Source organism: Plectrocnemia conspersa, unplaced genomic scaffold, assembly GCF_051122295.1.
Source record: "Plectrocnemia conspersa isolate PC_06_02 unplaced genomic scaffold, ASM5112229v1 ptg000014l, whole genome shotgun sequence".
Classification (NCBI taxonomy): domain Eukaryota; kingdom Metazoa; phylum Arthropoda; class Insecta; order Trichoptera; family Polycentropodidae; genus Plectrocnemia; species Plectrocnemia conspersa.
The window spans coordinates 11,127,296-11,271,474 of record NW_028277178.1 but is presented as its reverse complement, the minus strand read 5'-3'; the positions used below and the strand labels follow the sequence as shown (position 1 = coordinate 11,271,474).

Sequence of the window (144,179 nt, the reverse complement as noted above, 5' to 3'; positions counted from 1 at the left end):
AATGAAACGTCATATGAAAGTGTTAAATATTAATGTATTTTAAATGTTCTTCATCGGAAAAATCAGAAGTTATGATAATCATTTTATTAATTTCGGTTGTCGTACAAACAAACTATTACGTAGTAGGCGTTGGCGTTTGCAGTTTGATATAAATGAGTATGTAACATAATATTTGAATATTTTACTGTTATTTTAAGTTCTTTGGTTTGTTATAAAACTTGAGTTTGTTAAAAAATGTTATACATAAAATCGAAAAGGGAAAAAAAATATTTTTTACAAATTAAGTTGTTGCTTTTATACGCTTTGAAAACGCCGCTTATTGCTTATTATTTTTTTAGCTACTGAATATAATTCGTTTACATGACGTTACTAGCAGATACGTTTATATCTAACAACACATTACACATTTTTATTTATACGACAATATATTAATCAAAAGCGTTAGGCCATATTTTTACTTACTTTTTATCATATATAATACCTCCAATGCTCAACTTTGCTCAACGGTCGGGAGCGGGGGCTCACGACTAGTGATGCACGAACCATATCTTGAACTCCGGGACGAATGCAGATTTTTTCAGTTTTGGTTAAAAGGGAGAGTCCATTTTTAAGAACAGTTTTTTTAATTTGATAAATAGCATAGAATTCACACCACAGCTGCTCAAAAATGTGTACACTCTGATTCTTAGAAAGAAAGAAAGTATTGTAAAATCTGGTTGGAATGCTTAAAAGGTACAAGTGCAGGAAAATATCACACATCCGCTGTTATTTAATTCCAATATTTTAATTAAAACAAATATTTTCCTTGATGTGAATCAAATAAATCTCAGAAGGGTTTCACTTATACAATATATAAGGAAAGAAACTAATATATGATTAAAAGATACATGTCAATGTCAAATTTATCAGCTGCTACTAAAGTATTTGTTATCATAATTAAGTATGAATTAGATCGGTGGTATTTAACCTTTTTGATCTTCTGGACCATTATGCCCGACAAAAAATTGTCATACAGAACTTATTATTTATTTTTGGTCAAATACAACTTTTTATACAAAAGATAATAACGTATTATTTTTAATGTGAAGCTTGTTTTTTCGAAATAAATGCAGCAATATCTGGTTTAAAGATGCTCTTCTAAAGAACTTTACTTTAATTTTATTTTTTGTATGGTTCATACGGGAAAAATAAACTTAATCTGCAAAAGTGACAGGGCATATTCTTAGACTGCAGGGTATTTTTCATTATGCAGTTATAAACGTATATAAGTCAAATAAAGACATTTGAATAAATAAGTCATAAACTTACATATCTGATTTAAAATCTATACAGTATAATATTATATGTGCAAGCTCGCCGGCAATGTGTCGACGTTAACTGAGAATAGAGTAACAAATATACTAAAATTCAGATGCTGTTTCCTAAAATTTAAAAATCTATTCTCAAAGTTATGTATTAAAGCCGCCTATTTGTTGCTGTTTAAGTGGCTTTGATCAGACAGTGTTTCAAAGTAAATTAATTTTTTGTTCTTAATCTCACAAAGGCACAGTATTGGTTTTATATTAAATTCCAACGCTGTTTGAAACATTCAATCCATTAACTAATCTTCATATTGGAATTGTATGTTTAGTTTATTTAAATGTGCAGTGATATGTACTGGAAATGTCCTTTTGAGTTCATGACTTTACTGCAGTAAAGTACACAGTGTATCTATAGCTAATTTTCAGAGATTTTTAATAAATGAACTTTGGTATTGATGACTTTTATATTATTGTTTATTTTTAACGTGACTTTCCTAATGTAAAATGCAGTTATACTTCATGAAATGGAAAGTATCGATATTTCTTTATAGTCAACTAGTTTCACTAGTTTTTACAAACATATTTAAATATTTTTGTTAAGCTTTTAAGACAGGTTTTATTAAATTCATCGTCAAAAAACGGATTTTCTTTATGTGTAAATTAAATTTGTTACCAAATTACTCGCCTTTACTAATGAATGGAAAATAATTTTTGAGAAGATTTAAGATGATTTAAGACGTAACATTTTTTCCAGATCTTTTTTTATTTTTGTATGCGATTCCTTGCAATTTATTAAAATTGTCAAACTATCAAACATAATGCTATTCAAACGTGAATATTATTTTACTATTGTGTATTGTATTATTTTTTGCGCCAATGCACCCTTGGCGTAAATAGCAGTTACTAACTTTTTGAAACCACTGCTGTTTAATCCCTTTTTTTATCTCTATGGATTTTGGTATGGGCACTAGGCACTACAATATTTTACCCACAGATTCCTATTAGTTACAATTTACGCACCGTCACTGCAAAATATATTACATTCTAGGTGATAAATGCCACCACTGTCCTTCACTCATTTAACGAATGATTTTCAACTGCTTGTTCTTTGAAATATTATTGCATATTTTTCTTTCAAATCACATTGCTTTTGTTTACGTTTTTCTCCAAATGTCAAAATCATTAAATCGTACGCACAGCCTGAGGCGTACGATTCAATGTATTGATTTCTCCAAGATCGACCCCATTAACCAGTCGTTCTCAACCGTAAACCATATTTTTTTTATTCTTGAAAGGCGCGCCAAAAAGTGCGTTTTTATTCCGATAAGAAAATTAAACACGTCCACGCGCAATTTCACTCCGGCAAGAGACACAGACATACATACAGAGAGATAGAGATAATCTCGGGTGTAATTTGGGGCCCAATCTTCGCATAAATGATGAGTCACCGCAGGTTGGGACCGAATCGAATTACGAACGGAATTCGAGGCATATTTTCGAAGCAAATTGGCCCAATTTACAACAAATGATACCCTTCCACAACACAATTCCGGCCCATAGAGTCACGCCGGGGGATGGGACCTCAGATTCCGAACGAATTTCACAATTATCGTACGCCGACATCGTGCGTGACGTATCTAGTTTAGGTTTCCGTGCACAAAGTGTGACGTATCTGCATACGCCAAATCTGCTTGTTTTTATTTAGTCAAAGTCCCCAATTTGAGTATTATTCTTGATAATGTCGTTGCATGAAGTTCATAATTTATTGAAAATATATTTATTATTATTTATTTTTTCAGTGTTTATTTAATTAATAAAATTTACTGCAGCATAAAAATAGTACCTTATCACGAATGTAAAAACCTTGGAAGTCAGAGTCTTCGCTGGTATGTCAAATTTTATTTGTTGGCTGAGTGCTGGTGGAGTAACTGGGGTTATCGTAATCTCATGATGCTCTCTAGACGATCCGCTGATGTCTCTCATGTCGATTAGCCTGTTTCTGCCTGTGTCGCTGTGGTCTGCCTTAATGTGACTAAGTATCACATATTTTATAATGATCGTTTAAGGCAACTCTGGCAAATAGCAGATAATGTTTACAAACCAATTGCATCGCTTCTTAAACACGCCTCCAAAATGTATTTACGCCTTAAGAGAAAACATGGTTCAGATGGCTACTTCGGCGATCGTTAACCATGGAGCTCCAAGAACAATTGTTATATATTATACAAAGGTCTGAATGTATTGTCTAGCGCACGTACTTTCATTCAAAGTATTATTTTTATCAGTAATAATGACAAGATTATGCTATTAGGCGGTTCGTGCAATATTTCCATTGACGGAAGATTCTTTTGTCATTAAATATTTCCAAATGCTGCCGCTTTTCTTTTGTGATAACGAGATATCTCTATTTATTTATAATATGCGGCCCAAACTTTTTAACTGTGTTGATGTAGTTTAAGATCTTTTTTCGTTGTTCAAGTGGTCGTTATGGTGACTTCTAAATCGTGACTAATCACGCAGGACAAATGAACAAAACATTACACAAAAAACAGCAATTATTAGTCTTGTGGATAAAATTATTGTAGAGGAACCTATTGGAAATGCGTGTTAATTGATCCAAATTTTTACAACAAGGTGGCACTCAATTCTATGTAATAAAAAAATTCCGTAATAACAGTTATCCAGATCCATCAATATATAGAAAGGGGTATGAATAATAATAAAAAACGTAATCTAAACTATTATTATTATTATATACGAATTTACTTTACGCTTTTATATCATTTATTTATCCTACTGCCATAGTGTGATTAATTCAGTTTGTTAGTTTTCGTTCACTTGTATCCTCATCTTTTCCTCTCCAGGTCAATTAACACTAGTAGCAATTTCTGCATCATTCATAAACTGAATCCCCATATCATTTGAATCACACTTTAACTCTTCCTTAGTGTTTTCAAAGCTCATTTTAGTTTTAAATAATTCGCATATTTAAAATATTTACCTTGCCTCAAGTTTGACATATTTCATTTAATTACTTTCTACACAAGGAATAATTTTCTTCCTATATCGAATTAGACACTGAATTAACTTCGACCTGAGATTCAGATTTTCCATTTATAGTATTTTTTTCTAGAATTGAGGAATTGTCGTGTAATTAACAGAATTATTCCCTGGTAATGCATTAAAAATTTGACATTTAGTAACTCTTTTTAAGGTTAACTGTGTTGAAGGAAAAGTACATCTTGAAAAAATTTGAATAAGAAACATTAAAATTAAGCTAATAAAATCTGTTCCTTAGTTATTTACTTAAGATTAGCGATGCTAAATTTAAATTAATCTTTTATTGACTTCACACAGGCCATAAAACATATTAAAATTTACATTTACAGATTTTGTGTATATGTGATACAGTAGAAATGATATTGGAGAAATGAATAATCTCCATATCGATAAAACGTGCTTTAATGGTCCGAATGCAACGTGATAACTTGGATCTTTATCGCCGTATCATTATCGACCAGTTTTATGTGTTATTTGAGTGTGTTTATAATCAGGTAAGATGTGTTGTTACTTTTTTTATTATCATTAATGCTACATGAAACTATAAGAGGTGAGCTTACATGATATAACTTTTACCAAAAAAATAAGAACTCACAAATATATATTATGTAATATTAGGATACTCACAACAACGGTAAAATAGTTTGACATTTAATAGATATGCAAAAATATTTTAAAAATAAATAATACGTACTTTTCTTGTGAAAGTGTTGCTCAAATTATAATAAAATAAAATTTCATTATTCTGCGATTTAATTTTTATTTATCAATTATAATACACTGTAATTTAATAATATTGTTTCATCTTACATTACTTCGATACGACACCTTGCAAACAGACGTAGTAATACTAGCTTTAATTAAATGGAAATAATTGTACTTTTACTGCATTCTTTTACTTGCTGCTCAGTTTTAATACATCGTATTTATATTTATTTTTATTTATTTAATAAAATTAAATTAAAACCATCACGATCTTATATGTTACCCCAATGCGTCATTTTGGTCAAAAAATAATACACAGTATTTTTACAATATTCAAAAAAATATAATGAAAATAAGATTAAAAATAATATTCGGATAAAATAATACAATATAAGAAACACAAATTAAATGATACAAACTGGACGAGCTCCTCGTAGGTGACGTTAAATATAATAGATCAATGTGGATTAAGGAGCCGGATGGCGACTGCCATAGAAGATCCGGCTAGTGCAGACGTCCTGGTTCTAACGTGTATTGGAAGGGACGCGATCGTGATTATCAAAGATGCTCCGAAACCAAAACTGGAATTCCTCTAAAATAGTTTGATTGTCAACAGTACCCTTTAGTGACATACAACTTTCTGTAAGAACTCAGTGAATCGTATCCCAATGCTCATAAGAGAAAGACGTTGAGATACAAGAACGGATAATAACCAAATATCCTCTTATAAAGGTATATCAAGAATGTTTACTGAACTTTTTCGATTAGATGGGAGGTTATTTGGGAGTTCCAAATTGTAGATCCCGATTCAAGAATGCCTGAAGGATCTTTAAAGTTAAATGCGTTCCCCATAACAAAGCCGAACATCTTGAAAGATTTATCGCGAATGTCCTTTACGTATGAAAGAACATCCACTTGCTCTCAAAATTGATTCCAAGATCTTTAGTGGAAGTTACTCTACCCCCAAATGTTCCCACCAAGATCGTAGGAATTGACTGATGGCAAAGAGGATCGAAAAAATGACACAGTATTGCACTTTCTGACACTAAAGATCAGACAGTTAATGGAAGCCCATCTCCATAGAGTCTAAATCACTCTGTAGAGAGAAGACGTCCGCAACAGATCGAATGCATTTAAACAAATATAAATCATTTGCATACAGAGGAAAACTTGAATTTATAACTACCGTATTTACGTCATAAATAAATAACGCGAAGAGCAGAAAGCCCAAGATTGACCCTTGAGAAACCTGAAATACTCTTTCGACAATACAAACTTACGATCGCTCAAATAACTCGAGAATTACCGAGTTAAATCATCTGAGCAATCGAGGCTGGACCATTTTTTTTAATAATAACCCACGACAAACCTTGTTAAAATTAGTATATACGACATCTACTTGAATTCCCGTTTCGATAGATTTTGTCACCATTTTGATGAAAGACAGAAGGTTAGTAACAGTGAAATGGGCGGAACAAAGTTGATGCTGAAAATTATTTCGAAAAATTTAGCAGAAGCTGACAACCATGATTTAATCAAACAAGTACTAATAAGCCAATATAATCTATATACGTATATATATTTGATTAACCATAATAGAATATTCAATAAAAATTGCAATAAAAACTATAAAAGTTATATTTGTACATATATACAATTGTTTTATTGTGTATTCCCGATATTACGAATCGATTTTTAAATTTAAAACCATATAATAAAAACCGTTAAATATTGTTTTATCTAAGTCAGTCGTACGTATTAAATTATATTCGATTAATGTATACATAAATCGAACAAAAAAGCTTCATAAAATGTAATTTTTACAACTTTATATTGTACACAATATTTCCCGTATGTACGTTTTTTTGCTCGCGTGTGTGTGTTGTATATATAGAACGTATCGAAGGTCGGATTTTTCCACAAATTTATTTCACAACACAAAGCAATCCAGTTAGTGGAACTGTCATCCTCAGTTTGGGTGTCACATCAACACTAATTTAATTCCAGTGTCTCCCGCTCGCAAGCCTACACTAGTTATGGCATGCTATTGTTATACATACCAAACACACATAGCTATTTGTTGAAAACGCAAATTGGATATTTTTACATCAAAAAGTATATAATGTCAATCTAAAATATAAGTGTTATTTTTATTATTATTGATGATACCTACATATATGTATCATTAAAGCCAATTATATTAATATAATTCCACGAAAGAGAGATGTTTGTAGAGCGGTTTTATTCTAAAAATTGAAAGACTCATAAAGTGTTATAAATTAAGAATAAGTAAATCTTAAATTAAAATGCTATATAAATATTTTCTGAACTTTACTGTATCTTCACTAATAAATTAAAACAAGCTTGACAGAAAAAAAATCAAGGCGCTCAACCAGTAATTTATCTTTGTATCATTTTCTTAAATAAAAATAATTTCAATTTGATCATTTGTGAAATAAGATTATGTAGATACATTTATAAGAAAATTAATTTGCGTAGCAAGTTAAATATCACGAATCAATTAAGGCAAGGGTAAGATGTCACGATACCTTAAAATATCCTAAATGTCACAATATATACGGAGTGGATATTTCACATTTTCAATATCATTAGGTCTATTTCCATCAATTTACTTTTAAATTAGCCCATTGACCTGGTGGAATCATTAATTTTGCGTTCATCGACGAGCGATTCATTAAAAAGTCACTTATTTAAAAGGTCATTAATATAAAGCGATCCCTTTATTTAGGAAATTAATTAATTTAAGGGAAATCATTTTTTTAAATACATTGTTATTTTCCAACAACATTTTCACTAATTATGCAATATAAATATAAAAATAATATTTATATTAAATAGAAACATTGAACTATTGTTTAATTTATATGTATATATACTTTAATGTAAAACTCTAAATTACATTATTCATATTACCTGCTCATATTATTTAATAGTGAACACTCAAAATCCATCTGTTTCTCTTGATTTCATGTATTATAAAAATTATATTTTTATTTTATTAAATATAAATTAATTAATGTGCGTTGCCATTACATCCATTTAAAAAATCATCATCAAGTAGAAAAATCAATAAAAAAAGAAAAAAAAAGCTATTATAAGCACGTACAACTTTTAGACAACCTTTGCCCAAAAAAAGATTCAAGATATTTATCTAAAAATTGTAAATTTAATTATTTAAAAATTTATGTAACTCAGTTCTTAGGAGCTTACTGCAATTGCGAACCCATAACCGATATATAAAAAAAATATTGTTATAAAATTAAGAGTTTAATAAATATCTATATTTAGTCTATCGCGTTATTTGTCCCAAGAAATTGAATCTTATATATAATTGTTTTATTATAATTTTTTTAATTAAATATTGCGTATAATTTTAATCCGGAAAATAATAAAAAATACATAATAATAGTATATAAATATTTTTTGAAGCATTCATTTAAGAATCGAACTCTTTTTTATATTGGTGAAATATCATAAAAATCTATATAAATAATCTTTCCCTCTACAAAATTTGGTTATTTTTAATGCAATGTCGAAGGAGTGGTTGCAATCGTTAATCGATAGTATTAAATTTCACGGTATACGATTACTGTTTTATGGTTCATATGAGTTGTTGAATAAGTGTGTACGTGTGTGACATGTCACGGTCGACTTTCGTTTCGTAACGTGTCACAATTAATCATCAGATTTTATTGGGTCGTCTTCGCGCACGATACCATTCTGATAATCACGTACGTAGATAGGTTGCATTGAAAAGTGTGGGTCGTGACCCACATTTGGACCTTCCTCTTCTTCTTCTTGTTCGACAATCAAATTTTATGACTTCACATGGGCGACTGTCAATCCGAGAGGCCATATATGGACGTAAGTAAGCACATCGAATGCAATTACGCATAGTTCCGCGGCCTTAAATTGATTTGTTTGACTGCAACTTGACACTTGGCTTTGTTATGAATTTATTTAGTCGACTACGCAAAGAGATCCAGTTACGCTTAGGGTCATGACAAATGGTATATGGATAATTTAGTGCTCTTGATATTTTTATTACCGGTACAGTATTAGTATTATTTATCAGATTTTTAAGAAAATTATAAGGTTTTCAAAAAACGGTTCCTAAAACGCACCTTGGATCTTGTAGTATAAATAATTTGTTGTGAAGATAAATAATGTATATTTTATAATGTAGATAATTTATGTATTTTATAAAGATTTTTTAAAAATAAATTCAACAATAAAAAACGTTTTTTTTACAGTAAAAATGTTCTATACAGTAATCATTACTTATTATTTTATTATATATTGTATTCCTTTTTATTTCTTTTTTCTATTACAATACTGATTTTCTATAAGAAGGATAAAAATTATCTTAAATTAAAAGGTCAACTTTCAAACGGGATCATTTTATTCATATCGCTTTCGAAATAATCGTAAAATCACAATGTTTTATTTATGTAAATCGGGTTTTCTTTTTATTGTGCGTTCGCATTGGAAACGTTCGAATTCGTTTAGGAAAAATTAGATTCAGATTCTTATCTTTTACGTTATTTATATGTGCCACGCTTAAATTAAGCAAGTCCCTATTGACTACATCCGCATATCAAAGATAAAATAAATAAATATACATAAATACTTAGGTACTGATTATAAATAATAATCTTGACAGTAGAGAAACCTTAATTATCTTTTATTTGCTATGGAGAAATATGATGAGTCAGTATTTTTTTAAATTTATTATTTATTATATTGTATGTACATATATTTTTATATTACAAACCACATTTTTTTAATAAATACTTCATGCATTAATTGATCCAACTCTTGAAAAATAATAATAGTTATTCATGGAATAAGATTTAATTCGCAATGTATGTAAATTTTTGTATATCTTTTTTCTTTTCGCAACTCGTATAACACGTAGCTCAAAGTTTACAGATATTTTACTAAAAGACTGCAAGCTTTATAGACACTAAGTTTCTAAAAATTTGTTGATAAACTATATAATTGAATTTAGTAATTTGGTGCAAATTAAAAAAAAATTAATGTAAAATTTTATCTAATTGTCAAGCACTAAAAATTGAATTTTAAAAATTAAAATATTTTATTACTAATGTTTGTTTTTTATTGAACGATTTGTTCAATTATTTTTTTACTTAAAGCCACATATATTAATATTAATGTATGTGTCATCCTGAGTTTGAAATATCGACATTCTATATAGTGTAAAAATAATACGAATATCATAAAAACTCTTATATAAATCTAACCCTATCTGTTGTAAATTATTGAGCGAGTAAAACTAGACGTCTTCGTTAGCATAAAACTCGGATATTTCACCAGCGCGCCGCATTTTGAAAAACGCTGAACCGGAATCAATTTGCGAAGCGTTCAATTGAATGCCAATAGGTCGGTTACTGAGTGACATTATCAATTAATTACGAGGCACGCATCTCTAAGGCCCAATATAAAGTTCTATGCATATTTAGCAGCCTAGTCATAAATCTTACCACACTTCCTATCTCCTTCGTATATCAAATGTATCAGATGCTTAATGGAAATTATCCTGCTACGGTGTAAATCTTGCGTATCACTGTCGTGTCCAAAAAATAAAAGTAAAAAATCTTTAGGCCAATTCCTAACCATCGTCTGGTTTAAATTAGATTAAGATTAATAGGCTACTTTGTGTGTATTATTATACATATAGCACACCTGAAGATCAAACCAAAGGATAGACTAAAGTGTACGATGTTGCTGGTGAAGGGTGACATAACAACATTGATAAAGTGATCACATTGAAAGTATGTAGTGTGAGAGTTGAAGAGTAATTTTAAATAAATACACCAACGAGTGATTGTGAATCACGATTCCTATTAACGAGAAAATATTGTGACATGATTTTTATTGTAATGTTTAATATTTATGTAAGTTTATTCATGATAATAAAATAAATCAATTTATTTGTAAAATTGCATTAAAAACATATAAACAAATCGATTATAAAAATTACAAATAAAATTACTTAATTTTTGACTCATCCTTATAGTCACTGTATAAACAAGCTTTGCCAATTTTTTATAATTTATATGTATGATATATGTATGTACATGTATATGTTAACCAATATTTAACGGTTATACTTTAAAAAAATACTTTATAATATATTTTTATGATTGGTTAAAAACTATAACCACATTATACATTTGATTCCTTTAAAACTGAAATTTATGTTTTGTATAAAATTTGGTACGAAAATCGGGATAAAATCATATTGTATGTCAATTTTGAAACTAACCCATAATTGTACATATAAATCAGGCTAATAATTTTTTGTGGCAAAAAATGCCGCTTTTAACACTGAAAAAATATTCAAAAATAGAATCAATGATATCTTATAATGATACATTTTAAGAAATATCTAATGAATCATTTTATAAACATATATACATACATCGAGTTAACTCTTGTTGTACATTAACCAGTTTCATGCCTTTTAAAATATATTTTTTTAAATTATATAATCGCAACATAACACCACTTGGAATCACACTTCAGACAGCAGCGAGAACCCTCTCAGTCCCAAACTGTCTCCACCCAAAACGAGATCGCTCTCGCGATCCAGCGGCGGGTTATGGGTCCAAATTTATAACTCAACACTTACGATCATATCTGCGCTGAATAATTACGGTCTTGCAAGTAGGAGAGTATAAAATATATAAAAAACACACCGAGCCCGTTTCGATCTAATCTCTGACATAGGTACATTACGATACGAAAGCCCCGATCGTGCCTCCCCCTCGTGAGGATTTTACGTTTCAAAGTCTCGAGACCGTAATTAACGCTTAATCTTCGAATTTTATTATTTCATCAGCGATTCGGTAGTTCGTTGAACTTATCTCGTTTATATCTCGGAAGTTTTTATTCGACGATTTACGAGCGAGAGATGCTGGTTTGTATATTTATTTATATGACTGTAAAACCAGCTACCGTTGTGTGTTATTGTCGCGGTATAAATTTCTTTAAACGGCTCCTCATATCTTACGATCGATACCCGGATCATCAGTGCTACTAATACAGAAGCGTGTACACATGTTAATCTTATTTATATTCTTAGTTGCTATACGATAGTTCCTCTTCCACATGTAATCTATGACGTTACAAGGAAGAATACTCCTATATTTATCTTTTAACAATTACATGAATCATAGTGCAATTGATAAACTGTCTGGTTTATTTTCAGACACCTCACTCGAAAACAAATTTTTGTACATTTTTTACATAAATGGATTTTATTAATTTAATCGATTTTTCCTTCAGTTTTATGAACGAGTTAATCATTGAAAACAGATGGTCTTTGTTGATAATAAATTTAATTTCTTCTGTATTTGAATTATTGTTATTGCTCTACCACAAATTGACAGTTCACACAGAAACAAGTTATCAGAAAAAAATCAGGAGCATTTTCTCATTTCGCACAGAATAAACATCACTTATTATTTAACGTTCAATCCCTTTTGTTCATATCATTAACAGCTAAATATCTGTTCTGCTACAACAAAGACATTCGTTCTTCTTCCACTTGAAACTAAGTATCCGATCATTTAAAATGCGTTTCTTCAATAAGTTTCAGGACTCATATGAGTATGTTCCAGGACCATATCAATAACACTAAAGATTCAATCATCATCATTGTGTAAAGGTTTCAACAACCTGCAAAATTTGTTATAATTTAGAGGTTAATATAGCGATCATTTTAGCAAAAAAAAGCAGAATTCTCAAAAGTTGAAAAACTACTTGCGCGATTGACAATACGTTCTACCCTGCGCATAATACTATTGTTGTTCTACCCTTCGTGGCCGATCGCCGGAGTGGCTATCTGGCAGTTTTATTTTTAACACTACGTTAGTGGCGCCTCTATAGTAACACCAATGGTGGCACGAACCTGTAAGATCCACGACCGAAAATCGATCATTTAGTGACAAATACGTATACTTTCGTTTGAGAAAAGGTTAAAGAATAAATCAGATGTATTCATATATAAACCCACTTGATATCACGAATTTATTTATGACTATTTTTGTCAGTGTTCCTCCTGGTTTTATTTAACTTGCAAATCAATCATTAGAGCAAATAAAGGAACAATCTAGCAGGCACAAATACTGACCACATAATTTACAATTTTATTTAGTCAGTCTTCTCGTATTCAATTAAAACAAGAGCGGCAGCGCATTCTTATGTTGGATATCTTGCATGAGGTTTCGCGCTACTACCAATCTCAGATTGATCTCCTTCATTTCTAACCAGATCTGTGTGATCCAATCCAACATACGGTACCAAAATAATGTACAATATCAAAATAACTTCACTAAATAAATACACATACGTAATACAAAAATATACGCTAAAATTAAAAAAATCGAAATAATTGAGAAAATTTACTTATGTGGTGGCAAAGATCCACCGGCCTAAAACGAACGTTTCACGCACCAAGCAGAGGTAATTAATGCAGTGGCATGTACCACTCTTCCAAGTAAGAAGATAGAAGAGGGGAGGACTCCACCAAACATAAACTCGTGGAGTGATCATAACAAAATGGGAGCGTAAATCTCTCAGATCCAGCACCACGAATGGAATGTTAAGACGTAAACACATTTCGTGGGTGTGTCCAAGAAGTGATGCAATTGACCCACAAAAATCCTTATCTGCAATTTATCTATCTTAAAGGAGTATTAAAAATGGCGTCGTATAGGGAAGTGGCGAAAGACGCACCGAGACGAGCCAGAACACTGCAAGGACACGAAAACATCACGAGAACACAACGTTCAGCATCATCACAGATCCCAGCTGTTTCACGAAATTACAGCCGACAATAATACTCCGACTTCACAGCCTGATAGCAGCATCTGTATTTCTCTAAATATATGTTTATAAAATAAACTGTTACCAGATCTACCGGCGCTTATTTTAATTGAAAAGTCACACCCCTAAAACCTCAAAACCCGGTAATTTTAATATTCTAGGTTTGTAATATAATAAAATATATTTAATATGATTTTTATCTCTCGTACTTATATCTCTTTTGTTTTAAATTTTAACCGCATGATATGATATCAAATCTAGTTAATTTGATTGAAGCAAGACAGGAATTAAGTCATTTCTAATGTCGAAACGTGATCAATGTCTGGTTCGGTCTCTCGAGAACACGATGGTGTTTTGTAACATTGGAATAATCTGATGTGACCGATACATGACCTCCCGCCGCGTCAGTTATTTATGCTCGGATCATATTACGATTTTGGTCTATGAGGAGAAATTTACATATGTAGTGTTTGAGTGTGAGCTTTTTTATTTCAGGTGAGACAAAAATAACTGTTTACGGCACAATTAAAAATTATTTGATGTATGTATTTATATTAAAAAAAACAACATATAAATTTATAGAAAATTATAAAAATACATATTTTATGAGTTTTGTATTTAGAGAATTGAAATTAAAATATTTAGCAAATTTGTTGTTTAGTAGCTAATCTCAAACATAATGTTTTTAAGCGATTAAACATGTCTATATTTTGATATTACTTTATTTCTGTGTCTGTTTATGACACAACAACAACAGATAAATGTTGAGACAATTAATTAGAAGTAGGCTAGGTAGTGCATATATTTCTGATATGAAAAACTACTTTAAATAAAATAAATTTGACTCATAGAAAACATCGTACACAAAAATTGTGGTTGCGTAAAAACTACATTACAATGAATTTTATAAAAAAAAAATTGGATAGCAAAATATAGTCTAAATTCTAGAAATCCATTTGCTAACCAAAAATACATAAAATACCATCTTGCACACAACTTCTACATATAAAAAAGCAATATTTGTATGAACACGATAGCGGTTAAAAGATGATTCTCAAAAAAGAAAGCAATTACGCACTAAAAATCAAACTTATTATCGAAGAGAAATGAGTTTTTAACGGTACAGTGGTACCATGGATTGCAAGTAACTTGGTTTATGAGTGTTTCGCTATATGATAATTTTCTTAATTAATTTTGAATTGATAAACAAGTGATGTCTTACAATACGTGCAGTACTTAACTAAGCCAATATTTTTCTCATTAGTCGAAATTACGTCGAACTGTATGAAGAATAAATAATTTTATAGATATAAAAATATGTAGCCCGTTTCCTGTGTAGAAATGATAATAATTATACAATACAATTCTTTTATTAGATCGTGTGGAATAAAGTCAACATGACATGATCACTATGAAGTCATCACAGAATAAAATCTAAAATAAACGATCTTACTGTGTATAATATATTACATGCAAGAGTACTAATAGCTTTTTTTCGTAACACCCATATATTTTATACGGGCACCGCGCGTTTCGATGTCTTATTTATTACACGTACATTTTCAATAATATAATCAACGGTCTGATATATAATTTATTGGATGTAGATTGCGGCACGCCGATAGAGTCATATGCTCCGAGCAACAAATCATCCCGGTTGCATTCGAGGCTATTAAAAGCAGCAGCAACAAGAGGGTCTCTTGTTCTCAAAGATCTACAGAGAGTGAAGACCTCTCTTGTGTGCGACTGCCGCTGCGGATTAAACGAGAGCAATTTGCTAACTGCCTCAGACGCCAAGGATGCTGTGGCTAGGACCGAGACCGTGAACGGTGCTGATTTTAATTTCAATAATCCTGTATGCAAATGCTCACCCAGGTGTGCTGGGCGATCTATGATGCAATTACATCTAAGACACTCGCTGCTAATTTCATACGCAAGAGAACGTCGTGCATACACGCCCTACGTTAGAGAGATTCTCGAATTGCTTGCATTATAATCAGTAGTTCTATTATACTACTGGGAATGTTAGAAACTGAGGATCGAATCTTAATATTTCGTTTTCTTTCTTAAACTTTATATTATTTAACAAGTCGCACTATATTTTCATTTAATTCGATAATCTGAATCTAATTGTAAAATCAAGTCGTCACATTGGCAGAGTAAAATAGTTCCAACCTAGTCATTGATAACGAAGAACATAAACAATCTACGGCTTAAAATATCAATAATATTAATTTTTTAAGTCATGAAAATTTTTATTTTAATTCAACCCTTGTAACATTGAGCGACTGTCTTTGAGACTTATTTATATCTTCTCTTTAATTGATAAAATAATTCCTTGACTTTTACATTGATTGGCGCAAGTATTAAATGTATTTAAATAATGTAATTTTCTTTAAACAATTTCTTAATTTCAAAATAAATTAATATCTGTACATACATATTTTCTTTTTAAATTGAGACATCAAAGAGGGAAAAAAGAGTAGCCTAACTAAGCCAAGTGTCTATAGAAAAATAAATATGTTCATAACAAAACATTTAAGCTAATATAAAATAAATTTGTTCCTAAGTAAAAAATCTTCGTAAAGTTTACAAGTGAAAAGATACGCTGCGCAAATAAATTTATATGTTGGTTTTGTGGGGGTTTCAACAAGGGCCCTCTAAATATCTACATCAACAGGTTTGTCTAAACAAAACATGAGTGAAATATGAATTTATGAACACCCAAAAATTTTGCACAATAGTCACGCAGATTTACGAAAGCCATAAATTATCATATATTACCAAAACATAAAAACTGTTTAACCCTTTTTCCATAAACTTTAAGATATACGCCAAGAAACAATGCGTTGTTATTGCTGCTCGTATATTTTGTAATAATTGGATAGTCGCTCACAAATACCCACGTTTTAAATTATGCTTTCACAAGGAATGTACAGAGGCAGAGTTAAAGAGCCACGCGAAAATGGTCCTAAAATGGCATTCTTTTTCATTCGTTTATTATGCATGTAAAAAATCTATTAATTTTTACGGCTCACTAATTAATATCAAACACTAAGGACATGCCGATCTTAATCTTAAATTTTGAGCTCCGCAAGCCACATAAGGATAGACCTAGCATAACGCAAGAGTCTTTTCTCCTAAACGTCATTCTACAAACAGTCCCGAGTTTCTTTTTACCACGTGTCTAAAAACTAAAGGATTCACTGCACACAAACTTACATTTATTTGTGTTGTGTTATCTTGAGTTAACATTGGGTTTATATTATAGTGGAACCTTGTTTCGAAATACAAGCATTTTTTGATTTGATAAACGAACGATGTCTTGAAATACGAGCAGTACGTATCAGATTCTCCCTAACTGAACCAGTGATTCTTTTTGACAGTAGATAATTATTCATGCATTGAAGATATACATTTTGGTAAATAATTTTCCACAAGTCTCGTTGGTTATACAAAATGCTCCTGTTCATCTTCCAATACATTAAGACGAATTATTAAAAGAATTCAAATTAATTAGGAGCAAGTTTTTTTCCTACCAACACCACTTCATTTCTCCAGCCCATGGATCATTTCAAACTTCAAAAAGCTTTACACCAAATCACTATTTCAGCTATGCTTTGAAGTGATCGATGGAACAATTCTTACTCTCAGAGACGTTTGTAAAAATCATTTTCACATCGTGAGCTGCCAAGATCATCCATAAAGCATGGGTTACCACAAGAACCCTCAATTTTGCTTGGATAAATTGTAGTCTAATGCTTTGATGGATTTGATCATAAATGGAAGCCGGAAATTATTGATGAAAATGTGTTCTTGATAAAAAAAAGCTGCAGTAAAATCTATTGGTTATTAATTATATTACATATAATAATTTATAATTTATAATATATGTAGATGAAACCGATTCCCAGGCTTTCAGTCTGATGGGGAATATTTACTTGTAGGTATTTATTATATCGAGTTGACTTACTCAGTTTGTATAGATTTATCCCGCTGTCAGGTTACAACGGAAGATTTAATTAAAAATATGATTTTTTGGGTTTTGGAACAAATTACTTTTTATAGAAAAAATTGCTTTACTAAATACATGTTTTGAAATACAAGTACGTTTCCAGAACAAATTATAGTCGTAAACCTAAAAGCTAAAATGACTTAAAAATGAAACCGGCTTAAAATTTAGTTCCAAGAAACGTGGCTATTTTCTTTAAAGCAAGCAAACGGTCGCCATATTATTTACCATTCAGAGAATTCAAAACATTTTCCTAATGGCAACTGGACAAAATCTTTTCATTTTATTTCACTTAATATTTTTATCTTAAATTATTATTTTGATCCATACTGAAAAGCTTCAGCCAAAGATGTTGGCAATAAAAATTATGTTTTAACTTTGAACTCACTACTTTCCACGTGTCAAAAAAATTAATAAATACGTCTAAAGCCCGTCATTAATATTTAGTTAAAATATAAATATTATATTAGTCCATTTTCCTGATGCTACTTGTGTGAATGGAGCTGCACGTGTAAACATGTCCCATCACATTAAACCCAACTCATTTATTCAGTTTTAGTTTAAGCATGCAATTTGCAGATTAGGCAACACAAACCGAAAGCTATTGTCTGCGTTTCAACAACAAAACGGCTCCGGTAGTATTCCGTAGTATTTCTAGTACCACCACCACCGAAACAGTAGTGAGCCGGTATTTATTGGGCGCATAAACCGGTTGGCGTTTCGGTAGGCGTTCACCTACCGTTGTTCAAACACGAAGAGGCTTGTCTCCGTTCACGTGGTTAATTATTCAACGAAAAACAGGGAGTAATTAATTAAACTCTTGGAGCCACTGCACTGGGCGGTCAGTCATTCGCGTGATGGGACCTGTCACGGATACTGGTGCAATTTTTATAGGGGTCGGCTTCGTTTAACATTTCATAGTACGATCGTCTGATAATTTCCTGTAAATGTACAAATAACCAACTTCAAGAAATGTCTATTCAGATTAATAACTAAACATTTAACCCATGAGCAGAATCAAAAACATATGAGCAATTTCTATATGTATTGTAAGGGGCAAATCAGATTTTTATTTAAATATATGTGCAATACTAAATGCCAATTCAAAAAGGGATGATTACAATATTTTAAAATTAATTTAAGAAACACTCATAATTATGTTAAATGGTTTTTAGGTTCACTAAATAAATCATCTATGTAAGATATTAAAATAAGTATTGTGAACTTAGACAAAGAATTAACAATTCATAATTAATTAATTATTATATAATTAGTTCATAGAAAAACTCTTTATGGGTTAACATAACAATTATAATTCAATGTTTCACTTGAAAAAAAGTTTTCTCGGTAAAAAATTTGCGTTGCTTTCCTTACATTTTTAAAAATGTAAACTTTTATAAATTAACTATAATTTCACTATTATACTCTTATTAATTATAGTATTTAGTAGCGGGATATTTTTTTTCGATATTTTCTACCCTAAATCATCAATGACAGTAAAGATAAAATAATATCAGTTTAGTTATATTATGCTTTATGAGTTTCAATGCGACAATAATGCGATAATAGCAGTTAAAAACACCTGCAATGTAATGGCAGGTATGCCATTAAATTTATAGTGTCAAATGTGGTTCTAAATATTTCATTCCGGGAATTTTGATATTGAATATCTGGGCAAGGGCGGGTAGTCCTTAGGGGTTGTTAGTGAGAATATTAGAGCTGCCATCAAAGCAAGTCCGAGAATAACGATATAGAAGCTAGCAGAAGTTCACATACATTTAAATGTGTTAATTTGCAGAAGATGGATATTTTATAATTTGTCTGAGGAAAACCAATATGCAAATAAATATTTTTTATAGAACAGAAAGATTTATTTTTTAGTCAAATTATTACTGGAGATGAGAAGTGGATCCTTTACATTAACACGTGACGTAAAAGGCAATAATTAGATGTCAATCAACCCCCAAATCTATCCCAGTGAACAGTATTACGCCCCAATAAGATTTTATGTATTAGATAGGAAATAAACAATATAAATTACTGTATTGTATACAGACAAATAGCGACTCAGATTATTAAAAAAATATACTTTCCTTTATAAATTAAAGAAGGGTAATATTACACAAATACAGTGCTCGCATGTATCGAAGAAGACAATAGAAAAAATCAATAAATTTTCTTTGAAAATATTTTCTTACCCACCGAATTCTGCAGTCATTGCTCCGAACGACTATGAGTAGGGATTCTGAAGTCTCGGGTTTTTTCGATTCCCGGGACTCGAGACCCAAATTTTTAAAGTCCCGGGAGTTCCCGGGACTCGAGACTTTGATTATTTTTTGTATAATCATGAAAAAAAATTATGTTAAAAAATGAACTTATTAACTTTATTTAACTTATTATTATTAACTTTTTTTTATTTATTATTATTAACTTATATTATTTGTGTTATAGGTACGATAGGTGAAAATTTATTGAAACAATTTAAAAACACTTTATTTGATATTTATTTAAATTAATTTTATTACAATTTTTTTAATCGAAATATTTATATCAATATTAAGTTAAAACCTTTACTTTTGTAAGGAAAAATATGTTTATAAAAACACCAAGGCGTTTAATGATGAATCACATAGCCTGTTCCTGGTTTTTGTGGCATATATTCCAGATGTAGAAAAAACTCTCTCGCTTTCTGTAGATGTTGGCTTAATTGTAAGCAATGATTTGAGTAAAAGCTCTAGATTCGGAGGTTGCTTGATAGTTGAATCTAATATCTGAAACTTCTTTTTAAAGTTGAATTTCTGATTTTTAGTCTTTGAAATATTTTGGTGGTTCGTGCGACAGAGTTGTGTTGATTTCAAATATTTTTTTTAAAAGGAAATTAACAATAATTTCGGAAGTTAATAAAGTGGCATCTCAACGATTAGAGCTTCAACTGCCAGTTTTATAGGAGTGAGTACTTCACAAATATTTTCCAATACGTGAATGTTCGATTCATTCCAAATTTGGCCGATGCCAAGATCAATTAATGATTTTCTAATGCAATTTCGTAACTTTCAAAATCTCGAGATCATGGGTAATAAGGAATTCCACCTAGTCTTCATATCGAGACATAAATTAAGCTTGACATCAAATTCGCTCTTTACATATTTTTGTAAAATTGCACTTCGGAAAGTCTCGAGTCCCGGGTTATTAATTTTTAAATTCCCGGGACTCGAGACAGCAAAAATCTTTGAATTCTAAGGAATAAATTCCCGGGTTTTCTCGACACAGAATCCCTAACTATGAGCTATTTAGATCCCTGAAACAAAAACGGATATAAAAAACTTAATTAAATAATTTATTGCTTCCAAAAATTGATACTTTTTCAAATCTGATACAAAAAAAAAATAAAATGAGAATATATAATTTGGTAAAAGTATTACATGTTTCTATATTTAACTCATTTAATTCTTACCTTAAAAAACACAAGAACTTATAAAATAATCTGATCTATGTTACAGATTTTTTAGTAAAATTGTATTTTCACTAAAAAAATACAGGGTAGAGAAAATATATCAAACAATTGCTTTAAATTTTTAACTGGTCATTATCAGTAAAAATGTATTGTTATTGTTCGGAACATTTTGGCCCTAACAATATTGATGATAAGGAAGTAAATAATCACTATTTATTTATATACGAATTTAAACTAATTCAGCCGGTATTGACATAAAAGAAAATAGTTCAATATTGAATTTCTCTAATGAAAGTCGCTTTTGTATATTTTAAAATATTTCAAAATACAGACATTTTCTAGAAAGAAATTATCTGGAATTGTTGATTTTAATTTGACAAATGTATACATTAAATGTTAGACGCTTTTAAGAAAGATTCATAGTGCTATAAATAAATGGTAAAGCAAATTTTATTTATGAGCTATTTGCATATTAATTGAACTTCGTACATATATTGATAAAAAAGTATCTACGTGCATGGTCATTCGTGTCCATAGTTCGTGATTAATAAACACAGTGTGTATATATAATATTTATATTTAATTTAATAAGCACGTAGGCTCTATGTGTTTGTATGTGAACGTGCGACAATAATTGTTGGGTGTGATGATAATGCAAAGCGAGCAGAAAACACCTGGTGTAACAATGAGCGCGATATCGGTGATGTAAACAAAAAATTATATAATAATAGTTTTCAGATTGCATTCAAGTTGAAGAACGAAGCGAGCACGACGATTCGTGCTCAACTAATAATTATGTGCAAGATTTATAATGTGTATTATCATATTAAATATATAAAAACGTCCATTATTTTTCTCCTTTCCCTTATCACAGAAACGTCTGATTCCGTTGCCGCATCTATTTCATTCGGGCTACAGCCAGTGGCGTAACTATGAGAGATATAATAAATATATAAATGAAAGATTTTTTTTCATTTGTTAAACTTGTTCTTTTACGTTAGTGTCTGCTTAACGTGACATAGTTTAGTCTGTTTATTTTTTTCTGTTTTGCTACTACTATAATTCATATTGGTGCTTAAAATATTCTAAATAATATTTTTTAAATTAGAATGCGCATCTGTTACAAAACATGAAATAGCAATCTTGGTCAAAAAGTAAAGCCAGTTACACTAAATCTTAAGTTTAAAATAAAATTATAATATACAAATAAAAGTCAATAAAATTAAAATGCGAAAGGTATATGTAACAAATACTACAGGATATTTAAAAAAAAAATAATAAGCTTAAATTTATTTAAAAATATTATCCTAGTCCTTATTTTAGGTATCGCATTTTTTTTTATTTTGGATGAAAAATAGCAGCTTATCACAATATTTATGTGTGTCCTGAACTTGAATTTAATTAGTAATACATTCATATAAAACTATAAACTTCACAATATAGATAATGAATATATAGACAACTTCTAATTAAATCCCCTTGAGATTTATTTTTAAAAATACAATTTTAATATAGGTTTAGCTTTGTAGATTGATTGGGGGAAAAGGCCAAAAGTTCCATCACTGCTGCTGCGATATATCCAATCAGATTTGCATCAGCGACGTTTTAACGATTTTTTAGTCAAATTACATCGTAGCTGCGTGCCAAGTTTTCTCACATAGCTTTAAAGCACAATTTATACACTCGGCCGCGTATTCACTTACATGCAGCAAAAGCGGACATCTGTACATAAATTATTCAAATAGTATGGTAATCGAATTCAGCGCGAAACTGCCGTATTGGCCGGCCTATGGAGTCATTTAAGGAGAGAAACACTTACTAGGATCTAGCTCCGCTTGTTAACACCAAAATTGTTTCGGTCTTAATGCTTCGGGCCGTTATCTTTTACGAAACGAAGTGACAATGCGTGTTCGCGCATAATGTCTCATAATCTTGCCCGTTGGCCGAGTAGGAAAAATCAAGTTTCCTTTGAAACGAAAGCTAATTGTGGTGAACACGTATTGACAATTTGCTGCCGACACGAGTGGTACAAGATGGGCGTGGAACAGTAGTTGTGAAAAGCCATTTCAATATTCTAACACTACTGTTATCGTTCACTCTTGAAACGTCCACTTAGACGATGTGGAAAATCGTACAGTATGTTTATACATGCTCACAAGTTATATTATGATATTTGTCTATAGCGGGGGTAGCCAAGAAGATTTAGAAATAAATGTGACGTCAAATTTATTACATAAAAATACATCGATCATAGCTATAAATAATTTTAAAATATTTACTTTTTGGCGAATCTTGGAACAGTAGAGATGACGTTCAAGACAAATTCAAGAAATATGTAAAGTAATAGAGAATTGCTTTAATAATATACAAGCAAAATGTGATCAATCATCATTTCCATTAAAGGATTTATGTCGTTTTACTATCAATTATTAGAAGGATTAAGGAACATGCCCTAATAATTGAATATTATGTGTTAATATTTAATTATTAAATAAACACAAGTAAAAGCAATTAGAGATGTACTAATTTTTCACTCGCAAAAGAGAATATAAATTACACAATTATTAAAGGAACTGTCTATATAAGTGATTCGAAAAAGTCACCCCCAAGAGCCTCAAGAGCAGTTTCAACCAGATTGATGTGGCCTTAAACATCCTCTGATTCGAATTTCTAAATAAAATCTTCATCACCAGCCTGATGTGAAAATTCATCTGCAAGAAAAGCGTACACTAGTAGTAGTTTAACAATTGTCTATACCTAGTTTATGCTATAGGCTTATAACATTTAGATTATATTTCTGCAATAAATAAGAAAACGAGTATATAAATAGTAGAATTAAAATTTTTTAAGTAGTAGAATTAAAATTTTTTAAGTAGTAACAGTTAACATTTTTAAGTAGTAGAATTTAAATTTTTTTCAATAATCTGCATATTTCAGACACTTGCCTCAGTCTCTAACCAGCATGGTTAATCCGTTTCATTTCTAACATAACACCTTGGTATATGGGTTAAATTAAACTTTGACATCAAAAAAATTATAAGCATAATACAATATTGTTTTCTGTGGCAACTCTTTACTTTTTAAGAAATCTCCCACTTCAGGAACCCTTTTAGTTTAACGACAATCTTTGAAGATATCTTTACATCAATGCTCTAATTTGGAAATAATAATCAACAGGAATACTTTTAATTTCGGTCCCCTTGAATAAAAAACCTTTTTTCTGTTCCAATCACCAAAAGATGCATATTATGAAACTTTTAGTTATTGGAACTATTTAAATGAACAATTAAAAAAAATTGAAATTATTTTAAAATAATTGAATCAATCACGGATAATCCACACTCGAATAATCGAGAGTATACTGTTAATAAATATTATACTTTAATTTATTTAAAAGTTGCCCAGTTGATTTTGATACGAGTGATTATTCTTTATTTATTATCTTATTACTCATTAATGCTTTTGTGAAATTTAATAAACAAGAAACGTTTAGCGATTGTTATTATCATTGTAATGAGCACAGCGGTCGTTTTTTTCAAAATATATTTGTATCTGCAACTATCTGTGCCCAAAATGAACTATCATTTTTTTGTAACATTTACATTTTATAAAATGCTTTATTTTAAATTTAGTTTGTGATTTTACAGTAGTTACCATCTAAAATAATTAATTATTAGAATTTTTGGAATGCAGATTCTTATTCATTAATTCCAGATTTAAATAACTGTATATGTATTTTCAGTTCAAAATGGAATTTATAAATAAACAAATGTGAATGCCAGCATAATATTTATAAGATTAAACTAGAGCTGCATTTTAGAAATGCATTTTGTGTATGTACATAGCCAGTAATTATTATTGACTGTATATAAGAAAGTCTTCCTTTGATGTTAAAATTTGTAGCACAAGCCCAATGATAATTATTAACTCTTGAAACATAAAATGAAAATAAGGATAAAATATGTAAATTGTGAAGAAATTTACAAAGACTTTTATGTTCTGCAATTTGTATCTTAGTATATTTTTAAATATTTTACTAATAATGCAAAAATTATTAAACTTAACTTTGTCAGTAGTTTTTTTAACTTAACAATCGTAGCACATCTTCGAATTAATACTTCAATAGCAATAAATTTCTAAAATATTTCTAAAAAATGTAAATATTTCTTGCAGAATTATTTCCATTTTATTTATTTGATTTCTGAAAAATCCTTTTTTTTAACAATATTTGCTTAAAGATTTTAATATATTTTATTTTATGTTACATTATTAGTTATTGCCTTTAAAATATTTATATAAACTCAAAAATCTCTACTTTAGTTAAATGCGTTCGCTTTATTGTGAACTCTTTCTCTCACGAAGTAATTTCGACTCTTTGTGGAAATGGGTCTCAGTCAACCGTTTGCCTTTTAGTGTCGGAAAATGCCATATTATTTCAATTTGATTCATCATCTAAATGTTTGAAATTCTTTAGATGCATTCCATTCGATCATGAAGATAATCTTAAATTGTTTAGATGCATTCGATTTGTTGCGGACTCTTTCTCGCTACTGAGGATTTAGATTTTCCATAGAGACCGTCTTTATGTCGGAAAGTGCCATATTGTGTCATTTTGGTTAAAGAACCTTCCAATAAAGATCTTAAAATCCCTTGAAAGCAATTGGAGTTTCTTTCTATATGTAAACGACGTCTGCAAAAAACCTTGCAAAATGCTTGAGCTTGTTATGAGCAATGCGTTTTACTTCAGTTAATCGTGTCCTCTAAGACACTTAGAGCTCCTAGCTCTTATATCAGGACCTATAATTTGAAATACCCAAGTAAATGAAATACCTTTTAATTGAAAAAAATCGGAAAACTTAATAATACGCCGGCTCCATAATACGCTGGCATTGCACATTACTCCATTTAATGTTACGAGAAGCTGGTTCGGTTCGAATTATTTATTTTTATTATGATGTGATTTGTATCATTCTTATGTATTATCGTAACGCATTGGGGTAACCTGTTAGGTGATATATTTAATATTTTTTTTGACGATTATAAACGTAAATTGGATTTACCAGCATGTTATTCTAAGTTGCAATTCTAAATCACAAGTTGGCGGTGCGTTTACACAACAATGTCTTCAGTTTCTGAATTTATCCTACAAATAAATTTTAAATTCGCTTTAGTTGTAGTGAAGATGTATTAAATCCTTTGCTTGAAACAGACTTACATATATTTTAATCAAAACTATTTCATCTATGTTTATCAATCTTACTTTTAGTAAATTGTGATTTCAATATTTCTGCAATCATATATTCCTGCATTAAGTTCACATATATCATTTGTGTATATATTGGGTAGAAATACCAAGCTATACAAAGTCGAGCTTGAAAATCTGAATACATTATTTAAAAATATACTTCCGTTTAATTTCCATATTAAGTGCGGTATTCATTTTACTAGTTAACGATTACAGTTCCGCCTTTTCACATTGAAAACGATATGCACCCCAGCGGTGTTCAATCATAGCGTCCGAGCGTGCGATAACAGTACAAGTGGCCGCCGCTAAACAGTGGAAAAGGTAACATTAGTGGCAATGAAAAAAATGTGGCATTTGTTTGATGGAATGAGAGTGCATTTCTCCATTAATGCGAGCGGAAGTGTTAGCGGTTCACACATGCCAGAAACAAAGGGCGACTCATTTGAATATTAACGCAAGGCCCTACGTGTGTCTCCCTAACGCCTGCCCCGCCTGCTACCTGTCTCGCGAAGATGCCACAGATAAGCAATTTTAACGCATTGTTAACGCGACGTGTCGCTTTCGTCATATTCAGATTAATGACATACATATATGGGATGTTTGGAAATTGGCGTAAATCTAAATGCAAATTCAATGACGCGTTTCTAGATTTAGCTTTCTGCTTATTGAAATTTGAAATGAATAAAAGATGTTGACTTTTTTATGGTTTTTCACCAATTTACAATGCCTAACAGTACGTTAACCCTTTGAACACGGAAATCGACTAAAGTCGCCCAATTGATTTTTTTTATCTCTTTGCGCAAAAATCAGCATAAAAAATGCTTTTCAAGAAAAAAAATTTTTTGTGAATAAATATAAAATATCATTTTAAATAAATAAAAATTAAAAAATCAGAACATTAAAACAAAGTATCAAGGTAAAATATTATTTTTAATAACGCGTCCAAAGGGTTAAACAAAAACTTAAGAACAAAACAAAAAATATCTAACCTATATTTATTTACATTTGCTATAGTTTATTTTATTTACCTGTGATATATTAATATATAAATACAAATAATACGCATTTACAATATATTTTGGTCTAAAAAAATTAGGTAAAATATAAAGTTTTGCTTATCAATAAAACGGCCATGTTTGTATGATGTTTTAATTTAGAAAAAATATTAAAATATGTTTATCACAATGTATGATTTAAATACATGAATGTTACATGCGTATTTACAACACACAAATAGTTTGACCTTTTAGCCTCATCTTTGTGAGTCATTCTGTCATTACAGACGAATTACAGTTAGACTGTAATAATACAGTTCACGTACTCGGTTCACTTATTCCCTATGCTTTAAAACGCAGCGTTATTAATTAAATAAGCGACACCAATGTTTTTGTGTATTGTTATTGCGAAAAGCATACCGGCAAATATTCAACAAAAATTACCGGTCATTACTTAACAATTGGATTGAACAATGTATTTTATTCAATAGCTAAATTGACATTAATTGGCAAATATGTGCTTATGAATTATATTTATAATATATACCTTTTGGGTTACTAGCCTCAAGGGGGGGTCTCGGACGTTGTAAACGGGTAACAATTTATTTAGTACAACATATTGAAACAAACTGTTATGAAAGAGTATTGCTTTTCTCCGAGCGCTGGTGGAGAATCTGGCGGAGAAATGATGCCCTCAGGATGGTCCTCTGAGTTCTATGGTAGCAGAACGTGGTCGTGATTGATCGTCTAGATGTCTCTCGTAAACAGGTGTGCAAATGTCTCGAAGTCCACCTAGTAGTATGTTTGCCTCTGTGTCTGATCGTTCCTTAGAGACTGGCCTTATGTATCGTAGATTAGATAGCTCTCAGACAAATCATAACGGGCGGATTGTTTGCGTAACCATTATGCACCATAAGAAATATATTTTCTCTGCATTTCGAGGGTAATTACTATGCATTGTTTACTTGTTTCTTCATGTCCAAAGGATCATATTTTTCCTCTGGATATTTTATATAATTTTATAAGTCTTTGTTTATATTACGTAATTGTTACGTTCATTCTAGTAATAATTCTGGTTATGGTGATTTACTGCGCGAATTTACGAATAAGAAGCACCACATATCATTGACAACTACATTACCTCTTTGCTTAAGGCTCAATCTAAGATTAAGCTGTATTCTCATTTTTATATTTTTATTAAAAATAAGCAAGTAAATGGCACATGGTGCTTTTTTATTATAAGTGTTTAAATATATATATAAATGTTACGTTAAAAAATTCTCAATATAACAGTGTGTCACATTATCTTTCGAATATCATATCATTACCGCACTCGATTTGTGTGTGTATAAAGTTAAAGGTTACTTGCGAAATAACGATAATTACACATAATGATACGGAGAAGAACCGCACACAAAGTCTTCCTTTGATTCGATGTCTTATATTATAAATCTCACACACTTGTACGTATGTTAGTATGTATGCAAGGAAGAAGACTTGAGAAGATAAACACATATAGATCAAAGGACAACGCACCGTTTTTGGGTTAATAGTCGCTCCTAACTCAACAGTTGTTTTTGTACAAAAATAGTAGTAAGTAATGCGAGACGCGGCTAGTTAGGCAGTTACTTAATTTAATTGATGGCTTCCATCAATCTTAGTTAAATCAACACTAAATCCATGTTTACTGTTGCGCAACTGTAGCGACGAAAATTTCACGAACCTCTTCGATAGATAAGTGCTACATCGTTATATACTCGAATGCATGATTGCGATACATAAATCATTATCTGATTTTATCATAGTGTTATATTGTACAACAACAAAAACAATACCATGACAAATTAATAAAATCAGTATATGCAAAGATAAACTGTTACTGTTTTAGGCAATGAATCGATTGAAAATGAGTGTTCTTAAGTGTTAACATTTTGCTTATATTATATATAATTTTATTATTAATTATTTTAGAATATTATTTAAGGAAATTAAAACTTGTATATCATCACAAAATGTATCAAGTTCAATCTCTTAAGTAAGATGTTCTAAATAGAAAAAATAGTAAATCATTACCGTTAGTTTGTAAGGAACTACAGTTACTTTTTTAGAACGAATAATTTGACATATTCACATAAAATTAGATAAGGATATAAGTTATTTTTAAAACACTATGTATGTGATTTTTTTTTTATTGGAATATAAAAAGTACAGTCTAAAAGTAAACTTAGTTTTATACAGTTACCGGTAAAGAGCTATACCGAGATCGTTGTGAACGACGACGACGATACGCGTCACGTATTTGCATATATAATATAATAGTATCCCGCTTCCTTCGTTTATGCAAAAAAGCACAATTTGTGAACAGTGAGCACTATTTTTTAGTATTATATATCAAGGTATTTTCTTCAGATATTAAAGTATATGTGAGATTTAGTCTCAATTTAACCCATATTTCCGTCGCTTACTGTCAGAAAGAAACACATTATTTACATTGCCGTATTTTTTTAATTTTAGATTGAAACTGCTATTAAAAAAATCTATCTGAGCAAATAAAACGAATTGCTCACAACCGGTTAGTAGCAACAATAATATGTTCATTCTCTAATGATAATTCTTCACCCTCTTGGTTTTCTTATCATGTTTAAAATTTTTAAATGTATTTTAATTAAACAGTTATAAAACTTTTAAAAAAATACTGAATATTTATTCAATTATTTTTTATATATAAACATATTTTCTACTTTATTAAGTCATAATTATAATTGAGTGCCTAAAATCTATAATAAAATTTTGTTACGTACAAAAAGAGATTGGAATGAAATCAAACATAAAATTCAATTGATTTTTTTCTCAAAGAAAAATTATTAAATAATAACAAGATACGTTTTAAATACAGCTGCAATTATTGTTAAATTTTACATATCAATTTATTGTAGTTATCGAACCTATTAATCTTGAGTTTAAATTCGGAATGATATGTTATACGACTTATGCTACACAAAAATAATTTTAAAATGACAGTAGTATTCTTCCCGATTATTAAAATTTCCTTTCATTATATTTAAAGTAATACAAATTGCATATCAAATAAATTATTATACCAAATAATAGAACAGAGGTTTGCCTTATAAAATCATACTTTTCCATTGTAAAGTTTCATTCTTTAGTTATCTCGGTCAGGAATCGGGTCATGGTGCCGGGTTAAACGTATAAAACTGATGAAAATTGTAATGGCGCATTTAAAGGGCCATTGTTAGTGGGAATGAATCAACAGTTTTCCGTCCAATTTCACGATTTACATAATCTTGATAAGTGCACACGGTGAAATATGAAATTTGGATCTGAATTATCGCGTGCGATGAATAAATACGTTACGTTTGTCATATTTTTCCTAAAGCGGTGATAAAAAAATATGAATACGATATCCATATAATACATCTATGGTATATAATATAATACATAGTATGTTATGCCAAATTAAATAATTGGTTGTTGAAAAAAAACTAGTCAGGGGTTCGCTCTCGGGCAAGAGTAATTTTCAATGGCCGAAGCACCTGCTCGTGTGAACTTGATATCCTTGGAAATGAAATTAATTGTATTGTTTGTGTGAAACGCTTCATTCTTATTTGCCCCAAAGGAAACCGTTAAAAAGGGTCTCTGAAATTTATTTGCTTCCATCATCCCTTGATTTGGTATATTGTCGAAATGAGATCTCTATCACAATAGATTTGTTTGACATCCGTAACCACAATATACAACCCAAACTCTGAATGTGATGTTAATTTCGAGCTTAATAAGTGAATGTTCAATTAACGACAATAGAGTTCAATTGTACGCCCTCCAATTTAAAAGCCCGGGTTAATGGTATTGACCCATCTAACATTGACTCTTCATGAAACGATCCAACTTATCATATAACTGCTTCTACTTAGTGCCATTTATTACAGGTGCGATAAAAACTTTAGTTAAAAATATTGTAAGCATTTGAAGCTGACTATTTTTTTTTAATCATTCCGCCATTATGATCGGCATAGCTGCTGTCTGAAAATGTATCGATCTTAGAGATCGATACATTCTCTGACATCTAAGTGGAATCTATTTTTAACTACTTTTTAATAATTAATAACATAGTAAGCATAAGCTCGTTTTAAAATCGTTTCACACAAAAAATTAAAAAACTGAAAATAAATTTGAGCGCCAAAATCTCGTAAATAATGATTGCCATTAAAAATAAAAATTCCTTGCTCTCCTAAAGCATTCGAGACAGCCAGCCCTCGTTTGTTTGTTTGGAAGTTTGTCCCATCAGCAAGTACGGCTCTTAATAGTCGGGCTTCGCTTCAGTACGGACTAAAACCCAACCTCCTACCTAGGCTGTCGCGAGTGACAGCCATAGCTGGGTAAACCGGCGCAAAACTGTAGATGGTCCTCAGCATCACACAGCACATGTTACAGCATACAGCACATATATGCACCACTTACATATAGCACTTCGTGCGTTCTCTCTGGCGTGGCATATGTTCACGTGAAGATAAAAATTTGTACTAAATTACTTCGGGTTTACCAATTAAACCACTCTACTATTCACAATTTGGTGAATTAATTTATGCTATTATATAAAAAAACATTTAGGCTTGTGATAAAGCGTTTTCATTGTCTAAGGAAAAATGATTTCTTCGTTAAAATAGGACTCCACCGTGAGAAACTTTTTAATGGATTAGGTCACGAAGTACGTTTTATAAATTAAATAATATCCGTCGCCTTAGAAAAATATAACGGACGCTTTCGGAATTTCCCGCAAAACGGACACTCTATATCTGCTTGGCCAACGGTAATTTATTTTTTAAAAACTCGCCACTCTTTTGTGCCACCATAATATGGGATTAAAAACAAAATTTTCTAATAATACGATTTCCTTTCATAAAGAAGTGAATATGTGTTATTTTTTAAATATTGATGAAGCAAGACAGTCTATATTCTCAGCGGCTGCAGACTTTGGGTTGACGAGTAAGTTGTATCAGACGCCTGACGTCGTGAAGTATATTAAAATATAACGTCTCATCTGTCTTGAAATCTGCAAAGCGACTAACTTTCTATAAGCCTGGCGGTAAGAAGAGCACATGTAAGCCGTGACTACGTTGGCTATATGGAACAGTAAAGCTTCTCCGAACGTTCGGTGACAGCGACTGGCATTATGTGGCAAATAGAGTAGGGTGGAAGATAATATTGATTGAGACCATGGCACATCCCGGACTGTAGCGCTATGATGTTAATGAGACGATATAAAATTATGATTTTTAAAACAAATGTAAGACTTTTTGATATCGGTTTTATTATCAAAAGTTTTACTTTTTTCACCATAAAATATATAATTAAAGTAATAAATCTATAATTGAAAATAGGAACCAAAATTTGTTAGTCAATTAATTGCTGTCCAATTAATTACCATTTTTTGATTATCTCTCTAGAAGTTCTAAAATATAACTTCTATATCCATTATTCGTTTGCTTATGCAAACAGTAAGTAGCACCAGCAGCGTCACGTGCTCTCAAGGAACTCCCAGGAAATGCAATTAAAGATGTAATTAAATAAGTGCAGAGTGTAACGTGTGATAAAATTTTTAGCGTGATCTCGCAAACACCACCTACTTGTATGCTATAGGATGAACCAACAATATTTGCACAAGAAATGCTCGAGATACTTCTGCGGTATGCTCATCGCGATGGTACGCGCGGAACGCTTTTTCTTATCTTAAATTTAATGTGATTATGTGTCAAACAAAACATACAAGTATCGTTTCAACGAACCTATTTGCCCACAATTGATCGTCTGGAAAATTCTTAACCGTATATCTTGAACACAGTATATATTTTTGCTAGAATTATTACTTAACTAGCTAGTAGATAGTTAAGTAATAATTGTAGTAAAAATATATGTATCAACTAATAAATAAATTTAAAATAAATATTCTATATATTTGCTATAAACTAATTGAGTAGCATAATAAAAAAATATAGCAAGATTGAAACAATATATGAAATAAATTACGAATATTTGAATATTTTAACTAGGATTAAATTTAGTTGTCATTAAATAAATTTTATTATAGATATAGATATACAAAAATAATATTATTTTAATCACAACTTTTTTAAGCAATATTTATTATAAAATAAATTATTTCTTAATAATAAACCAATTTCCGCAATCAAATTTCCGCACGTCATTAAAAATCTTTCTATTCTAAACCAAACTTTTACCAGTAGTTCCTCAATTAAATAAAATACCTAAGCATGAGATCATGATAGCATGTGTTTAAATCACGCCAAATGTTTGTTCGCTGTCATGGCAATGCTAATTTATCTCTGTCACGTATCTAAATATGCAGCGGCTACCGGCTAGGTGTGTATGGATCAGTAAGATCCTATGAGTTCACCGACGGAGCAAATATTTATATTATTACAAGCTCGCAGCCATTGCATGCTTGAAACCATAGTAACTGAGGGTCACCCCGGGGTCAAAAGACCCACGGAAGAAATGCACCAAGAGCGAGATTCGATCTCGTCTATCAATGATCGGCTCAGGTAACTGCGTTTCATTCCCCCTTTCTTGCAATATCGCTAAGGCGTTTTGTACCGGCTCTCGTTTCTATAGATCGGTCGTGAATTGTGAAGCTGAGAGAATTACTCTCTTGATGGCAAACAGGCACAATGGTGGATAGACGTGGATTCAATGGAAAAATGTATCTGGAAGTTACAAGTCTTCGTGAGATTACAATATCGAGTAATTCATTTTTATTGTTGTATCATGAATTACATTAATATTACAAAAAATTATAGATCAAATCACTGGTAAGATTTCAAATTTTGCCCCTATAAAGGCAATCTGCAACAGGTTTAGTATTGGCAATAACTACTAGCAAGTCACTAGGACAATGTAAATATAATTGTAATTTTTTATATATGAAATTATACAGACAAATATTATTGACAATAAAGGATAAGATTGTGCTAAGCTAGCATAAATTATTGTTGTTATCAATTCACACAACAGTTCATATTCATGGAAAAGTTGAATATGCTATTTTACTATCTTATCAAATGATATCTATTTTTGTGATGATTAAGTCAATGAGTTACTATGCAAATTTATTTGAATACATGCTCTTAATATATAGTATTCTTGTTAATTTTGTAAGTGGTGCTTCATTTTCTGTCTTTTTTTCTGAGTCGTAAGGTGTCATAAGATTAACTACGACCCCATTTTAAATTAGTCTTCTACCTAAATTGCACAGCTTTCAACTCGAGATCATAGCAATTTTTTTAATGAATTTGCAAATCCGTTAGTCTAAAACGGATGTTTTTAATTATTACAATTTTAACTTCTTTATATATTGCAAATACATTTATAGAGTAGCTTCGTTTTATTTCGTGTCATTCTCGTTTAGTTATATATGACACAAAAAAATGTCTGATTGGTCGCGTTGCTTTTTGTGATTTCCTTATTTTGACCAGCGAATTTTTACTTTTATGACACGCGAGGATTTAAAGCCATGGGCTATTTTATTTGCAAAAACAATTCAAAGTAAAATGCTATAAACTAAAAAATATTATAATATTGTTAAATAGTAATTTAATAATTACACATAATAAGTAAATGTTCTGGTTGAACATAAATTACGAGAGATAAACCCAAATCTTGATATAGCTCTAATAATACATACGTATATTCCTGATATTATTTTTGGCAATAAATTAATAACAGATTTAAAAAATCAGTCACAGTATTTTATAACAATACATACATATACAAAAAAAAACGAGGTGACCGTTTGTTATACAACATACCAACCTTTCTTGTGACTATATTTTGTACTGCTTACATACGCGTCTCGAAATCGCAAACCGATTTTATTGTTAAGATATTATGATTAAAGCCTTTTTATATATCTCAACAGAAGCATATTCTCGTTAAAATAAGTTTAAATAAATTAAAAAAACTGAATTGTTTTCTATCCGTAAACCGGATGTTACGTACCCGGATAATCGAGAGTATACCGTATATCTAATAATTAAAATAATAATACAATATGTAGTTATAATACATTAACAGACTAAATCACCTGGCAGACATTCGACCTGAGACTAGCAACAGAAATGAAGCAACCTCCGTACTACCGTCGCTGCAACACCAACAAGAAGGATCTTCCACGGGCAACATCCTTGCGCCAGGTTCTCCGCCACTGTTCGGAGAAAACATTTTGCCCATCAGAGTCTGTCGCAATATGTAATATAATCTAATAAAATTCTCACTACCTGCATAGTCACACCTCTCAGGGTTGTGACTATGCAGCCAAAAATACACAAAGATGTGTATTTTTCGGTGAAGTTATAGTTTCACTAGGGAAGTCCAAATACATTTTTACCAGTAGAACTACTATATTTTTACTAGCGAAAATATAATTTAACTAATAGGCACTAGTGAAGTTATATAGACGTCACATCTCGCATATTCCTCCATACTTTGTCTGTACTTGGATATTATAGTATGTTTTAAAAATATGATAACTATACTTACCGATATTAGTGTTGGTCAAAATATATTCAACGCTCGATACCGAGCGTTCCCACTGCGACAGCACCGACTGCTTTTATAGCTTTTGGCGTGAATTTTTGACTTCTGAGAAGTGATAATTGTTTTTGCGCACTCCTATTGCCCAAAGTTTTATATGTACTTCATTCGATTCTCACTTTTGCCCCCTCCCCCCCCCTGGAAAAACATGAAATTACGTCCCTGATCACAAGACAAGCTTTCAATTGATGAATTATTGCAGAAATATATTTGTTTTATGAATATTTTTTGATGATTATTTATATTATTATTAATATTTTATTTTTTCATATTCAGATGTACACTTCTATACTTCTGTAATTCAATAATTTAATTAAATTTAAAAATTTACATTATTTTTTAATTTAACCATAAATTTCGCTTATCGAGCTAGCCGCGTATTTGGGACCAAATGTTTGGGACTCAATGTGTCCTAATTAAGCGAAATTTACTATATATATGTATATAATAAATATGTTTGTAAAATTATTTATATCATTGAAATAAACGTATTGAGAAAATAGCAAGCAAATATCAAGTAAGGCACATGCCGATTATAATTTTTATAAAATACTTTGATACAAGTTTAGTACATGTATGCATACATACATACATACATATGTATAATATTTATGCTTTTTTCGTTGAGAATCTTTGAGATGCGGCAATTTATGTATCCATTGGAATCGATTGTTAATTATTATTAGCAAATATTTACTATATTATTATTAATAAAATTGTATGTAATAACCATATATACCTAATGTGATTCACGATGAAAAAACAATGCCAGGGGAGCCTGCTAAAGATAAAACAACAAACTTTGATGAAATAAAAATGCGATGTTTTTCAATAAATATTTTAATAATCAAACAATTGAATGACAGATTTGAATCCGTAAAAAACGTTAGACATAAAAATGCAATGTTTGTCAATAAATATTTTAATAACAAAACAATTGAATGGCAGATTTGAATAAAAAAAACGTTAGACATTTTCTTATATCTATCCTTATATCAATCCTTATTATAAGACATTTACTGTAATACTGAGTTTCTGGTGGTGTCACAAAATAAACGCCTCTGATTGGTCAGATTGCTGCTGTGCGGCCACGAGCGCGGGGAGGGAGAAATCTACAAGTCAGTCGGGCGAAAACGCTCGCCCTGTTCGGTCGTTGTGAGTGAATCGCGATAGACTTTGTGCCGCAAACTTCAAAAGTTTCCGCGCGTGTCGTACAATACCGTGATATTTAATAAATTCAAATAAAATCGGATTTTTCTAACATATAAACAACAAAAGTAAGTTGACATGTCGAAAATTGTGTTGTGAATTATTTTTGTGAAAATATGCAGTGCACAATTTTAAATGAATTCAATTAAAATTCAGAATATTAATCCCAGCTTCGATTTTTATAATTTTATTTGTCTGATCTGATTTCAATGAAATAATTATGTAAAATTATTTATTAAATTCAAAAGAATATCGAATTATACAAGATTTTTTTTCTGATTTTTTATTAAACGGTTTAAAATGATACTTAGAAGATGTTATCGAATTAACACTGTTGTGACACGTTGGTTTTAAAATTAGTCTCCCGTGAAAATTTTGCACAAGCAATGATTACCTGAATTTATCGGCTATTATAACCCGAAAAAAATTCTAATAATTCAAAAGCCGGCTACGGTTCACCGAAAGTTGGCCTGAAAGTTAGTGCGACTTCATAAATTATAACCTCGTGAATATTTAGGCGCTTCATTTGAAGTTTTCTAAATGAAAATTAATTTTTCAAGCTTTGACGCCCGAATGCTCAAGTATGTGTTTAATTAAATTATCCAAAAGCTTGCTTTATGCCTAACATTATTTTATTATTTTTTTTGTAATCTTATATCCGATTTCTGCGATATCTGTAAAACAATCTCAAAAATCGATTGCACCATATCGAAAACGAGTTGCAATCTGTCGAATGTTGTCACAATGGTACACACGTCCGACCATTATTCCACTATTTGCCAAAATCGAATTATCGATATTGCGCTTCTGCCAAAAATGAGTTGTCTGTTTTTATCACATTTGAAACTATTCGTAAACACGTGATAAATGCGTAGTTCAATAGTTTGCGTTTTATTGGGGATTTCTATTGGGTTCTTATCAGTTATTGATTAGCTCTTAGACATAGTCACGCAGTCTAAGAGCTTCGAAATCGGCGATAAGATTGATTGTCCACATAATCAAGCATTTAAAAATTAGTGTTAAATTGTTTCAAATATAGTGATAAAATCATATCCTCTAGACGTGAAAATTACTTTATAGATTTGCTCAAATTTTAATACCTTCATTCTCTCATTTCATAATATATAGTTATTTTATGATGATAAATTAGTAATTTTAATTTGAATTCTTCCAAATAGGAACAATCGATATATAAAATATTTAAAGGTATTTTTAGAAAATTGAAGGAAAAACAGTATTTTTTGAAATGTGATTGAAAATTATAAACAACTATAAAATCGATTATTTTAATGTAAAATAATTAAAAATCAGATCGTAGATTTTATTTTTTTAAATATTGGAAAACGTGTGAAATTCGAAATGTGATTTATTATAAATCACATCATATTATTTGATGTGTTTTGAGAAAAATTATTAAAATCAGTTTTTATTAAATTGTAGAAAAATAGAGTAAATTTCAAGTTGTGATTAATATATAGTGGCGGAATCGAATAACTCAATCTATATAAATTGTTCTAAATCAAATTACCGATATTAATTTGTAAAATGTTGGTAATAGTGTAAAATTACAAATATGATTTAAAATAAAACGCATCAAATTAATCACTGTAATTTTTTTAAATATATGCTCTTATCAAAATGTAAGAAAAAATTTAGAATTCCGAAATGTAATTGAGATTATACACAACTATAAATTCGATAATCTTGATGTATATTATTATTAATTGTTGAATATCAGATTTTATTTTGTAAAATATTGAAAAACGTCTGAAATTCGAATTGTAATTGAATATTTCAAAATGACATCAAATTAATCAATGTGTTTTGTGACAAAAAATTTAAGAACTGTTTTTATCAAATTTTTAAAATAGTGATTGAAAAACATACACATTTGCGGAATCGAATACCGATATTTTTTCGATACGTATTAAGAAAAGTGTACAATTCGAAATGTGATTTAAAATAGCATTAAAATAATTTATCTGTTTTGAGATATTATAATAGAATATTCAGTAGAACGAAATCGAATCGCTGTTTGTATTTCATCATCTCTTGTAATGTATGCACAATTTCTAAATTTTATATAAGGTAAAACATTATACTTTATATTAAATTTAGCATATCAATTAGTAGAAGTTAGATTTTGATAAAAAATGGTAAATTGCTTTTTTTATCAAATTGTTAAAAAAAAATTATTCTATTAATATAATTTTAAATATATCAAACTTTGTAATTTTACATGTCATAATAATTACGTGGAATCTGATTCTATTTATTCCATAATTAATTAATGTGATAATTCAAAATATTTTTTAAAAATAGTTTAAACCCAAAACCGAATTATTATTTTAAATACAATTAATTATTCGACATTAAATCGTCGTTTTACACTAAATATTGAAATAGTGCAAAATTTTGAAATGGGCTTTAAATATATACATTATGATATAATTAAAAATAAAATTTAAGTATGATTTAAAATAAATGTTAATTTCAAAAATTTCTCAAAAAACATATCGATTTATCTAAATCAAATGTTTTTAAAAATTAGTGATTTTTTTAAAATTCGTGTTTTTTATTGTTTCAGGCGAAAAAAATCGGTCTCAGGCGCACGTGCCGTGGATGATGAGTTTTGTCGGATTGAGTTATTAATCGTACGTTATAATCGGGACCGGTAACACTACGGCCGGCAAGTGCTGCCACCGGTGGTTATTTGCGCAAATACTCTTCGCTCGGATAGCGACCGTCAGTTCATCGTCAGTCGTACGGTGTTCTCGCTGTTGGCCGCACGTGTATCGTTCGCGGATTGAGCGCACGATCGTAACGCATCGGAAACATCGGACTAGTGAAAAGTGAAAATTTGGTCATAAAAATAATTTTAAATTCTAACAGTGATTTAAAAAACATATTAAATAATAATAATTAAGACGAATAATAATAATTTAAACGATTGACTAGTGATATCTGATCCGAATTTTTCAAGTCGGATTTGCGATTAGGTCGATTGGATTATCGCATTTTTTGTGATTTGTGATTTTTCATTTTCCTATTATTCGATGTTTACATGGTGGAGTGTTGTTTGGCACTGAACGACCAGCCAGATTGTCGTCGGTGCGGGGAGGGTACTGCGCAGGCGCGGCGCTCTAAGAGGTCTGCGATTGGACGGCGCGCGGTGGTGGGGGGCTCAGCTGGCTATATTGACAGCAGTGAACACGTTGCTGTCAGTCGGCTTGCGACTGTCGAGTCGTTTGGTTCGTGTTCGATGATCTCTCGGATCGGACTTATCGCAACTACGATGCGTTCTCGCGCGAGATGGTGATGGACGGCGACGAGATGATACTGCGCGACAACTGAGCCTGTTATGGATTTCTTTCTGTTTTCTTTTTGCTATGAACGAGCCGCCGCAGTAATTGTGATTGAGAGTTGAATTTTGTTTTTTGCGAAAACACATCGGATATCGAAGCGGCACTCTCGAACAGCGCTGCCGTTGCCGATCGACACAAACTTATAAAAACTAAGTGAAACTATATTTTAAAAATCAGTTCATATAATTTAAATCGAATAATAAAATTAGAGTGAAAAATGGTTCCACAACAGTATGCCAATCTACCGGTAGGCAGTGCGTCAATGAGCGCCATGCCTACGTTCGGATCGCAGTTAGTTGACAAAAACTCGTCCACGCCCTACACGGACGCTACTAAGGTAAGTGTCAATCATAAAAATTGCAGTGCGAAAAATGTGATTACAACAAAAAAGTGCAAAAGTGAAATAGTGCTCGAAATCGTACCGTTCCGTTGCCTAAAAGTATACTTGTGCAACAGTTTGCGCAATTCAAACAATTTGTTCGATAATCGTTGCAAACGAAGGTTGAGTAAACATCGGTAGGATTTCCTATTCTCAATTAAAAAGTGTACGAATCGCATAATACGAAAACGACCTCGCTCTCCAAATCGCCTAAGTCCGAAAAATACAAAAATCTAATAAATTCCGAATTTTGAAGCAATAGCTTTATTTATATCCGCCTAAAACATTCCATTTATTTAAAACTGATTTATAACAAAAAAGCACTTAGATATATTTTTCACGTGTAATATTTCAGAGTTGCATGTGCAATATAACTATTTCTAATTCAACTCGCGAGTGTAAATTATTCAATTTCACGATTCTTGTGAGCGCAATAGATGCAGTTATATGATTATTATTATGTGCTCAATATTCTGCATGTTTTGATCAGTTAAAAGTAGTCAAAATATTTTATTGGCGCATGTGATTCTTTCACACATATGCAATAAAACATCATATACAATTTTATTTTATATTTTCGGATCAATTTCTTGAAATTATCATAATGGCGCATTTAAACTAATTTTATTAAAAATGATTAAATATATTTATATTTAAATGAGCTTAAATTCTCGTGAGTAATGTTGTGATTCTCGAACCTTTCTGTTCTTTCAGAATAGTGGAAAATTTAAAGGTAACTGATTAGTATAGTGATCGCGAGTGCAAAGCGAAATTTAAAAAAAAATCACGACTGATAGTCCACTGTATATTAAATAGTTTTCACTAGCTATATATGAAATATAAATATTTTAAATTAAATTATTAAATTTCGCGATTGATATAAGCAAGAAAAAAATGTTTGTTTCAAATTTATATCAATACTTGTTTTTTCACTCGTTATAAATAATGACTGACATATTTGAATAATTGTTTGCAGAATATAATATACATATTTTATAATTTTTGAGCTGCATATGCCATTGGATATATAAATAATTTAAAGTACAAATTAAAAAAAAAAGATATAAGTAGTATCATAAATAAGAGTTATTTATTGCAGATTCAATTTAATTTTTGAGCTGCATATGCCATAAGCAGCTCATGTTTTATTCAAATACTTTTTATTCTAAACATTAATAAATAAAATATTTTTTATATTATTCTTAGATTATATCTAGATTATTTTCTCGCTTTTTCTAATTGCCACAAATTATAAATCAGTCTTTTGAAAATGTATCATCATTGCAACGCTGTATATGCAACAGTCAGTGTCGTTCAAATAGCGGGTATTCCTAATTTCGGATTGCTGAGAAAATCAACTCGGCGAAATTATCGTGACTAAAATCTCTAGAACGCGAATCATGCTTGGAATAATTCAGGGTCGCTCGAGTTTCCGCGGAGTGGTTGTGCAAAAATGATTCGCCGCTTTACATTGACATTAGTATATAAATTTATATTATAAAATATTAAAATTAAATTAAATCAGATTTTATATTAATCATTACTGCCGTACAGAAATAACAAATATATTGACAATCGCGTAGCATTTAAAATATGTAAATGAATGCAGTGGATTTAATTCGGACTATATGTTCAAGTGATATTGCGAGAAATAGATATCAGGTGTAATAATAATAACCCAAGTTCGCGAACTCGCATTTTAAACATAGTGAACTCTTTTGCACTATTATTATTGCTTTTGCATATTGTGCAACATTTACCATTTTAAAATTCGAGCTCAATTATTTTAATTATTTTTTTTTATGCGCGATTTGAAGTCAATTTTTTATTTAAGCTACAGATAAATAAGCAAAGCATTAAACGTGAATGTTTTATAAATAAACTTATTATATTTTTAAAAAAATATTCGCGATTTTATAGAATATTTTTTTTGCAATTTTTCGACATTGTATTCCTTTTTGTGCCTATATTTTTGCAAATGATAAATTGAATTACGATTTAAAGCTACATATGTAATTTAATTTAAAAAAAATGGTTTAATTCTACAGGCCTAAATAATAATAATTGAGCGCTCCAACTCACATTTTAAAATTATAAATGTTGCACAATGTGCTTAAATACAGCAATAATAATAATAATAAAATGGTAAATTTTAAGCAATATTTTTAATTGGAATGCAATGCAGTGGATTTAATTCGGACTATATGTTCAAGTGATATTGCGAGAAATAGATATCAGGTGTAATAATAATAACCCAAGTTCGCGAACTCGCATTTTAAACATAGTGAACTCTTTTGCACTATTATTATTGCTTTTGCATATTGTGCAACATTTACCATTTTAAAATTCGAGCTCAATTATTTTAATTATTTTTTTTTATGCGCGATTTGAAGTCAATTTTTTATTTAAGCTACAGATAAATAAGCAAAGCATTAAACGTGAATGTTTTATAAATAAACTTATTATATTTAAAAAAAAATATTCGCGATTTTATAGAATATTTTTTTTGCAATTTTTCGACATTGTATTCCTTTTTGTGCCTATATTTTTGCAAATGATAAATTGAATTACGATTTAAAGCTACATATGTAATTTAATTTAAAAAAAATGGTTTAATTCTACAGGCCTAAATAATAATAATTGAGCGCTCCAACTCACATTTTAAAATGATAAATGTTGCACAATGTGCTTAAATACAGCAATAATAATAATAATAAAATGGTAAATTTTAAGCAATATTTTTAATTGGAATGCAATAATGTAGTTTAAAGAGATGGTTCGAATCGTTAAATTTCATTGAAATTATAATAATAATAGTTCTCATTTTAAAATGGCAATTAATTGTTGTGCAATGCATTTTAAGATCTATAGCTAAATTTTAATTTCGCAAGATAGATATTGCTGATGTTTATCCAATACCGTTTTGCACTTCGACTGCTCAATAACGGAACGCGTGCCGGTGACGAGCCGCGTGCCAAAAACATTTGTTCAAATATTTTGGCATCATCCGCGGAATCTCCGCGAGTGGGACGAGACCGCGGACACACCTCAACTTTTGATGCGATGACGTAGGTCAGTGCGAATATTTTGTGCGAAAAAAACAAACCCAAAACGTGGTACGTTACGTAATCACGGCAACGCTGCAGTGCGTACGCCGAGCACGCGTGATAGATAGTAAAATGCATTTCATTATCGTTTCGTTTGTGTAAATAAACACTTGGAAACTCAAATATACATATATACATATAAGCCCATGCTCAATTTACACCTGATAAGTGGAGAGATAACGTAACGCGTAACGAACGCTTCATCGATCGTAAATAAAATACATGCATACATACACGTGCTCTGAGAGAATTATCAATAGTATAATATAGCTGTATCATTATTTAGAATAGATGCATTGAATCAAACGTTCACAAAAGGCAGCCTCACGAAAAGCTGAGCACAATATATATAATAACTTTAATCAACCTTGAAACTCTGAAAATCTCGTATACAAAAAAATGGGTATATAAACGCACATTTCAGTAATGTGTTCAAGTGTAATAATAGGTTAAAATGTATTATTCGTATAACAATAATATACTAGTAGGGGCTCTCAACATTTGAAAAAAAAATTAGTTTGAACTGCAGGACATTTTGTACTCGAAACATAAGTTTATAACTCAGCGAAAATTAGTCTATTTTGCTCATGCTTCTCAATCATGATTTTGTCTAAACATTGAACTTTCCTGTTGTTTGTGATTTAAAAAAAGTCCAGTCCAAAGTATTTATGTTTGTTCGCAAATCGTATATGTGTTTCGGCAAAGTATGGAAGTATGGATTCAATTTCTTTTCTTATGAATTTTCAAGTCTCCAGCGGCAAAATGTTCATCAAACGATTCTAATAAAATTTTGCAATGTTGTACATTACAATGATTTGATTTGTACTGTCTTCACAGACGATTTGAGCTTTATTATCTTACATATTCTTCCATTTTTAGATTTCGAATCGCATAAATGTTCTACGAATCTCGAGTGATTGAACTGAAATACGCTTCATACATACATACATATTATTTTGAAGTTTCGTTACCAATGTCAAATTTCATTACTGCGAATGTCGTTGGCCGTCTGTGAGAAGTTAATGACATTTTGTCATAAGTGTATGCAATATACATACATACGCAACACTCGCGTGTTGGAGCGTTCGACAATATTACACCGTGTTTACAAACTCGTTGAGCAATTGTTAATTAATATTAAAACATCAATTTTCACTCTTACCCGTTTCGCCTCGTAAATTTTACGCGTCAATGATCCGCGAATGAAATTTTCACACTCGGTTCTAGCATTCATTAGCGCCATTTTTTGTTGAGAGTTTTTTATATACATAGCTCTTGCATATGTAGAGAGAATCATCTACTGTTATAGGGTGTCGTATTAATATTTTTTATATATATTGTAAATTTCTCCCTTTTACGTTTAAACAGCTTTCGCCGATATGTGCCAAGTTGGCAAATGGCTAAACGCGAATTTATCTCCGAAGCGGGGGTTGAAACACTTGTTACGACGGCGGCCAACAGATGTCGCTCGCTTAACGACGTTTCAGCGGATTTATCTGGTGCAATTATCAGGACAAGCGCTGCTTTATTATGGCCCAATAAAACGGCACACATATCATAAACGCCGCGTTCGAGCACAATGTTGTGTTCCTCTTTCTGGAACTGTGTGTTTCAAAACTTTGTAGGTGATAGGTATAATACATACAAGTCACAGAAAACAAGTATTTTTTAAAACCTGGTCTTACTAAAGAATAAGGTTAGTCAAGATGCAGATTTTGATTGATTGCATATTTTTTTAATATTTACTAATATCTTTATTAATGTTTTTAAATATAAAAATACTTATTCGTATCTTATCTATCTAATATTCTTATCTTACTACTCGAAATCGCTAAGTCATTCGATAACCTAAATAATGATATAATAACTACTAATTAAATACACACTATAGGATATCATGCTTAATTGACGAACTGAAGAAAAATTTTGTTTTCTGATTAACTGTATCAGTTTCCGAACAGTTGTCCCCGATTTGATAATATATTATCAAATTAAATAATATTTATTTTAATGCATTGATAGTTATAAAAATATGTTTTTTATTTATATATCTGATTTTAATATATTAAACTTTAAATGTATTATATTTTTGACATTTTTTATGAACCACGTAATAGCCTGTTATTTGAAAAAATCCAATTACATTATACTATTTTTTCACCACCAAACTCAAACTTATTTCTATTTTTACATTAGCGATTTGCAATTAGTATTATTTTTATTATTGTTATTACGTAACAATATTACTAATTCAGATATAAAATCGCTCACTGTGTCAAGACAAGCGAGCGTGTAATTTATTTATTAAATACGCTATCGACTAATTATTTACATGAAATTATCGTTTGAGCGTAAATACTTACAACGCGTTTTTCTTTTGGGACGCTAAATGGCAATTAATCAGTCTATTTGATAATTTATTCCGTTAATAATTGTGGACATTGCTTTGCGAACGCACTGTAGTTTTTGCATAATAGTGGGTGTGTGTAGGATGAGGGCATCGTTAACTTAATGAAGTCCGAGGGCAAAACTGAACGGCAATTAAGCAGATTTCTAATCAACTTAGATTCACTGTAGCAATAAGTGTACTAGGGAATGGATTACGTTTAGTTTAAAATACTAGTTTTCCGTATTGTCTTTGACGCTGCGCATTCTAGTTTCTCGATCTTTTCCATAAATTTTAATAGACACTGTTTTTTACAATAATTAGGCATGTAAATTATATTATTCGTAGTAATTATTAAAACATGTAAAAAAAATTTAAATTAGTAAAACGTTTATCATTTAATTAAATATATTAGTGGGTATATATTATCACAGATTATTCTTAAATAACCACAAATTGTAGAGAAAATTTGCAATCGGAATGATATTTTGAAAAAGATATAAATAAAAACCTCTTTAGATTATTGAAAAAGCGTGATTTAATTGCCGATGGACAAATTTTGTGGAAAGCTACTATACATTTTTACAATCTGCCGATTCCCACCCAGAGCGGTATTGATGTTTTTCTTAAATCAGCAAAGCAAAGATAAGACCGAATAAAGTTTGAGAAAATCGTAAACAATCTGTCAATCAAATATTTTCAACCTCTATTTTTCTTATTTATTTATTTATTTTTAAATAAAAATTGTAACCTGACAGGCGTAAGCCCAATGAGTTACAACGGTGGAATAACAATTTTCAAGCGAGTATGCATATTTTCAAACATCTGGCACGGACACGCCCTTTCTTATGCAGTGGTTGTAAAAATTCTAAAAATATTTTAAACAAAAAATGTTAAATAAAAACAAGCAATTTTTTTCGAAAAAAAAAAAAACATTAGTTATAACGAATAGGTTCTGTAATGGAAAAAATCATAGGTAATTTCATATTTTCAATGAAACAAACTCTTGCGTATTTGGATTATTTAAGAATGACGCACTTGAAAGTATTCCAATAAAACTTAAGGCTTATTTTTTATTAGTTTTTATCGTGTCATCAAGGCTTATTTTTTATTAGTTTTTATCGTGTCATCACACGTTATAAATTATAGACGACTTTTCCTGTACCAGGAAGTATATAACATACATTCAAGTTTATCATACTATTTTTCTTTCTATTTTTTATGTAAAGAGATATATAGATAAGTTTAAGGAAGTGATCTTCCGGTGATGTATTAGATTTATATTATTGTATTGTATTTAGAAAAAATGCATATTATTACTGTTTTACACGAATGGTAAATTGAATTATAATATGTACTTTAATCTCTCAGATATGATATCAACTATTTAATTTATTTTGTATACGAATTAATAATCTCATATACGCAATAGAATTGAATAGAATATATTAAATTTGAACCACCTTTCGATTTTTATTATGTGATTTGTATTTTTGTTTATATTTCAAAACGCGCTTTGAATTCCGGTTCAAAGACTGCCAAATCCCCGGTTCGGGGTTCAACACTCCTGTAGTACGAGGGGAGCTTACCGCATTGTTTGTTACCGGGCAATTTAATTGTCATTAGCGGTTGAATTAATTCACTTTTGAAGATTAAATTGCTCCCCGCATCTAATGAAAGAATTGGTTGTATTGTACTTTTTTCGTGGAACGACTTTTCGGTGCAGCATAATATGTTCATTTGTCGCTGTCGAGACGCGCTCGACACTTGCTGGGTAATTTTCGTGCTGATAGTGCCTTAATTGCTTCCACCGCAAGAAAAGACCGTGAAAAAGAATAGTGCGTGTGTGGGACACGCGTGGTAGGCGACTTAACGTAAATAAATAAAAATAAAAATTAGTTAATCGTAAATGTTATTGCATATAGCTAGCAGATGAACAGTTAAAAGGTGCAGCAGAAGTACTAAACGTCCGCTTCACGTTAGTAAAAATGTGATAATTTATTGTATTACATAATATTTAGATAGGGTAGATAGAGATAGTGGGAAGGGATTTTATAGCATTATGATAATAATAAAAAATCAACTTATTAAGATAATGAACTCAATGGAAACTTTCACGGTCGAGCATATCGGTCGTTATCGGAAAAGCCTTGGTATAGTGCGCGAGACCTCATCGTTAACGATTACGAGCAAACCGGAAAATGTGAGGTCGCCATTTTCCACATTTTTCCTCTGGATAATTAATTGCGTGAACGCACTGCGCGAAGGACCTCAATGGCTAAACGTGTGTTTTCCTGGATAAATATATTAGCTGTGTGTAGTGTTTTGGTGGTGGTAGGCAGTCAAAGTTTTTGTAGCTTCTTTAGCAGCCGAGAAGTTTGGTAAAGAATAAAGGAGCGGCGGAACAAAATCGATTAAAAACAATTTTATTCGTTTTAAGTTTCAACGTGGGAAAAGAGATGTGATGGGGGGTAGCTGGGCGGCGGCATCCCTTGAGCGGGGGGTGGTTTTGGAGCTCGACAGAGGCGGCGCGCGAGAGTGGTGTGAGAATTATTTACTGAGAATGGTGTAAGCCGGGCGCGGGGGCCAATGTAGAGAGGAAAAAAATAAAAGAGGATATATTATTGGAAAAGCTAAGACTTTCTCCGCGAAGGATTTGTAAAGGGAAAGCCATAGTAATAATGGCAATTGGAAATACGCGAAACGTATTGGCATCTGTGTGTTGTCTTCTTCTTTATACGTACCTTCTAACACTTGATAACTTTTTTTAAGTTTCCTGGAATTTAGTATTGCTTTGAAAAAGTATTTTTTTATAATATCGTTCGCAGCACTTCACATTGAAAGGTCACCTATATATCTTAATAGCATACACTGCGACCCAGTTTGACGTTCGCTAAACAAACAAGATTTAGTATATATCTAGATGCATATGTATGTATATAAATAATAACAAATAATACCCATTTTACAGACACAATAGTAATTTTTGAATATATGCTAAATGATGCCTCTTTGCATTTGCATTAAAAAACAAATTGTATAGTAAACAATCAGATTGATATATAAATATGTAATTTCCTGTAAAATTGATAATTAGGAAGTAGCCATTTTACATGTAATGCCATCTTAATTATAACGATATTTGTAAAGTTAGGGAAAACTAGGAAAATCTATGCCAAAATAATCTTTCGGATATATAATATTCTTTTTATGTCCACGATTAAACTCTATCATTAAATAGCCTCTTTAATACGATCAAAATTTTATCTTTAAACAGCAACGACCCACTCGCGTGTATGTAACCTCTGCAAATTCCATTAAAAGATCTAACGGAAGGGGAAAAAAGTAGCAACCCGTGCATAGAAAAGCGGATTTGTACAACTGAGTGCCGTTTATGTGCTCCAAAGCGGCGAAATGGACAGTTTAGGGTCCGACTCCGTTAAAAGTCTGAGCTCTCATCTTCCGCGGAATTCCACGACTTCTCAAAAAGTGTATTTGATTCAATTTGGCTTCTACTTCCTTTTTCCATCTAACATTTGAATATCTCGCTCCGCAAACGAGCTCCGGCTGCTCCGCCCTCTCGGAGCCGAATAAAAGTTAGTACGTTAAAGTTTCTCAAGCTTTCGCAGCGCGGAGACTATTAAATCGCCTGCAGAAACTTGGGGGCTATCAACCCCGTAAAAGTCAGAGCCGGACTCGGAATATATATAGTCTTGATTCTTAGGGACGTCTGCGGCGTTTTAATTTATTAACGCGATTTGGCCCGTCTGGGGTGCCGATCATACGGCCTTCGATACTATCAGACCGTGAAACGGGTCTGTGCCAAGGTGAACTTTGTGAAGCTTTAAATTGAAAAACAAGTATAATAGATAATGCCCGTAATGAGAAGGGTTGTTCGGGCCGAAATATAATCACGATAACTTTCCGTGCACGTAAAATGGTAGAGTGTCGTTCCGTTTTGATTGTTTTCACCTTCGACGTGGTCAACAGGCGTGACCGGCTGGAGAAAAACGTTTCTAAAAAACATGTAACCACCGCGACGGTAATAATGTTTGAGATTGTGAGCCTGTAGGTCACGGAGATTATTAACATTGTAATTTAAATTAATCGGAAGTAAAGAAGTTGAGCGTCGAGCTTAGGGTGGTAAGGAAACATCTAAAAAACTGTCATTTCAACGATTCTTATAAAATATTCTAGGCATGAGCTTAATCATCCCATTAGCTCAGTTCCGCAAGAGCAGTTTCTAAAGCGTGTATCACCCAGATAGTATAAAACTTAGTCTTCACTTCGATGGTGTTTTATTAAATTGCTTGTCTCTATTTTATTATTATAATTCTGCTAAATATACATAGTCAAAATTACTTGCATGTAAATATTAATATACAAACCAAGGGATATAATTTAAACATTTATCCAAAACTACGTATGTGTCGCAAATGTCAATTTGACAGTGTATGTTTGACTAATGATGTAATTGTGTGATCACATCTCGCGTCTTAGCAAAGATTTTAAGCAATAATTAATTCTCTAATCAACAACGATGGTATTTTTGCATCGTCAGGGTTGTATAAACGTAATTAGGTAGATAGGTACATGTATGTAAGTCTCTTATTATACACATGTATCATTTTACTTCTGTCTTCACATATAAGACTGTATATCTATCTAGCAGATAATAAGACGTTTCAGCTGTACGAGTATGTTATGTCTCACACACAAAAAAAGAAAAAAGTTTTCCAATATCCGCTTTGTCATTCGACCTATAAACTGTGTTTTTATTCCGAAAGACGTAGGAGCTTTTGACTTTAACTTTTTTTATACACTCAAAGGATTGATTGTGCTTCAAATAACATTTCCGGCTCTGTTTATTAATTAGTATTAATATTGATTGGGAGACATAAAAGTGGTTTATGCCAATTGCTTTTTTACGAGTTGTGTGTGTATTTTAACGAGTTTATCGAATGAATAATGCGGAATGGTATGCCTATTGTATAGCAATCGATCGCCAAAAAAATGTATATGTCTTCAATAGTTTTATATTAAAAAAGCATTTATGTACATTTTGTTTATAAATATACATAGATAGTTAATCATAATGACAAGTATTACCTGAATAAAATAATTAATTTATATAACTGCTTACAATTTTTGCGGTCGTCACGCAATAATATTCTCAGTCAATTATTTTTTAAATTGAATTAAATATTTGGATACGTGGGGGTGTACTTAAGGCTAACACATTCGACAGCCGATCGGTTCAATACGACTATCCTATTGCCTGGCAGCGGTCAGTTTTTCTAGGGGTCTGGCCAGAAAACGCCACCCCTTCACGAGCAATAAAAAAAAGTATTTTATGATTCGAGACGCCCGCCCGTGTTTGTTGCCCTTATTTTTCTTTCTCCCCGCTTGAGCTTTATTGGTTTCGTATTATTTTCGGATGCGTTCGTTATTATAAGAAGGCTGGCGACCGAAACCTCTCCGCCTGCCTGCGCAGGCTTACGGCCTCGTACACCAAAGTATTAGGTATCAGGATTTCGACCAAATCCGCCTAATCCCATAAAAGCGCCGTTGCCCGGGGCGGAATCAATCAAAACATTATGTTCGTCGCCGGGCGCGGCTCGTCGGAAGAACTGCTGGATTGCAGCGCCCAATAAAATCTTATCTGAATATCTATATTGCTACTGCATTTAATATACAGCTTAATCAATTCTACATAGGATGTATTTGATGGCATCTTTCATAAAATTTGCTTAAATATATAACAAAAGTGCCTTTAGATATATTTTTAAAGTATTTAATGTTGGTTTTGGAAGTGTATCTTCATAACGCGAAAGATACACATACACCCATCCGGTTGTATACAGTTTTCCTTTCGGTTCGCTCGGGACGATTGTTGAGTTTGATTTAGCTTGTCCAAATATTGAAAAATTGTTAGGGCTGTGTCACACAGAGCACGTTGTTTGTAGTTTGGTGGATAGCTCACCAGAGTCGGGACGTGACTCGGAAATTTCTACAGCAAATATGAAACCGTCGAGAGGCAGAAACCGTGGAGAGAGAGAGAGAGAGAGAGAGAGAGAAAGAGATGGGGGTAGGTTGGTTCGGTAGGTAGATTAGCGAGCTGGTGGGCTATATCCAATCTATATGGTCGTGGTGCGGTACCGGCAGACGGTTTCGTCGTGCATGCCAAAGACCACTTGCACAACTTATGCGAAAATCAATACAAAACCATATCCTCCGGGGAAATTTCGTGCATGCATCCCCGTCGATATCCATCTGTCTGTTCCGTGAGCTTTCCGCTTGAAATTCTGGCCCCGGATTCGCCCGCTATACATTTTTTGCGCGCGGCATGCACATGCAAAAAGCGCGGCTCACGTGCTCCGGCAACTTGTGGTCGCCCCACACCACCACACTCCACGATGTGTGGTGTGACGCACGCCTTCTCTCAGTTATTCAACTAATGTACAAACTTGAGATCGTAATTTATCCGAGGATATGCGTGGTGTTGCTAGGTACGCCGTCTCCCGTCACTTTTTAATTGTGTTGGTGTGAACGCAGCATTAGAATTTGCGGCTCCTAACTCATATTTGAGATTCTTAGTGTCTGAAAACAAATGAATTACTCCGCGTCGCGTCGGTGTGAACACAACTTTAGAACTTCGAACGGCTTATCAAAAATTCATCGCCGGCGATTGGCCTCGTGCTGCGGCGTACCAAACCGGACCAAACTTGGCACGGGGTCTTATGATCTTTGATATGTAAAATTTAAAATATTAAATTTTTCATCAGCTAAAACGTTGCCGAGTTGTTATTTTTTATAGGTGTAACATCTGTGACCGATCTTTGATTGGAGCACTACTAAAAAAATAGTTTAAATAATACATAATTGTAACATCTTCAACATATAATCAAATTAATTTAATCATGATCATTGCGACCAATGAACCATACCGATGCTGCAGTACTGAAAGTTATGTAACATTGGAATGTCATAAACTAGACACAGCTGTCTATATATTCTTCTTTTGCGTCATTGCTTTTTACAATATGATTCAATACGAGTTGCCTATGTTATCAGCACTGTAAATCAGACAGCTGTCAATAATCACGCGTGTTAAAAATGTCAAATGTTAGTTTGCAACAATACATTTATAAAATAGATCGCTTAACCACAGCTCAATAAGTTAAATTGTACAATTGTTCTATAGAAATAGCAATTCTGTACGAGCTGTGTATCGAAATTTACGGGAAAATTATGGTCAAATTCATTTTCCCTACTGAGCGAACAATTCGCAATGTAGTGAAAAAAATCGAAGATACTTGAAGCCTGTGGCGCCCGTTCTGCTAAGAATATTAATGCCGTTCGCAGCTTTTCGTATGCCTCCTTTTGGCGCATTTTGCATCTGGACTTACACTCTTATAAAATTCAGATAAAACAAGAACCAAAGCTCAGAGATCATGGACAGCAAAGAATTTACGCAGATGTTGATTTTTCAAAGAAAATTTTCTATTCTTACAAGGCACATTTCCATCTCTCTGGTTATGTTAATAAGCAAAATTTCCGCATATAGGGCGAGAAAAATCTTCATGTGATTCACATGCTAAAAACTGACTGCTTGGTGCGCATTGTGGTCGGACAGCGTCATTGAGCTTTACTTTTTTTGAAATTATTATAATTATTTTACGTTTTGCTGGCGTCAATATCATGCGATTTAATGCCGTTGAATTTTTGTGGGTTACGCTAAAGTCGTGTCTACGCCGAGAAATCCGAAATATTGGAGCATCTAAAAACCAACAACGAGATACTGCCCGAAATGTACAAAAAAGTAATATTAAAGATCGGTGTCTGCAAAAGGTCCAGAGGCGGCCATTTAATAATTATTATTTAAATAATTTATGTTCGATTATTAAAAAATCCTAAGATATAAACTCAAGTAGGATCACCCCTTATTAACCGGAAAATGATGTTAAATTATTTAAATAATTATATAAAAAAATTTTACTTATTATTCAGCGTCAAGAATATCGAAAACCGTTCATGGACTTAAGTATACATATATACGTGAGCCATATGCTCCAATCTGGCGTTCTGCTACGAAAATATTTTTACAAAGCAAATGTTGAGCTTCACTGTATCAATAACAGACTGCTTTGATGGTATTTCGAGGGATGACATCGGCCAGGGAGTCGTTTGATCGACCGGCTGGCCCGAGGTTCCAACTTTGCCGATCAAAAGTTCGTTCCGCGTTTGTCGATTAGATAGATAGTTTCGCTTTGAGACTTTGATATTATGTTTTACCGAGCACAAATTTAGACCTTTTCTGGAATAAGTAGAGGAAGAAAACATATTGTTCACTCTGGCGGTTCCGTTTTGATTAATTAAGCATTTACTGTTTCGAATTTCGTATCTCTATTTATATGATTGGTGGTAGGACAGATAAATTGTGTCATAGTGTGAGATTAATTTTATATGATTTTTAACTATCACTTATAGCAGTATATTCCAAATAATCCAAAATATCTGTCGGTAGACACAACTCCATTGAAGTCTTTCGCATGCCCTGACTTTTGTGACGTCACGACAAAGCACGCTTTTTGGCCACCAAAAATATTTCACCTTTTCGTACCAGGTATCTGAAAAAAATGAAAAATTCGTCTCAATAATTTTAAAGCCCATTCGAAAACATAAAAAAGTATTTGCACAAGTGTGCGAGTATAGTGTAGTTGTGTCCCTTAGGGTAGGCTTTCTATACGTAGAAGAATATGTTAATTTATTTGTGTGTAACGCGTCGGCGACATTCACGGTACTCTTGGCTCCCGCTTAAAAAGTTAAACGCATGCATATTCTTGATACTCTCGACGGTTCATTTGCATATTTATGCGCTCTTTTTTATTTATGTTTGTATTATTTCGTTTTAAACGGTCCGTTCCGGGGGGGTGGTGGCTGGCGACGGACCCTCGGATTCTTTTTTCATTTCGGTAAAAAGAAAGCGCCGCAGATACGCGCGATTTGAATGGCAAATTGCGTTTAATGATCGCTCGAGGGGTCCGCGAATCTTCTGTGTGCAAATTTCTACTTTTTCCGGTCGTTTGATCGTTGTAATCTCGCGAGAGACGCAAATTTTTGAGAGTGCTGCACCCATGATCGCACACACCCCCTAGAAAAAAATACAAAAATTCAATGCATACACGTGCAGAAATAACCATTTTGATAATATTATTTAGCACTAGCAAACCTGATTGTCACCATTAAAGAACCGGTTACTTACTTGATGTGTTTCGACTCGTTATAGAAACTGAAAGTTAAGTCAGTTTCAAATATAACTCACGATATTATGAGATGAAACATGTGTGTGGGTATCTAAATAGGAGCAGGTCTGTTATGTTAGTACTAGCGACCCTTCTTTAATACAGTTAATCGTTTCCAAGAAGAGAGCGTGCTCTGGGAAGCTAGTTGTGTATATAACTAATTATATAATACGAGTGTCGCTTCCATATCGGTGACCTTAACAGTACTTATTATTCGTGTCTTATTCTGAGAGGCATAATCGACAGTGGCCCTACTTCAATAGTCAGTTGCATACTTGAATTATATCAAATCTAATTTATTTTAAGTATGTTAGTTAATACTTAGTCTTGACTCCTTAAAATGACGATGTACAGCAATTCTCCAAAATAACTAGATATAGTCGATTTTTTTAGTAATATATATATATATAATTTAAACAATAACATTTAAAGAAGTATAGGTGTATTTGTTTAATCCTTGTGTCAAAATCTTCTTGTTGTCCAAGGTATTCGGACCATTACTCGGGCCATGCCTCTTCCTCTTATTCTGCTTCATACATGATCATAAGCCTATTTACCAATTATGCTATGTTCAAAGAACTAGAAAATTATCTGAATATATTGTTGAATGTTTTTCTAATGTATCCATTATGTAATGCATGTAAAACGAAAATAGCACCACTCCAGAGAATCCACGTAACTCAGCATAATTTGAGGGATTAACGCGTAACGTCGTGTCTGGAAATAAATGCGCTTATTGTAATGCGATCCCTGATAATCCGGGCCCGTCTCTCCCGGAACACATTTGTATATAATGCACTCTGATGAATATGGAAAAAGGACTCCTCCGCGCCCGGTGATGAGCTCCTCTTTTTCTCATCCTCCACCGTCGTTCCTTTATTTCATTTTTTTTTCTTCAGACAGAGGAGCGCCGGGCGGATTGTTGAATATTTAAAATTATGCATCAGGCAATCTCGCCGGCTCTCTCTTTGTTGTTGCTGTTTCTTGGAAGTTTTTCCTCGTACTTGATTCCCTTTTCGTAAATTGGATCGGTCATTTTAAAAGGTTTTCCGCGAGGGGACATTTCCCCAGAAATTTCTCCCGCTGGCGACGACTCTCTCTAGCTGGCCAAAACCGCCCCGTTATTATTGCCGTTACATAATTTCTGGCAGAGAAATATTAATTTAATGTAATTCATCTGTAATGGTTCCAAGCGATTAAATTAATACTTGATCCTCAAAAAACAGTGAACCGATCACAAAACAAAAACCCGGAAGGCCGAAGAGCAAAAAATATTACCTCATCGTCGGGCATTTTATACTTGACCTCCGGTTTGGTAAGCCGCAACCGTAACCAACGATCTATGACGGTCAGCTAACCCGCGAATGATGACAAACTGCCGAAAAGCCGGCAATCAAAACCGCATTGTGTTAAATTGACGAGACAGGCGTATTTTTTATGCATCTCTTGGTTAGAATCATTGAAATATATCATTTAGTGCGATTGTGAAAATTTTAATAAATATTTTTTAATCAAAGTCATAAAATATATGAAAATAAATGTGCTATTTCTTCCTAATTGATAATATACATTTATTGCTATATTTTTGATAACTAACAATACAATTTTTTTGGCATAGTAATTTGGTTAATAAAATCTTAGCGCCTACTTGAGTAAAACGAGATATTTTTATTTTATATATATATATATATATATATATATATATATATATATATATAAAGAATTTACAGCAAAAAATAATATAAGAGTGAACCTTTTTTGAAATACGAGCATTTTTAAAAATTGCCATTGATTTGATAAACGAGCGATAATCGATGATTTTTTTGCAATGAAGACATCTTTTGAAAAATAATTTGCCATTAAAAGTTTTGTTGGTTATGGATGATGCTCCTGCTTATCCTCCAGATGTTGAGGACTTACTGCAGTAATTTGAGATCGTAAAGATCAATTTCGTTCCTCCCAAACACCATTTAATTACTCCAGCCCTTTGACTTTTTACACCAAATCACTATTTCAGCGATGCTTCGAAATGACCGAAGAAACAAATCTTACCCTCAGGGAGTTGAAAAATCATTTTCAAATCATATACTGCCTCACAGAGTGTGGTTACAAATAAAACCCATATTCGGAAAATCCTCCAAAAGGGGCAAAATCAAGTGCAATTGAATAGGTTCCTAATTAAAGTTTCATGAAAATAAAATATTATATTAGGCTATCGGCGATCGACAGCTGTGATACAGATATTAATAATAGTAAATAAATTTAATTATTTTATAATAAATAATAAACAGATCACTTCACTTCACAGATAATATGGATTGTCAAACATATAACAAGAGTGTTTCGAATCAAATAAAAATTCGTTTACATGTTTCCTTGTTTGATATATTTTTTTCCTAAGAAACCCTCGTGTTTATAAAAAGAAATCCTTGATTTAAATTCTGCTTTTTCCATTCGATACAAGATAAACAACTTTATTTTTTGAAACTAACAAGAAAAACGTCCTGTTTGTCTTTGGTGTGTTTTGCGTCAAACAAATCGGCGTGTCGGCGCGTGCTCGAACATAACTAAATATGAATTTTAAACTATGTACGCGTGTTAGGCGCTCCGCTCGCACGTGCCGCCTACTTGGATTTCTAAGACCGTTTCAGACCTAAGACGTAATGGAAAAGGTCGAGGTCTCAGAAACGAGCCCACGGGGTGCTATGATGAAAACGAACGTCCCAAACTTGTGATTCGATCCGCTGATTTCCAGTCGGTTGGGCAGGCTTCCCCTCCTCTCTCCTGGAAACAAAAACTCGATTTGCGAACGCCCAACGTCAATCAAACTAAATTGCTAAACTCGGAAAGGTGGTAGGTTACTGCATTTGGAGAGTAGAAACGCTTTACCGATTCGTTTCGCTGGACTGGTTTAACGAAAGGCTAGAGAGGAATACATGGAGCTCAATCTGCATATTAGATAAAGCTAAAAATATAATACAATGTGGTCGATAAGAGTTTATCTATGGTTCTGATAAGTATCATTAAATGAATTTCACAATTCTCGAATTCATATTGATATTATTTAAATATAATAGTCATACACGATTTTAGATAAATTTAATCTGAGGTGAATGATAATCTGCATAAAGGTATTTATCACTTGAATTCGAATACATGACTTTTGGACAGGTACACATTTGGTACTACCGATCTTTCGTGCTGGTCTTACGTTTGTTTGCCTTCCGTTACATAATATAATCATAATCAAAAAATAATAATACCATTTTCGCATTAATTCAATTCCCAAACGTTCAACCATTTATTTCCCGGCCTTTTCGCTTCGGCTCGTGGCGTTCGCCGCAGAGTTGTTCGTTTCATTTCCACATTCATGACAGACGCTCATTCATCTAAACTTGCGTATTTCATTAGTCATAAACTTTTCTAATTTTCCTACGTGTATCTCGCGAGTTTATAGTTTACGACCTATCAACCGTGCAGTAAAACGTCAACTAATATACTTTTTGCGTTACAGCGCCGCCATTACATAATGATATTTATTTTTAATAAATTCATATTATTAGTAGGTAGACCATAATTATTTATTGCTTCAGTACAATCTAATACAATAATTTTCCAACACTAATGATTTGATTTAGTTCTTTTTGTATGAATTATACTTATTAATACCTCAAAACTCAGTTTTAAATGAACTAAATTATAGATTTCTTTGATTGATAACTGGTTGATTGCTCATGAGATCATACAGTCTAAATGTAAATAATGTATTTTTACAAATATTATTTCGTAATACATAAGTAAACAAACATAAATATTGATCGCTACTATCGCATTACTCGTACTGATGTATTTTTATATATGACAGATGTATTGATAAAACAGGGCGTTAAATTATAGTTGAATTATATATAAAAAAAAACATTTTTATAAAGCACGTACACAGTCAACGCTCACCTTTGAAAACAATGAGCGAAAAAAAAAATCGTGCGCATGGCAACAGGCGTAGATAAAATTATAACGTGTTATCAGCGTAAACAGATAAGTCATAGATTGCTCATGTTTGTTGCAGATTGACAAATATATAATATTTAAATTTATATAAATATGCTAAAAATCGGTACGATGAGGTCATCGCGTCTCGTGGAAGTATTTTTCAATACCTCACGTGGATAATATGACTTATTTATAATTATTATCATTTAGATTAATTCTAAATTTATTTGATCAACAAACTGGTATTTAATGATATTATTTAATTAGCCCGCATTAGTATTACTATTGATTAAATATTTTGCCGCATTAAAACATTTATTACTATCGTATTATAATTTTCTTAAATAATATTTTATATTTAATATTTATTTAAATATATTACTTATTTATTAACGGATTACAACATATTAGGAATCAGTTAAAAAATCAATAAAACATATTGATTAACTACACTAATATAATATTGTTTATGCCATACTTTTATAATACACGACAATAATCAATAGTTTTATCTATATTTTTTATTATAAATGAGTTGCTATAAAAAATATTATAATACCTCATTAAAGATCGTAAAATATTTTGCCACAGGTAATATTGACCTACTTGTATACCTTGTTGATAGGTTTAGTGAAGATGCTATTTTTAAAATATTACATTCCCAATTTAGGTTTCCCCCAAACGTTGTTAAAAAATCCCACTCAAAAAAAGAAAATCCGCCCGCGCGTCCCAGAGAGGCTTTATGTATTTTTATATTTTTTTTAATGCAAACAATGGGGTTGACGTTTCGGAAAAAATTGCTGTCCAGCACAATGGGTTTCGCATAAAATGCGCGCGTGCCACCATTGCTAAATTCGCAAAAACCTACGCAGATATACATAGGTACAACAGTGTGGTACAGTTACCAACTTTTGATGGCATGTCTAATCGCGAAACAACAGTTTGACAGTTTTTTTCCAGACAGTCGGCAATTACGAGTCGTTATATACCAGTGGCATTTTTTTTAACCACTCGGTAACCGGTCATTAATGGGCGTGAAAACTTTTTCAGAGCTGCATTACAATTTTTTTGCGCACGCACATTTGTAATACTTTTTTTGCTATTGATATATAAGAAAGAGGTTATCTTTGAAATCAGGAAAGGTCAAAAACGATTTGATGATGGATGATGAACAACTTATTGATTGGCTGTGACATTACGATCTTGTATAAATATGACCTTCTATATATATTTTTTGGAATAAACTGAGATATTTTACTTCCGGTTTTGATGGAAAATAACAGTACATATTGAATCTGTATCTGCTTTATTCTTATCTAGCGTTGAATGGTAATAAAATTATATTACTGATAAGTGGTCATAATCTTTACAAATACTGCAAATTTTTAACGAACATGCCAGACAGATTGGCACTCAGTAACACGCACGCCTTTATCTATATTCGTTTAGTGAACCACTCCAAAAAAATCTATTTTCTATAAACATTAATAGATAATGATCAGATATGATCTATTATTCAAACTCAACACACCTGGACAGTTAAAATTATTAAATTTGAAATTTGAGCAAATATTGTATGTTTACACATTCCGCCAAAATATTCGGTTGCACATGCATAAATATTTGCATAACGATCATGATATCAATAAAACAAGAGTGGGCTCGCAGCACTCCCGTAGCCACGATTTTCAATCATTTTTTTATTCCTAATAGTCGACCTTCTTAAATGTCACGATCGCGTTATTATCGAATGGTTAATTAAACCATAATTGACCCTCGTGCCAGTGGCCGTTGATTGAAAAGTAAATATTTAACCGCTCTTTAATAACTGTCATTTTAACCCGCACGCGGTTAAAAATAAACGCGTCGTAATATTTCTGTAGCTCTTTGAAGGATTCTATCTACATAGTTAAATAAACAGATTTTCTCTCCCGGAGAGCTTCCACTGCTTCATTTTTAAATACCCACTAAATAAAATAAATTATGCGACCTCACGCAGCACGACGCCACTGTCTTCATATGTGTGTAAAGCAACAACTAGTTTAACTGTTTATAATGTAAAATATGCAAATTCGGGTTTTAATTAAACGTTCCAGAGGCGCATCAAATGTTTTTAATATCACTCATTAGTAGTTATTTACGAGATTGAGTATAATCTTGATAACGATTCAAATTTTTATCGTATGGTGTATTTTTAATGCGCTACCACTGCCGTATTATTGAAATATTTATGAGATAATAAGTTGGTGTTTGAGATCGATTTTCTACAGAAGCGATAATATGTTATATATTTTATTTTAATTTCATATCTAGAGTTTCTGCTTATCACGAAAGAGATCTCTAATTCGAATCTAGTATCTAAAGAGAATTTATTTTTTGATAAATAAAGCGCGACAAAATTTTAATCTTAATACCTTTTTTCGATGTAAAGGGCCTCTGATAGAATCGGCACAAATCAGCAATCGTCCGTAATCGCACGATAAATCTGTTGGAAAGCATAAAAGTACAATATCCCCAGAGGGGGAAATTGGTGGGTGGGCGACGGGTGAAAAAAAGGAAGAAGGCCTTCGACAAAAAGAAGAAGAATTAATCTTTTTATTCGCACTTAAGAAGTGTGCCAGGATCATTGCCGATTATTAGATTTCTCGCGAGTGTTTATTCGAGCTTTTTCTTAATCTGCAAAGCTCCAGTGTTAGGATTCCGGGCTCAAGTTGTTTTTATTGCGCCAAGCTGGCGTTCTTGGGCTTTAATTAATTACTTTAACGTCTAATTGATGGATTGGACCAAAGCTCCCTAACAGTAGTATTTTATTTGTGTGTGTATATATATAAGCATACATTACTTCAAAATGTATGTATATATTTTAAAACCGATTTAAGTATACATCTGAATCTTATCTTTAACCCTTGTCTTCGAATTTGAATTAAAGCTACAAAATATAATTAATAATATATCGATTATTAAAAAACAATCGTTCTTTGAGTAAATATTGTTAACATCGCCGGGAAATGAAAAGGGCATGACCGAGACCGTTTCGGAGTTTTATGAATGACAAGTGTTTACCCTATGGGCTTTTATACACAGCGCGAAGGAGAGAGCAAACACTGTTTCGTGCCACACGAGTGTATCAGAGTATTAAAAAACATTGAAGATTTAAGCTTTCGGGGGCGTAAATATTTATTGTAATACACGGCCGCGCCGAGTTTGCCGTGATAAATGAAAAAACAATAAATAAAGCCGTATTGTTTGGTGTGTGCGTGAATCGTGAGAACGCGGGAGCGAACGGGTTAAAAGGACCTACAATATGGATTAACTATGTAAACAAACACTATATGGAAAACGTTATAATTGTTAATAAAAAAGCGTTTGTTGGTAATTTATCGTCTAGTATTTAGTAAAATAATACAACTCTACTTTTAATTAAAATTTATCTTTAAAATGTTGTATATATTAAATATTGAATGACATGAACGATGCTCAAAAATCGATAAAAATGGTTGACCTAATCTAACCAAAAATGTAGTTTTAAATTTAATATGTAACATACACATTACAAAAGCTTAACGGATATACAGAAAACTGCCGATAATCCGGGTTAATGATGTAGAGAAAGAGCAGAGATAATCCGAACTATCACTTTTTATTGGGTTTTAAAATATATGTAATATATTTACAGCACAGATTATCATTTATTTATTTATTAAAAAGATCTGTTATATCATTAAATTCGGATTCCCTTCGGTTGATGTAGTCCAGTAATTTTAATAGAAGTCATTGCCGTCTTGTCACACCTCCCTCCCTTTGAGTGACAATATAAATGATATCTGCATCATTTAAGCCTTAAAATTTGAATCGCAATGAAACCACTTCTCGATCTTTTCCCGATCGGCATTTTAAAACCATACATATTTTGGATATATGTACATATATTATAATTTACCTCAGTCGCTATATTACGAAGATTTTTTCTCCACGGTCGAACAAGTGTTAGTAGTTTTATTTTTGCCCAAGATTGTGTTATTTCACGTCTTTATCTTCCTCAGCAACGCTTTGAGAAAACTAGCATGGTAAAGCCGTTTCATTGATAGTATGATATCAAACCTTACTTTCCACACTGTTTCATGACGCAATAGACGCGCATTCTCAAATTGAAATTAATTAAAAAAATATCAAATAATGCGATGACTCAGCGTGGGTGTACTAGCGTGTGCAAATAATACCCACTTTCATAACCATTTAGATTTTAATATATATTATACAAATATTTTTTAATTTAAATAAAAAAATAATATATTTTGGATTAACTGAATTACTACTATTATATAAAACTATAATAATAGTGTTACATCGTTCTAATCGTTATTAATTAATTAAAGCGCAATAGCACATCCACTTCAATATTTATCCGTCTGATTAGGGAAATCTAGGAAATCTATAGCGGATTTCTATATTATAATAATCGCGTTCAAGGAGTTTAAATCAATAGTCAATTTGCATCGCTCAAAGGCCGACTAAAAAGAGTCGTGACTAAGTGAGATATAAACTTAGTTTATTGACACAGGATGTCGGCGCTGTGAACAATGTTTGCCGTCTTCGTTGCCAGAAAATCGGCCTTAAATTGTGTACTTTAAAATTATTTACTCTCGGTCTGCGCTTGCGGTCGTGGCTTAAGTGAAGAAGAAGTGGAATAAGAAGAAAATCGCCACCATTTTCCACGTCGGCCTGCTTATTTGACGGAACGGAGGAGACAATCGAAAAACGGTTCGAGTGTTTCGGTTCATTAGAACCGATCGTGCGTGGGCACCGGAATGGAAATCGGACTGGACGATTAATAACGCGTCTGATTGCATTTGCATTGGTGGTCGTGCGCAATGCGCATGCGCAGTTCTTTAATTCAAAAAATCATTGGGCTTATCTGATTGCGCTAATTAACGCCTATGTATTAATTGTGTAAAGCCACGTATAATCCGCGATCCACACGATTGTTTAGACGTTGGATTGATGTGTGACGCATGAAACATAAGTAATATAATCAAATAAGTATTTTAAAGACTGGCATAACATGTGTGCCATGGCATAGACAATCGTTCACGGCCGGTGACACAACCCCTGTACCACGTTTTCGTCAAACAGTCTATGGCACTCATTTTTTTTTATATATTTGTAACAAGTTGAATCCCTGGAAAATTTGGTTATTAATATGCAGATCTGCCATATGAACCTCAATTATTTTAGTGTTTTGTAGATGAAGCACGCCTATGAGGCAATCGAACATTGCTAAGAATGACTGAAATATACACTCAAATCATCAATATTCAACAAAGCAAATTCGTTATCGCTCAGTTTAAATAAATTGCAAAACCCGCACTTCCAATCAATCACAGGGAGAAAAATATCAGAGCTTGTTTAATATGCAACAGATAACTCCAGTGTCGGATTGTGGATATGCTAAGGCAGTTCTTTGTCCCCCTTTGTAGCTATCGGTTAACACTTCCTTTCAAAACGCTAGTTGGCTTTCAGCAGAATTGGGTCTTTCACCCACGCGCGTTTAGCATTCATCAGCTCTTGGTGCTCAGCTCGGCAAACCTTTGCGACATTAGTTTCGCAATTTTAACATTCAGGTGTTAATGCCGATGCATTTCTACACAAATCAAAATCAATGTTTATTTTTTCTCATCTCATTTCCTGACTGGTTTCGACCCGAATGAAATACGGATCTGCCCACGCGCTCTAAGATCAACGAGGTCAAGTTGAGCCACACAATTGGTGTATTTTTTCCTGTCCGTTATGAAATATATTTGCTCTTTGGATCTGCTGCTCAATGTTTTCGATATGAAGTGGATGACAGCTAAACGACGCCTTAAATTCGACTGGATGGATCTAGAAGATCTCATTCATCGTTATGGGGCACTTTTAGTAATGCATGCCATTCCACGAAATACTTTTGATTAACCTTGATTCTCAACAATTCTTTTATTTACAAAATTATATTTAATTTTAAATGGCATATAATATCATATAATTAATTTGTATATTTTGTAAATCTTTTGCCATACCATGTAAAAGCATGTTTATGCAAGTCTGACGACGACAGTAGGCTTCACGTTCAATGCGCAAGAACCGTGACGACGCATCAATCCAGGGTCTAAGAAAATGCAACGGGAACGTGAATCTTAATTAAGTATTCAAATTTTGCTTATCGAAATTTGCATCAGCCATCGTGTAGCAGATGACCGCTCACGATATGTAATATCTTATACCTTATAAGATCAGAAAACTGATTCATAGGTCTTTCTGGCTCGTCCTTTTTTACCGTCTGCAATGGCAACGTTTAATGCGTCAAAGTAATACGTGAACGACCCTGAACTCTCACTCCATCTATCCGAGAGATTACTTTCAAATTCGTTTATTGATGATATAGATTTTTTAAGATGATTCAATATATGTGACTGTGCTCTTTCGAGAATCCTGATAGATTTTTTTATCTTTTCAAAAAGGTAGACACGCTAAATGTTTTCTTAGACCACATCTCTACATGTAGGAAATCAACCAATTCAATATGTATGTGTATAAGTAATAATAATGACCGATCGTATTTTTTTAACTCGACAGATAGAGGTTAACCTTCAAACGTTTCCTACAACAGCCGATACGGGTGTGTTCATATACACACTAACCGTCACCGTTACATAAGAAGTGGTTGTCTATTATAAAAAAAATGCGTTGGTGGATTATGATTAATGCGATCTTGTATAGATTGAAATAGGCACTAAAGTTTTAATAGTTTAAAATGATTCCAACACTTAAACTGGTTTGGAAATTGACCAGCGCGATAGATCAGTGGTTTATTTACAAAAATATTGATATCAATATAAATTATAATATATATTATAATAACACATGCTGTATTGGATCTGGCGCAGGAGCTGTTTAATGTAGTATTATATTAGTATCTGTTCCTATCTACTTGATTGTAGATAGAGACAGCCATATTAACTTATTAGTAAATAAGAAAAAATCTATTTTTTAGTATATAAACAGTCGCAATAGCAATATGAACGTGTAGTTTAATTTGGCCCTTCATTGATTTATCAACGTAAAGATAGTATATTTTAATGAAACTCTCATTGTCATATAATTAAAACAATAGATATCTACAATATGCATGCCCTTGTCATCGGCACACTTTTTTCGGAAATTTACCCACATGTAGCATAATTGTGATTGTTATCTTTGATCGTCTAATTAAGCAGTTTTGAAACATGGCCTTTTGTTGTAGACCTCTGAAGGTCCAGTCGTTTTGGTTATCATTTAAAAAAATGTGTATTGTGTTCCTTGCGATTTAACGCTTGAACTATCGCCACATTATAATATTACACAGTTGCCCTCGTTTCGATTTCCCAACGCCGATTTATCGTAGTAACGAAGAAAAAACTACATATTAATGATATTTATAACAAAAATATGTTTACGCGAACAAGAAAGAATTATTTCAAATCGTTGCACACGACTGATCTAAAAACGCGGTCTCTAGAGAAAAAATAATCTATTCATTTAAATCGTATTTGTATGTTAAATGTACGTTGAAATTATGTTCTTTTTTCTTCTTTTAAAAGATTTGATCTTTGGCTTACAAAGATCGGCGGTGATATACTCGAAAATGTTTTATATGTGTGTATAGATATATAATAATGATTTAAATAACGATTCCGGTGCAACGGCAACGCTTTTCGAATTTCCATGGTGCGTTGGCGATGCACGAGATTTCGAACGATTACGAAAAGAGGAAGGCGATGGTCACGACCACTGAAAAATATTGTACGGCCGTCATTGTCCACGATTCCCTTCCGAGTTTACGGTCACAAATTTCTCTGCTTCACGCTCTCCGTCTTGGTCCAACAACCGTAAAGATAGACCTATAATTGTCGGATCCGATGTGAATGAATCCCGGACCGTTGATGATGATGAAGTGGCAACCTTGGCGCGCGCAGCAGTCAAGGGTTAAACGCGCGGATGACACCCGACCGAGTATATAAATAGTTAAATGAGCAATTTTAGATCAGTCGTATCGAGAGCGCCATGGCGCGCGCATCTCCAATATTTTTTTAATCGTATCACAATAAACTGTTTTGGAATATTAAATATGGCGCTATGTACCCTAAACTCGTTTCAATAATGTATTTTAGCGTTTTTAATTTTTTATCGTTGGCATGTCGTCCGGCTTAACTTACGTGTGTCACGCATGTATCCATTAATGATTGCATAAAAAAACGTATAAGCACTGTATGTATATTATACAATACCTCCCTATAGAGTCAATATCATAATGTGATTTTCAAGATGTTTATTGACCATGTGCGTATCTAACATAAATTAATTTATGGAATTTTATATAATAATATAACGCAACACAGATAGATAGCTTTCATCTATGGATGGATGTGTTCATATATGCATATATACATAAATTGTGCAAAAAATTAACAATACAGTATACAGTCCGCCTCTTCCCTAGTAACAAACAGTGTGAAGTGCTTCGCCGACATAATTAACTTTTATATTAAATTTAAACGTATGCAACTTTTTAGCATTTTAGTACTCGCCGGCGATTATCTGACTAATCTCCATTTTACGCGTGCGTTGCTTTCTATGTTTGTTCTTTACGCAAAGATCTTAATCGGCGCTCGAAATACAATTGTCGACGGTTGCTCAACGTTTTATAGTACACGGCTTGTTCTTTTATTTAATTTTGAATTAAAAAGCATAATTACATCATACTGTTTGAATACGACCTGAACAAGCACTAAACATAAGATTTTTAGATATTAGATCAAATTCAATCTTAGTTAAATATACACAAATTAAATCGCATTTCTAAAGATGGCGTTGGGACAGTAAATTTTAAATATTACATTTTAAATGAAACCAGTTACACAGTAGTAGTTAAACATAAGATTTTAAGCTATTAGATCAAATTCAATCTTAGTTAAATATACACAAGTTAAATCGCATTTCTAAAGATGGCGTTGAGACAGTAAATTTTAAATATTATACTTTAAATAAAAGCAGTTACATAGTAAGCGTATTAAAGAAATGATAATTATCGTAGTGTTTTTTCTTAAATTACGCAATACAAAGATGGTTTGCATGAAGTGTTACTAATTATAAACATTAGTATTCTTCCTCGTCAATCTTGATATGTTCAATATTCTTATCTATAACTCCCAATATTCCGTATATTCAGAAGCTTATGTTATTAATCAGATCTTGCTCTTTCTAATATTTTTAAGGGACTATAATATGCGATATATATTTGTCCGAAAAACTAGTAATTTCTATTACTTATATTATAGAGATATTTTATTTTTACCTATATATGTATATGAAGTGTACTTAAAAATAATTAATATTTTTATTTTTTTTTGTTACAGGTAAACATTGAAACTTTACTTTTCACTATTACAATGCATATACTCAACACAATGGTAATGTATACGTTTATTACTATTTGATTTATAGTGTTCTAAAAATGATGTTATAGTAGTGAAAGTTTATCGTGGAAGCGTGTGAATTTTTTATACGAGTGTTGTGTACATTACATACTAAGCGATAAAATTATAGTAAAATTTTAGCACTGGTCATTAGAGCAGATACTATTGTAAAGCATTACTGTCAGGCAATGCTCTTGTTTCACTTCTTATTACTAAATTGAACACGTCGTTATTAAAACGGTTCCACTTGCACAATTGCCACGCTTACCCGCAAAGTTGCTAAACTTCTTAGCAAACAAACCGTCGTTCAAACCATGAGAGCGCATTGAAAAAGTGAAAGCCCTGCTGCCACTGTATTGGATTATAGCTGAAAGATGCCAAAAGCCAATTTGGACATTGGGCGAAAGCGGGCAACCGCGACCCGTGTAAGGACTTATGGAATTTATCCGAAAACTCTAACCCGATTAAAGGTCGTGACTTGGAATAATTTTCACTCGCGCGTTATCCTTCTTTATGGATATGGTGGCATGAAAAAAATATGTGGCTCCAAATACTGTATGGCTGTGGACATAAAATCGGCAATATCGAATCGGTGATGCGCCCCCAGTCTTATGGCCCAATTGGAAATGCAGTAAATTATTTTATCGTCCCCCCACAAAGCCAATTCCAATTAGTTTCGGTATTTGCGATACGCGATCGTCATATTCAATTGCGATCGTTAAAGCAGCTCCGATGCAAATTGGTCCACTGTCACCCATAATTTGAGCTTCGTTTAACACCAGTCGATACTCGGATGCAGAGGTTCATATTGCATTCATAAAAGGGGCATTTTGAAGTATTAGAGCTTTAGATAGTGTAAAAGTATTCTTTTGTATCAATGTATATGGATTGATGCGTTGAAATACATATATTTTGTCAAATGAGATATCTGTAGAACAGCTTAATTTTTTAATACTACTAACGTACTAATGAAATTAATAATATTTTAATTAATTAATCAGTTTTTAACTCTCCCCTTATTCCAACAATATTATTTCCATGCTAATCGATTGAGTGGATTAATAGTATATTTTTTTTAAACGCATAAAGCAATTTTATTTTAAATAAAAAAATAATAATCAATCTAGGTAAAAATATATAATAATACAATAGTTAGAACCAGTACTATTTTTTTAATTTTAAGTATCAATTTTTATAGTGGCTATAATAATGTATATTGATAGCCTTAATTGTAAATTACCTACTCCACGTTCGGATAAAAATTACCTAATATTTCTTAACTCCCACCATTTTGATACATGTGCTAAATAAAATCTGCAAAATATATACAAAAACCAAAAATTTGACCACTTCATTGTTTCAAAAAATTGACCACGTATATGGACTGAATATTTTTGGCTTCTGAAAAGAGTTGTTGTCTATTTAATAAATATAGAAGTAACTAGAAAGTTTTTTTGGCATTTATTTAAAATTGCAAAGTATGGAATAAATATTTATGTAGGTCCGCGACTTCTCAAAATAATTTAATGTGACTTCAAATTACCATGTATCAAACAATTGATTATGTCAGTAATTTGCTCCATTTTTTGCTGGTCGCTGTCCTTGATAGGTGCTACATCATGATCGCGCCTTAAAAATGTATACCCGTCTCATTCTGTGCAATTCAAAAACGTAGACCACACACGTAACTTGACATAATCCTTCCCACGGTTTAGACTTCAAAGTTATACACAGTCATATAAATTTGAGGTTTGTGTAATGGAATTAGAGGCACTCGTTCCGGTCTCGGCTCTCGCCAGTGCATACAAATCTATTTATTTTCCGAGCTTACCATTGCTACATTGAGCTTTTATATCAAAGTCGTGCCGATTTTGCCTCGGCAAAGTTTTTGGCGTTTTAGCGTGTTGTAAAAAAACTTGTTCTAAAAATGAGTCGTAAAGTCCGACAAAAGCATTTCGGCCGCGGGGAGCTCAGGAGTCATAAAATTAAAACTCTTGCAATCAAGATCTGCGTGTACGCATTTTTTTTTCAAAAATAATTTTTATAGCTGAAAAACATTGAGTGAAAGCTTTGAACCCCATTGGTGGTCCTTTTATTTCCGCATATTAAAACTCACGTGTTTGTGTGTGTGATATCACCAGTCGTAAAGTCAAAGCGGTGTAAGACCAGCATAACATTATTATTCCGCAATAAATGTAATCTTAACGTCTGATTTTTATAACGAGTGTTTTTTTTTTTGTTTTCGACCGACTACACTCGTAGCAATCTGCATAAATTTGTTTTATGTGCCCAGGTGAGGACGTAAACGCGATATTTTGTTACAAATAAGGTTGAACCTTAGGACGAGGGTTAATACAGGGAACGCTTCGCCGATAACTCACCTAAATATCCTCTCGGACTTAATTGGGTCATATTCTCCCTCTCCAAGGAGCTTCTTCGTCGATCAAAGTAGATTTATTAACCGTCTCTAGGGTCTTGGATTAACATATCGACTTTCGACACCTGCCTACCCGGCGATTTTTCTCGGCGTTTGGAATCAAAGGGTTCACACCGCATCGAGGCCGTTTTGAATTAATATTTGATGAAGGTTGGTTGTGGTTGGTGTAAATAATAGTCTGCTAGGTGTGGATATAGCAAACAAATATTAATATTAAATGCATAGAAGATTCGGAAAAAATATTTGTATATAATATATTATCATGTAAATCGTAACAATTTTCTATATACAGTGTTTATTTTTTTTCATTTTAATTCATTGCCTATAACCATTTATTTATTTATTATTACTAAAAAATCGATTATTAGGTTAAATAATATTATTTATATTTAACATTTTTATTATAAGAACAACAATTTTTTATTGATTTTCTATGAGTCTAACAATTTATCGATAATTTTACTCTAAAGCTAATCTACTGCTCGATTGTATTTCTATTTTGGGACTGTTGTAAGCGAAGAGTGGTGAAATTTGTACTATGGAAACGCCTATACATAAGGTACTACATTTTAAAACTTACTTTACTGGAAAATTAAATTAAATACTTCTTGCATGCAAAATCAAAAGCTAAAACAATATTTATAAATCCTTTGAATTAATTTCAAGTAAAAAAGTATAGCCCATTGTAACCCATATTTTGAAGTGCCATCGTTATATTATGATATAAATTTATAAGACGTGCTAGGAAATTATTTTTAGCTAAGTTTTTTTTTCAATTATGAATTAGTCGATAATTAATTTTCGATACGGTCATAACCGCGCCACGGAAGGCGTCAAAGCCGAAAATCCAAGTTTTTTGTACTCATTTGCCTAATGTTATGTACGGACTAACTGGTCGGCCAAATCCGGCTTGGAAAACTTGGCCGTTGAGCAATAATAAATCTCGCGTATATTATACACTGGTAATGCGAATATGATAATAAATCACACGTCATCGCGACGCGATGATATGCTGTAGAATAACCACGCGAGAAATTGCCAAAAAAACATGGGAGGAACCCAAATTTGAGAAGGAGAAAAAACATACATCAACCAATGAGTGTAAATACTATACACACAGTAAATACAACGTTATCATTTGCGATACAGTTGATGAAAATGATCAATTTACAAACTATTTTACTAAAAATGGTAAATTAAAATCTATAAGATACTATTAAAATGTATCGCGAAAAAATATATTAATATCAGCATTGTGGTAATGTGACCTTGCGGTCAGGAATCAATGCCTCGACGATCTAGTTGAATAATCCACATTATCTAATGACCCACAAACGTCACTCCTCTCCCTTTGATCACGCGACCGGCGCATAACTAATTTAACGGGTAAAAGTAGATAGTTATTTTTCTATTCTTGCGGATGTTTTTAACGAAGTCGTGCGTCTTCGTGCGCCCCGGAGCCAAATTTGGCAGCGTTATTGATTCCCTGCCCGTTCGAGTTTCGGGTCTCCTAGATGGTTCGGGATTTTTAGGCGATAAGACACGCACTCCCGCGTCAATTTCGATATTCATCCTCTAATGGGATTTGGGGCAAAGTGCCCTATCAATCCACCGGCGTCGCAATAACGACGCGAGATAATGGGCCAGTGGCTGTTTCGGCTAAAACCACCGTTTTGGGCGAAGGTCTCTCAGCCACTCGCTCTCTCTTTCTCTCTCTACGAGTATATATCCTATTGATTTTCGCACAATTGTTTCACTCCGGATTCGGTTATTGTGTAGCAGCAATGCGTCGGGGATGAAAATTTGTCGAACTGCCCCCTTAGTAACGAAAATTGCCCGAGAAGCTCCGTTTTATTACGACCCCCTTAATTCGCATACAGGAAGTTTACGGTACATTTTCACGGTCAAAGGAAGAAAAAAATGACAATAAGTTGCTGCAATTGGTAAAGGAGAGCAAAGTTAAAGATAAAGTCTAATATTGCTACCCTTAACCTTTTGGTTACCAAGCCTTTTTTGATTACTATCTATATATCTATAATGTATTGAAAAATGTTATTTTTACATAAATAAAATACCCTCCATCCCATTAAAAATGTATCCGATTATTTTTGCAACAGTAACGTAAAGTAGCAAAAGCCGATACATCGGATTTCGGCAACCCGAAAGGTTGAGCAATATAGAGTATACTCTCGATTATCCGGGTTATAGCTGGGAAGAAAGGGCACGGATAATCCGAACCATCAATTTTTATTTGGTTGTAAACTATGTATTATATAATATAATATATTTACAATACAGATTTACAATTTTCTATTTATTAGGTAAATCTGTGATTTGTTTGCTTTTGAGAATCTCAATAATTTTCGAATATTAGTGCGAATTTTTTTAAAAGCTAATGTATTGCTATATTTGTATCCTTTTAGACTCAAAAAGTTAGTGCCGTCTAGTGACTAATATTGTTAGTATCCTCTTTACTTGTATTCTCACTATGAAACGATATTCGCATCATTTACGCATTGAAACCCCAGATTATTTAAATTGCGATCAAACCACTCATCGGTGTTTTTCCGATCGACATTTTCAAAGAATTTGAAATTTTCCATTAATCTACATATTTCAGGTCTCCTCAGAACCCAATACGTGTATTTCCATGTCAGGAAGAATCTTTAATTAGAGTTACTTACTGGTTTTACTTTTATTCAAGATTGTGCTAACGCATCCAATGTTGTCATTTTTATTTTCAAAAATTGATCAATGCATCATAAGAAGAACAGCACGGTAAAGCCGTTTCATTGATAATATAACACCTTGGTCTATGGGTTGAATTAAGCTTCTAACATTAGGAGATAATTATTTTGCAACCATAAGACTGTCGTTAATTTTCAATATGCTTTTACTTGGATGAGAAAAAATCTCACACTTTGAACCAATCTTCGAATAGATTTATATCCATCAATGCTGCTTTTTGGTTGTAATAATCAACAGGAATATTTTATATTTCAAATCCCCTACATTGCCATACCATTGGTTTTAAATGTTACAACAGACGCGCATTCTTATTAAAAAATAAATAATAATAAATTGGGTTTATTTCAATCACGGATAATTAAGAAGTCACTATATTCGAATAGCGCATTATGCGTAAAACACAGTAGCAGCAAATCAGTTCTTTACAACTATAAATCTTAAAGTAGTATTAGTATTTAATAATATCTGTATATTAATTGTATGTTTCTGTTTTCAAACAGCTTCCGTGTCCATTACATTTTTGATATGTCTTTACAAATATCTTTTCAACGTAGATTGATGAGATCAGTATTGAATATATCATTCGGTTTTTTGGGTCACATCAAAATTTTTGGTACAATCCGATTATATTAATATTTGTTGTTGACCCGTCATGGGCGCGTGAGCGCAGACCAATATATCAACGCACACCATAAATTTGGATTTGTCAACCGTTTTTATGGTGCGTGAGGTTTCTGGTTCGGCCGCCGAAGGCTAATATGTTGGCAGCAGTGTCGGATCACCGGGGCAAATCGTATGGTAATGGGTCTTGGGCACGGGTGGGCACACACACACACATGAGGGTTCTGACCGCCCCCGGTATAAATAACGGGGATAAATCAAAATGAGGAACGGCCTTTAATCCGAAACCCTTTCGGGGAAAGCTCGACGCCCGTCCGGCAATTATTTTCCTCGCTGGGCAAGTAGCGCCCCACCCTGCCGATTTTATGACGCGAAACTTTCCCTTTTTCCCCGCATTGTTTTCCTTCGACTCACTTTTTCCAACCCTCGCTGCCTCCCGAAAACCGCCCACCCAAACGAAAAGGGGTCCCAGAAACGGCTCACTTCCACGCGCCGCTAATTAACGCTTAGCCTCGGATTAAAACAACATTTTTACGTATTACGATACGTCGGATCTTTATTGCGTTTTATATTATTTATACAAGTAGCCCCGAGCTTCAGCATCGTTCTCTGATACCTTCGGGATATGAAAAAAAACAAGTTTACTAGGTGTAATACAAATTATATTGATAGGTACGTGTATACCTGCCGTCTATCGTCGTCGTTCGACAATACAAATATATGTTAAAGTGGGATAAATGTAAATAATACATTATGATGCGTAATATATAATCTGAATGCTTCGTAATATATATATTTTTTATCTGTAACCCCAATCTCATCAATAATAAATCATTAAAATTTATTATTTTGTCGCTAACTGATCGTTAAGGGATTGAAAAATGAAAAATGGCTTAATAAAACATTATGCAGATAAACACCACTATTGTACATCGTTGAGGTCGTTAAAGCAAGAAGCGGAAAAATATTCACATTCGGTACTACTTTGGCGGCTATGTGTTAAATGGTGTAATTTGATGTGTATTTTTCAACGCTAGACGCGTTTTTTATGCTAAATTTACCGAATACTGCTGTAGTATAAATTCGGGTTAAGTTTAACCTAAACATAATAATGTTAATATCAATTACGCTAACCAAGAAAAAGACGATCTATTTTATCCATATACATATGTATATAGTATAAACAACATTATAATACGTTTTTAATAAATTATAATTAGCCCGTAAATATACAGTAATCACATCTTGTAGAACTGCCAATAAAGCTATAATTACGAGTTTATTTATCGTATTTGTAGCGAAATTATTGCCATGAAGTAGGTTAAACATTGATTGTTTTATAAAATAAATATCTTAGTACTTCAATTAAAACACTAGAGATCTCTATTTTTTGCTGCTTGTTTTATTTATATTACAGAATAATAGACCCGCCTTTTTAAAAAGGCCTATTTACTACTAAGTAGATATTTTTCTAATTGCATTAAACTGATTATTCATGACACGAACCTCTCAGTGTATACAAGGAAAAGAAAATATAAAAAATCAACCCATTTGAGTATGATTTTTTATTATGTTAAAAAATCACATTTTAAAATGCTTAATTTACGGAATCCGGTTATGGGGCGATAAAAACGTTAATCGACCGTTAAAATCGCGATTTTAGCAACTATTAGTTGTATTAAATCGTTTAATAACACCCACTCGTGTGTCAGCGTTTCTCTATTAATAATGGAAGAGACATATCATTCGACATGTCTATTTTGATGACGCCTTTGCGTATTAGCCGATTTCCAGCTTGATAGGCTTTATGGCTCATTGACTTATTATCAAACATATTCGAGTTACACGTGTGTTTATATTTTTCATCTACCTTTGCGATACGACTGACCCTAAAAATATTTTTAATTAATTGAAAATGATTTATATTATATTAGCTAATAATATTAATAATAAAACCTAGTGGTATGATACATAACGAAGTAATTTTTTTAGTAAAAAATGATTTGTTATGTTTTAACACTCAATATAATGTATCATTTAAAATTTTTTGACTCACTGTTTCAAACTGACGAAATGTTCGAATAATACAATTGTTAGAAGTTAGACATAATAATAAAACAAACACAAGGATCATTGCGAAACAGGTAGCGCACAATTAGTAATTAACACTTGTTTCCTAATATCGTAGTAACCTTGAACGGAAACAATACGATTTAAACGTTATTTTTAGTTACAATTCAAGGTAAAAAGAACACGCGTTTTACTATAGTTATATCACACAGGTGGGTGCATAAACGTTTAGTCGCGGTTATGCAATCGTTTTTTTTATTTTTCGGTTAAATTAAACTGTTCGTTGTGTGTGTATGTTCTCACATGGTAATTTGGCAATGAAATGTTTCACTCTGTGAAGAATGGGTAATTATCACTATTATTATTTGGTCGATTATAATGCTGTTCAATGGGGAATGTGTGGTGTGAATGGGACTGGTCTCTTTAAGTGGTGTAGTTAAGACCGAAATATACACTCGGCAATTAGCGGAGGCATTTTTAGAGATAAGGTGAAAAGAAGTGGCGTAAAGATAAAAGTTAAAGATCTACGCAGATTGGTCCGGTGAAAAGAATTCGTAAATATAAATAAAGCATGAAGTTCATTGGCTTTTAGATTCTAAATTGGCCTGAGAAATAATTAGGCTAATAAAAAAAATATTTTATTGATTTAAAAGTATTATATGTATTTTTATTAAAACATATAGACACTAAATTTAATTAAATCAAATATCAATATAATAATTTTAAATTAAAAGTTTATTTCTAAATGTAGCTTATTTACCAGTGATTTAAAATTGTATGATTTATCAATTATGGAATAGAAATTTAATAAAGTTAGAGTAAAATCATAATAGTTTAATCTTCTGAATAGAACAAGTAATATTTTAAAATTATAGAATATATATAAATAAATATATAACAGTTATAGTAATTAAAACTGTAGAAACTGAGTGTATATTAAATAAAAAAAAATATGTAATTTATCACAATCATATTTGTGTGAACATAGTACGAGTTTTGTTATTGGTTGAGTGAATCTTTTACGATTGAATTTTAATACTGTAACTAATGAACTCATCCGCCTGAATTAATTTTTGATTAGAAATTTTATATTCACATTTTGAACATAATTATTACATCTCTTCCGTTGATTTATGTTAAATTTACAATCGATATAATACTTTTTAATCTTTACGCACGATAGAGCAATCGAAAGTTTTGATATTACGGTTAAATTTAACGGTGTCGAATATTCACGTACTTATATATGTACTATATATAGTATATTATATATAAAATATTGACTCATCAATAGATGTAATATAAATAGCGTTTTGATTTGACCGCTATTTTTATGGGATTCAGATAAGCTCACGCTCCTCCGCGTTTATGTTATTTTTTATTGATCGACTGGCGCTTGCGACTATTTAGTGGATAATAAAAAAGAAACATGTTTTTTTGTTTTAGTTGTGTGTGAGAGGAGAAGAAATCGGTCAAAAAGTTGTGTCATAAATTATGCGCGCGAAAGTTGCCCTGCACACAAAAGTTAACGTTTACGTTTCGGAAATTATATATATAAATCCAAATTATCTCCGGACCGCTGAAAGTTGACTTTGAATTCCCCTTGGGTATAGAATTACATACCTTCTAGGTATATAAACCATCCAAAAATGTCTGTCGCGAAAGCCCAAAGTAACATAATATTTTTCCAGTACGTAGTAGCATTAGAGCCATTATGAACGTATAAAGTTCAACGCCCTTCTTTAGCATTTTAATGCACTTTATCGCAAATCATTGTCATTGTTCTTATATATTAATAGCGTGCATGCAATCAAGGTGAAGGTCAATATGTGCATATGTATGAAAAAAAATCGATTTATATTACTTAATAGCGCTCCGCTTCAGAACCAGTTATGCCGGCTAGTTATGTTTTTTTTTTATTGTATTAAAAAATATAAATTAAACATATATGTACGTATATAATATAATAAATTAAACTTATGTGTATCTATTATTTTTGGAACAATAAAGTTAATTGAATGTAAAATATAGTAGTGATACGAGCCGATTAGAGAGCATCTCATGCATTACGGGATTTGTGGCTTATTTCCAGAGACGTGAAGTGTAATGGCGTTCATAAATCATTTCTCGGCAAATTGTAATGTATTTCTTGTGCGTCGGAATGGGACGGTTATATTTTTGACAGTATCGTTTAGAGACGGAAATTCATGATGTGCTTAAAAAATATTATAAGATAATGTACAATGTATGAAGCAGCGATAAAATCGCGACAATACGACTGATTTCCTATTATGCACTAATTTAGTATAGTTTAGTTTAGTCAAAGACCAATAGGCGCTCAATAAACGACAACAAATAACTAGAAGTAATGTTATTTGCCTTTTACTATAGCTATTTCGACTTTTAAGGGGTGTGACTTTGCAGCCAAATAGCCGCTGGAAAAGCTGGTAACAGTTAATTTTATAAACATGTATAAATTACCACATTTATAAAGACATGGATATGCCGCTATAGTTGAAATGGCTGGTCTTGAAAGTCATGAAATCTTGAGTGTCAAATTGTATTATTGTCGGCTGTGATTTCATGAATGAGATGGGATTTAATGTGATGTGTTTTCGTGATGATACTGAACGATTCACTGTCTCGTGTCCATGCATTGTCTTAGCCTGTCTCACCTCTTCTCTGTTGCTGTGCTCCATGGCATCTCTCCTCATTGTCAAATTTCACAGTGTCACATTCTTACAATGCTTTTATAGTTTGGGACAGCTTCGCCGAATCACAGATGATGTTTGCGGGCGATCGGTAACCAAAGGGTAGTATTTTACGCATGGTTTACGCGTGTATTGTTTAGCGGATTTCTCTCGATAATTATGTATTCTCGCAGCATGTTTTCTCAGTCTAGTAAAGTCGTAAACTCAGGAACCTAAAACTCGTTCTGCACATACAAAAAAACATCAGACATGTAGTTGTGTATGTAGGCGTTTAGCGCTCCGCAGCTGAATACGTTATTGTATATCACATTAGATTGTTACGGTAACAGTGGTGATGGCTATTACAACCTCTTCATGCGAGATTTATCCCTCGGGCTATTCGATTATATCCGAAGCCCAGCTCGCTGTGTTACAGAACAACTTCTTGCCGGCAAACTCGTTACCGACCACACTAGAAAGAAGCATATGGCTCCGGACGCATTTTGCTGTGCCATGAGCTAAGTGAAATTACAACAAAATCCATAACCCACCGCAGCTGCAACGACCGTAGATTCTACGTATCAGTCAATCATGGGCCATTTTATACGTTAACAACACAATATACCACATACTGAGTGTTGCACATAATACACAGTATCATTACCATTTTGTCATAAAAGACATTGAGATACTCCTCTATACTTATTTTGGTTATTTCTTAGGAATCATATAATCATAATAAGTGATGGAGACGGTATGTAACGTAAACTATAATACAAGATGGTGCCACAAAGGTAATATAAATTGATTCATCATTTTCAAGATGTTTGTCAAAATTTGTCGTCTCTTAACACATAAGAAATATTTCAATAATTATTGGTCGGATTATTTTAATTCATCATAATAGACTATAATTTATAAATTGTTTAAACTACTTGAAAAATTATATTTACTTATAAATGGGTTGATTTTATATTTTTTCCGTATCTTTGTTGATTATAGATCACTATAGTAGATTACAATCACCCTAATTTATTTTCGGTTAGCAAAATACGGTCTATAAACTTTCGAATTTATACTTGCAAGTTCGAATAGAACCAATTAAGACGTTTTAGACGCACAACTTAAAAAAAATCTGACAACCTACGCCGCTGTGAGTACAATGACCACATTATGATAATAACCTTTTATTGAGGATATATACATTATGAGTCGTTGAATCCAAATTATCATTTCTCTAAATTTACTCGTTACTCTCAAGCAAGAGAAAAAAAGCACACCTAAAACTACTTAATAGAAAGTAAAAGTTCTCATTTTTGCCTTCGTGGTGTATTATGGAAAGTCGCGGGATAATGCGAACTATTTAACGAGGGAAAGGGTTGTCTCGACCCTTTTCAGAAGCCCTATGTATAATCGTGGGAACAAAAACGCCCACTTCTCGAATGACTACAAATTGCAGTTTAACTTTCAGAATATTTTTAACTCCAAATAGTTACATCGATTATACTAATTGAAACGCGTGGGTGGACGATATTTTATTTTATAGCTAAAAAAACGCAGCCGTTGTCAGGTAATACATAGTATGATAATATTTAGTTTCATAACGCCGATTCGTGAATTATAAATTATAGCCATAGGAAAATTATACGATATTATGAGATACCATAATATGTATACACACATTAAGGCGATCTTACGGTATTTTTTTTCTTCATATAATATAAAACGTGTAGGACGCAACTAATGTTGTGGCGTGTAAGAAAAATCACGACTGCAAGACATATATAATATTTGATCGAATAGATTGCTTCTAAACAGTTTCGAGAAGAATCTGATCTGAATAATTGTTATAATTAGTGCAAAACAGTGTTGCACTGGTACGTGGCTAATAAATTTCGTTATTAACAGTAGTTTTTTGTTATAAGCCTAACTTTGAAATCGGTCAAATGGTTAAGTCAAACTAACCGTTAATTATTGTGTGTATATATAGCGATATAATATAAGAATGGCTAACAAACGCAGAATACAAAATCAACCTAGATCAGAAGAGAATACAAACGACTACCGGTGTGCTTAGGATAATTGACATGGATACGCACATTCTTCGGTAATTTCATTCTCACCATTGTTTGTAAATGCAGGAGTAGGAATAGAATTTCTATGCTTAGGAAAAACTCAACGGCGTATATTAGTCAAACAAGAATGCATTTATTCAACTGACAATTATTTTATTAAACTGTTATTCTATGCATTGTAACGGTCAGAGTGCGTTCTCCGTATTATATTCATATTGTCGCTTCAAATTACACAGTAAATAATTCTGCACTTTTATGCTACACAGATAAGATACTACAATTGATAAACCACAATATTAAGGTTGTTTATTAATTACAATTATGGAATTTTAAACCGAAATAGTGACATTTTTAATACAAAAATCGTATTGTATAATTTATGACTACTTGCATTATTACATTTTATAAAAAAATTGTCACAAAGTTAAAATTAACTAATTTATATGTAAAGTTCAAACTCTGAAGTTCAAAGACCGTGTTTTCTAGCTGCAATTTTTTTCGTGAATAATACACCTCGTGTATCTTGTACGCATCTATATGTACGTTTCGGACGTCTTGATTTATGCGCAAAGTTTGGGGCACAATGCTACCTCCTTATTGGGTGCGATAAATCTCCGGTGTGCTCGTCGGATGGGATACTCCAGTTGTTGTAGGATACACACCAGAACCAGTTTTTGCCCGTATGCTGCAGTACAATAGTGGATACTTTGCAACTCGACTTAACAAATTACCACTCGTCTATTTTCGTGCGCACGCACAGTGCTATACTTTTTTTCCAAGTGGCAAGGCAAACCTAGATCGATTCGGCGTTTCACATCTGTCATTTTTTTAACTTGGTCTGAAAATTGAGGTGTTTGCGGTTTGACAATATTTTTTGGTCTGTTGGCCGCTGATTTGTAATGATAGTGACTTGCAATATCCATTAAAATTCATAACTATATTTGATTCAACTTCTTTAATTGTATCATGCTTAGATGGAGATACATTAACCGCCAAATATTGACAATTCTTAAGCCTATTTTAGGGTCCTGTATAGATTTAATTAAATTATCATAATAATTCATTATTGTGTACTAATTTAACTTTTCTGGTTTTGAGGCCGAAGGGGTGTGTCTTTGTAGCCAAATAGACACGGAAAAAGATGATGCCAGTTTATTTAATTAATTTATGTAAAATTTACCACATTATCAAAATAGTACCGTAACATGAATGCAGTGTGTAGAATTATATTTGTCGGCTGAGTGCTGGTTTAGTATCTGAGATTTTTGTCGTGATGCTCTCTAGTCTCTATTGTGATGTCTGTGCGTGTCACTGCAGTCTGCCCTGATGTGATATCTTTCGGGACTGCTCAGGTGAATCGCAGATAAAGATGCTTACGAACTAATTGCATCGCTTCTTGAACACATCTCTAAAATGTGTATACGCATTAAGAGAAAACACGATCTAGATGGCTACTTCATCGATCGGTTAATCACTCGAAAAACAATGGTTATATACGCATAGTCGAATGTCTCATATTATGTGATGTGAGGTTTGAACTTTCACAACTGATTGATAATGATATTTTTCGTTTAGTTGTTCAAGCGGTCGTAAAGGTGACTTCTTAATTGTGACTAATGATGCAGGTGGTTGAAAAACACATTTTCATAAGCTATTTCCATACGTGATCGGTGCATTATCATATATCCGTATTCCACATTCCTAATGTATAACAAAAATATGTGTGTATTTGAAAGTACAATTTTTGAAATAGAAACGGTAATAAGACACGCCTGCAATATAAAATATATAAAATAAATCTTGATAAATATGCATCCTTATATTTCATCAACGGTAATGACTAATTACTTGACGATTCGATATCATGTTTATCTACAAAGATTTAGTCTTTTATTTATTTTTTTCAAGCGTGTTTTAAGCAGTGATTTTGGTAAATGACATTTATATTATATGATATTATGAAACCATTATTTTGTAATAGTTTTCCGTTTTGCCTTCTACGTGTTTTTTAATTTTCGATATCATTAATTCACTATGAAACGTGACGAGTAATTATATTATTATATATTTAACATTAAAATATAAAATGCACTTTAAGATTACCGGTATTATCGTTAATGGCAAGAAAAATTACCGTATCGAGCCGCAGTAATTGCACCGCACAAGAACTCGCAATTGATCAATATTACAATAGCGCAGTCCATACACGTGCGTGGATAATTTATTTATCACCTTATATTTCATTAAGAAAATCATTATAATTTTAGTTACGAAATTTTCGGACTCGATGTATTATATATTTAAAAAATAATAAAGCACCTCATATACAACACGTGAACTAACGCAACAATACGGCCGTTTCCTTTTATAATTCACGCGCTCAAATTTTGGCACGCGTTCAACCCGCAAATTGCGTTGATTGGCAATCGGTCTATATTAAACGAAACGAGCTGTACACGTGTAATATTTTTTCTTGTTTATTCAAGAAAGGTTGTTTTATATGATATTGTGATGTGAGAAAGGGTTAACGTATATTTTGACCTGGCAGCCATTGAACGAGACAGTCTGGCTCTTTATACACAGACAGAAAACATTTCCTGGCTCCTTGGCATTACAGCTTATTACAATTCTAGTATGCTGTAGCTGCACTGGGAATGCCTTCTAGCTGTATATCCAGATTAGTTCTTGTAAATATCCCAAATCCATTTTCATGGAACTCGATTAAAAATGTCATCTGTCACACATTAGATATTGCGCGTTAATCGTCTATTTTTTTGAATCTTAAATACAATATAAAATGATCGAGTGGAATTTATATTATTTTTTAATAAAATAAAATAAAAATCAAAGCATAAGACGTCATGTAAGATTTTATCTCTGAAACACCACCAATATATTATGTATGACCAATTAAGTTAATATTGATTAGTCAGATCTATGATCATTCAATTATATCTATACATTTGTATATGTACACGTTTTAAATATTTAATGCGAGGCAAATTTGGTTGGCTGTATTTTTTATATAGATAAGAGTTAATTTGATTCGTTGATGTACGTCATTTAAAAAAATAATTAATATTCGATTTATTTTAATGAAAATAACATATTTACCTAATAAATTCATTGATAATTCAATTCTGGGTCATTTTTTATATTCTGTTTGTAAATAATCACATTCTTCTCATAAACAAACTCTAAATGTCACACTAATCGCATTTATTGCCTCTTGACGTCCCAATTGATGGATGAACTCGCTGAGCTGCGTTTTTTATACAATATTTTTAGAAATTTACGATTTTTTTCGTAGTGCCTATAATGACGTGTGCTTTTTTATCATCGCCACTTCATTACGCTGATGTAACGATGGTAATGCGGGCTTGATCGTTTTTGAAGGAGCATTACCGGCGATTGTTTGACGCGTTGGAACTACTAACATCCCGGTCATTATGTATAATAGCGAAGCGGTAATTTATTTCGATCGTGCCCAGGCAATTAGCGTCCTCTCAGAGGTGACTTGAGTTGATGAAGAATGGCTGAAAGCAAAAAAACGTTCAAGGCGAGGCACGAGTTTTTCTACCTCTTAAAATCTATATAGAGACCGAACCATATCTAAAACCAACTTTAAACGACCGTTTTTAAGACTTAAAAGATGCCTCAGAATTCATGACTTCCTCAAAATCCAGTCGATAAAATAATTTATGTTAGGATTGATGTATATAACTTAAAGAACAACCTTTTATTCGTTTTTAAATATTTTAGAGATCAATTTCAGTGCATTTTTGGTGGGCATGGAAACAAGTTTTTTGATTTCAACTCCAAATTAATTTCACACCTGCTTTCTTTATCTGTGGTTACGAATGACATTTTACTTCTTTCTTCACAATGAATGTCGTACAAAACTACTCTTGTGTCTTTAATTTGTCTCATATATTGAAATATTTTGTTTATTATCAGACTTATAGTTGTCAAATAATGGTATGATAGTAATAAATAATAACAGCCGTTTGGCGGACGGATGATAGATTTACACAGATTACCCCGCAGCAGTAGTATTTTTATTGAAAGTTCAATGATGATGTGTGTGATCGGCGGATGAGGCCTCGCCGGTCGTCGTATTCCAGTCGAGGTCCTCCAAAAAGTGTGTTTTCTTCCCCCACTGTCACGTCAGTTTTATCAGAGTGCCGCCTATTCTATTTAGCTGTAATTAATAAATAACTAAACATGCAGCAGTATAAAAAATATTTTTTTTCACAAATGTTTTGTTTCTACAATATTAGAATTTGGTGCATACAATTATATTATTTTCATCATCACTCGAGTTTTAAAAATCATTAAAAAAATGTTATTATAAACTAGTTTTTGATATTTAATTATTAGTGTAGTTATATGTAAATTAAAGTCAGTGGTTTTCAATTATAGGGAACATTTTTATCGTTCTTATTAACATACTGATTTTCGCAAAGTGCGCGAATTTAATGATCGTCGAGGGAGGGTTTGTTCCGTTGAATTTTTTCCCGGATAATTTTTATTGCAGCGGCAGTGGTGCTGGGCGGCCATTAAAAGGGAAATCGTGTAGGAGCATTAAAAGTTTTTTGTTTTTCCTACATTCGTAATTGGGATCGGGAGTGGAAATCATAAAAGTGGTTCCTTGTTTGATATTCCACCGGCACCGGAGTGTATTGGAGAGAAACGCTGAACAAAAAAAAATCTATAGTATGAACGCTAAGTCCTTTTGTGCGGCAACTTATTTACCGTTCATGCACACAAACACCCGCGAACATAAATCCCGGAATGGGACCCGGATTTAGCGCACCTATGGGAACGTGCTGAAAAATAATGCGAAATAAAATAAAACTACGAGGGGCGTCCGATTAGTGGTAGAAGGTTTGGAACACATTACTATAGTTGTAAATTTCATATTTACTGTAACTAAATATAAATATATGTCATGTGTACGATTTATAAAACATGAATGGGGCCTAATATAGGTCGAGTTTTAAAATCGAATCATAAGTGGAATACCTTGCTATCCCAATAACATTTCTTAATGTAATTTTTTATTCTTACACAGTTTTTAATTTCATTGATATTTTTATCATAGATATCAGCAACAGTATCTGCTACTTCTTGTGCTCAAATTCTTGTATATAACCAAAAAGCCATGGGTTATGATTATATTTGAATTAGGTAATATAAAATACAAACATTTGCGACTTAATTTTAACATTAATTTACAGTACACAGAACACGAGTGTTCCGCGAATATAAATAAATAAATAGAACATTTTGTGAATTTAATTTTAATATAGAATTTATAATGTAAAAACATATATTTTAAGGAATATATTAATAGGCAAATAAAATATATTTGTATGTACAACATACATGTCTCTATTTTTATTGTTTTGAGAATTTATATTATTAAAAATTACCTTCTCGAAATTTTTTGAGAAATTTCAGATACTACAGATCGTAGTATATTATCATCAATCTCAAAATTGTGTTTTGATATTGTGTCAGAGCAAAAATGTTCAATAAAAAACCACATGGACCGCTAGACTCGCTGTGTAAATTTACCTATACATTTGATATTTTATTTGTGGCAATCCTTTTGTTGTATAAGGCTAAAGATATCCACCCTCTTCGATGTGTATTTATTTTAAAATTGCCCTTATTGCTTATATTGGTTTTTAAATAATTTTGCTGAAGGTTACCCGAAAAAAAATACTATTAAGAGCTATAAACTTTTAATGTCTAGCGTTTAATAATCTTGTATTATGATTATATAATTATTATTTTGGCGTATAGCTAGAGACGTGTGGCAATTAGACTCGCATTAGACCGCTGCAGTAGTATGTATTTAATTCGTTAGATAATAGCTACATTATGGATTAAATCGTTGTCCTCTTTCCGTCGTGGTCAATTTTATTGCTCTCGATGCCGCCACGCAAATGTTGCTAAAGTGTCTCTTAGCTCTTGACCAAATAAATCGGCCCCCCACAGTATATAAATAGTCTCTTTACTCTAATAAAAAACATTTATAAATTTCCACTACTTATCGAGCATCCCTACCACTCGCGCACATTACGTCCCCCTTCGCAAATCCTTTTCGCGCGTCAGCGAAACAAAATTGAATCGTAATGCGAAAATGGTGGATAGGCCTTTTGCCGCGCGAGAAAATTGCCTCTCCCACACCCACAATTTTTATTTAATATTATTATAATATCATCTTCTGGAAGAACAAGAACAACAAAAAATGTTTTCTTATTCCATTTATTAATTATTATTATTACGGCACAGCATCGTCGACTCGATTAATACGTGTAATAAATTCGTGCCGTAGTCTCATTTTCCAATTTGCCGGCATCGTTTTATATATTGTGTGTATATATACACAGAGAAGACGTCGGCTATTTTATTTATTCTTCTGCATCGCCTGGCAACATTTTTCAGCTGAAAAGGGCGCTCTCTCCGGAAGCATCCCGGCTGAAAATTTGATAAAACAGTTTAAATAACTTTCCCCCGTTTAACGGGAATGTTAATAAGTTGCGCCCGACGCCGTTTCATTTTTTTTTTATTCTCACCTAACCGCTTCAGCACATATAATAATATATTTTGATCCTACCTTATAGCCATATTTTTTCATTTCAATCATTAAATATACTTTTTAAAAATAATTGCCAATATGATTTATATGGCTCATTTACACCATACTTCCTCATGCAAAACACTGCCAACTTAAATGAAAATGGATTTGTATCGTAATATGAAGGGTTTCATTTCACTCACCCTCGTAACTGTTTATATTACATAGGTATTATATGATATATCTACACTTATCATACTATAGTAGCGGAGAAATCAATCAAGATAATTAAAATTGAAGGAGATATACCGATATTGATATTAAATTAACTTTACCCAATTTTTTAAATTGATCATTTAAATTTGTATACTAACACTTGATTCACAACCACTGAGCTAATCTAGAAGCATTTTTCATTAGCAAAAAAATCAACGGGGAATGCTAACAAGTTTATTTTTTATTTACTCGTTCCATCGTTCCTTGTTTATCTTCTCATTCCATTTTACCTCTCCCCACTTCTCTTCACCCTGATACCAGCCGGTAATTATTTGCGAGCAAATTGGCCGTAATTAATAATCGGGAATTGGGCCACAAGGGCTGCGAGTAATTTTTCAAGCGCCTACGCAGGGAGAAGCGCAAAATTGTATCGATCGCTCCTCACCGAGAGGGTCTTATGTAAGTTTCGAAAGCGGCATATTTAAAAGTAGCCCCTAATTAAATATTATACATATAAGATAACTTAGCTAATGACTTAATTATAGATTTTAGGTGAGAAGCTCAAAGTTAATTTTACGATAGCGCGACGGTTAGTGACAAAAATATTTAGTTTAAAGTTACAGAAACGTATTGTGCTTAATAAAAAAATTGTCCGATTATTTCATTAATTGTAAGACTAATGATAGAGAAGGGTGTGATGTGTCTCTTTACCATAAAATAAAATGTTTGTAATTAATAAAATTGAGGAAATACGTACATCTAAGCGGTCTTATTATGGAAGAATAATTAGTTTAAAAATTACTCTTAAATTAAATATATCAGCAATACCATAGGTTATCTTCCAAAGCACGCAAGATTCATAGTGGAATCTATAAGGGCTTCTTAACGTTGTACGTGTGTGTGGTACAACAGGGGCGAATTGACCGGTCATTCCGCACGAACGCCATCTCCTTGATTCATCGTTGCCAATATTCCGAGCCATATTGCACAAATTTTCTCCACACGGACCGGAGCAGAGGAGAGCAGGACTAACGGGTTATTGATTTATGTACGTGATTCATCGGGCGTCGTCAAGTCAGCAGCAGCAGCGCTGGTTAGAGAACCAGGTAAACCAGTTGTGCCATTATCGTTAAATTAATTTTAAAATATCAATTACATTACCATTTTATCAACGTTGACTAGGCGATAATGAGAGATACGCCGGAAGAGACAATGTCAAATGCATAATATAGTAGCATAGAGAGCAGCGATTCTAAACGGAGGTCGAGTCGAGATTTTACGTCAGAAGCAGGCACATTTATAGCCTTCGATATGCAAAAATACGGTCGTAAGTAATATTTGCATGTGTTAAAAGAATATACTATGCTTAGATATCGTGGATTATAAACAATTTTAACAGTTAATATTACCATTAAATTTCAGTAAAATTTCAAGATCAAAGTTTAATAGTCAAATTAAAATGGATTTAATAGTTGGTCGATTTTAGATACTTTTTAGCTGATCTATCTTCAGCCGAATCTAACTTTCAATTTGTTATTGGACATATCTCTTTCTTGGGCCTGTCCGTACTATCCGGCGGATATATAGATTAAGGGATGAAAAATGGCGTTGCATTCGACCCCCGGGAACCTTCCGCCTGAATTTACGTCGTTATACTGCATCGCAGTTTAGAACTTTTTGGTTTCACCTTCCAATAGCTTTATCATCCCATCCCCACTACACATTTTTCTCGTAAAGGTTTCCTTGGCTATGTTTTTTTTTGTTTCCCACCAACGATGAGTCCCTAGGCGAAGCTGGAGCTGATAATTTTTCTTTCACCCTCCCTTATCTAACGCTGAAAATATTTTTATTCGCGTCTTCGCCATCCCTACCCTTTTAAGAACATCACTTCTATCTTTATCTCTTGCGAATTTTCTCTACGATTGTTTCTGATAATATATCGAACGCCTTATTTATTATTATCTTATATGATACCATCTATTTTTTAGTTTCGACATTCTTCGTGATGACTACGCGATTGTGTTATTAAAAATCATAAATGTGTACTATCGATCCGGCTCGCGGTTATTTTAGCCTTTTTTACAACCCAACTTTTAGTGTCGATAATGGATTTTTAATGTATTTGGTCGACTTTTTAAATTTGACTGTTTCAAAATGAGTAACATAAAAAGTGAAAGCGCCGGGCGCCCGAGAGAGACTTGAAAAAAAAACTCGAACGCTATTTTCGGGAAAAGTAAAAAATCGTAAATTTTTAACGATTATAGAACTTTGTTAACGGCGAACGTTATTGTTATGACTTTAGTTTACAAACGTTAAATTGCAGCAGTAAAAGGTATTTTTTTTTATAAATTTAATTTTTATGCCACTTGAAGTTGTGTATTTTTAAGTAGTAGATGATTAAAGTAGAAAGTTAGTTAGTTATAAAATAGCAATAAAAGGGCAATGTTGTATTTTTACTTTTAAAATACATACAATATGTTTATTTCAGAGTAATATTTGGGTACAATTCAATCTGCGGTATGTATTAATATATTTTTAATATATAACATTTGAAGTATTTTCTTATGATTTTTCATGAAGTTGTTTTATTAATTTATTATATTTTAACCAATAGTTATAATACTGTTTCAGCTTTTTCATGCCTTTTAATATATATTTTTAATGTATATATATATATGAAAAAATATGATTTCATAAAATCATATTTTTTTAGACATTATTTTCGTGTGCAGTTTGTTGAGTATTTTACAGATTTTTAATTGTTCAATAACAGAAAGTTCAAAAATATTTAGGAAGTTCTATTACATCAAATTTGCAGTTTAGTTCTGGAGCATTTTGCTATTACCCTATTCTGAACTCTCTCATAGATTCATATTTTAAATATTATACATACATATAATATATAACCGAACCGGTAACGGTACTAAAGCGGTTCGCGTTTATTTAACAAATCGTCTTCCGAGTTACGGACCGCCCTAGGCCTTCTCTCGAAACATTTAAGTACAAACACAGACACCCATTTTCATGGAACTGAATGGTTTCTAACTTTCTAGCCATTAATAACTGTTGAGCAATTACGCCGAAAAAAATACATCTATATCTATAATATAGAAAATAGAAGCAATTCTCTCCACTCTACATATATAATCGCCGATGTTTATTTGCATGTCGAACCTTTTGCATTGCAAACGTATTTAAATAAGAGAATCGAATCGGAATTATTTATTTAACAGTTACGAAATGTTAATTCGTAATACGTCTATATAACGCAAGAGGAGATGATTTATCACAGGTCCATGTATTTTTAAAATCATCTCGCAAGATAGATATAGGTAGCTAAAATAAACACGTTCACATAAACGTTTGGCATTTATATCCGAGATGTTTTTATTTTTACTGTTTTATTTAACACGTCTGATTCTATGTTGTATTATAAAATATATATGATTCGAAATTGTGTTATATCAATAAAGCGAGGTGCGTGATCGAGCCTGTTCTTTAGTGAATTCAACATTGTGTTAGCACCCATTTTTTCTCAGTTAACTCGGTGGTTTTCCCACGATCGCTTTGGGTTCATGTCCCGAAGCCATTATCAGCTCAGCTGTGCCGTTTGTGTTACAAATGTGTAAAAATGGAGTGATGAACTTTTTGTTAGTTATTGATATAAAATACTGGTAACGTACCATTTCAAAAATGCAACATGATTTTAATAATATTTTAAATCCAGTCAACCAGATATATGAATTTACTATTATTATTCTCTCTCTAAAAATAATATTTTGATTGGGTATATAGTTTGAGAAACTCTTATAGATGGTTATCTGAGGTCAGAAGAGCATCGTTAATTCCCTTTGTAATGGTATCAGAATGACTGTGCCTTTCTCGAGAGATTACGCTTCGCGGAACCGCGAAAGCAATTCCGCGCACTAAATCGTTCTCGGGTTACAAATGACTGCGTGTTAACTGAATTTTTCAATTTTATTTCTAGAATCTTGGGGTTAATTTATAAGTTTTTTTAATGTATTATATTATTATTTCATAGCTCGGTTAATACGCGTCGCGACTGGGCGATTATCCATTCGCGTCGCAGGAAAATTGTCGAGTCGGAAAATTACAGGTGCCGCGTCTGGAAAATTATGAAGTTGCTCGCAATGGACGCTTACCACTTTTGCACCTGTCTCTGTACCCACAGTAGTAAAATTAGATTAAAAATTGCATGGAATAAGGATTTTGTTTGAAGGAGCATTACTATAATGTTCTATTTTTTTTGTATAATAACATATAAATGAGTTAGCCAATTATGAAAAAAATCTTGTGAGTGTTAAATCTAGACTGATGGATGTGCAAAGAAAATGGCGGCAATGTTAAGTAAGGGCCTTATTACTTTTACTTTTGAACGGTCAATTTAGAAATTATTATTGAATGTATATTGAAAAAAAAAACAGTGGGTGTAATACAAACACAGTTTCAACAAGATGGTGCAACGTTAAACGCATTCAATAAGTATTTAGCGATTGCGAAATTCATAAGTTTGTCTTAAAGCTATCTAGATTTTATGGTATTACATCATAACATAATAAACAATAAAATACCATAAAGACAATAAATATGACTATAAAATTTGCGAAATATATCTTTGATCACTTCTATACGAGCGAATAAAACCATGGTTTTCAATAATACGGGGGCTACTTTTAAATGCGGCATCCTTGTTTCGATAAACGATTTTCCTTGACCTTGTATCATAGCCTCCGATTGTTTGATTATGATTCTCGCAGCGGAACAACGGGACATAACTTTCGCACCGAATTAAAAATGCTACACACACGCAGATAACGATCGCGTTGATTACCATCGGCTTCCGAATTACAAATTTAACTAATATTAGGGTCAAACGTTCTACAACTCTAAGGTCATATTGACCACCAATGACTTGAATTTCGCGACATTATTTACGTATCTAATAGCTTTTTATACTGTATCGATTATTTCGCTGGCGTTGTTAAATATTCATCGGGCTAGATAACTGTTAGTTTGTGTAACCAGCGAAATAGTGAAGAGTAAAAAAAATACATATTATAGTACAGTATCGATCGGAAAACGGACGGCAACACCTCGGCCGAAACGTCCGAAAATAATCGCGTCGGCGTTGAAAAACTGGTAATTTCATTTCCATAGCAATTTGTATTCGTGAGGCGGTAGCCACTGACAGATATTGATTAAAAAGCGGCGATTACGAAAAAAAAGCATCAATCAAAACAGCTACTGTGCGTATTATAAGATTGCCAAACGTTTAATTATATCTAGATGCAAAAAAATATATAAAAAAATCATATAATACTTGTATATTATAAATGAGATAAAAACAAACACGATAGAGCGTATACTATGCGATTAACCTTTACCGGTTAATTCTTAATTACAGTTACGAAATATATAGATGAATTTTAAATTAGGTATCCTCTCTCTTCTTCCTCGTTACTAATTGCTTCAGTGGCAGGCTTTTTTATAATATTTTTTAATTAATCTATATTAGGATGTATTTGTATTTTCTTGTTATTTTTTACTACACGCTTTTCTACCATATAGCCAACAGTCTTTTATAGTAGAATATGTAATATGCAATACATATTTAATTAATTTAAACCTCAGTTTTGCTCTCTATATTTTATAATTATTAACTATAAAAATTATAAAATGCTTAGATGACATTTTGATAGCTGTTGGTTTCAACTCAATATTTTTTAATTCAATTTCATTCCACTTCGCAACTCTCACAACGCCTATCCAGATGAGCACAAATGGAAACCGCGGTCGCTTTTATCGCATCATAACGCACACCCCTTTGGCTTGGCAAAACTGCATCCAATTTCAATTCAGACGCCACATGAAGCCATTATCGTTTAAACCGCACCATTATATTGTCACATCGGATAAGTCATCCTTTAAAGAACCCGTCCAATCATTTCGCCACCTTCTTTCATCTTAAAAAGTGGTTCGAATTAAATTTCACTCAAGGCGACAGGTAACCGACCGTTTGCCTAGGCGTTTATTAATCATCATCAATAATAAAAAAAATAGGTTTCACTTCCTCAAATATATGTATATCATAGAACCCTTGCGTAATCTTACAGATTAACATCAATGCCCGCGATTTCGTGGCTAAGCGCCAGCCAGGTGATTGCTTTATTTTTTTATTTCACTCATTTCCATTTGATTCTTATTTGTGTGTCTTATAAGAATTTATGCAATCGTCGAACGATGCAAATGAGAGACGAGGAAAGGTGTCAGCACTGTTTATTGTTCAATATATGGCGCTTTCAATGCTAAACCGATTTGGTCAGTGTTTTTATTGTCGATGTGCCATTTTCGGTATTGGATGTAATCAATATATCAAAGTTAAATAATCTAATGACTTATTCATAATTTAATATTCTTCCGGACTATTTGCCACAGAAATTATTGTATTTTTGGAAGGCTAAAATAATCAAATTGCGTTTTTATGTGTGTTTGAAATAAATTCACTTTTTTTAATAAATTAATATGAGATTGAAAGTAAGAATGCTAATATTCCAAAATTATTAAAAGATTCTCAGAAATGAGAATCACAGATTTTCTTTCTAAATAAAAAAATATGATTTATATTATATATATAAAATACATATTTTAAAATTAAATAAAAATTGATAGTTCGGATTTTCCGTGCCCTTCCTCCACAGTATTAGCCAGATAATCGAGAATAAACTACTTTTAAATGTGCATGTGAGATATCTATGATACTGTAACATTAGATGTACCATAAAACGTTTTACTTAATCGCTAAATAGTTTTACTATGAATACATTTAGCACAGCAAAAGTTGTGTTAAAACACTATAATTGAACATTCAATTTTAGGTTGAAATGAAAGTTTCTAAAAGCACGTGGCGCAATTAAATTAAATGTAGCTAATAATGAACTCGGTATCATATGAACGTATGTATAGCATGGAATACGGAAAAGTTTCAGAGGATAAGCAGCGAATTTCATTTCCGCTGCGACACACTAAATCGCAAAATCTGTTTCACGATGGAAATTTTCACAATATTTATAAATTTACATACATATGTAACATAAGCAAATATTTCAAATTGGATTAAAGAAGACCTTCTTCTGTGCAAAACAAACAGGAAGATAATCGCACGATTTAAAATAAAATAAGGTTAAACGCACATTGAATTCACTTCCTAGTTTGGCATTCGATTAGCGCCAATACTTGAACCGTTCCTTGAAGAACGCTATAAAAAGACCCAAGGCTTTCAATGGTTGTAATAACACACAGGGCAACGTCTCTCATGCATTTCGCCTACCTCATTCTTGATTTTAGTGTGTGCTGCTGTTATAAGGTGACCTCAAGAGCGGTTGTAGAACCGGTGTCGTATGTCCGCGTTCACGGCTAACCGGTGGCGCTAGAGCCGAAAGAGCGTGGGTCGGCCACCAAATTGAAAGTGGTAAACAATTCATAAACACAAGGACATTTTGACTGACTATCTGGTTGAATTTTGGATAATTTTAAAGATGCACAATTACTAATTGGAAATCTATAACAGCTACATATCAGGGATCCTTCATGAAACAGTTGTAATCTTAAATATAATAAAATTTATAAGATTGTCTTTGGCTTTTTTTAATATACAGATTTAGTTGCTAAGATGTAATAAATCTTGAAGAGCAATTAATCTGCATATTACAAAAATTCAAATTTTCAGGATTATTTTTTACTTTTACAATTTTTGTTACAACTCACAGTCGTATTTGTTATCCGCATATTTTTATTGTGATACATACATCTTTAGTCCTTGAAATTTAAAATTGAAATGGAAGTATTTTGGAATGCTATTCGAGAATGCGCACGTATAATATATGTAGCTCTAAAAATATGTCAGAAACGAAATTTGGTCATATATTTTTACTTATTTCAAAATGAAGCGACGACAATAAAAGGAGCTTCGATCGCAAATTGCAGCGACGGCGAAACTTGGCCATATTGCCACAACAAGAAGCCGGCAAGCGAATTTTTCGATTCTGCTGGAAAAATTGTACCCCATAAAAGCTACCTACCCCAAGAGCCGGCAATTTTTGTGCGCAAAACAAGAAAGAGTGCCCTCCGGGGATCAGCGCGGGGACCCGAGGTTAAAACTCCGAACGGATACTGCTTCCAGGTGGAAAGCGGTGTTTGCGATAATGTTAGTTATTTCTCTCTGGAAAGCCCCGAAGTTAAAACGGCCCCGTCGTTTATTACTCGGTGGAAAACCGCCGGTGTCTTCTCCTAAAACTATAAAGTGTGGGTGCTCGATAAGTGGTGGGCATTTTGGAAACTCCTCTATGTAGGTTCATATATATCTAGAAAAAACGAGATTTTTTAACAATCGTATATCTATGTCAAGTATAATTTAGTAATATTCATATATCTTATCTACTATTTTGTTAAGCATATTTCATTGAAATGTCATTTATAATTTAACGTAAACATGTATCAATCTGACTGGGATTATAAACACGTGAACTTTGAGCGAAAGTACTAAATATATGTATGTACATACATATATACAATATAGCTTTAACTTACCTAAATTTATTAACTAATTTTTTTTTTTAAATATATATTTGTTACATACTGTCTGATTTTTATAAGATACAAAAATAATAATCACTGAATGAAATGAATTTTAGTGTTTTTTTTTTTCATAAAATATTTTAATAATACAGTAAATATTAAGGATTATTATTATTTAATAATGAATATAGAACATTTTTAGTTCATATTTTTACTGCCTTATTATTACCAACGTGTACGATACCAGTGAAAATAATATAAATTAGACTATACATAAATCTTGCTCTTTCGAGCTAATTTGAATATATCTAAACAGATAACAATCGAGTTGATAAAAAATTCAGGTGCACTGTTATAATACGCATAATTTTCTTTAAATAATTTAAATATAACTGACACATCTAAAATTAGTTTGCGATTTGCGAAAATTACTTTATATGTATATTATAATACAATTTCCAAAAAACTCTAACCTACTATTATATAATAATACCACTTTTCACAACATCTAATTATGTATTTTTTATTGTTACAGGTAATTATGCAGCTTTTTATATATTTTATAAAAAAACGTATCAAGAAATCTGGTAAGCTTTTTTAACACAACACAACCACAAAAAATCAACAATATAACACATCTAGTTAATAATAAAAAAATAAATAAAATACATACATCCTCAGTGCATCGAATCTCGCGTGTGCGGTGAAGCCTCACGAAGACCTCTACGTTTTTTTTCGCTCGGTACATTTTTTTATTTCAGGGAGGCAAAAAAGGCTCCTATTAACGCCCGGGGCGCTATTAGTTAGCCGGAGCACTGCGATCATGCGATCGAAACTACTACCGACTTTAACCAACCACTCCAGGGCCCATTACCGATTTTCACACATGCCCAGGGCACGGTCGTTACTTATCTGTGAAATTAACGGAAATCACATCACACAAAAAGCTTCAACTATATACCTATTCGGTTCTTTGGTAATCGTGACGTGCACTTACTACTAATAACGACTCTGGTACGGATTAGTGCGGGTCGTCTGTGACGAATGGTCGACGTGCCCAAAAATTGCCTCAAAGCGATTTTTTCAACCTATGTTTATTATGTGTAAAGCAATACGCTTTTGTGATATTTTGAGCTTTCGGCGAAAAATAATCACGCGCTCATGAATTATAGATATTTGCTCCATACTTGGAGATATTGAATCGGTTAACGTTCATGGACTGCGCGTAATCGCTAGCTTGACGTCATTATACGTTTCGGCAAAAATCGATCCACACTCTTTCATATTTATATTTGACGGTCACGACCGATTGGGTCATAGTAATGCTTTGCCTTAAATGTGGAGCATTTAAATGTAGTCTCATTTAATATTGTTAAGCGGAAGAAATATGCTTATACTATTTTACATATAAAATTTAGTAACGTATTCAATTTTTATTTTATTTTTTTTAGTATAGATCGCTTTTTATTCACTAGCGCGTTTTGAAGTACCCTAATTATTTTTAAAACTTTGTTCTTTCTACATACTATAAATATTAAATTTACTATTTTATTTCTGATGCATATAAAAAACCCAGACCAGTTTTATAGGCACTGATAATAAGAATTGCTCATCGAGATTTGGCACTACCTCAAAACCCTTATGTTTGCTTCCTTCCTTGATGATATAATTCGACCACTATTTTTCTTTCTAAAAGACTAGTTCCACTTGAACATACTGAGAATTTCATGTTTTATAGGCCGAGTGAGCGAAAACAGGGGCCCTCGTCCGATGCACCATTCCCCGAGGCCTTCCTGGGGCCCCTGGCATATTTCACTCGCCCAGAACCGCTGTTTGTCGTCGGAGAGTAAAAAACTGCATTAAGTATTCACGGCGACCTACCTGAATTTTCTGCCGATGGATAGATGGATATTCACACAAATCGATTCCGTGTTTTCAATGGAACGTGAAACAAGACGTGAAAAATTGTAATAAATCCATACTTGATGTGTTTTGCCAGCGGGTGGGTGCGACGACCCCCTAATGGGCCGTAGCTGCTGTATCAATTGACATATATTTTTTATATGCAAATATTATGCCGTGTCTAGGGAATGAATCAGTCTTGAAATGCATTTACATACATTGCGATTTCGAACCAAAGGCGTACGGGTTTTAAATTAAAAAAAAAAAAAACGTTTTTTTGATTTTTCATATTTTTTAAAACATTTTTAAACATATTTTTTAAAAACATGCGCTAAGTTAACACAAAAAAACAATAAAACTATGATACATTATTTAGCAATTTAAACACCCAATATATCTTTGAAGGTTCTAAAAGATGTTAGACTAAAAAATATTTCTTAAAAGCATTTTCCAAACAAATTCAGTCCAGATCTTAAAAACAAGGTGTAGCACAATAAAACAACCAAAATAATTGCTGGGCAAGATCCATTTTTTGAAGTTGTCATATCAACTACAATTTTTTTTTCTTTTAAAATGTTCGAATGATGACTTTCTGACGGGTATTATTTCTACGTATTTTATTTAAAGATATTTTTGCATATATTTTACAACTTTTCTAGTTTATATAGTAACAGAAAATAGATATGTGTAAAATACGATTTAGTACTTTTTTTTTAATGTTAAATAATACAAATATAAAAATGCATAAAAACAGTTTACGATCTTATTAAACAGTGCGCAATTTGGTTTTGCTATAATATTTGTTCCAATTATCAATTAGCTTAAATACTAGCATCGTACTGATTATAAATCTAACCGCTATAGTTCTTTTTAGTTACCCCCACATTAGTAAAAACAATGACGAGACTAACCATTAGTTTTCAGTTGCTTACAAACTCATTTTTTTGTAGCTGATTAGATTGATTATAAAGTTCCATAGTAATGTTAGGAATTGTCATAGCACATACGATCGATATTTTTGGTAACCCTGTGTGTACTCACGTATCATCGTATAACACATATACGTGGCGTAGGGCAGGCGTACGTGTCTAGTCTGTTAGTCTGGCTTATTCCGCCGAATAACGCCTTTCGACAAAGTTTCATTTTTGAAGCTTTTCGGCGTGTCGCATTCAAAAAGGCCCTCGAAATGTCACGATGCCATTGATTAATGTCGGCGCGTCGGAAAAGCGGGGTCAGATGTCAAGATTTTTCACACTCCGACACCCCATCACCCCCGCTGCGAATACCCTAAAAATAAATTATCAATTTAATACAATAAGGAAGTCTTGAGGTGTTAAAAAGCTTCGCATTTAATATCTCAAGTAATCGTGGTTTAAAATTTTTGGATTTGCGTTAAAATCCACTAGGGACTGTGTGGGCTGTAATATCTTTCCATTATACATATGTGTGTGTGTGTATGTATGTGTGTCTCAGTCGTCTCGTTTGCTTCCATAGTCTAAATTTACTTATTCAAACGGCAAAGGACTCGCCCGGGTACGAATTAAGAAATTATCCCCACATTTGGTCCTGGCGGCGTACTCGACTCAACCGTACATATACATGTACATGCATACATGTGTACGGTTAAGTTAGGCCAAGAAACTAAAAACGGGGGAACATACGTAATACCCTTTACGGGACGTGAAACGGCGTATTCAAATTCAACGTGAAATCGCATTTTCAACTTGATAGCTCGAACTCGAAATTGCGACAGTTGGAAATTTCGCACGAGGCGCGCTAAATTCATACGTAGAGCATTGAATCTGTATGTGGGTGTGTTTGTACGTTTATACATGTATCTATATACATTGTTACATTACGTGTATCGATTCATCTTCATTTGCTTTAAAATAATGTAATAAGTCTGAATTTTTTCGCAACAAACATATTATAACTAGATTTATTTATAATATTTAAATTGAATAAAATGTTTAAAAACAGATAATATCAAAAAGGTAAAGTTTAGACGCTGCTACCTAACCACTAAAACGATTTAAGATGAGATTTTATCAGATTTTTAAAGGGTTGGAGTTGAAAATTTATGCCAATTTAATATATTTTAATACACATTGTTTAAACATAATAATCATCGATGAATTAATTATATTTTTTTATTTTAAAATTAATCATCGAATTAAACGCTCTATAAAAATAACATAACGAGCACTTATCAGGCGATTGGTCAGATTCCGATGAAAACACACGTCCGTAGTGAATTCCAAAGACTAAAATATAGAGATGCTCTCTCTAAATCTAATTTATAAACCAACATTTCCTTATGTAATAAATATACCATCGCTCGCAGTTCTATTTTGTACAAGTCTACGAGCCAAATAAATCTACACCTCGTCTAAATTGAAAATTAATTATAACTGTTTGTATAATTATTTATATTATATCAGGGGTGTTGATTCGGGATAATCAGGACGCGTTGTTAACATCTTAACCGTTTGCTCTTTGTCCCTTTTACACGGGTCGCAGGTTCAATATTGACAAGGAGACCCTTTAGCAGCGTCTCTCGCAAACACTTTCCAAGATCTTAATCAACGATTCAAAGCGCCGTTGAATTTCAGTAAAATTAATACTGGAAGTAAAATAGGCACTCAGTGACATTTCTTAAATTATTTTGAAAATTAAAAAAGCAGGTAAAAAAAACAACCTTGCTTTTTTTTTGGCACTGTTTATGACACTTAGTGCTTATTTGTTTTCCATTATTCGAATGTTGTTTTATGTAACGCTATTCGTAACTATTACACGTCCGGCATGTATAATATCATCGTGTATAATGGAGTCGCAGAGTCAAATCGTCCTTTGGTTTTCTTATCTTGTCGGCCTCCAATGAAATTCATTGAACCGCGGATTATGTAAAAATAACTATTTTCCCATCCGGGGTGACCATGCGTTATTCATGAGGGGGACTGTTCCGGCGTGAGCGACTTCGGAACCGATCGGAACGGCCGTCACGTAACGTGACACTCTTATTTATTACGCGCTTCGGAAATATTAAGCCACTTCCAGACGGGACGATAAACCACTCTGACGTCCGCACTTTATATATTGTTAATATAAAATAATAGAAAAAAGTTGGGTTTTCGTGGCTGTGTGAAATTTAAACAGTCGTTTTCTCTTATGTATATTTGTAAAGAGCTAATTTATTTATATGCTGATCCTGTGAACACCCAACGCTCGTAGAATTTCTGATAACTTAGTTTTACGGAAATGATTTTTAAAGAACGCCTTCAATTTTACAATATTTGTATAGTGCCAGGAAAATTCTATATAGTACTTAAAATTAGGGTATATGAGATAAAATATAATAAAAAGAGTCTTTGGTACCCCTCCTTTCTTTTAGACCGCTTCCCAATTCTTCTCGTGCAAGCGCCGCGTTTTTGGGAGTTTAATATTAAAATGAAAATTATATATACCACCGGCGCGCGCCAGATGCCATGCCGCGCGGCCATCAGGTCCCTCAAAAATAGAAGAAACGGAGAGAATGCCAAAGTTACGTCGTAAAAATTGTAGAAACGAAAAGCCCTGCAGCGAGACGACCGCAGACCGATCGCGAAACCAGATGTCGGCGCTATATTAACCCTCGGCGAGCATTCTTATTTGACAAAATCTGAAGTTAATTTTCACCCACCCCTGTGTATAGCTTTTGTTGAAACAGGAATATGAAAGTTTCGGCGCGGCTCAAACGCGATAGCAATCGTTAATCAGCGAAGAATGAGAAGAAGTGTGGAGTAGGAAGGTCCCGAGGCGTGGAAGAAGTTTCTCACTCTGATGGGGACGCCGTGTTGTCGCCCTTTTCCTTCCTCGTGTCTTCCTTTTATTTATCTGCTGAACTTGTTTCGTATAAAGGGGCGAACCGCCCCTGCGGGTGTGCATTAATAAATAAGGGAGATAAATCACGGTCGAACGTCTCTTCTTTGCGATTATTCATACATGCGCTTATACCTTTCGACATCCGGTCAACTTTTGATCACTTGCCTATGCGTTAAAGAACCTTAATCTAATTTAAAATATATTTTTTTATTTGTAATACTATTTTTTATTTATTATGAAAATCTGTGATTCTCCATTACTTTTAAAAATCTCTTTATAATTTTCAAATATCAGTACGAATTTTATTGTTATATTTAAACAATTCAGTCCAGTAAATTTTCAACACAAGTCAGTGCCTTCTTGTGACTATTGTAATTGTTAGTATCTTCTTTACTTGTATTCTCATCACCATTCCCCTCCTGAGTGAAAAAATAAATGAAATCCGCATCATTCAAGCATTAAAAACCCAGATTATTTGAATCGCGATAAAACTACTCCCCGGTGTTTTTCCGATCAAAGTATTTTAAATTTCTATTAATCTGGATATTTTAGATACATCATTTGCCTCAGTTTCTTCAGAATTCAAAACATCTATTTCCACGTTAAAAAGAATCTTGCCCCATGATCAAACAAGTATTTTCGCCCAAGATTGTGCTATTCCATGTATATCATCCAATATCGTCATTTTTTTCCTAAAATTAATCAAGTCATCATTTTTCTCAGCAAGAGTTTTGGGAAGATCCATGGGTTGAATTAAGCTTGTTACATTAGGCTGTAAAAAAATGCAACCATATCAATCGTTTACAAAATGCTTTCTTTGAGATGAAAATAAGCATTATATGCTTTCTGTCGCAAACCTATATATTTAAAAAATCTATTATTTGAGGAACAAATTTGGTTTAAAAAAAAAACAACTTGATCTATCCATGTTCCTTTTTAGTAAGAATAATCAACAGGAAGATTTTTTCCCAGTCCCCTTATTACCAATTGTTGTAGCACAAAAGACGCGCATCTTAATTATAACAAAAACATATTTTAGGCACTGGTTATACGCAACTGAATAATCCGCACGCAAATAATCAAAAGTATACTGTATTTCTCAAGTATTTGCTAAATTTAATTATATTTATTATATCTGATTTTAATATTCTGATTATTTTATTTTGTGTATTTTTTTCTTAAAATCTTTTAGAAAAAAATATTTAGTAAATTATTTAAAAAAAAATTTCAATAAGATGCTTGATACTTATTAATCATTTAGAGTCCTCTGTCCTTACGTATTGGTTCTATATTTTCTCTGGCAGCTCATATGTTCATAACGTCTGGACATTTTTTCTTAAGTTATTTTAAATTATATCGAAAATTAAAAATATTTTACATTATTATAAATAAAATAAATAAGTAAAACGTATTTTAAATATTTCATTATAAACCCTTTGGAGTCCTCTGTTCACACGTATAGGACATCTGTTTTTTACTAGCATCTCCTATATCCATAACGCCTGGACATTTTTTCTCATAATACTTAAAAATACACCCAACTTTTTTTTTTACACGGTGGATACGTTCCACAAAAAAAGGTGTATAAAGTGATAGAACACAGAAAAATCGTAGATTGGTTCCCTGAATTAAAAAAACCGTGTTATTTGAAAAAATACCATTGTAGTATAGAAAATAGTGTAAAAAGGGAAATAATAAAAACCAAATAAATAAATTCTAAAAATATTTTTAATAAAATGTTATACATAAGTACGTATTTTAATTAAGGAAAAATAATACAATAGTCAAAGTTTTTCCATCTTCTTTAAGATTTTTCAACTGATTTTTGGATGAAATCTTCATTATTTTTAATTGGTCTAATTGTTGCTTCGTTCAGACTAAAACCTTTATCCACAGATGTAGAACCATCGCCTCTCACAAGACGGTCCAAAATTTTCAACTTATCATCCAAAGAAATAGCTTGTCTCTTTCGAATTGGAATTTCTGGGAATCGTGTTAGAATAAATAATTCGTGTAAAAATATTTTTTATTTTTTTTTTGCACCGTGTTATTTTAAAATCGGGTCAAAAAAGAGTTAAAAGTGTATATCTAAAACTAAAAATAATATTCAATACTATAAATAAGATAAATAAATATCTCTATATTATATAATAAAAGAAGTAATTTATAAAACAATTCTTATAAATAATGAACTTTTATTATCTAATGAAGTAAATATTAGTTTATTTCTTGAATTGATAACAATTAAATTCTATTCAATAATAAAAATAAAATTTCCATTAAAAATATATATTTTATATAAAAAATTATAAATTTAGTAATAAATAGATAAATTAATTAATTTAAAATATTACTATTTATATAATATTATAAATATACATATATTTAAACTTCTAAAGGTAATTCTGCCAAAATAGAATATATTTCATATAATTTAGAAAGATTTGGCAACACAAATTAAAGAAACTTTGGACTGCAAAAGGTTTATCTTTTTTAAATTTTCGAAAATATAATTTAAGCACTTTGCAGTTAACAATGTGAAATCTTGTCTACATAAATTTTTTACAGTTATATTTTCGCGATTTTAACGAATACGCCATTCCACAGTGCGTTAATATTATTGACATTCAAAACCAATTAGAGCCTTTTTGTTTGATCTTTTTATACTCAAAAATCTTTCGATCATTGTCTCTATTTGTCTATCTTTTTGTTATTGTACCTATTTTTTGTAATCTACAGAATTTTTACATACTTTTAAAAGATTCCGAATACCACTAATTGTTTATTTGTTTTTTTTTTAATCTGTTATCTCAATAGTTTCCATGTTCGATATCTTCACATCTTTGGTGTATCTATTATCGTCTCCCGACATCCGGTTAGCTTTTATTAATCACTTTAAAAGACAGTTAAAATATAAAATGTGTCTAAACAACAGTATAATAGTATACAGGTCGGTTTTTATCGGCCCGGAGGAGGATAGAGTCTTTGCCCGGGGCACTGGTGGTGTCTGGGCGGCATAAATCGTGAACGGCGCTCCTCTGCTAATTTATCGCCTTCTTCGTTACTGCGCCCGGCTTAACTATATATTAATTGTGAATTAACAGAAGCAGTTTCACGGGAACCGCGCTCGGAGGCCGCCAAGACAAATTGGAGCGAATCAGGCGACGCGGCTCTATCTCTCACACTTGCTTGGCCTTAGCCTGGACCTGGTGTGCACGAACTTAAATATATCACGCCAACATTATATGTTGAGCAAACAGTTATAAGAACTGTTCTGGCGAATCTTTTTTACAAGTGCAAAATTAAAATTTATTATTAATGATTTAGAAAGTTACAGTTTTTAGACATGTCGGTGTAGCTTGTACTTTGAAATATATTTCAAACTTAATTTAATCATTCGTTATAGAACCCACTACCGCAATACTAGTTTTCAGACTAACCTCAGCAGTAAATTGGCGCAGCAACTATTAATTAAAATTTAACAAAAACCCCTAACTACTGACCCCAAAGCGCAAATTGTGTCCGTCGTCCGCACACACACAAACTTGCCAGACATACGTCACGTGAGCAGTTTTATCGGGTTTACCGGACACCGCCGGTTGAGTACGGTCGGGTTCGTGTTAACCGACGCTTACCTGCTTCATTTATCTAACAACTGGCAAAAGAATAAATAGAACACTGGCGGTGGGTGGACTGGTGGAAGAGGCGAGGTGGTGCAATGTCCACCTGCCGAGCATCAATATAACAAATGTATGCACTTTAGCGTCGCACGAATGCCCGGCGGATCCTAATAGGAACCTGGAGTTGCGAGACCGGCACCATCTGGTTAAACGTACTCGGAAAAATAAAACGGTATCAATTAATTTTCTCGATACGACTCCATTAAGCAAACGGCGTCGACGCGAGGACTCCTTTAAAAGCCCGATTTGCTTGGGTTAAGGTTCATGTTAGACGTTTTTCTAGTATAATATTACCATTAACTAGTATCTGTAACATGTTGAATAACGAATAATTTATAGAAGATTTACTCACGTTGTGTTTTGATTAGTTTGAGTGAGTGATTTTCAAAGCTCAAAATCAATTGGGTTATGCTTCATAGTGAAATATCACAGTTAGCTTTGAACTATAAAGTTTTAGGTACTCACTGAACACGAACAATGACCGGAAAAACCGGATTTCAGCCAATTTTCGCGTCCCCTTTTTTCGTCTTGTTGATTGTGGGCGAATTTATGCACGGCTGCATTTTCGCGCTCCTTCCAAAAGGCACAGAAACGCTAATGACAGCGTTATTCGAGCGGTTCAGATTTTTTCTGCCGATATATACACACAGAGAAATGAAAGAAGAGGCAGAAAAAAAATAGAAACATAAATTTATCAACTGAATAAAATAGTCGACAGGGGTTTAAAGGGGGCGGACAGCGAGCGGGGTGGAGACAAAAAAACTTTATCCTTTTGGCTTGCAAGCGACGACCCGCAACGCGGACGGCAAGATTTATGTTACTTTATGCAATAATTCTCTCTTTATAAATTGCTTATTTTGGCATTGAATTACCCCAAAAGGACGGCGTTGGTGACCTCAGCGCTTACGCGTACATAAAAAGGGCCGTTTTATGAATTTAATTAGCGACAGAAGAAAAGGCGAAAAGAAAAATCAAACGTGGCACATATTCCGACCGAAAGTTAGAGAATCCCTAAATTCGCATACATTTTTTTATTAATATATGTCGTACTCGTATATTTATATATACATACATGCATACATATGTCATTGTATCGTTATATATACGGACTCATCTAAACAATGCCTCGACTACTTTTATTGAACTGTACCGCTGTAATTTTTCAAATTTGAGAACATAATTTACAGTATATTTATAAGATCCAATAAAATAAAGTGGCTGCTATTATTAATAAATCATATTGCATCTTACGTCTTATTCGAGTAATATTTCGTCAAATTGAAGTCAAGTTTACATTAACTGACATAAACGTAGTTTAACATATATTCAAACATCACAAAATTGATTTTTATTTTTAGGTATATAAAACACTAATTAATTCTAAAACTATCATAGCTTAATATATATATAATATAACGTTTTCTATTTATGAATGGATTTGCACTTTTTTTTTAAAATATTACGATTTTTTAAGTAATCTGTAAAAAGTCACGGATATTTTTAAATTAAAAAATATATTTTGATTACTGATTTGGAAAGTATCTAGCAGCAGTTGTCCTTTAAATATAAATTTAACTATCGCCAAGCATTTGCCTTATTTGTATTATTCTTATTATTGTAATTTTACAGCTGTAACACACTTTAGCGTCTAAACTCTTATATTTGTAACATAATAATAATTTTAATCTGCAGCTCGGATGCGTATTTTTATTAGTAACATAAATTTATCAAACATTTCCTGTGCTAAATCCGGTATTTACCTATACGCTATTACGACCCCATAATCGAGATAACGGTGATGAAAACGTATCAAGTATCACATGCAGATGATGTTTCACGATGTGTTAAAACAAGTTCTGATTGTCGACTTCCGACTTACGTTTCTAATGTCAAATTTAATTAAAAACTGGTTTATACAAAAAATATTATAGATAAACTTTAGGATTCATTGAAGGTAATTTCGTCCGAGGTTGACAAATGATTGCGCTTATCTTTTGCAATATGCTAATTTTCGACATAACCTCACTTTTCATCGTTTGACCTCATTACATCGCCTCATTTTCTTCCCATATGAGGACCTTCGAATTTATCGCTGGTGCGTTTCAAAATATTTTTCACAATGCGCGTGTGTTATTCATTTTTATTATATCGCAATTTTGACCTTCTCATTATCGTAAAAATGTTTTTTTTTTATTATAATAATATAGTACAGTCCGTTCAATAAATTTTCAACTTACTTGAGCTTTTCTTTGGAATATTTATGAACGATAAATATTCGAAAGCGTGTATTGCGTGTAACTATATTTTAAACATTTTCCTTGGCACTGATTCCGAATATTATGGCGGAATTTTCCGGAATTTCCCTACCCGAAGGTTATGCTAATCGCTCGATGCCTGCGAGGGTCTTCCTTGGTCATCCGTAGTTTAATGTATACTTACTTTTGTAATTTATATGTAGTGGAAAAGCGTAAAAGTGTCGCATTTAGTATGCGTAAGAAATCGTTGCTTTTTGGAAGTTATTCACATCGGACCACTTTCGAATGACCCATTTTTCATAAAAATAATATATGCTCAACAAACAGTTGTCTCTAAAAATATTTGCATCAAAGTTATATATATTGACTATACGTTCATTAATTATTTTTTAAAGCTGGAAAATATTAAGGAAGTTTTCCTATCATACTTTTAAAATATGTTATCTAACTCAATAGTATTTTCATCATTAAAGAAAATCATGACACGCAATCTCAGCTTGGATAGCGTTTTTGTAGTGGTAGTGGTTTTAGAGTTATTTTCTCTATACTGTTCCTAGAATTCCCAGTGGCTGTAAGGCTTTCTATGATATATATATACATATATCTGAAGAACTTTTGCGCTTTATTTTATGCTCTTTATTATAAATATTCGGCTCTTATATTATAGATACATTAGTTATCTTTTCTTTTCAAGCATTATTCTCTAGCACCATATTTCAAATGCGTCAATCTGATACTCAATGAACCATATACGAATATCAAGAAAAGTAAAGTGAAACTGGTTATTATAAATTATTTTTAAAACAGTGTTTTTGTATATGCTGTTACCGAGCATGCATATTTTTGTCGGACAAAAGAAAAGGAAAAAGTGAAAGGAATACGCGAAGGAATCTCCAAGGCGTTGTTTATATGTATTTTTTTAAAAGTTATCAAGGAGTTTATCTCTCGGGAGAACATTACCGGGCCTGCGCTGGGGAATGGTGTTTAATGTGTGCCGATTTACATACAAAACACTTTTTTTTTTCTTCTGCGAGACTTTCTGGGGGTGAGAGTATTCCCGAAGAAAATATTCTCCGCGTTGTTTTTTCCCTTATCTCCCCATACAATTTCCGCAATCTCTTTTCAATAGTCGCATCCTGTTTTGTCGGCTTCCGGGAACGAATAGACCTAATTGAAATTTTATTATTTCCACACATATCTATACAATACAATGCGTATATTATGCCGCAAATAGTACGCGAGAACTTTGTGTATATCTGCATTTCCTATCGCGTCACCCATTACCCTTGTTTGGACCCAAAGATTTATATGCCCCCTTTTTGCGGACAAGATAGTGCTAATGCGAACGATCGTTTCGCGTCTTTAAATATATGTACAATATATAATATAATATAATATAATATAAAAAAAAATGAGTATGAAATATTCTTACGTGATTTACGCGCGTCCCACTATAATTCATAAGTTGATAAAGTTTTCGCGATAATATTAGCATATAATGCGGTAAAAAAGTGTTTTATGCGCGTCTGTATTTTTCATTTTATTTTCTTACCATCGACGCGTCGTTACAGCCCTTTAAGTGCCCCATAAAACGGTCAATTATTTCTTTTTATGTCACATTTCTTACCGCGTACTTAAAAAAATGATATTTTTCATACGCAACGAATAGAGATATCAGTTATATTTATTTTATTTTTATAAATAAATTCAATTTGCAGCTTAGCTACTTTTAAATTCACCGATATTATTAAAATTGATTCAATTTTTTTTCAATATGACATGTGCTTACAAATACATTAAAAATTATGCGCTGATTTGCAATCTTTTATTAGTTATTTTAAAGCATTATTAATACAAATTTAATAAAAAATACACGTGCTCTAGACAAATTTCAATATAATTTGGCATGTATTTCGGATTATTGAATATTTATGAAAACAATGTTATCAAGATTAATAATCTCACGAAATAATGCAAATATCTAAGCGTAGGCGTGAAAATTTATTAACAATCGACAATAACAAAAAAAACAATACCAGTAGATGACTTTAATAACAAAAATATTTTTTTAAATATGATTATAAAATTTAATTGCATTTTAATTAATGTAAAGTTTTATCTGTAAGTAATATAAGTAGATTTGAAATGATTTTTAAGTGTTTTTTAATTCTTAAAAAACATTAGTTAAATAAATAGGTTTTTATAATCTTTCTAGCATAAGTATGCAAACTTTTTACACAGTGCAATTAATATGGTTTTTAACGCTGTGTACATTAATCACTTAAAACTATCTGTTGATTTTTTTAACGGATACGATGCTGTTTCATTAAAGTCTTTGTATAATATATAAAAGTAGTCCGCCACTATATAATTCACCAAAACCACCTGCTTCGATGGTAATTAATTCACTTTAAACTCACTAATCCACATTACGCATTAACCCAATCTATAACTCTCAAGTTGAACCTAACTCAAACTATAAATCCTTCAGTGAATGTATTATAAATGGATTACGCTCATCTTAAGCTCCTTTACAAATTTAATTAATATTGTATTATTTTTGTTGAATTTGCTTACGTTTTAATAAACTATGGTAATCCCTAAAAATTGAATTAAACCATATAATTTTATTTAATAAATTTGAATCCCTATGTTTGTTGTATTGGTACAGTGTTAAATAATGGACGTCCAGGGGGTTATCACGTAGCCGTGGCCCTGCAATAATCTAATGTATAATCCGAGACACGCGTAAAGAGAATATTATATGCGATGCTCATGTTAAAAGGGAATAATAAATATACTGGTTGTACTGTGGATGGGCGAGGGTTTAAATTCATATATGATATGATATGTCACATCATCTGTTTTAATTTGGTGGTACTGCATTTGTACATTTATGTGCAAATCAATATAACTTGTTTTATATCAGAGCACAATTGATTTTGAGATTTAAATTAGTAGGTACGAAGCATATTGGATTTTTATTAAAGAAACGTTCTTTCATAGAGTAAAGGACAATAACCAAGTTTACGTACTTTTCAACTCGCATCGCAGCGACAATAAGTTAATCCCCTAGCTCAGGACGAAAATATGCATTCGTTTCAACTTTGAGTCGAAAGAAGGGGATGCCAACTTTTAAGTATGTTCACTTTTAATCCGCTCCCGTTTAGGGAAGGCAAAAATATATTTCATGTTTGTCTTCCGGGAAAAATTCAAGCCCGTCTGAGTTCAACCCCCCCACGAGCAGCGCAAGTTTTAACTACGTCATCGGAACAAGGTAAGTTTACCTGTGGCCAACGACCGTGTTCCGAGCACTTCCGTTTCGGACTTTAACTTGTTCCGAATTAAAAGTTCAAAGTTTGACTTTATGCACTCTCTAGCGCGACCGCAGTTAAAACGCTTTAATCGCGTCCGCTATCATAACCGAGGACTGAAAACGGAAATTCGGTTCAAAGTTTCCGATTTTAGCGAAACGGAAATGGAATAGCAGTTAATATAGGTATATATAAAAACTACAATAGTCGTTACTCTTTCATACTAAAAATACAACCAATAACTTTGTAGAATGTTAGTAAAAATGATAGTTTCTTTAGTTACTTGGAAGTAAGTTTAAGAGCTTTATTGATACATTTTGTATTTTTCCGAGTAATAGCGCATTTAAAAGTAACTCGAATATCTTGCTATTTTGACATTAGATATTATAATATATAATACATAATTAAATCAAAAAGTATTAATATAATCATATATGCATATTTATGAATAATAATGTTGTATGGTATATTGACAGATTGTTTATTATTTACATAATTGTTAATAGTGCGTGAAAATAATATTGTTGTATTTTATATAATTGCACACATGTAGACATATTTATTTATTTATTTTAATATTTATAATATATTTATTATTTCACTCGCTCTTTACTTGTGTAATGTATATTCTCATTTCATATTATGTAAATTAAAAAAAATAGTATTTCATATATTTTTTTTATTGTTTCAGGTAAATTCTACTTCACAACATCATCAGTATGATAAAAACTTATCAGTGAGTCGAATCAGATCGTAGTATTTTTGAACTTTTATCTCATAAACCAAACTAAAATTGCTCTAATGTTCATAATATGTGAATGTCAACCATATGCAATACATAAAAAATGACTATTCAAGCAATATAATTATAAACCCCCATTTATTGTACCTATTTTCAAAATGTGCTGAATCTTCCTTAGATATTTTTAGTTGTTCAGCACAGATAATACTCAAGCAATTATGCACAACGTTAAGAACACGCCAAAGAGCAAAACAACGTTACGTTCCGACATAACACTCGCGTAATTAAATTCATAATGGGATTTCGCCTCGCGTCGGGCTTTTCACAAGAGACGCGCGAATAGCGAAATGCCCAAAATGCCTAATTAGCGGCGCGTATGAACAATATCACATATTTGATACATATCCGCGTCACGTAGCACTAACCTAATTTATTCATGATAATGCCTTAGCATCGCTGTGTTTAACTTCTTCTTTCGACTAATTGAGATGCAAATGGCTCGACCGAGTCGTTTCCGCGCGCTGTAAATAATTTCATAATTACGCCGACCGCTGCTATGGTTCCGTTGTGTGTAATGTATATAATATTTTAAGACCTGTTGATATTATTCAGCTCCGTTGATATTTTTTCATGCAAATGTCCGATTATTGTCATACGGAAGAGATATATACAGTCAAGGATTTCTTGTCGGCTTATAAACCTTGAACGCTTCGGGTATTGTTTTATTTAGAATTCGGCTTACGTGCCAGTTAAAAAAATGCACGATATTTCTTTTTAACTAGCTTTTTTGCGCACAGCATAATAATATATTTTTTTATAATTTCATAATATGTATTTTTAATATCACTGGATAAGAAAATTAATATCAATTAGTCGAGTAAATTAATATTATAGACATCATATTTTTTTAGCGTTATTAATGAACTATCAACGGTCGGAAGCCTTTCATGTATCATTATTTCCGGTCAATTGTATCGATTAACAATCTAATTTTATTATTTGATAACGATCTATTAAGATACACGAACCTTTTTTTTTGATCTATCAAAAAATAAATAAACGTTTTTATATATTATCATTTTTTTTAAATTAAATTGAATTGAAATTAGCTACTTTTAAGTGCGCCCATGTTTCGATACAAATCTATATATGTTTTTATGGGTTATTTACATTCAGAAATTGGGTTTAAAATAAACGCCCAGATATAATAAAACAGTCTAATTAACCGGAAGTCCTGACCTTCGAATGATCAATGATCATAGATAGTATTTTTTACGCTGTTAGGCCCTGTACAACATACATACATATATTATTAATAATAACTTTTTAATAACCTAATTAAAAATTTTCTAATATGTTGTGTAATAATGATACCAAAACCAGGGAAACGACTTCGGAAAATTGTTACGAAAATATTCGAATTCTATTATTTATATAATTAATCGAAGAAAAAAAATATTTCGGATCACCAATTTGGATATAAAAATCACCACGGGACTATAGAGCAAGTTCATATAATTATAAAAAAAATCAGCAATCATTTGAGGACAAAATGTACTGCACCGCTGCGTTTATAGATATCAGACAGGCTTCTGATTCTTATTATTTAAATACAGTATAAAATAATTAAATTTATTAATTATTTATATTAGAATCACTGCTGCATATCACTGATAGCTCAAATAAATATTTATCTTTTCATATAACATTTATTGAGAACCTATCCAGTGATTCTTGATTTTGCCTCTTTTGAGAATTTGTCTATAATGTGATCATTGCATTGTCATTGAATAGATCCATTGATTGCACTGCTACAGAATTACTCTAGTGGTGCTGTTCCATGAAATTTTGCATGTTTTACTATCCTTAATCTCATTTAAAATAAAGAGTTTTTAAATTCTCCTCTGTAGTCTCGTGCTATTGCTCGCGATGCAGATCTATGATTCACCCATCAACTTTTGAATATCATCTTATTTCACCTCCAGTCCCATGTTCTTTCTAAAGGACACAATTTCAATGCCAATTAGCAGTTCCCGTTCAGAGTCACCGCCAACACAATTAAGCCACCGTTTTCTCCAATCAGAATTGTGGGTTCTTTTGGTAATCCCACCCCATGTTTTATCGATGATCTTGAGGTAACTCATGATGAGGAAATGATTTTTTCAAAAGTCTCTGAAGGTAAGATTTGTTCCTTTTGTCAATTCTAAGCATCGCTAAAATAGTTGTTTAGTGTAAAGCTTTTTTACGTTTGAAATGACCTGCTGATACATGGGCTGGAGTAATGATATGGTGTTGGGAGGAATAAGGAACAATACTTTGGGTAGAAAACTATTTTCCAAAAGCTGTGTTTTCACTGCAAGAATAATCATCAACTGTCGAAAAGAATCATTAGCTCAGTTGGTGAGAAAGTGATGCAATGGTCGTATTGTAAGACATTGCTCGTTTATCAAGTCATTTTTTTACTCGTATTTCGAAACACTCGTTAATCAAATTACGCGCAATCTGAAGTTCTGTTGTATTTATAAATTTTTTCATTAAAAATAAGAGGCTTTCAAAACTTAATAATATATCTAATTTTTGGATATGTTATGCATTAAATAATACGTTGTGATATAGTGGTGTCTAAAATTTAATAGCTCCAATGAAAACCTGTGGTAAATTATCGATTTATTCGCTTAATTTGACGATAATAATAATGATCTAAAAAGTTCCTAATAAAATATAACACAACACAAGTTTGTATATGATAAAAGAGCTTTTTGTTATCTGTCCTATTTTTATTTATCATCATAGTGAGAAGATTACTACGTTACTTTAAATACTGCTACTGCTACGTTTCTTATTCATGGTTAATCTGGTTGAGAATAATATTGATATTAATAAGCGCATTTAAAAGTATCCCTAATATAATATTAAAATAATATAGAACACTGATTCACTCATGAATAAACCGCTTTTTATTATCTTTCTCGTTTTCATTTTGATCTCAGTGAAATGATTACTTCGTCCCGTCTAATATATTATGCACATAAAATAATGTATGTATAGAAAAAAAAGTTTTACTTTTTCATCAGTCCGCCTACATATCATTACGAGTTTTTCTTCCGCCTCATCATCACAGGGCCGGGTCCCTTTTTTCTCTCACTTCCCTAATTCAATTTCTCGCGTCACATTTGCCGCCGGAATTGCTCACAGTCGAAAAGTGGCCCCGACGACCGCGCCTCCGGGGGTTAAATTTAAATTTCTTCGCTTCGTCTTAAATTAAAAATTCATCCAGGGCCGCCTGCCCCGGGTGAGAAAATTTCGCGCGGAAAACTCAGTGCCCGCGGGCGCGGCTGCCTAATTCGTTTCGAATCCCCGGCCGCCTCTAAGAATTATTAATATATTTTTTATGATAGATTATTATTTACTGACATATTACTAGAGAATTCAGATAATGACATATTTGTATGACTATAACTACTTAAATATTATACTAATACTCATTTATTATTTTTACTGTGATCAAGAATCAAACATTCACAATTAAAAATATGCTTTATTTTTGCAAATATTTAGTAAGAATCTGATCAAATTTTAAAATGTTTTAAATTTTTGTTATAAACAAATTTAATCGATTTTAAAGAACAATTTTTTCTGAATTATAATATATTTACACTTATTTCCGACAGATTAAAAATTATTTTAACTGCTTCCAAACATTTATTCAACTACTCTCTTCACGATATCATTTTAAAAAAATATTATAGTATTATCTCTCTATATTAAATTTATTTTATGCAACATTGTATAAAGACGTTCATGTTTGGGATACATGAGCTATTAACGACTGACTATAACGCCGATCGGACATCCGTTCGATCCTTCACGTCTTAATCGCCACACCACTTCCAACCCAAAACTTTCAACTTGATATTGTATGTATTATATTATTATATTATATACATGGTTAAACGTATCAAAATAAATTTCGTTTCGTGCTCGGCGCCTTCCACAAACTTACATAACTCAAATTTTGATAGTTTCTCGAGGTTTAGCCGCATTATATAAGTAAACTTTAGCAAGAAATATGAATCATTTGAATACGTCCAATGTGAATTTAAAATTTAAATTTTTTCTACTCGAAATATGGTGGCGCAAACACGGGGACCCACATAGCCATTACCGGACCCCAGAAGAAAAATAACAAGCTTCACGAGAGTTCAGAAAATTCGGCTTATGTCTACGCTCGCCGAGACTTCTCCGCCGTAATGGAGCAAAAGGGGAAAACTTTATAATAGATTACTCACTATTAACGCTCACTATTTTTCGGTCGACTTTGACAGCTTCACTTCAACATAAGTCAGAATCTTTTAAAATTATTTAAAGTTTTTTGTTCAAAAATTGACAAATGAGAAGCACGGATTCGAGGAGTGAATATACAAATTTTAACTTAAATCAATCAACAAGTTTTATATAGAGATTTAACAGAGGAATTGTATTTAAATGATCACAGTTTTTTGCATTACGGTTAAGAAAATCAAATTACTAAACTATTAAATTAAAATCGTATGTATCGGCAATAAAGCGGGGTAATCCGCCAATGTTTTATCTCGTCCACAATTTAAGATTGACCATAAAAAACATAGAAAACTTGGCCACGATCTACTCTTAACTCTTGCGGAAGACCGCCCGCCGCAGTTGATCCACTCCACCGCAGTTTCTCAATCTTTCGAAATTTTTGTGGTCGGTAACTAGATACGCGTGAAACGATATTTTTTTCTACCGACCGAAATTTCAGACGAAATTCGATATTGCGTCGAGTACTTTTGATTTTGTTTTCGATAATGCCGTTTGAGAAGCTCATTGGATGTATCTGCTATTTGTGTTTATTCCCTATAACAGTGTTGCGGTTCGCAGAGCCCAAAAACTTTGCGGAAACTTTCCCATATCGCAATCTAGAAGGCAGACCGCCGGGCTATCATAATAACACACTTGCGGCCGCCTAGATAACATATAGCCCTAGAAAAGGGATAGAGTTTACCCTACCGACGCACACAGACGCCATTTTGTCTTCGGTTAAACGTCGGCAGACATCAAAAAACAACACGACCAAGTTAGTTAATACCCGAATCCAAAGTTTGGCCAGGACCTGGGTTTGCTCCTTTAACATCAATATCAATTCGGAAACTTTGGCGTGTGTCGTGGATGTACTGTGTGGTTTAGCATCGTAAAACCATTGCCCATTTAGCGACATGCGGTTATTGAAATGTCTATGAATACGAAAAAAACTAATTAATTGACCAGTGATAACAAATAAATTTAAGAACAATTAAAAAAAATCACACACCACTGATTTAATAAAATCGTTAAAATTTCAATTAAAATCAATTAGTTTAATTAGCACAAGAATAATTCACTACTAAACTCTCACTCTGTCTTAACTAATTCTTAAATAGTATTAACATGCATATCAGTAACTAATACATTTTTAAAGTAGTAGTATATGTATGTATATAATAATATTAAACGTCATATTACATATACATAAATAGATACGACCTTGCAAATATTAATCATTACTGATACTAAATTGCATTATAATGATATAAGTTTCGATTTATAAAATCAAGATCGTTGGTTACAATACTGTAGATAAATATGTGATTTAATTCTTCATTACTAAAAATATTAAATATTATAAAAATGTACAAAAATGCAAATTTAATATTAAGATATAGACCGCTAGAACCCAAACATTATATAAGGAGTTCGTACACTATAATAATAATCTATAAACAGAAATATAATATTTGCTTACGTTTGTTTGTGTTTGAGCAAACACACGAAAGTTGCCGTGAACGATAAACGTTAGAACAACCCAATTTCGCACGATTCTCCCTTACGCCCCAAACACACAGTATATAATTTAAGTTGGATCAACCGGGATAAACCTGAAAAATGGGATCCTCGAAGCCACCACTGCTTGCTTCTTCCTTCATTTTTTCATTTTATATTTTATCCTCGTGAAAAACACAGCGGGTCGCAAACGACCCGCAAGAATTTAATCAACTTTTCACGGTTCTAAATTGACAATGTATATTTTATTTATAGATCTTTTCTCAGAGGTTGAACCGATCTCTGAGATAAATCTAAGAGGAGCTAAATGTTCGCGTTTCGCTGAGCGAGCGATCAAAACGATTTGCATTGTTGCCGTTTGATTATCTCGAGTCGTTTGCGGGCCGCCGTTAAACGGATAAAAACTCAGGTTATTTGCACAGTTACGATGCAAATCTTAATTGAAAATAACGACCGTCGGATTTGTAGCAAATGCAAATGCGAGTTAATTGCCCTTGCTAAAAACAATTCGTAAGAAAAAAATCAAACGAAAATGCTCGATATATTTTTGACGGTCTAAATGTGATACACGATCATTTTGTCCGAGCGTTGGGTTAACCATACTAAAAAGTTACGTTCGGACAAAATGTTCGCTTAGTGAATTTTTTGCGTTGTATAACAAATTGTTCACACCTTGGCCGATTCAGAATAATATACTGTTTCCGTACTTCTCAAATGTTTAATCATAAGTTTGGCCTATCAGATACACAATTATAAAATAGAACGATATATTTCAGCGGTTTCCGATATCTGAGTAACGAAAACTTTTAATTAATTACTATTTTTACTCTCTTTCACTAATAAAAAAAATATAATTTGGTTCAAAGCAGCAGTTTATAACATTGTATTATATAATCTGCATCGCTAGGAGTTATTTTGTATTGTACATATATTTTAGATGAACAAATTTAACTTACAAAAGTAAGTTTATAACGCAGTTCATAAATTGCGAATAAAAATTCAGCAATTATAAAAAATATAAATTGTAAAATCAATATTAATTTTAAGCATTAAATTCAATGTCTTCTATGCAACTTTCTCTCTGATTGCAATCCAAAGTTTTTCCTGTTGATTTTGACGATTTTGTATCGATTAACAAAACGTAACTGTTATTTGACAAATAATTTTTGAGAATATTTTCAATACTAAACAACAAGTAGAGCTTGTTTTGTCCTCAAATCGATCAAATTTTTCCATGGCTGTCCATCAAATGACATTTTTATAAAATTATATGAATATGAAAACAGCTGCAAAGTCATTCTGATAATATATCAAAATTAATCTAACTCAAAGTGACTGTCCCTTTCAATCTTTATATGTCAAATGTGTAACTTTGAAAGACCACTATATGGAAGTAATTTTAGGGTCACGGAAGTTGTAAAAAAAATGTGAACCTATGATCTATTTGCATTATTCCGAATGATAAACTAGAGAGACGCTTATAGAGCGCGTGGGATAACGCATTAGCTATGAAAATCTGTCACTCTTGACAAGCGATCAAAAGGAGCTCGTTTTATGGTTAGTATTAATCATTATTAACTGTGTCGTTATACAGCGACTGCAAAAGATCATTTCGAAATTATTTTATTATAATAAAATTAAAATATAAAATCGATTACACTTATCGATCATCCGATGAGATATAACCTTCATGTCAATTCATTAAAAAATATTACTTTATCTGATAGATGCTATATATTATAATAACAAGATATATATACGATTAAAATTATTTATTGCACATAACGTTTACGTTTAAAGATATAAATATATTTATGAAATAGGCTCACTGGTACGTTTCCACCTACCAGGTGACACGACTAATTTACGTCTTCAGGTATATAATTAACGCAATCAATTTGTACGTATATTATATGATATACATTACATTATGGCTGTGTATTTTATACCAAACATATAAATTATTTATGACGCGATTTACACAAGCTTTTTAAAATGGTTTTTTAAGATTATTTATAATCTAAATATAAAATAATCATCTTTTAAGTTGATTGTATATTTATAAATTTTCTTTTTCTTTTTTAAATTCAACCTTGAACCTAATACGCGTTTCCTTTCGCGTTCACTAATAATTAAATCAATGCAATGCAGCACCGCATTATTATCCAAGTTATATTATGGTAAAACATGCAAAACGAGTATGATATATCGATTTGTTCAAAGCCAATAAAAAATATCTTTAATGTGTTAAATCACGTTAGAGAATGCGTTAAATCTCATTCACGAAACTGAATGATGGTTATACAAAAGACGTAAAGGTCATCGGAATTAACTGTTCGTTGTTATTTCCATTTGATTTGTTTTACGAAACGTTAGCTCGATTTTTTTAATTATCTATCAATAAAGTTCAAGGCGCTTGATGATTTCTGCTGATCTTTGATTTAATGTATTTTTTAATTAACCCAATTTACGTATTGAGTGTTTTAGATTGCTTTTGAGTCACTGGAGTTTAAATGTCAGTAATACAAATAGTTGATTGTATAAAAGTATAAAAATAATTTAATAGCCAAGATTGTTATGTTATTAAATGCATTATTAACAAAATTCTCTTATTATTCATGATTACATATATAGAGACAATCTCACGCAAAGTGTGTTATGGCCATAATTAGATGAATCCTCTCTTATACTTCCTTGAGTTCGATGCGTCATATTGATGTGTGAAAGGCTACTTTTAAACGCGCCGTTAAATATTTTCTATAATATTTTTTAATAAATGTTCATGAAAAACTTCCCCACGTGAGGCAATTATTGTAAGAGCGAATGTCGTGCCTCGTTGTGTTGCACATTTTCATTTTTTTAATAACATGGCGAATCGCATTGCGTCAACGCGCGACGAACCCGGTCATTATATACATTTTGCAATCGAACGATTGCAGTTCCTCGCTTAATTCGAAGGTTAATGCTAATAAACTGCCACAACACTGGGTGCAGCAGCAGCGGCAGTTAAAGGAGATAAGGTCAGTGATTTAGTTTGGCCATTACGCTGCTGGCCAGATGCAGATTCGACTCAGTCATTATCTAACGCGTAAACCTTTAGTAAAAAATTAAATATCCACATTACGCACGCTCACCGCAACGTTAGGTATGTACATATTTTAAAGCTGTGAAAAAAGCGCACGACGAGCGTTATTATAATCGCTTTATGCTATTATATTATATAACATAATACACACAGGGCATGCACAAAGTCACGCATCGTCATTATGAAATGTGTACTTAAGATAAGTCGAGCTGCTCGTGATATATATAACATAAGGTATATATAGAGACTTTGACGATGATGCACTCCAATCACGTAGTGATGATGTACTTTGGAATATTTATTTTTTCTACTATGAATAATGGTTAAAGTGTGGTGTGTGTGAGTCGGTCTTCTCAAATGCATCTGATAAAACAAGAAACGTCCATTTCGATTAACCGCGGGTGGTAAGATTTACAACATGTGAGCATTTGGAACGCATCGTGGCGCTTTGAATAAAACTACCATCCAAACCAGGAAAAGGGATTATATGGGTTATTCGGAGTGGGTCGTTTGATTTGTTAGTATTTTTGTTTGGCGTAGATTTTTATTGTTTTTGGCGATCAGAATATATCAAGGGCTTAGTGCAAGAATAGCTCATCTATAATACAAAGGTATTTAGTGCCATTCTAAAACAAGATTATTATTGATAGTATTTGAGTTTACTATATAAATTAATATCTAATTATATAAGCAAGTAATTTTTTTTAAAAGTCGAGTTTTCAGTTTTTCAAAGTTTATTTGCCTTAAAATTAAAAAATATTAATTAACTATTTATTACAATTAGGTATTTAATATTAAAAAAAATTATTCTTAATTGTACGTACGCAAATCAAATTAAATATTATTTTATGTATTATCGTTTATATAAATAATTTAAAATCACAATGACATATTTAAATCTAGTCTAAATATTAATTATAGGGGCTGCTTATAAAAGCGCCATTGTTAAATTTGCAATAAATTCGAAAAAATTTTGCTCTTTAGTAGAGTCTCCAATTCGAGTAATCGAGTACTCGATACTCGAGTATTTTTGTCTATTTTTCAAGTACTTGATAATCGAGTATTTTGATAATTACTCGATTAATACTCGAAATTAAAAAATTTTGAAATATTTCAGAAACAAAAATAACTTTAACTCGGTCCGGTAAAGGTTAGCGTCTTGCTTTTATTTGGCGTTTATGCCCGAAGTCCCGAGTTAGAGCGGTTACTATCAGGTATAATTTTTTCATAGTTCCATAGTTGCATAGTTCCGGTCGTCGGCTATGTTAGTGGGTACGACGGAGAAATTTCTTTTGTGTTTTCTGTTCGACAGTCCCGACTTATCTAATTTATGGCAATGAACAATATGAAAAATCAACAAAAATTTTTTTTAGATTTTATGACTATGCAGTTGTAGCGTAAAGTGTTGTAAATTGTTTATACTGATCCCTCAGCTTAAAATATAAATCAAAAAAATTGTGTGTTTTAAAGGCATTTAAAGTAAAGTCAGTTCTTTGCGAACCGTTTAGCTCTAGAGTGAAAGGGATTCACCCAAATACATCTTCGAAGGATATAGATTTAAATTCTTCGCATTAATCAGAAGGAGTAGAATATTGTATATTGTTAAGAAAAAAAATCTATTCAAGAAGAATTACAAAATGCTATTTTGTCAATAGTCGAAGGAAATAAGAGAAAAGCAGAGAAGGGAATGAAAGAAGAGAACATAAAAAGAGAGTTCAAAAAATTTTATATCTATAAAAAGCGAACAGATATAAATTAGAAGCCTTATCCAACGCGTTAATGACAATAAGACCAACATCAACAGCAACGGAAAGGGTTTTTTCCATAACGGGAATAATAAAACCAAAGGTTAGCAGTAATATTAAATTCGAGACACTTTTTGCATTATTGTTTTTAAAAAGTATGTTCGTGAAGTTAAAATAATTGTAAAAATTAACATACTAAGTATTTTATTTATTTATTTATATGTGCACGAATTTGATTATTTGATACTCGAGTAGTTAATGGTTCGAGTAATTGGAGACTCTACTCTTTAGTAAATGAATTTAGATACAGTCTTAATATGATCTTCTAGCTACTTGAGTTTAACTATTTAAATTATAAATACAGTCGAACCCCATATAGCGTAAAGATTGGGAGTTCGTTATAGGAATACTACGCTGTAGGGGACTAGGTACCCATACAAAATTTGCGGTTAGATTTTTTATATTACGTGTATTTAACGAAATCAGCAAATCAAACCTTTTCCCATTTTATATGTATTAAATGACCTTGTATTTAGTTTGTAAACAAGTGTATACTGAGTGTATACTTTATAGCTCAGTTTATTAGAATTATTGCTAATACAAATCCGCGATTCAATTACTCCTTAAAAATCTCACAACACGGAACATTTAAAAACACAAAGAATATCATTACCATATTGTGACACTTAAAATTACCATATTGTGAGTAAATGTTGGGAATAAATAAGAGAGGTTGGCGTTATATATTATTCATAATGGTAATAGAAATGTTAATGTACTACCGTGTACATAAATATCGTTATCAGAGTCAGATTTTGATGCAATTAAACATTGGAAACATTTCGAATGAACCCTTTCGCGTATACGTATATTTATTTACAATCTTTGCATACGAGTGTGCTTTCTGTGAGCCAAAGTCGTGTTGCAGTCAAAGCGAACAATGCGCTTTTGATTGATGCAGTAAATATTTACGATAACTCGTTGCTGGTCTGAAACGCCAACAAGTTATTTTTGAGTCGAGCTTTTATAAACAATCGGCTGTATTTTAAACAAGTACCTATGCACGCGCATATACAACTATACTATAAACTAAGTGTACAAACTTGCGCAACTGTGTCACGGCGATCCTGTCCCTATCCACTTATCAAGATGCGAATGAACATTATTTCTTGTCTCGTAATAGTTTTGGCAGCCCTAACATACTATGAATTAATTTCATAGGCATACGTATGTTTATAAGAGTATAAAAAAAAGTCGGGTCCAGTAATTGATTCAATAATGATGCACTTCGTAAAAATATCGAATATGCGAGCGATTCAATCAAATCTCATCAATGAGTACAAAATGCTCTTTTCATGCGCCTTCTTGATGACTTGTAGGAGACGCTATTCCATATTCCAGTGATTCAAATAGCCATCAAGCTCGTTTGTAATTAACGCAGTGGGTGAATTTGATTGATACATCGGTTATACAATAATAAAAGGTGTGTGGGTTTGAGTGTGTCAACAAGCGCTCATCTTCTAGCAATACGGAAAATGTCAACGGTGCATCTTGACCTTGATAATATATAAATATGATGCTAATAATATTAACAGACTTATGATTCAATTAGCGTTTGCACTCGAGTGCTGAATGTTATGATTGTGGTGCTGAGTGGCAATAAAATAGTTAGCCTCACGAGTCAGTCCAATGAAAGCTTTCATAATGTAAGTGCGTCAGAATGATTATTTTATAAAATGTATAAGAAATATTAAAATATTAAAGAAATGTCCTCTGATTATGTCACATGTGATATGTTAAGTTCCTCAACGATAGACGATATTTATTGTTATAAATTTCACATTGCTTCATACAATTTTGTTGAATACAAATTATTTTTCTGATTCGCAAGTGACCTCTGTATTTATTAATACAAATAAAATTAATCTCATAATTAACAGCAAATGCCTTCGTGCTTATGGTAAGTGGTAAAAACACTTCACTATGTAATGAACGACCAAATTGCCCATCCCTTGGCCGGCAAGCCTAAATTAGTATAATGTTTTATTTTATTTTCCTGTTATTGTCCGTGGCCGAGTAGCCGGGAGACCTGTCTCCGGCTAGATTTATGTCCAGAGGCCCAGAGGCCGAATGGCCATGTAGAAAGCCTTCGCCGGCACCACGTGGCGGTGATTTGTGGCCCCTGGAAGAGCAAGGACACGGCCGGAATAATTACAAGGAGGAAGCAAAACGCACACACATACACATACATCCGAATCATCACGCCACATTACAAGAAAGAATATCGTTATTATAATACGCCTCTTCCAGGACCATTTGGGAGAGCAGCATCATCCCGAAGGCTATTAAGTTCAGAGCATGCGGCGGGATTAACCGCGTTCAATTCCGCTACATTTACCAGATGCTCTTTTTATTGGTCGCACAAACATCCCCCTGTCTATGCGGACTGCTTTGGAAAGACAATTCCGCTAATAGTCCTAAGAGAGGACACCTGGTGTCGTAAAAAAATAAACGTATAACGCAATTATTATCAGCGAGCTTTTATGGGGAGTTGATGGAGTGAACGCTTACATCCGATTCGGAATAATTGGTGAGTAGCCAATTTCTAGGAAGTGCGTGTATACGACATATAGGCAAAGCGCTCTGATAAAAGTTTTTGGTTCTGTAAAATGTCCACTGAATTATAACTTAAAAATCATTTATGATGAACATTGATATAGTTTCTCATACTGTCCTTGAATCAATGGTCGTAATTTAATATTTAACGACTTCCGTTTCTTCAAATAATATGACGATACGCTCGTCAGCTGTGTGTATGCTTAATGAGCCGTTCGTGTCGTAAGTATGACACGCTTTTTGGACGATTCATACAGAATTTAAAAAAAGATCATTAAAATTGTAATGTGTACATAAAAGTCAAGAGAAATAACACTCACAAAACATTTCTTTTAAAATATAATTTTATCTAGCCGTGCAGCTTAAAATTCTCTTTTTTCACTTAATAAAAGAAAGGTTGCACAGTATCTTTTACATACAGCTGTGGCCAATTGAAAGTTGACATGGCGATCCTTATACGTATTTTGATTATTTTATCAACTTTGCTGTATTTTTTACACGTTTTTGAATTTATAATTGATAATTTTAACTGTCAACTGTTAATACTGTTGAAAAAATACGGGTATTGTAAAATTAGAAATATAATATTGCGTCAATTCTGGGAAACGTATATTTTTTTTATCGTCCCAGTAAGTGCATAATGGCGAGCCTTCAACTCAACACGTGCGCGCGACCTTTTTTATTTATATTTTTGATTTTATTCATAGAAAATTTTATTTTTTATTAATTTTTTTTTATTCATATTATTTTTTATTTTAAGTTAAATTTTCTTTTTTATTCATAGAAAGCAATATCGAGGACAATTAAAAATTAAAAGCTTGCAAATAAAACTTTAATAACATATTAAAAAATATATTTTGCCGTAATTTCACATTTATTTTTAAAAATCTTGTATTCTCAAACAGATCAAATTTTGATACGTCAGAGAAAGCCACTCTTCTCCAATCTTCGACAGTACAATGGCGATGAGATTTAGCCTATTCAAGGCGATTCTTTTTCATTTTCTCAGAAAATAGTGTTTCTTTGCTGGGTTTCGCGCTTTAAATCAAGCTTCAACCAAACCTCTATTCACTGCGGAAATATTCGAGTTTGAAGTAGATTGCAATTCTGTTTGTATTTCGGCAGCAGTTTTGAATCGATATTTTTTTATGATATCCTTTATTCTGCTGTCTTCTCGAGCAGACGTCTTACGCTTCCGACCACCCCTTTGCACCCTCTCTAGAATTCCTGTTTCCCGATATTTTCTTATAAATTTTCGAATAGCAGAACCACTAAGCCCCACTTCACGTTATATTTAGAATTAAAACCCTTTCTTCGAGATATGCTATTATTTTAGATTTTACCGTGATCGACATTTGTTTAGATCTTTGTTTAAATTTTCATGATTTTGGGTCATCGACATTTGTTTAGATCTCCATGATTTTGGGTTTATCTTTACATAAGAGGCTAACGTGCAACTGAGGAGAATTTAAAAGTTAAAATATATTGTAAATTATTATCACAGATGCATTTAAGGAAGGAATACATTTTAATAATAGAATTCGGGAAATATTGCCTATAAAACTTTCAATGGCTACAGCTGTACTTTTTTTATCAACAACGTGTTTACTTTTAATACAAACTTAATGTTCAATATAAAAATATTTAAAGATTTTTTTTTACATTTGTTTTCATTTGTCTTCTGACCATCATTTAAGTATCACTGCATAACAACATATATCGCATAAGACTGTTATTATATGATTTAGAAATCTGGTGTGTGATGATTTTATACGATTTATACGAAGTGCTAAACATCACGAGCTGCTAGCGTCAGATAATCGCTTGTCAACCAGCTGATGTATTACACCACGCTAAAACGAATCCTAATCAGCATTTACCAGATCGTAATCTAAAGAAATTAGCCGGTAGCTGCTAGGTCTGTCGGCATTGGCTCGGTCATAAATCAAGTGCAGCAGCTATACAGTGTAGTGTGTACTACCGGACAGAAACATACAAGCGAACTAATTAACTCCTTTCAAATTCGTCGAATGTAGTAAGTACCACCACCACGTTTCGATCGTAGCGGTTGGCATTGAAGCTAGCAGATACGTTCAGTGTCCATAATTGCTGCTCATGCTGGCGCACAAGGGCGCGTGTGCTGCGTTTTTTAAAATAAAAATTATACCCGTATGCAAAGCTGTCAACGCTCGATTGATATGCATGACACACGAGTGTGTCGACGCATGAGTATTAAGGATGTGGAAGCTAAGCGGGCATATGGATAGGAGAATATCGTTCGAGATCTTGTGGTAGTTGGAAAATGTGAGCAAGGTTACTCGAAACGCCGGCATGCGGCACAATCGGTAACGATTCCAGTCCTTCGTGTTTGGTCGACGGTGGCGTCCTTCGCGTGCTAGGAACTCTGATGATGATTAATGGTGTTGATGAGCTGCGCCCGACCGAATAAGAATAACGTTATGGTGTGTGAGAGGGGAGATGAAAAAAACTGATACCGGCGATTAATCTGAAACAATGGCCTGAGCATTGCCTGATTGAATACCGAAACTTCTTTCTTCGCCCTCTTTAATTAAATAATATGGATTAAGTGAAACGCTCTCATTTACATACATTATTTTGGCTTTTGATAAGCAAAAAAGCATATCGGAAAAACACACTCATCACAAGTTAATTTTTTTAAACAAGTTACCGACTTATTCACAATTTTTTTGATTATTAAAGATTGTGCTTGCTTAATTTATCAGTGAATTAAGTATATCATATTTATTTTTAGAAAGAGATACTGACGCGTGAAAAAAATAACAAGTGACTCACAAAAAAGTCGATGGCGTTTAAAGGGTTAAATGCGTTAATATGCCTTAATTAATGTCTTCACAACTAACGGTGTTCCTTTGCTCAATAGCATAATAACTTCTGCTGACGACTTCTGCAAAAAATGCTGCGATTGACAGCATTTTTTGAATCTATAAATTGATTTGATCGCAAATATTCCTCGTTATTATTATCCCATTAATGATACTCTTCCACCGTCTTGAAGGCGATAAATGTTCATATCCTTTTTATAATATTTCTTTAAATTTACTATGTAGATTAAATTTAAACATATTTTTTTATTTTAATTTTTAATTGACTGCAACTAAATGGTTGAATATCAATATTATAGATGCTGAATTTGTTTGAACGGGAAGTGCAAAAACTATTCACGATCACGATTGCTGTTCGTTTTGTTAGTCATACATTAGCTTTCTATTTATTTATGGACATCTCATCAAGGTTATTTTTTTTCGTTAATTGCCAATCTACCGGACGAATGAAGCACATAAACATCTTATTAACTTATGCATGCATGGATGTATGTAGTATATGATTTCATTCGAAAAAGTTTTCCACTGTTTGGCATGCAAGCGACGCACGACTCTAAAGCGACTCTAGCAATTACCACAAAACAATCACGGCGAAACAGTTTGCAGCATTAATTTGAATCTTAATCAATGTATATATTACCTATGTATGCATACAAAGATTATGCACGATGGAATCAAAGAGGAATGTGCGTATGGAAATTGATAATGATCATGATAATTGAATATAATAGTAAATGGAATAAACAGTATTTATTCAAAGCTGAGATTTTAAGGCTCATAAAATTTTTAATTTTAGTAAAATTATCAAAATATTTTTTTTTAATTTTTATATTATTTTTTACGGCTACGTGCGACGCGTATATTTTTTTATACTAGCATATATAATTTATTATGTTGATTTTTTTTAATTTATGGTAGCACAACAGTATATTTTATAATAAAAGTACATTTAAATAGATAGACACGTTTATTTTTTATAGATCTTACTCCAAAGATTACTTTATTGATCATTTTGCATAGACATTATGAGTCTTTCTATCGATGATTCACATCTGTTTTCTTAAAGTTTCGAAGGTCTCGTGTCGTTCTTCATCGTAACCGACGACGATCGACCAGAATGATTAATGCATCCGCGCGATCTAAAACCCGCGACATAAAAGGCCTAATGGCAGTCGTCAAAGGAGATTGATAAATTTCAATTTGGCGCTAATCTCCGCCAACAACCAACTCACGAACGGCCATTAGCCGAGCAAGCAAGGGCGACTGGTTCGCTTCCTGACTCGGTTTGGCCACGTCACCAAACGGTCTGTTTGCTTCTTTTTTTATTATTATTCTCCATCTTTATTATCATTCCTCCTTCTGCTACTTCAACTCGGTCCCGCTTTCCACTCCGTCTGTAATGGATTCCGTACGTCGGGTTATCGATGCTTTTTTACACCATCCAAAGTGGTTCTTCTGCAAATCGAATTGTCTCCAAGGGGGTTATGTACACTGCGATTGCCGGTGCTCTCGGCGATATTTGCTCTTCCGAGTTCGATCTTTGCGCTTCCATCGAACTGCTGAGATTTCAACCATTCGATAGATTTTTTCATTGCGTTTTAAAAAAAATTCTCAAGTCTCTGAGAACGTACAGGAAGCGATAACATTATTTATAAATGTGTACCTCTCTATACGCGTGGCAAACCAACCAAAGGACACGTTTATTGGCGTTTTCCGTAATAAATTGTGCACACGTACGTAGTACGTACCTTTGCGGCCAACATGTGTCTTTATTTACGGATAGCACTAACACGCGTAGGATATCGCCACAACCGAGATAAAGTACGACTAGCCTTGAAAATAATGGGTTGTTGTAGGACGAGGCGTAAATTTCGCACTTTGAACGCAACACTGTCCACTGCTCCTTGGGGTGGCATCTGGACTAATAATGATGCATTGTCATTCCTTTATATATAGCTTTTCCTAAAAAAAAAATAAGGATGATCACGATTTGATCGAAAGCTATTTTATTATAATATCTCCTGAACGGGGCCCGACAGGTCGCCCCGAGCTATACATGTATATCAAATATCAATAAAGTTCTTACAGAATATAAGCAACGTACTTACCAAACATGCAATCACAGATTTTATTTCATAGCAATTAAATTATTTGTCTGTAATTATTTCCATTCAATAGTTATTAATCTACTGAGAATTTTTTACATAAAGTTGAAGAAATAACTTACTTTGTGTCGCATCTAGGAATAATTTAACATTACTTTATATTTAATGACGACTTTTAAAATATTTATTGAAACCAGTTATTTTATTTTAAATAGAAATAGACTTGAGATCTGGTAACACAATACATTTTATGACATTTTAATATATATTATTATATATTAAAATAAAAACGGTCTAGGTGATCACTCTGGCGATCGGTAACCGAGAGTTGAAGAACAATAGTAATGTAGCATGAGTAGCATGTTATATTCAGCGCGCGTCTGATCTCTCTTTCATTATTAATTAAGCCCCACTTTCGAGATGGGTTGATCTCTTTTTCGTTTGTTTGAATGGCCTGAAAAAATTGTAGAGGTGGTTGAAACCCCCACAAGAATTTTTAATATATGTGTATCTAGAGGGATTTTTTATTTTTATGTATAATTACTAGCTTCACTTAGAATATGCTAACACTTAACATAGTTAAACAATTACGCCTCATTCACTTGGCTGTGGTCGTACTTACAGATTATTAAAATGGTATTTTTTTATTGTTGCAGACTAAGAAGAACAATCCGAACCATATAAAGCGACCAATGAACGCCTTCATGGTGTGGTCGCAAATCGAAAGGAAGAAGATTTGCGAACAGACGCCGGACATGCACAACGCTGAGATTTCCAAGCGCTTAGGCAAGCGCTGGAAAACGCTCAGTGAAAAGGAGAAGCAGCCTTACCACGATGAAGCCGAAAGACTCAGAGAGCTACACCAACAGCAGTTCCCCGGCTACAAATACCGTCCCAGGAAGAAAAAGGCGAAACCCGTGCCCAAGCTCCCTCTCGCGCCTAAGAAACTGAAAAGATCTTCGCCCACCTTCAAGAACAGAAATGACACGAATAACAACCAGAGCAGAAGGGAGTCACCTCCTCCGGCGCCCTATGCGCCACCACCACCTAGCGCGGCAGCCAAAGTACCATGTAGTCCTTCGTGCGCGGCCCCAGACTCGCCAGAATCTGCTTCGTTCTACGACGACAACCAGACGATATGCATGGATGTGTCGTTGGGTTCGTGCAGTCTTAAAGACGGCCACCCCTTGCCCAGCATCACGGACCTACTCACGGAATACTACGACTCGTACGACGTGGATGTGTTCAACGACATAGACGCCTTAGAAACGACCAGTTCGAGTTCTGGATCGCACTTCGAGTTCTCCTGTACCCCCGACGTGACGGACATGTTGTCCGAGTTCGGCCACCAACATGCGTGGGGTGACATGTTATTGGACCCTTGAAAAGACTGTTAAACGGCGAGAGGAGCTTCGTTAATTCGCTAGGCGTAGTGGCGTCACAGACCCGCGCCCCTAACTGTATTATTGTACATACATACATATATATATATATTTGTAAAGTTGGACTATTATTATTTATCTATGTGTTTAGTCACTCCTGTGTTAAACTGGACGCGTTTTTTTTTATTAAATTTCCATATGATCTCAGAGAGCGGTGCCGAGAGGGCGCCGGAAAAGTCATATAAAAGAATTAAAAACAAAATCTCTCGGCCGGTTGTGTGTCACATTTGTATCGTTTTGCCACGTTAGAGTGCCTAGATCCAAATCGATCGCGAAAACTTTGGATTTTTTTGTACAAAAAATATTTTTTTTCGGTAGACTTATACTATAGAAGGGTGGGCTAATCAGCGATGTTAAGATTTGTATTACGTGTATGTTTAAAAAAATAATACAACAAATTATTGAAAAAAAAACTATATTATCATTATATTATTATTATTATTATTGTATTGTTCATATGTTATGTTTAGACATCGGACATTTTCCATCAAACTGGTCACATAACCGATTTAAATGTATGACTTCCATGGTCCGAATATCGGCATATGATCATTTCATTTAAATGTCCGACGTCTGGTTATGTTGAAACGATTTAGTCGTTCCAGAGACTTTAACAAAATCGGGCTGTGAATCAACTTATCTGGTGACCAAATATAGTCCCCCAATTCGAGCAAAATATTGACATAAACAAAACGCAATAAGCAGCACCATTTTTATTATAAATATATCTATATAAAAAAACAAACAAATTAGCTTTCATATTTACCAACAAATAAAAGCTTTCTCATCGTCCAGTGTGATTCGATCATCCGTCTATAATCCGTCACCAGAGATAAATTATGCTAGTTTTTTTTAATATATAGTTTCTGTAGATCGATATTGTTAGTCGCTTACATAAGATTATAAATATACATCTCGCCTCATATATATATTTTTTTCGTTATATAAAAATCCCTGATTGAACGCACCAGTATGGGGTAAAAATATTTACAATTTGCACAATCGCTTTTCGCTAGAGTTTGTATTATAATATATAAATATATATATTATTATTAAAAATACAATAATGAGTGTGCTATTAAATGTGCTTACAACACCTTTTAAAATATGCCTATTTACGAATATATACGTATATATACTTAAAAATAATTCAAAATAGCCACATATCACACAATACAATATATAGGTTTATTTAAGTTAATTATTGCCGTCGAACCTCTTATTTTTTATATATAAATATAAAATGGCACATGACGTTCCGATCTCATTTAATTTTGGGTTCCTGTTTAAAAAAATCAATTGAACGTCTGCGTCAGATTTTTGTATAGATGAGCATTTTTTCATGTCATATTTTAATATACGAGAAGATTAGTTAACACACATATTTTTTTATGCTTTAAATAATAGTATATTTTCAATATTAAAAATAATACACTTACACACAAACACACGTCTATTTTTATTATCGCGGTTATATTTTAACCGACTCGGTTTAAAGCGCCGGTGTTAATTAACTGCACTTTTATATTATACACCCAAAGATTTATCGACAAAATTATTTAAATCGCGTAAGGTGAGCATGTTAGTTTGTAACGAAATGTTTAAAAAATATATTGAAACATATATATGTAAATACATATGTGTTTAGATAACTTTTTTAAATGTATACTTTTTTAAGACATGTGGAAAAATCGTAGTACGTGTGTGATGGTTATATAATGGACATAGAGCAGTTTTTTACATGGCGAAAGTATAATATAAACATATATATATATATTTTTATCGGCTTGACGGTGATGTTTTTTTAACTGTGGATTTGTGTGCATAAAAATTACGGCCTTAAATCGTATATAAAGATAACTTCTGTTTCAATAGTTAAAAAACGAGTAAATAAGTAAATAGAAAAAATGAAAAAAAAATATAAAGTCGCAGTATTAAGTGATCATTAACGAATTTCGTTCCTCTTGTCCGAACGTATTTTATATGGCAATGTATATTTATATATGAAATGTTCGGATAAACGCGGTTTTGATGTTCTTTTGTAAAGTGACATTCTATTCAACGTATTTTTGCTTTTTAGAATTACATAATGAAAAAAACATATATTTATACATATATATATATATTTAGAATATGTATGCAATAAATATTGTTTATAAAAATATTATTATTGTAGGGTTTACCGAACTCTTGACAATAATTATTTTTCGCTTTTGGCACAGTAAATCAATCCGAATTAAGCACGCTTTCATGTTGTTACTTATTTTTCGCAGTCCAATTTCGAAATTTGTTGTATTGTCGATTACCTATCGCGATTTCGTTCTTTATTGTTTTATATTTATATACATATACTATATATGGAAAAATATGTAAAGAGAATAATAATAAAAATACACAAACATAATAAAAAAGAGATATGTCTCTGTTAATTACATATTAAATTATATGTGTTAGATGTGTGAATATTATATAATTTATATGGAAAATTTAAGGGTGAACGAATATTATATATGTATATATATATTATATATTCTGTAAATATGTAATTTATACTCTTTTGTAAATATAAAATACGATACAAGTACACATTTATATTATATAATGGTATGATAGGAAAAAAGTAATAATTATGCCAATCAATTACGTTCAACGGTGTTTTTCATACATATATGTCAATAAATCTGATAAAAACATAATATAATAAAACATACACACATACACTTTCTATTTCGTTTAAAAGATAAATACCCGACCAAAATTAATTTATATGTATTGTTTTTTAATTTTTAATATGATGATGGCGATGATGGTAAAAAGTAGTTTTTGATGATGAAAAAATAAATTATAAGATATGCTTTGATGTTTATAAATGTCTATTAATAAGTCCCATGCGCAAATATTAGTTTTTTTGTATTTTGTATTCAAGCACTGTTTGTTGTTGATTGGTGTTTAAACGTTTCTGTTTCATTCCATAAGACTGCCGTTTAGTACAGTGCTTGATTTGTATTTGCCTTTTGATGATTAATAATTAAAAAATAATACAAATCGAAGAACATCGACGAAAAATTATGTTATAATATAAATTGTATAATGTGTATAAAATTAATAATAATATAAATCGCATGGGATAAATATTGATGTTCTGCATGTTATTAGATTTGGCACTGTTGTACGATATTTTTTTCTGAAAATATATATTTAATATATGAATATTATTAAACAATGTATAAATTGTATTCACAGAACTGATAATGAATAATCAAATCTTGTCAAATTGTAAAATATATATAGGTATATATATATTCATATATGTGTTTGCATATACATATATGATATGTGTACGTTATTAAAACGGTAACGGTTTAATAAGTGTTTAACATAATATATTGTTACCGTCGCAGTTTTTTTTTGTAATTTTTGGTATTGTATGATTTTTTTAAACATCACGTATATTGTTATTCATACAGGGGTGTCTATAAATGTATTAATTTAAGTCTGAAAAGTTCAATTGTTGTTTAAGAAGAGCTGAGTTGTGTATAAATAGGATGGGTCGCATAGATTGACTTAAACTTATTGTGTACACAGTCTTCGTTTTTGACGAGTGTGCAACGTTAAATTTTAAACGAATAGAAGTGATTTCATATTTTTTATATATGACGACGATAAAAACGAAACGAAAATATATACAAATTGACGATATATATACAAGAATAAAAATTAATTAAAAAATACAAAAAAACGATTAAAAGTTAACCTTGCATATTTTTCGATGCGAAGTCGTGTATTTGTTATTATCGTGAGTAGATTGTGAATATATAAAGTTACGAAATATCGTAGAATTTTTTAACCAGCATGTGTAAAAAATATATATATCATCGTGTAATTATTAATCCGTTTTGTATATTATTTTAATATTTTCATTATTATTATTTTTTGACTTAATTGACAGTTTAATAAAAAAATATCTTGTATATACATATTATCTTGTTATTTCATTGAATCCATGGTTTTGTTTGGTATAATGATTTATTGAATTTTTTTACTATTATTATAATATATGATGTGGTATTGCTACAGCCAAATGACACACCTTTATGATGAACACGTACACACAAAACACATACAAACAAAAAGGAAGTGAATATGCACAAATTTAATATAATATATATATTAAACGTATTTTTCTATATATAACATCGAAACGTTCACAATTTAATAGTTACCGAAAAACTTAAATAATTTGGCTTCATTATATCAAAATGTGTTAGTTATTAAATCGATTTATTTACTTAATAAACAGTACCAAAGGCCAATAATAATGGACAAGAACGTTAGATCTTCCTTTTTGCATTGTTTTTTTTCTAATATACATATTATATAAAATGCATTTTTATAAAATATTATTATATTATAAAACATATATATCACGCACTGTTGAACAAATGTGTGGTATTCCTAATGCTCAATGTTTTTGTCCATCTAAGTCATTTTAACCTTAATTTAATTATTATATACATATACAGCGACTTTCTATGAATAATCTGTAATGATTAAAAATACCCACATATGTATATATGTATGCGTATATAAAATTATTATAATAAATGTACGCGTACAAATATATTTATTTTATATAATTGAAGTTAATTTAGAAAGCCCTCTGTATGTATGTTTTAATTTATATCTCATTATGTTCGTTTCGAACACATATTGAACATACGTTGATAGATTTAAGGCCGTGTTATTATTATATATTGATAATGATTATTGTGTATGAAAAAGATTAGTAATATTTTTGCATATAAAATTTAATAAGATAAAAAATGTTAATAATAGATAAGCCGTAAGGGAAATGCATGTATAAAAGAGTTTTCCTTATATATGAAATATAAATATATTATATATATGAGTTATTATTATTGTATGAAAGATTAATTTAAACTTTTTTGTAAGCCATTCGAAGCCCCCGTGTATAATAAATTAAAGTTTTTTAAAAGAAACTTACGTTTTTTTATTTTTTATTTATAATGTAAACTTAAATTAAAAATACGTACAAGAAATTAATAAATAAAAATAATAATTTATTTAAAAATAAATAATAAAACATTAATTTAGAACAAAAAGTGAGACTTCATATTGTAAATAATCACATAAAAAAATAGAATATTAAATTTTGCCTAGATATATAAGGTACTGGCAAATTATCTTGTGTATTATTTGCATCAACGTGAAGAGTAAAGATATTATTAAAATTCAATATACCTTATGGTGTTTAATATGAAAATCAGTAATTATAATATGAAAATCCTTATTAATTTTTTTGCTCTAATAAAATAGATGTATTTGCCTACTGATGAAGAGACATAGAGAGTTTAGTTCGTTATTGGCTCATTGAATCAAATTTAAATCATAAAACTGAAAGTTATTTTGAATAATTATTAAAATTACTTACTGCCCTTTAAAATGATAAATCTAATGTTGTAAATAAAAATGCTTCGTACTACTAATTATTGATATCCAAACAAAAATTAACATAAATTTATAATTGACAAGTACACAGACCTTGCTTTGTCCAACTTTCCCTTTTTTTTGTTCTAAGACAAGATATGGAATATATTAACAAAAAATAATAATCTTTATTATCATCTTCAAATTATTACTTCACGTGGTCAGAATCAGAATACATAAGTCAATAAATTAAGCTCACGGATAGAATGGAAGATAAAATAATACAGTTTTTAAACAAAAAAATATATTAATAATATAAAGCCATAATAATGATTAATTATAAGAAGTTGTAACGGTCAATGTCTTCAACTCAATGAGATCAAAATAGGTGATCACGAAGTTCATTAATAGCTTCGTTAGTAAGACATGTTTTACGATAGTTTTAATCAAGCTTTTCTCAATATTCATTGTTCTTAATGCATTTTATCTATATACTATCATTAATGTAAATTATGTAACAGTTATAATAACAACAATGTCAGTAGAATTAAAAATATAAAATACAAAGTTACATTTTATAGAAATATATTGACAGCTTAATAAAAAAATTTCAAACTTCAATCTATCAGCATAATTCTTCATCATTTTTTGAAGAGTTCATTAAATAATAACGGCAATAATAGCACAGCGTAAATGTTTAAAGACGAATAAAAGCTCAAAGACAGAGAAGAGTCGTAAAAGATTTTTTCAGGAAAAAAAAGAAAAAAATACCGCGTCTTAAATAAATAAAAAGAAAAAAATATAGCACAATACGAAAAGCTTTTGCGGCGGACGCTTAATTTCGCCGCCTCGAAAGCTCATCCTCCATAAAAGCACACCGAGTCGAAAGCTGCAAATAAATTAAAGTATTTTTCCAGCGTAATGCTTTATGAATATTCAAAAAGTCGGCGTAAAAATTCACGCAGAAGCGTCCTGGATGCTGATCCCCGGTTGGGATTATCTTTCGAAGGATCGACCCCGGGATGCGTCTGTCCCTGTCATTTTGAAGGGATGCGAAAGAGATCGGTGGTGTGTCAGCCCCGGGCTAGGGGCGGTAAAAGGATCTGTGCGTGGCAGGTGCATGCAACCAACTGGTAGGTCAGGAGTAAACAATTCCACCCATATGTTTAGTGAACTGTCAAAAATATGGACATAAATAATTACATAATCAAGCACTAATTAAAGCTTTCAAAGCTTTTTACAGTTATCGCTAGAAACTTGGGACTGATCATGAAGTAAAATACACGTTCGTTATTATATTTAAATTTGTTAATTTAAAGTTCTTTAATTTTTCTATAAATATTTCATTGAAAAGTTTTACTTTACCGGCGGATTTCATCGTTATATTCACATAATTTCGGATTATTTGAGTGTTTATAGTTCATAACCTATGGCGGTTGATTGAACGTCTTTGAGCTTTGATCTTATATTCAATATTGTCAACGTAGTTATAGACTTTACTTTTTTCCAAATATCGCTCATATATATTACGCAGCAGTCATTGCTTCTAAAATTAAACTCTATTTCATTCCTGCACAGAAATTTTATTTATTTTGTAAAAAAAATGTCTCAAAGAATTGAAACGCCTCGGGCCTGATAAAAACGTCCCGCGGGCCGCACTTTGGAGACCCCTGGTGGCAGATAACCTTATTGGCGTGGAGGCGAAAGGCGACGAGGGCAAATGAAAAAATAATACGCACGCGACCCTTCGCCCCCGTCGAAAAGGCGGCCCACGGGCGCGGGGCCCCGCTCTTTCTGTCGTCGTAAAAATTTACGAGCCATTTCGGAAAATGACTTCTTCTTCTTGGCCCGTTAACAGTCGTCGATGGAAATTTCGCGCGACGCCACTGTGTAACTGCGTTAAATATTAAAACATTCAATACGGCGGGCGCCACTGCTCAGCTGACTTTTCGAACGCGTCGTTACGTTAATGCCAGGTGGGAATCCTCACAGATGGATCGATTTTGAGTAACACTCAAAAGAATAAGTTTTCTTTTATGTTTTGCTCGACAATAATTCAGTACCGACATTAAAGTGCCATAAGCAAAATATAATAAAAAAATACTTTCAGCGTGAACTAATTACATGTTTTATTTGTTATTACATTTGACATAAAATTAAAATAGATTTTAAAGTATTTTATATTATCAACTATTTCTATAATATTGTTTATAGATCTAACTAAGTATTTTTATAATTAAAAAACATATATTTAGTGATATTCTCATTTAGTTCAGGTACATTATTTTTTAACCATCTTTATATTGTATTATATTTAAATCATTATATAACTTATCAAAAACTTTTTTAACGTTATCACATATGCAATTAATTTAAGTGTCATCTCCAGACTGATGTATTTTCTATTTTTCTATATAATTATTATATATTATAAGCAACAAGGGTCCTACTTTGGACCTCTGTGGTACACCGTAAGATATTATTTTCTTTTTTGAATAAGCATAATTTATTTCAACTTTTTTTTTTTAACAATTATCAAACCATTTTACAACTATTTAAATTATATTTATAATTTCTAATTTATGTATCATTAAAGTATTGCTATTATTTCGAAAGCTCTACTGAAATAAAAAAAAGCTCCAATGATTTTGTTCGTATCCTTGGCAAACAGTCAAACAGTCAAAAAGTCAACACTACTTGTAATGCAGTCTGTGAAATGTTTTTCTCTGAATCCCGATTGTTGTTCACACAGAATGATTTGTGAAATATTAATATCAATAAATTGTTTAATTACTACTTCTTCCATCACCTTTTCCACACAAGGCAACATGTTAAGCGGTGTAAATTTTTCACCTATTTTACTATTTTTTATATAAGGTATAGGTATAATAGAAGCATTTCCTAAATTATCTGGTAATTATTCTTCGGAGAGTGTTTTATTTATTAAATAAAGTCATTTAATTTCTAGTATTTCCTATGTTTCTTCAATTATATTTACATTCAATTCATCAGTACTGTTTTTTTTTAATTTACAAATTATGTTGTGATTTTCTTCAAAAGATATTCTCCAATTTATACATTAAATGTTTCATTTTTTTATGATAATCTTGATATATATATTTTCATCAATCTTCATATTTATTATGTCGTTTCTCTGAGTAATTCCTTTTTATTGTTTTCCGCGTCTTATTTAGGTTGTTATATGTTATGTTACAAATAAATATATTATCAGTTTATTAAAATGTTTATAACGCTTGTTTTTTATTTTACAGAAATTATTTTTTCATGTTAAAAAGGTGTATACAAATTGTGAATATATACATTTACGTTGAATCATAATTAAATATAGATTTTTCTTGATATAGTTATGTAATTTAATAATGTTTTTTGATATTAAATTAGAATGTTTTAATACACTAGAAATCTATTTTAATGGCCTGAATATTGGTTCTCTCTTATGGCAAAACATACGCATGTTAAAATATATTATAATGGATAATGGGACAGTTTTTCTGACGGCTTCCTAATGTTTTTTTTTTCGTCGACGCCTATTCGAGAGGTCCTTATGAATAATTGATTATTTTTGGCTTGCGTGCGCAGGAGCCGCTTTCGAATCTGTTTACAAGGAAGAAAGCGGCCAGGGGAAAGCTTTCGCCGATAAGGGAATTGATAGACTGCCAAGCCGTGATGAGGGTCAGACCTGCATCATGGCCTATACCAGGGGAATGATTGACTTTATCAGGAGCAGGTAATACGTTTGGACTCCGGACACACGCTCTGGGATATTTTTGTTTGTTGATCTAAAAAAATCGAAAGTAAACAGAAAAAGAAGACGGCGAAGAGTTTCTTGCGAAATTGGGAGAGGAAGCGATTTTTTAAAGGCACCCTCGACTGTGTAACCACTTGCCGCGGTACAACGGGGAGCGAATATAAATGTGGTACAAATAGCAATTAAATCGGGAGTTCCTTGAATACAAATATGATCGTTCCGGCAATCTACATAATAATGTGCGGAACGATTGCCGAAACGTTTGCAAGAAGATTTGTTTGGCAATCAAGCGGCCGCAAATAAATAAGCGACACGATCGGCGAAACACAATTTTGGACCAGAAATTTTAAATAGATTCTAGACAGAGCAGAAGAGACTCGGTTACGTAATGCCAATAAGAGAAATTGTATAATTTTGCACCAATGTGATTTAGTTAATTAAGAACCGGAAGTAGAATAGGAACAAAGTGCTTCAAAATTCACTTTATTTTTATATATAAGTATATGCCATGTTTTTTCCCTTTAACTTTTCAAGTAACATTTGCAAATTTTGTATTATTAGTTATTCCTAATAACTTGAATGGGACTATTGCCCTTTTTTCATCTATTGCCTAGAGTGGCCTGATACTGAAGTTCGGTGACATCTATGAGAAAGAATCGGTGACATCTATATTATTAATTATAAACTGCTACGTGTAATACAAGTTAAAATTAACAAACGTTGCTGCAGCTGAAGCCAGTTTTTATTAATAGCGCAATTTTATAAATAAAAATTGGGTGGCGCTGGGCTCGAACCCGCAACCTCAAAGTTATTAGTCTGAGACGTTACGAACTGCGCTATTCCAACCTTAACATCTATCTTATGAGAGTTTCTTAGTCGTCAGTAAATACTGACTTCTATGGAAAATAATTTTAAATTTTCTAATATATACACGTAAAACAGTTTTAAAGAAATCAGAATATTACACAATGAAGATGAGAAATAAATCTCTCCTATTTTATTAAATTGGCTATACCTAGCTACTATATACATATAACGACACTCCGCCACGACTTCTTACCATTTATGGCGAGTGACTATGTATTTGAAAATGTAGAATTCTGATTAATACACATTAATTTATGTATCAATGTCAACTATATATTATTTGTATTTTTATTTTCGATGTTTATTTTCAAAAAAAAAAATATTTTCTTAATCTTTCTTCTTATTTTTTTTACCAAAAATAATTCGAAAACATTAAAAGCTGAAAAGGATATGAAGTCGAAAAATAAAAGTGGCGTTGGGGAGCACAAGCGGAGGAGGTAGGCAAAAAAGGGAGCATAGAAATCGTAGAGTGGACCGTAATTTGGCCCGTATTTTGCTCGGTGGTACTTCATTAAAAAACTTTCACCGTTTCTTCTTTTTATCTCCACGGGCAACACCCTTGATGAGAAAATATGCAAATGATTCGGCGGTCCGCGCCTCGGATCGAATAATCTTTCACTACCCTTCAAATAAAAATGTAAATAAATTTGCATGAACTTTTGCAATGGGGTAGGTAGAGGGGGTGTCTTCCACCCATTCACCCTTAAACCTTTCGAGCTTACCCTTTTCCGATTTTCTGGACTTTTCAGCAGATACCGACAACAATTAGCCTGTTAATTGAAGAATTAGAGAGAGGAAAAATTGCTTGAAAACGATGCTCATTTATCTTCGATGATTAAACTATTTTTTAAAAGAAATTTATTCAATTGTAGGAAGTCAATTATATAATTCTAAGCTTCAAATAATCTGGATGTGTTGCAATGCATGGAAATGACAATTTTTGCAAGACACCGTTTATATTAAAATTTATTTAATTTAATTCAATAAGAATAACACATTAATCTATTAGGTATTCTATAAAAAAAATCCAAAAAATGTCATATTAGTAATTCAATTATTTTATTATTTTTACGGACTTATTACTTAAACCACTATT

General features: G+C 32.1%; 1 protein-coding gene across 1 annotated transcript; it reads left to right on the top strand.

The window, feature by feature from the left end:
* The first annotated feature begins 40,242 nt into the window (after nucleotides 1-40,242).
* On the top strand, nucleotides 40,243-134,918 carry LOC148226204 (uncharacterized). The gene is made up of 2 exons (XM_088203256.1): nucleotides 40,243-41,185; nucleotides 132,214-134,918. The coding sequence occupies exons 1-2, from the start codon at nucleotides 41,066-41,068 to the stop codon at nucleotides 132,940-132,942; spliced, it is 849 nt and encodes a 282-aa protein (XP_088059382.1). The 5' UTR covers nucleotides 40,243-41,065; the 3' UTR covers nucleotides 132,943-134,918.
* Nucleotides 134,919-144,179: the final 9,261 nt, after the last annotated feature.

Coding starts and splice junctions, on each gene's coding strand:
- LOC148226204 (XM_088203256.1), top strand. CDS start 41,066: ATGGTTCCACAACAGTATGCCAATCTACCGGTAGGCAGTGCGTCAATG. Junction 41,186..132,213: donor CCTACACGGACGCTACTAAG/GTAAGTGTCAAT, acceptor TTATTGTTGCAG/ACTAAGAAGAACAATCCGAA.